This window comes from Platichthys flesus, chromosome 6, assembly GCF_949316205.1.
Source record: "Platichthys flesus chromosome 6, fPlaFle2.1, whole genome shotgun sequence".
In the NCBI taxonomy this organism is placed as follows: domain Eukaryota; kingdom Metazoa; phylum Chordata; class Actinopteri; order Pleuronectiformes; family Pleuronectidae; genus Platichthys; species Platichthys flesus.
Window position 1 is genome coordinate 15,195,574 of NC_084950.1, and position 104,196 is coordinate 15,299,769.

At 41.6% G+C, this 104,196-nt stretch overlaps 11 protein-coding genes across 20 annotated transcripts; 6 read left to right on the forward strand and 5 right to left on the reverse strand.

Annotated features, from left to right (window-relative positions):
* Window positions 1–3,859: 3,859 nt before the first annotated feature.
* ano3 (anoctamin 3) lies at window positions 3,860–22,659 on the forward strand. Its single transcript, XM_062389809.1, has 24 exons — window positions 3,860–4,064; window positions 6,480–6,610; window positions 6,771–6,926; window positions 7,223–7,323; window positions 7,413–7,457; window positions 10,878–11,012; window positions 11,583–11,689; window positions 13,232–13,287; window positions 13,394–13,515; window positions 15,524–15,658; window positions 15,762–15,858; window positions 16,218–16,278; window positions 18,005–18,087; window positions 18,269–18,409; window positions 18,803–18,967; window positions 19,190–19,226; window positions 19,334–19,445; window positions 19,736–19,793; window positions 20,052–20,149; window positions 20,437–20,591; window positions 20,730–20,882; window positions 21,546–21,696; window positions 21,788–21,977; window positions 22,477–22,659. The coding sequence occupies exons 1-24, from the start codon at window positions 3,860–3,862 to the stop codon at window positions 22,657–22,659; spliced, it is 2,877 nt and encodes a 958-aa protein (XP_062245793.1).
* A 10,901-nt stretch (window positions 22,660–33,560) lies between these two features.
* fibina (fin bud initiation factor a) lies at window positions 33,561–34,626 on the forward strand. The gene has a single exon (XM_062389842.1). The coding sequence runs from the start codon at window positions 33,628–33,630 to the stop codon at window positions 34,255–34,257; it is 630 nt and encodes a 209-aa protein (XP_062245826.1). The 5' UTR covers window positions 33,561–33,627; the 3' UTR covers window positions 34,258–34,626.
* Window positions 34,627–38,231: 3,605 nt separating this feature from the next.
* Window positions 38,232–40,638, reverse strand: tmem276a (transmembrane protein 276a). Its single transcript, XM_062389838.1, has 4 exons — window positions 39,981–40,638; window positions 39,424–39,537; window positions 39,178–39,315; window positions 38,232–39,023 (listed from the first exon to the last, which is right to left on the reverse strand). The coding sequence occupies exons 1-4, from the start codon at window positions 40,381–40,383 to the stop codon at window positions 38,776–38,778; spliced, it is 903 nt and encodes a 300-aa protein (XP_062245822.1). The 5' UTR covers window positions 40,384–40,638; the 3' UTR covers window positions 38,232–38,775.
* A 2,388-nt stretch (window positions 40,639–43,026) lies between these two features.
* spi1a (Spi-1 proto-oncogene a) lies at window positions 43,027–46,355 on the forward strand. Its single transcript, XM_062389839.1, has 5 exons — window positions 43,027–43,158; window positions 43,506–43,599; window positions 43,682–43,857; window positions 44,748–44,913; window positions 45,028–46,355. Exons 1-5 carry the CDS (start codon window positions 43,132–43,134, stop codon window positions 45,336–45,338), a joined length of 774 nt encoding a protein of 257 aa, XP_062245823.1. The 5' UTR covers window positions 43,027–43,131; the 3' UTR covers window positions 45,339–46,355.
* A 558-nt stretch (window positions 46,356–46,913) lies between these two features.
* Window positions 46,914–52,053, forward strand: LOC133955137 (protein regulator of cytokinesis 1-like). Its single transcript, XM_062389814.1, has 14 exons — window positions 46,914–47,067; window positions 47,465–47,597; window positions 47,681–47,803; window positions 47,878–48,111; window positions 48,195–48,365; window positions 48,477–48,626; window positions 48,721–48,868; window positions 48,970–49,106; window positions 49,217–49,312; window positions 49,639–49,785; window positions 49,868–49,978; window positions 50,064–50,171; window positions 50,647–50,817; window positions 51,510–52,053. Exons 1-14 carry the CDS (start codon window positions 47,057–47,059, stop codon window positions 51,579–51,581), a joined length of 1,812 nt encoding a protein of 603 aa, XP_062245798.1. The 5' UTR covers window positions 46,914–47,056; the 3' UTR covers window positions 51,582–52,053.
* Window positions 52,054–52,200: 147 nt separating this feature from the next.
* LOC133955147 (ubiquitin-associated protein 1-like) lies at window positions 52,201–54,969 on the reverse strand. Its single transcript, XM_062389831.1, has 6 exons — window positions 54,853–54,969; window positions 54,632–54,772; window positions 53,273–53,932; window positions 53,008–53,178; window positions 52,430–52,531; window positions 52,201–52,337 (listed from the first exon to the last, which is right to left on the reverse strand). The coding sequence occupies exons 2-6, from the start codon at window positions 54,752–54,754 to the stop codon at window positions 52,203–52,205; spliced, it is 1,191 nt and encodes a 396-aa protein (XP_062245815.1). The 5' UTR covers window positions 54,755–54,772; window positions 54,853–54,969; the 3' UTR covers window positions 52,201–52,202.
* Window positions 54,970–55,454: 485 nt separating this feature from the next.
* clpxb (caseinolytic mitochondrial matrix peptidase chaperone subunit Xb) lies at window positions 55,455–64,656 on the reverse strand. 2 transcript variants are annotated; one of them, XM_062389812.1, is made up of 15 exons: window positions 64,384–64,656; window positions 63,801–63,879; window positions 62,996–63,153; window positions 62,753–62,867; window positions 60,040–60,194; window positions 59,775–59,934; window positions 59,403–59,444; window positions 58,726–58,902; window positions 58,449–58,613; window positions 58,228–58,316; window positions 57,902–58,066; window positions 57,495–57,794; window positions 57,185–57,277; window positions 56,994–57,100; window positions 55,455–56,868 (listed from the first exon to the last, which is right to left on the reverse strand). In XM_062389812.1, the coding sequence occupies exons 2-15, from the start codon at window positions 63,853–63,855 to the stop codon at window positions 56,778–56,780; spliced, it is 1,872 nt and encodes a 623-aa protein (XP_062245796.1). In that variant the 5' UTR covers window positions 63,856–63,879; window positions 64,384–64,656; the 3' UTR covers window positions 55,455–56,777. The 2 variants fall into 2 exon arrangements, with proteins under 2 accessions (XP_062245796.1, XP_062245797.1); XM_062389813.1 differs by lacking the exon at window positions 59,403–59,444 and having other exon boundaries at window positions 64,384–64,655.
* A 440-nt stretch (window positions 64,657–65,096) lies between these two features.
* On the reverse strand, window positions 65,097–75,436 carry LOC133955131 (uncharacterized). Of its 4 annotated transcripts, none has more exons than XM_062389808.1 (26): window positions 74,952–75,436; window positions 73,701–73,749; window positions 73,582–73,599; window positions 73,430–73,501; window positions 72,912–73,004; window positions 72,408–72,536; window positions 71,636–71,725; window positions 71,424–71,513; window positions 70,657–70,749; window positions 70,435–70,515; window positions 70,089–70,184; window positions 69,914–70,003; window positions 69,390–69,482; window positions 69,233–69,307; window positions 68,757–68,831; window positions 68,484–68,537; window positions 68,263–68,340; window positions 68,086–68,178; window positions 67,896–67,970; window positions 67,576–67,701; window positions 67,393–67,464; window positions 67,192–67,272; window positions 66,960–67,028; window positions 66,738–66,863; window positions 66,632–66,647; window positions 65,097–65,943 (listed from the first exon to the last, which is right to left on the reverse strand). In XM_062389808.1, the coding sequence occupies exons 1-26, from the start codon at window positions 75,288–75,290 to the stop codon at window positions 65,475–65,477; spliced, it is 2,742 nt and encodes a 913-aa protein (XP_062245792.1). In that variant the 5' UTR covers window positions 75,291–75,436; the 3' UTR covers window positions 65,097–65,474. The 4 variants fall into 4 exon arrangements, with proteins under 4 accessions (XP_062245792.1, XP_062245791.1, XP_062245790.1 ...); XM_062389807.1 differs by having other exon boundaries at window positions 66,497–66,647; window positions 67,920–67,970; window positions 74,952–75,430; XM_062389806.1 differs by having other exon boundaries at window positions 66,497–66,647; window positions 71,651–71,725; window positions 74,952–75,428.
* Window positions 75,437–76,489: 1,053 nt separating this feature from the next.
* LOC133955141 (aromatase) lies at window positions 76,490–80,934 on the forward strand. 4 transcript variants are annotated; one of them, XM_062389822.1, is made up of 9 exons: window positions 76,490–76,611; window positions 77,106–77,341; window positions 77,852–78,002; window positions 78,095–78,249; window positions 78,702–79,083; window positions 79,172–79,286; window positions 79,387–79,549; window positions 79,628–79,869; window positions 80,291–80,934. In XM_062389822.1, the coding sequence occupies exons 2-9, from the start codon at window positions 77,206–77,208 to the stop codon at window positions 80,561–80,563; spliced, it is 1,617 nt and encodes a 538-aa protein (XP_062245806.1). In that variant the 5' UTR covers window positions 76,490–76,611; window positions 77,106–77,205; the 3' UTR covers window positions 80,564–80,934. The 4 variants fall into 4 exon arrangements, with proteins under 4 accessions (XP_062245806.1, XP_062245808.1, XP_062245807.1 ...); XM_062389824.1 differs by having other exon boundaries at window positions 76,506–76,611; window positions 77,128–77,341; XM_062389823.1 differs by having other exon boundaries at window positions 76,533–76,611; window positions 77,091–77,341.
* Window positions 80,935–80,948: 14 nt separating this feature from the next.
* ap4e1 (adaptor related protein complex 4 subunit epsilon 1) lies at window positions 80,949–100,691 on the reverse strand. Its single transcript, XM_062389847.1, has 21 exons — window positions 100,393–100,691; window positions 98,658–98,729; window positions 98,411–98,534; window positions 98,128–98,201; window positions 97,924–98,045; window positions 97,648–97,807; window positions 97,391–97,557; window positions 96,984–97,057; window positions 96,768–96,890; window positions 96,556–96,665; window positions 96,328–96,467; window positions 88,096–88,208; window positions 87,864–87,982; window positions 86,669–86,971; window positions 85,933–86,044; window positions 85,706–85,844; window positions 85,374–85,617; window positions 84,312–84,866; window positions 84,046–84,236; window positions 83,467–83,627; window positions 80,949–83,139 (listed from the first exon to the last, which is right to left on the reverse strand). Exons 1-21 carry the CDS (start codon window positions 100,531–100,533, stop codon window positions 82,979–82,981), a joined length of 3,405 nt encoding a protein of 1,134 aa, XP_062245831.1. The 5' UTR covers window positions 100,534–100,691; the 3' UTR covers window positions 80,949–82,978.
* Window positions 88,612–96,228, forward strand: LOC133955151 (uncharacterized). 3 transcript variants are annotated; one of them, XR_009920848.1, is made up of 3 exons: window positions 88,612–88,837; window positions 88,949–89,225; window positions 96,135–96,228. XR_009920848.1 is itself a non-coding variant. In XM_062389837.1 (2 exons), exon 1 carries the CDS (start codon window positions 94,708–94,710, stop codon window positions 95,686–95,688), a length of 981 nt encoding a protein of 326 aa, XP_062245821.1. In that variant the 5' UTR covers window positions 94,638–94,707; the 3' UTR covers window positions 95,689–96,023; window positions 96,135–96,228. The 3 variants fall into 3 exon arrangements, 1 of the variants encoding a protein (XP_062245821.1); XR_009920847.1 differs by having other exon boundaries at window positions 88,612–89,225; XM_062389837.1 differs by lacking the exons at window positions 88,612–88,837; window positions 88,949–89,225 and adding an exon at window positions 94,638–96,023.
* Window positions 100,692–104,196: the final 3,505 nt, after the last annotated feature.

Here is a 104,196-nt window from a genome sequence, read left to right on the forward strand (position 1 = left end):
TCTTCTTCTTTATGTTTGTCACCAACGGAAAGTAAAAAGTAGCAATGGCTTATATGGTATATCTATATCATACACACACACACACAAACACACACACACACACACACACACACACACACACACACACGTACAAATAATCATTTTAATCCCCCATCACAAGACCATCGTGGACAAGCTGCACAGGGGAGATCCAAATCCCAGATCACGACCTTCCCTGACGCTCGTCCAGCTCCCCCACGGCTGCGCCTGAGTGGGTCTTTGCGGGAGCGCGCAGACGATTGTCATCAAGTTGATTCTCATGCTGATACCCAGACAGTTTCTGAGATGGTTTTTTCCCCTGCATTAACCTCAAATCGAGTGTCCGCTCCCTGGTCCTCCGGATGCCTCTTGATTTGTCACCTCCTTCCTGCTCCTTGTGCACGACACACACACACACACACACACGCACACACACACACACACTGTTACAACCCACACTCTCACACACATTGACGTATACTCCTTGCACACACACACACACACACACACAGGATTAACTTTCTCCTGATAAACCAGTTTTAGCCAGCACACAGTGAGATTAAAAACAGGATTTCAAATTAGAGGACGCAGTTATATATTTATATAGACTTACACAAAGAGTCTGACTCCGACTGTGAGTTAAAATGAAGCTTTGGAGCAGTGATTGTCAGATAATAATTATTATATATTTCCTATCCACAGGGGCTCAGAGATTTGACCAGAGGAAAAAAAAATGTCATCTACATATGCTCGGATATTTCCATGCGACAATTTCACACAACACCAGCTCAGTCCTATTTGTAGAGCTATTTTAAACTTTGAGTGTCCTTTGTGACCACTGAGCCTCACCCCTACAGGCCCATTAGCTTTCTGTGCTCTGATAGGTCTAAGGCATGTTGAGCCTTGCCTATGTCTATTGGGACCAGCTCACCTACAGTCAAACAAATATACTTTTTTGACAAAGCCCATACCGTCTATCCCCAGTAATCGTGTTCTGTGCCGGGTTTTCTAACTGGACACTTATATTAAGTAAACATGGATCAACGTTGGGATTATGGCACTTAAGGCTACTGGCCTCTAGAGTGGAAGCTCATAGCTCACAGCCAGTGTGTTTACATGGAAAGCAAATATTCTGACTGTTGACCTTATTTTCACACTGGACTTTAGACATTATTCCAATTTTAATGTTTGACCAACAGAATATTACCATTTTCATGTAACAGAGCAGAGAGAACACATGTGAACATTACATCCTATTTTATACTCAAACTAAGGCATGCGTTATCGCAAATTGCTGTGAAAAGACACTATGTTGTAGTAAAGACTTATATATTTCTACATAATGTGAGTAATACCATTATTATTACAACTGTCACTGCTGCTCTCTTCATCCCTTTAATACACACCTTCTCTACTTTCTCCTCTCCTCATGCAAGGCACTTTCTTTTCTCATGAATGTTGGAAATATTGTTATTTTGTTGATTTTCCCCTACACACATAAGCATTTCTGTCCAACCTCAGAGACGGATCCCTCACGTGCAGTTCTCTCTGAGGTTTTTGTCTCTTTATGTCCCCTCTGTTTTTGTCCCTTGGGTTAAGGGCAGAGGACGTTGCACCTTGTAAAAGCTGTACGAGGAAAGTTGTGTTATTTGAATATGGACTTTTCCAAAATAATCAATTCATTCAGAATACTCCACGTCTTAAAATTATTAATGCTTGTTTTAAGTATGTCCTAATTCGGGATAAGATAATCAGAAAAAGCTGATTACAGGACAGTGTTTTATTATCTCATGTGGTTAATATCAGGATATTGTTCTTAATGTAAATATGTCAACTGATTAACAGTCCTGTCCTAATGCATGTTGTTGCTGTGTTTGCTGCTGAGTGAAACAGACCCTCCTGCTCAGTGGACATTCAAATATCTGATTTCTAAAATGTCATTGCAGATGTAATTGCCTCAATTTACAAAACAACAGCTTAACAACCTGCAGCTCAGTATTGATTTGAAATATCGGATTTAATGAACCTGAATATAAAGGGATAAAGAGGAGGTGCATGCTGTTCACTCGTGTACACAGCGGAAATAATTGAAGCACTGGGAAATCAAGCTCCGTCATAAGCCTGAAGACAAATTAACTGTCTGCCATGGACAATTTGATTTAAAGTTAACTTGTGTCTTGTTTTGTGCTGTGTAGTCATACTTTTATATTTTCTCAAAAAATGTGTGTCTCTTGAGCAGTACCACTGTCTCAATTATTCATTATTTAGCTTTTAGCTAGAGCTCACAACTGCCATTATTTTGTTTCTGTGGGGCTGCATAAAAAGAAATTACACAGCATGATTATTGGCTCCCCTGGGCCCACGAGTTCACATCTTCAACTGGCTCCATTCTCACCCAACAGAAGTGGGAAATCCCTCGGTGATCAATGACACGAGAATGAGTTATTGCGCAGCTCACAGCATTTGGCCCCCAGGTTGCAGAGTGAATTATCAATGCATCCGAACGTTTGAGGAAGGTCACTGGGAGAATCTCTTACTGGAGGCTAAAGTAAGTCACATTCTCATTTGAAAAGAGAGAGAGAGAAGGAGAGAAAGAGGGAAAGAATGAGCATGAGAGAGAGAGACTCCTTTTCATGAATAAATTTGTCAGGAGCTGTGGCTGCCTGCTGTGAAGGTCATGCAAACTGTCCTGCTTCCATTGCTGGACATGCATTATCATTATTAACCTCTGGGCTTCTCTTAACAATTCATCACTGTAGTATTGTTTTAAAACGTTATGCATCAATCTTGTCTGCCTGCTCATTCGCTCTTTTATGGTGGAACTGACCTTATAAATAACCTCTAGTGGTATTAATAAGGGCGGCGCTGTGATGCAGCGGTTTACCTCACAGCGAGAGACTTCTTGGTTTGATCTCCTTTCCAGCTCCGGGCCTTTCTGTGGAATTAGCATGGTCTTCCCGTGGCAGCGTGGTCGTCTCCTGGTGCTCCGGCTTCGGTTGAATTGACGTACCTGTAGGTGCGAGTTGGCCTGGAGATGAGCTGATGGGATAGACATTGTTGTCCATGGCGTAGCCCAGCTTGCGCCCAGTGTTTGCTTGGATAACCAACAAATAGGATAAGTGTTTTCGCTGATGGATGGATAGAGGGTGTTGTTAAAATAATAGCATGTTAATAGGTTTATTGGTTTTCAGAATTTACAGACGTACAGTATGTATCTAGTTTCGTTTTGTGGGTTCACATAATGCTGCTTCTCTTCATGTACTGAGCTGTGTCATTTAATGGAGGAGTGCTGATTGTTTTAATGCACTCCTCTGTGAAGGACAATATCATCACCACTGTAGCCTGTGAAAAAGGATGAAGCACCTAATGAATGATGTCACCCCCCCACACACACACACACACACACACACACACACACACCCTTTCTGTCCCTCACTCCCTTGATATCAGTTTCTGCACTTGATGTGTTGAATACTGTTAATAGATTTCTATCCTCATTAATTCAGTTTATTACCTCCACCAAGGAAGTTATTTGTAACAGATTTCCAATAACAGCTTTGGTGGGTTTTATTTATTTTTTTATTTATTTTTTACATTTTCACCAGTTTCTGAGATAATAATTAATTCATCGTGATGAAAAATAATCCAATGTGTTGAGGGGATTGATACCTATGAGTGTGTGAAATTTGGTTGAGCTTGATTGAATTGAAGGGGCCGACGGGCCCTGGTGGTACTGAGTGCCATTCGGTGTAATCATTGTACATATAAACCTTCATATAAATGAACACGTATGGAAAAAATAAAAGTTTTTTACGCCCCATTGTCCCTCTCGTCCTCAGGCATGCACACCAGCATCAGCGAGATCCTGAAGGAGAAGAGCCTGAAGCCGTCTCGCCGCAGCTTGCCCTGCCTGGCCCAGAGTCAGACTCATCCAATCAACCTCAACCACTTCCTGTCTGTGCCTCTGAGCCCGGAGCCCAAACCAGAAGTCGAGGCTCTGAGTCCGAGCATCAGCACTTCCTGCAGCATCCTCCCCCCGCAGACAGGTCAGTCCCCCGAGTGGAGCTAACAGACGTCTTCTGAAACCCATTAATGGATGTGGTGCTTCACTCCTGAGAGAGCCTCAACACTCATGTGTGTTGTTGTTTTTTAAGTGTAGTTTCATTGCAGGTATTTCTGCAGGGAACTGTACAAAGACAACAGAAAAAGTGTAACCTGGAGGTAAATGAATTATCAGAGGAGGATCATTTTTGGTCTAATGCCAGTGAGCAGGATTTCAACCACATATACTGTTAACGGTGTATAGACGATGGATAGACTTTTGATTTGTCCCCATAGGGAAATCGGTGTTGAAATAATCACAGACCACCTTCCACACGCCAACATAACAGAAACCATCAACAGACATAACCAACACAATTGTACCTTAAGTAACTCTAGATTAAATGGGGTATACACTTGATCCACACCAGCCGAACATCTGTGCATGTTTAAAAACTCCAGCACATGTGGAACATAAGGACATTTATCGGAGGTTTTTTTATAATCGAGGAAGGCAATAATGACGTCCAGATGAGCAGTTTGAATGAGGGAGTCTTTTTTTCCGGGCTTCAGTAGCATTACCGAACCGACAGAAGGTACAGAACGTCCAAACGCTGAAGCACAATAAAGAGGTGAGGTGCTTTGGAATGCACAAAGAAAGATATCTCAATCCATTCCATCAGCTGACAGCAGCAGATCTCCCCGCCAGGCCACATCAGCCAATGCCCTCCCATGTTTTCAATTGGCAGAGCTCATCTTGTGCACTCTTTTCAAGCTGCTTGAACCTTCCTGCCACTTCCCAACCCACCTCCACCCCATCACCTCTTTTTCACACTGAACACAGACATTACTGACCATATACCGACTGAATCAATGTGTTCTCATTGATGTATTCATCTGCAGTATTAATGTGATCGACTTGAAGCTCTTTCTTGTCGTCATCAATGGAGTTATTTTTTCCACTCTCTTTACACTGAACCGCATCATGCCTGCGGTGCAAACTATTCATGTTATTTTCTGTAACTATATATATTTTCTTTCTTCAGCTGTGTTTTTATGTTGTGCTCAATTAAAACAGTGTCGGTTGCTCCACTGATTTCTGTAACGTCAGTGACATGTCAGCCTTGTGCACAAAATTGATTGCCCAGATGAGTTTGTGCTGCAGGAGATTTACCGAACAGTGAAACAGTCTGGTGCCCTTCCAGCGGGAGCGAGATAGTGTGAGAAAAATGCTGTTGCAAGGAAAACAACACATCACTGTATGGACTGGTAAAATGAAAATGTCAGTTGAAGAGGAAAATCATTTAGTATTGTTCATTCAGAGGACATCGATAGTGAGGGGGCTTATTTGTGTCACGGCACAAGCAGCAGCACGTGCAGCACTTTTCAGCATGATGCGGTTTGTCCTGACCTCGAAATGCTCTGTGCTCGACCCTGTTGGTATTCGGGTGACGAGTGCAGCGAGATAAAGCTGGAGGTGAGATGCTGCTATTTGGTGAGAACCGACTTTTTTGTTGTGCCGAGAATCGACCTGTGTGGAACAGGTCTGTTTTCTGTTGGCCCGAGGAGAGAGAGAGAGAGAGAGAATTCGGGGAGAGTAGAGAGGTTGAGAGACAAGGACGCGATCCCTCACCAGCTTCCCACCTGTGAACACTGACATATGTTTATAACTGGGATCAAGGTGGATGTGACACATGTTGATGTTTTACTGTTATTGCACTAATTTATTGATTAGTATACCGAAGCTTACAACTGAGTCAGTTCCACAAATGAACATTCGGAAGGTTTGGCACCAAGGTTCAGACATCATAATGTCCCCAGGTATGATGACATTAGCATAAAGGGAACTGAGGAGCAAACATGTTCAACCCCCCTGGTGGAGCCTACGGCTGGATGCTGAGGTGGTGGAGGGGCTGTGCTCTGAACTGTTGCTCAACCTCACAATTAAATAGTAACCTATTGATTCTCCTTTCTTTTGGTCTTTTTGATCTTTCCATCCTGTCATTTCTTATTTTGTATTATTATTTAGTGTGGTCATTTCTTTATAGTTTATGTTAATGTGTGTGTTAATACAACATGATCCAGATCAAACTTTTCTTTGAGCCATTATTCAGCACGGTTAACCCTTTTATCTCCAAATCCATAAAATGTTGGTCTGTAGGATATTCAACATTATCCTTGATAAACTCAGCTGTTTGACTATGTTTTGTCCCATTGATCTGTTAAACTGCATCAATGTGTTGATCCCAAGCTGACGAACACGTTTCAAATAACTTTTATTCATCTCATTTCAATCCTGGCAGTCAGACTAGGGAAGATATCGACTCGAGCAACAACAAAAGAATGAATGAATGAATGCAGGTAGGGTAGGTAGGATTCCTCACCCACTGTGTCATTGATCGTGCTGTGTCTCTGTGCAGCAGAGGATGGCAAGGATCGTTATACAGAGGAGTCCGAGGTGACCACGTGTGAAACGAGAGCGGACCAGTCTTTTCTGCTACAGAAGCCCTCCATTCGTGCTAAGTTAGAGGCCCGTACGGATTCCCTAAAGGTACCACACTCCCAGTGATCCACAGTTAATACACAGTTTGAATCTTCATGGTGTGGGGACTGTTTTTATTTTACCGCAACAGCCCGAGAATCTTCATGCATCAGCCTTTCTGTGTCAAATTTTGGATCTTACATTCAGAGGTAAATCACTGTTGCCACAGGGAAAGAAAGCTGTTCATTCCTCTGGACTCTTTTTCCGAGATGGGAAAAAACGCATCGACTACATCCTGGTTTACAAGAAGTCCAGTCCGCAGGTGGAGAAAAGGTGCACGTTCGAGAAGAATTTACGTTCTGAGGGCCTGATGTTGGAGAAAGAGGTACGAATATGTGTTGATATTTTTCTTTCTCTCATCTATTTTGCTTTACATACTGTTTCTATTTTGTTTTGTAATTTCCAATGTGCTATGTGCCTTTGCTTGGGTCTATGCAAGTACTCCTGTGTCTTTACACAAACGTCAATAGTTTTCGATTTTAACCACCAGCATGCCAGGGACAGCAGATGACAACAAACCTGTTTGGCTAAATCTGGCAGATTTTAGAAACGTGTGTGACTAAAAATTGGCGCTCTCTCACCTTATCTCTGATTTCTCTGTATTTCTCTTTAACTCTAAAGCCGTCGCTGACGAACAACGACATCATGTTTGTGAAGGTCCACGCTCCCTGGGACTCACTTTGCAAATATGCAGAGCAGATGAACATCAGAATGCCTTTCAGGTAACTAGAGAATGACAGATTGAATCTAGGAAAGTGAAGGCCACTTTATTTCCGTGTCTCTCTAACTCATCTTTTCTTATGTTTTTAAGGAAAAAATGTTACTTCTCAGACCGGAAGAGCAAAGCATTGGGCAGGTGAGTAGATTTAAGATTCAAGGCCATATGATTATTTAACTCTGTTACCGTCTGGAGGCAGAAAGATGCTTCCGAGTTTTTTACCACATTCATTAACGGCACAGCTGCAAGGCTTCAGCTGACAAGTGAGCTGGTGATGCTGTTTTAAGAATGAAGCTCTGAGTCATCTTCATTGAATAACAAAGACAGAAAAAAGTGACAAACCATCATTGTGCATGGTTACCCTCCTACTTACTTTTAATGAGTCGAGAATTAATCAAGTCGGCAGCCTGTGTGTAAATAAACAGTATTTACAAAGTCTGGGGTCAGAATTTTAAATTGGAAAATCCACCCCTGTCTAGAGTGGGGATAAGTAAGAGTAATTAAACCTGTGGCAAAGGAAGGTTTCTGAAAAAGGCAGTACTTCCTTTTGCAAACATTTAAAAAAGTAATTTTAGATTTGTTAATAAAAGAAATATCTTTAATTCAACTTTACAACCTTTTCAAAACGCACAGCATCCACCTCAGACAGAGCTTTTCTATTAGATACTTGTAATTTCTCGGGGAAATAAATGGAGCTGCATCGGCTTATTTGCATACTATTTTTAGAGCGATGCAGTTGCGCTTTGATGCGTCGTCCAAGCTCTGCACAGGACTCCAGATTTCCATCTCTTCATCTCACTGGAAAGCAGAAAGAAACAGCCCAACAAGGAAATTAAAAGCAGCATCTATAGACTCAAATATTTCATGTTCTGCATATACATTCTAATTCTGTAAAGTTTGTAAACACTGTAATGGTTGAATGGCTCTAAAAAGCCTATTTTAACAAGTAAGATATAAACATGACTTCTTAAACATTTTGGATATTTTCCATGAGAAATATCTGTATTTTTCGTTTGCTTGTACTTTCTTATATGTTTGAATTTGGCATGGAAAAGGTGATGTCATGTATTTCCATGCACCAACACCTTTTGACAACAGTAATGATAAATGGGTTGTGTTAATATAGCACTTTTCCAGTCTTATCGACCACTTAATGCTCTTTACAGTACAAGTTGCATTCACAAATGCATTCATACAAAGCATTGTTTCTATTTCACCATTCATTCACTGTTGGCACATTACGCAGGGGCAATTTGAGATTTGGTATCATGCTCAATGGGATTGAATTCGGTTCCTCTAGTGAGCTCATCCACACAACCTTCTGGTTGGTCGACGACTAATGTCTACAAAGACATTCTGCATGTGAATGCATCGAATTTGTAGGCAATGGACAATATTTTCGGGCCAGAAGATTTCCTGTTTGACCAATCACAATTCTCCACGCATTTAGCCAGAATGTTCTCTGAACCTATAAAAAGTTCAAGTTAAAAGTTTTACTATTTGTGTTTTGTGTGGAGAAACATTTGACCACTGTGATAAAACAGACTAGTCGGACTGTAAACAGTGTGCAGTGGCTGATATCTGCTGTCGACACTGGCAGCTCAAGAATATTGAGCTGTGTTATTGAGCCCCCCAGAGGATAAATCGCTCTCACTGGTGGAAGGCCTTTTTGCCTCCTGAGCCTGTGTCAGAAAGAATTATAGGTGGTTTATCTGGTCCACTAACAATCCAGTCTGATAAAACCGCACCCTCACAGTCGAGAATAGCCCAATGAGTTTTTTTTTACGACTACAGAAAAACACACATTTGAGTTTGTGTTTGTTTTTTTTACAATGGCTGAAGTTTAAGTATAAGCTTCGAGTCAGCCCTTGCACAGCTCTGAGTATGCAACAATCAATGAAGTGTGATATTAGTGGGGTTGAGTTTTTGCAGGTCTTTTATCCATTAAATTGCAAACATGGTGTGACTGTTGTTGTTTCCATCCTCTGGCTGTGCTTTGAACAGAGCCTATTGAGCTATACAGAGCTTAGTCAGCCAGGATTAGTGCACCCTGACAGACTGACTGCAATAAATGTGCCTGTTTCAGTGATTTATGATACTTCACCGTAGATATAATAACGTGTTAATAAACGATTGCAAATACATCCTGCTTGAACAACACAAGATCTCAAAGATTAATATGTAATGTCATATTTGCATACGATGTAAACAGTATATATTCATAGTTTTGTTCGCAGGACACCTACACACCTTCACACAAAGCAGACAAAACAACACACAACAATCCTTCGCCCACATGTCCAACCGATAACAAAGCACCGCTTTTATATTTCGTATGAGAGTGACCTTAGTCATTGTGGAGAATAAGAACCATTCTGTTTTCCTCAGAGCTCCTGCCGCTCTTTCACCACATGCTGCTGTTTTCGAAATGAAATTCTACCCGAGTAGTTAATAGGCGTCATGCGTTTACTAATGGCCTGTCATTAAGTTGTGCCCCTGTGTAGGCAGAACAAATTGGCGGTGTGCAGGTGGTGATAGCTTGTTGGCTTGATATCGTTTACTTTCTGTCCAGAACCTGTCCTCATCAAAACAACATTCATAAAACCTATGATTTCCCCCTAAGAATTCCCATTTCTATTCGTTAAATCTACATCAGAGCTGCAGCCGCGCAAATTAGTCCAATACGTCTCGGGCAGATCTGCAGAAGCACCGAGCAGATACCCAGCCCATTGACTTTCAGACAGAGGAGCAGCGTAGCTCTTGGGATGTAGGTGACCGTCTGTCGCTTGCTCCAACACTGTGGTTCAGACTGAGGTATCTGAAGACGTATCAGTTTGCCAGCCGGCTGTTATTTCTTGCAGTGTTTGTATTGTCCACATGTTATGGATAAAAAAAATGTTATTGACGTTTAAGCATTAAGTTTAGTTTAGCGATCCCTCAAGGCCAAATTACGCTACATACTGTACCTTCAACTTTTCATGTAGAACCATCATCAGATTACATTCAGTTTAACCACCACCTTGGTTTATACCTTTAAAATGTGTTGTTGCACACCCCCAACATCCGCAGCTTTACTTTATGTTCAGTGCTAATTAGCAAATGTTTGCATGCTACTGCAAGGGGTGATGTTCACATGGTGCCTTCTAAGCATCAGTAATTTTGCATCATGAGCTTGTTAGCATGCTGATCAGTTAGCTCAAACTATGCTGTGCCATAACACAGCCCCACAGAGCTGCTAGCATGGCTTCTTTCTATTTATTTCTACTTTTACAAATTTGGAAATCATGGATCAGTCTTCATCTGGTCCTTAAATCGTTAAATGAAAGACTAGAATTATCCCTAGAGTGTGAGGACCTGCCTCTCCCAGGATCATGAGTCACAACGTGAAAATAAAAAGCGTGCGGATGTGTCTGTGTAAACATGTCTTCACTGAGGATGAGGTGGTGCGAGTTTGACATTGTTGCATTATGGGAAAAGGTTAAAGGAGCCACTGATCAAAGAAAACAATCTTCATGTTAATCCGAGCCGTTAATCCTGTTTCCCTGCGCGCCCGTGCAGCAGGTTCCATCGGAGATGTCGTCAGATAAAAAGCTGGCTTCCCAGAAATCCCATGAAGCTGGACAAAGAGGCCTTGCCTGACCTGGAGGAGACCGACTGCTACACAGCCCCGTTCAGCAGAGCACGCATGCACCAGTGAGTCGGACATGCTCGCCACCACGCTCATGATCAAAGTGTCATATAGAAACAGTGTCTGTTGTGTTGGTTTGATCCTCATCCTGCTCCGTGTCCCCAGCCTCTCTCTCATCTCGCACATTCATTCATGTCTCTGAACTCTTTATATAGAATCTGGAAACAAGGGGATGACATTACCTTCCGTGACGTGTTGTATGTTTGAAAGCTTTCAGCATGAACTCAGAGGCCAGAAGGAAAAGAACACGTTGATCATGAATTAAATATTAATACATAGCAGCTGATGTCCTTAAAAGCCTTTACGTTTCTCCTCCGTTCCCTCTTGAACTCTTCTTTCAAAGCTTCTTTTTGATGAAGAATGTCTCTAATCTCATTTGTTAGCGAACCATTTCCGTGCTTCCATTACTTGGTAAATAATGATGCGGGCGCGAACACAAACTCTACAGCAGATATTGAGTTTTAATGATCCCATCATCGCTGGCTCAGCTTTCATTAAGAGCCCTGACTGGAGGATAGTGATATATTGTTACTTGATGAACTGCTCAAATAATGTCCTATTATTATCTTCTCCAGCTTCACTATCAACAACAGAGGAACCTTCTTCTCCAATTCCACCAGAAGCCGAATCGTCCATCATGTCCTGCAGCGCACCAAGTACGAGGAGGAGAAATTAAAGATGGGTAGGGCTCCACACTTCTATAAGATTTCTATATTTCTATATAATATTGGTATTTAGTATTAGTCTTAGAAATAGGCCCATAATTAGCTAATTAAAACACACAGGTTTGTCTGTTTATAAGCAAAATTTAGCAAAAACCACTGGACAGATAACCAGGACACTTGGTGGAGGGATGCAGTATGGGTCAGGGAAGAACTTGTTTGATTCTGGTGCAGATTCAGAAGTTAACATTGTGAGACGGGGGGTTTTGTCAATTGTGAATAATTCATGGATTTTGATTTTTAAATAAAAAATCTGCCATGTTTAGGGGACTGATATTTATTTGATTTTAATTAACTTGGTGACAACCCAAATAAGAATCTTGATCCAGTGACTCTAAATATTTTTTTCATTTTTTCAGAACTGTAGGGGCTGAAAAACATGTTATGCGGAATTTACTAAATGTCATGTCAAGTGGTTCCACAAAATAAATGTATGTAAATTATGTGAGTGTAGTGTTAGTGTACATTTAAATGTTGATTGATTTAATAATTTTCAGTCTTTTAAACAGTATTTTAAACATATATGTTCAATAACACGTTGAAATCAATAAAATAAGCCGGAATGAAACATATAACATTTACAGGGGGTCGGAATCCATTTCTTTCTGGTACGCACTCGACTGAGTCATTCTGCTTCTGCCGTCATTTCTGTTGTATCTTACTACATGATAAAATGTTATTGTCTAAAACCACCATGGGCAACAGACCTTTAAGATTCTCGTCCTTGTTTGACTGGAGAGTGATGGTGGGGGGGATGCGATGCCTCCTTGTTTGCTGTTTTGCTGTGGGATGATTAAACTGTGGGCTGTTGTTATCGTCTAACTTGTGGCTGGTCCCTCCTCTCCTTCTGGCTGTTTGCTTTTCGGTATTGGCAGACACTACAATGTCCATCGACTCCCACCTCACAGTCCTGTCTGACTGCCAATGTGATTTGCTGATTAAAGTTTGGACTTGAAGCGCCGGAAATTGATTCCACATTAATATTTGAATACTGTTGACCACTTTCCAACAAATAAGGTCAGCTTTCCCACAAGAGCGAAAAATCCTCTGCAAATCCCTGCCCTGTTCCTGCTCCCGTTATCTACAGTTTCAGAAAGGGGATGACAATGTAGAAATGACAGTTCATTCATTGCTGCTTCATATCGACAGTAATTCAGTTACTTGATTCAGATGATATTTCACAACCTGCACCCACGATGGTGTGGATAAGAAGTGGTTACTTTTCATAAAAAAAATGACAAAGGTTGTTTCGAATTGCTTGCAGTGATGTGAAACTCTAACCTGGTTAGTGTTTTAAGCCTCTAATGTGCTTGTCTAATGCAGCTTGTCAGTTGCATAATGGAGTAAATTGTTATGACTGTGGAGGAGTGGATTTAAATGAACCTCTCACTCAACCCACCTCTCAGTGATGGCTGCTACTGAATTTTTAACGCGGTGTCCTTTTGCTATTCTATCTCTTATTTGTGCATCCTTTGACTTGACACGCTTCATTATTTATGCAGGTATCAACCGGTTATTGGGCAACAACACCTACGAGGCTGCGTTTCCTCCTCATGAGGTATGGCAGCTTTCTTTTTTTTTATCCACAGAGATATGCGTATTGACAAAACTGTACTTTTCCTCCTGTAATGTAGATTCTCTTTTAAACACTTTTGTCTCATCAGGGTGGTTACAAGAGCCGACATCCAATCAAGACACATGGAGCCCAGAACCAAAGGCATCTTCTGTACGAGCGCTGGGCCCGCTGGGGCATGTGGTATAAATACCAGCCTCTTGACCTCATCAGGTAATCAGCTCTCTGAGCAGACGACACCGCATGGCCAGCTGTGACAGGACATTTGCCTGAGCTCCAGTGTCCACTGCCCTCTCCTGTCTCTGCTCAGTGTCAGGATGTGGCGCTGATACGGAAAAAAACTAACCCTGTTGTTTATCTTGATGCAGACACTGCACGAGTATTAGGTTATCCCAGTGTCTTAAAGGCTGGAGGCTTGTTTGTGGTGGAGTTGTTTTAACAAGTTGAGATGAGCCTGCTTTAGTCTGATTTGGTTTTTCAAGAAGAAGATCAATACCACTCCAGAGTGAACTGGATATTGGAGGTGATGAATCTAGCTAAGAATAAAGACTGGAAGTGTGGCAATCAGCTCCACTTCATGAGTAGTTCTTACATTTCTGTTTTTGCTGCAAAACGTTTGATTTGCTTTGGAGAGAGCAATTCTGCCAGACTTCCAGTCTTCATACAGAGATAACTAATGTCCTTGTGACAGGTGGTCACATCCTCCATGCTAAATTTGCATTAGTGAAGCACATGAAGTCATGTCAATCTGTTATTATTATTTAAATATTGAGGTCATGTGTATGTGCATGTAATCATCATCATCTTCCTTTAGGGCTGTGGTAGCCTGTATGACGATGTATAACATGAGATAAGTAGGTCAAAGATATGGTCATAATGTATGCACCATGATATTTATCTAGTTTGTGGATAATGTTGCAAATCAACAAGCAGAACTTCTTAAAGCACATATTATATTTACATTAGTATTCATGAGGTACCTCGATTTTTCAGGTATTTAATAGATTAGAGAGAAGCTATACCCATCCCATACTCAAGTTAGTTTTTCGGGAAAATTCTTGCCATAGTAAAGGACAATATAATGACATAAAATGATTTACACAGATCATCCACAACAGAAAAGCCAACTTCTTTATTCCCCCAGTGTGGCAGGTTGCATTGATCTGCTGTAAGAGTCCCCTGTCATCAGGGAGGGCTGTTAATGGATGTGCTTAGTCTGAATTTTGTTTAGGCAGATGGTTAGTGTCAAAGTAGAATTCACATGAGTGCCAAAGGTTTCCCAGCAGAACATTGCCTGGAGCATCACACTACTGCCTCTGCAGGTTCGCCTCCTTCCCATAGTGCTGCCTGTAAAGGCTGAACGCACACATGGCTGTCCACGTGGAATAAATGATTTATCAGATCAAGCGGCCTTCTACCAAAGCCTCATGGTCCATTTCTGACGCTGAAGTTCTCAGTGTGGACACTGTGACTTCTCTGCAGCTACACAGCTCTGTGTGCTGCAAGCTGTGATCCTCTGTGTGTTCTTACAGCTTTCTATCAAAGTTCTCAGCAATGTGTGCTGCAGATCACATGGGTCAGCTTTTCCTCCACCCCTTGCATAATTGAGCCTTGGGTGCCCACGATCGTGTCACAGGTTCATCAGTTGCATACCAGGAATAACCTGCCAGTGTTTGAGCCTCAATCCATCACAAATGTCAGAGCTGCTCAGATCCTTATGTTTCTCCTGCTTCCAGCCCATCATCCTCAAAAACAGACTTTTCACTTGATGCACCATGAACAGGAGCCATTGTTAAAAGATAATCTATGTTGTTTTCTGCACCCTTCAGTGGTTTTAATGTTGTGGTTGATCAGGGTTTGTCATGATAAACGTTTTAATCCTTGAAAACCTGCTGCGTGTAATGTCTTATCGTTTGCTGTGATAGTTGTGTACACATTTAAAGATACTTAGAGAAACTTACTTTTTTTTATAGAAATGCACTTGCTTACTAATTGTGTGTTTCCTGATGCAGTTAATTGCTGAAGCGTTGTCTTGCCCAAGGGCACCTTACCAGTTGTGTTTTAGGAATTAGTAATTGATTCATTCTCAACCACTGCATTGTACTGTGTCCATTAGGCCACCGCGAGACCCTTCAAAGTTCTCTACCTACACCCACAACTGCAGTTCTAAAGAACATGCTCCACTTTAATTAACAGATCTTTGACCCCGTCTCTCCCTCAGACGTTACTTTGGTGAGAAGATCGGCCTCTACTTTGCGTGGTTGGGCTGGTACACCGGCATGTTGATCCCAGCCGCCCTGGTTGGCGTTTTTGTTTTCCTCTACGGTCTCTTCACCATGGACTCTAGTCAAGTCAGGTCGGTTCACACAACTCCGTCCATTTTTTTATTATAATTAAAAACTTGTTGAGTTTGGATTGTTGTTTGTATTTTCCTAAGGCTCTGTTCATTGTCTCCCCAGTAAAGAAATATGTGAAGGCAACACAACCATCATGTGTCCCATGTGTGAGGAGAACTGTGGCCCCTGGACGCTGAGTGACAGCTGCGTCTACGCAAAGGTCTGTGCACTCCTGATATTCATCACAGTATCTCAGCATGGTGGCATTCCTTAACCTCTTCTGGCTTGTTTGCAATTGAATTTTTAAAGAAATTTCCCCCCCAAGCGTTAACCAATTGCATATCTGTCAGTCATGAAAGTGATATCGATCTTCTCATCCAACTCTTCGAATGATAGCAGATAATCATGTTTCCATTAGCAAATATTCATTTTAAACCCCTATCCCTTGAAGTAGACTTGCAAAACTGCTGAAACTGAAAAGATATCATATTAATTCCAATTAAATCCGGTTGAATGAATCCATTTTAGGGAGCATTCCTTGTGTTTTCAGAGCAGCCCCTCATGCCCTTGTGTTTGTAGGTGACCCATCTGTTTGACAATGGCGGCACAGTGTTCTTCGCCATCTTCATGGCTATTTGGGGTAAGTGGAGGCTGCTTTTTGTCCTCAATCTTCCTAATTTTAAAGATCTCTTGTTGTATTACACCGGCTGTGCTCTGTGCTTTATACAATCCCTCCTGGAATTCAAATCTATTAATACTATTGTGTGTCAGTGCTCATGCTTCCACTCTCCACTCAACTCCTCCAAACACATTAAGCTTTTGCTCAGAGAATTCGATATATAAACAGTCGGCAGTTCACACACAGGAGACCTTCATTCTCTATTATATCTGTCAGCCAATAAGTCACGGTCAGGATTTCTCTGAGTGAAGCTCCGTGCTTACACGTCCAGAGCTGTCCTGATGTAATTAGTCGGATAACTAAACATCTCACCAGAGGGAGACAGTATCATTCAGAGTTTGGGGCTGTACCACTGCCCTATGATAGACGCATATTGCAGCTATAGGTATAATACCTTTGTGATGTAGAGTTTGAGCCTGAATGTGCAGCATCTGGCCCAGATCCATCACTCTGCCATGGTAAACGGTTAATAATCACCTGCACCCAGAGGGAACACTTTGCACATTGTGTTCTGTGTCTGGGGCTAAACGAAGGCCGAGCAGAGCCAGAGAGCCGGAGGAGGTCCGGGCAGCCTCACTGACTGAGGTCTGCAGCTCTCAATCCTGCATGAAAGCTTTGGGCAATGTGGACCAAAGAAGCAGTGCTGCACTACAGAGTGAGTGCACTCTAGGTCTTGTGTGTGTGTGTGTGTTTGTGTGTGTGTATCGCAGGCCAACTACGGTTTGGCGGTTACAGTAACTACACCAAATGTTTGGATGTGTGTGTGTTGTGTGGAAGACAGAGATGAAAAATTGTTTTGCCCAAGGGACCAGATGTAGGCATCTGAAAGGCTTTTCTTTTTTTTTGCTTTAAACAAAAGTGGGTCGAGCTATATTAAACTTCAACACAGCAGTAGAAGTTGTTCTGATTGAGGTTCCTCCAGTCCGTCCTGGGGATGTTTGAGGCCACAAATCCTTTCTGTGGCCCAAATTCGACCTAATCACTGGAATCGTTTTACTTCGCTTCAAACATATGAACAAAAAACACATGTTGGCCTGCAATGATTACTTTACGGATGGATATTTTGATCTTTGAATGCCAGAAAATAATGGGGGGGGGCAAAAGCCCAAAATGATCTCATGGAAATAATTGTTTAGTCTGAGCATCACTCAAAACTTCAAAATATTATATTTACAATTAAATATGATTTGAAAATGGAGTTAGTAGCTATGAAATGTGTTTTTCTGTCAATCGTGTGTGTGATGACACAGAATGAATGAGCAGTTTTGGCTGAAAAAAACCATTAGGAAGGTCATATCTGGTGTTATGTGCAGCGGATGTCACGATAGAGTTTGACAGAATGGAAACAGCTTCTGTGTTCTGCCCACAGAAGCTCTACTTTTGAAGTCTTTCAGTTTTGGGGTGTGAAACGTTGCACAAGTGAAGCCTAATTGCTGCGGCCACTTTTCTTTAACTTCACCTGACGCAGCAGCGTGTGAGCTGACAACTGTGATAAGTTTCTATAGCGGGCCGTATGTGTCGGTGCAGGATTGTTCAGTATATCAGGTCTGTGCCTCTGAATTGTCTCCAGGGGGAATTCCCCTCATGATTATCGATCATATTGTGTGTCGCATATCAAAGTTAACCAATGGTGTGATTGATTCCTGATTGGTTTCCCCCCCACCCCCACCCCCCACCCCCTTTACAGCCACGGTATTCCTGGAGTTCTGGAAAAGAAGGAGAGCAGAGCTGACTTATGACTGGGATCTCATTGATTGGGAAGAGGAAGAGGTGCGTCATCAATATCTTGGAATAGACTCCATATCATATGATGACCTCGCAGTTGTAGCCTGTATCCTTGCCTTGCATCGTCTAAATCTGAACGCCGCTTACATAATAATAAAGAGGAGAGTTACTGCTGCATCAGGCAGACAGTTCAATAGTTCACCATGGAATATGTGTTGTTAATCAGGAGGAGCTGCGGCCTCAGTTCGAAGCCAAGTACTCCAGGGTGGAGAGAGTCAACCCCATCTCTGGCAAGCCTGAGCCGTTCCAGCCGTTCTCAGACAAACTCAGCCGGCTGATGGTGTCTGTGTCCGGAATATTCTTCATGGTAAATCCTCTGATCCTTCCATAATCTGCCCTTTTTGGAACTGGGCTTAGAATGAGCTCACAGTTGTTTTGTGTGCCACGTTTTTGGAGCAGTATGGTGGTTCTAGCAGTGATGTAACATCTCCTCCTGCTGGACAAAGACTGCATTAGAGGAAGCACTGGATTAAGCCCTTCTGATCACCTCATTACTGTTGTTTACTGATCTATACACGACTTCATCTGAATAGTCAATTGTTGCTTAATCAATATATATATATATTTTTTACCCATTTCTTCATTACAATACAAGATTAGTCCTCTCAAGCCCAAACTAGAGTGTCCATGTTTTCTGAAGTTAAGTGCTTAATACGGTTTATAAACTCACTCATCATCCCTTCTTCTCTGCTCCCTTCAGATTTCCCTGGTTCTGACGGCCGTGTTTGCCGTGGTGGTTTTCCGCCTCATAGTGATGGAGAAGTTTGCCTCCTTCAACTGGAAGTTTGTGAAGAAGAACTGGCAGTTTGCCACCTCCGGCACCGGCGTCTGCATCAACTTCATGATCATCATGTCTCTCAACGTGGTGGGTGTCTGGACAAGCTTCATCTGGCACATGTTTACATATTCTGTCCAGCAAGTATTTTTTTTTAGGAACCATTTATTTAGAACTTTGTGCCAGGAAATTTCACATCCACAGCCAGAAAATCTTTTTTCCTGAGATTCCTGTTCGCTTCTCTTTCTCTCGATCCCTTGACGTGCTTCTCAAACCTTTGCCTGTTGCTCACGCGTGCTATCGTCTTGTCAGGTGTATGAAAAGGTGGCCTATCTGCTGACTAATTTAGGTGAGCTATGTGCACACGCTGCCTGCATTTGTGCCTTCATTATCTCTCACTTCCCAGATGGTGGGCCGCCATTTATTTTGTCACAACCCCTATTTTCCCCTCTTCAGAGCATCCGCGGACCGAGTCGGAGTGGGAGAACAGCTTCGCTCTGAAGATGTTCCTCTTCCAGTTTGTAAATCTGAACAGCTCCACGTTTTACATCGCCTTCTTTCTTGGAAGGTAGGCCCGGCCTCCATGACCCTACAGTTCCTGTTTACAGTGAATTTAATGAGCGATAGAAAGATGTTGTGCTTCAAACTCCCATGTCATGACATCTGCCAAGACTCCCTCCCTTTCCCTCCTCACTCTATACTTATTTTTGGAAATTTACAAAACACTGCCTGGTCCTGAGATGTGAATAAGCTGTGGTTTATCGGACACAGCTCCGGGTGTCTTGTTTTTGTTCTTTCTGTTGTGAGTTTTCTCTGATTGCATTTTGCACCTAATGTGGCCGATCTCAATCTGTTCAGGTTTGCTGGCAGGCCCGGAAAATACAATAAACTCTTTAATCGATGGAGACTGGAGGAGGTGAGTGCAATTAGGCATCGGCCTAGGGGGCTGATATTTTCTCAGCAGTCATCGGGCAGATTTATTGCCTCTGTTTCAAGGATATTTTTAGAAAATGTCCAATGATCCGTATGAATATTACTGTGTGAACCCACATAATTAATGGGATTTTCAGCTCAAATGATTTGAAACCTTGGGATGAAGTGTGTCTCAGGCTTCACTTGTGGCCTTATATTATCAGGCATGAAAATTCTATTTATTTAAATGTATTTGTCTCAGTGTCACCCGAGCGGCTGTTTGATTGATCTGTGCCTGCAAATGGGAGTCATCATGTTCTTCAAACAAATCTGGAACAACTTCATGGAGCTCGGTTATCCGTAAGTGATATGTTATTACAATCATGTACTTCTGTCTCTAAGACTCATTTAAGATGCCGTATTTAATTCCCAGTGCTGAGGCTTGATTATGAGTGATAAGCATTTTACACACCATTTGTATTTCCTGCATAGTTTTTGTCCGTTTTGCTAATTAGCATAGGAAAGGGTTTTATCTCCTTCCGAAACTAATCAAATCATCTTGTAGGGAAAAAGCTTCCTACAGCGCTCAGTGCATTGTCAGAAATAATTGCTTTGAGTTCACAGTTAGCTACTTGCTACATTCTCAGCTTGCTGCAGAACTGGTGGTCTCGCAGGAAGCTAAAGAAAGGAGGTGGAGGAGGGCAGAATGTAGACAATAAAGCCCAGCTCCCCCAGTGGGAAAAAGACTGGAATCTGCAGCCGATGAACACCCATGGACTGGTGGATGAATACCTTGAAATGGGTAAAGCATCACTTATCGTTCCAAGTGTTCTTTTTGACTTTGTAAATTGCAGCCATTATTCAATCAGTTACATCGTTGTTGCCAGGCATGAGGCAGACATCCTGTGAGGTTTCATCCAAGCTCTTGTTTCCTCTGCAGTTCTCCAGTTTGGCTTCACCACCATCTTTGTAGCAGCATTCCCGCTGGCTCCTCTCCTGGCTCTGCTCAACAACATCATCGAGATCCGTCTTGACGCCTACAAGTTTGTCACTCAGTGGAGGAGACCCATGCCGGCCCGAGCCACCGACATCGGTCGGTGTTATCCCTGACTGCCCTCACACACTCACCTCCTCACTGTCTCTCACGCAGACCCAGCAGTGTTATATTTAGCTTCTGAGATTAGCTTTTTTTTTCAAGCAGGAAACCACTGTAGGAACCAAAACTGTTCCACCCTATTGAGATGGATATGTTTCCATATCCTGTGTCTGCACTGCCATATGCTGCACACCCCCTCTCCCCCCCGAACCCACCCTCCCCATATGATTACAAACACCCCCCTCCAGCAGCCGTGTAACAAATGCTTTGGTGTGGCATGTCGCCCTGTAATTAAAGGATCCCTGACATATTTAGGAATTCCTCAGCTGACGTGAAAGCATTATGTGTCAGTCACAGGCTCAGAGAGCAAAGCTTCTTTTGTAGCATTAAACTGACATTTACAGGGTAGAAAAGGCGAACAGAAGATTTTCCTCCACCCACAGTCGCCTGAATAGACTTTATTTTGAGTCAGGGTCTTTTGGTTATATAACTGTATAAATGTTAATACATACGTTTAAAGTAAAACGGTAATATCATTGAAATAGAAAAAGATTTCACCATTAAATGGCTTATTAACATCTTGATCACTGTAGAGTATGTGTTTCTTCATGCTGGAAACAATATTGTTAAAGGTTTATTCCCCTCTGTCTTGGCTGCCAGGTATATGGCATGGGATCCTCGAAGGAATCGGCGTGCTGGCGGTCATCACCAACGCCTTTGTCATCGCCATCACCTCAGACTACATCCCCCGCTTTGTGTACGCCTTCAAATACGGCCCGTGTGTGGACAAGGGGCATCACCACGAGGATGAGTGAGCATTTAGAACCCATGCGTAAGCAGCAAATCCATCCGGCCGAGCGGCTTCCTGTTATGTTCTGACGGCTTCCCCCTTTCGCTCTCAGGTGTCTGCGAGGCTACATGAACAGCAGCTTGTCTGTGTTCGACATGGGCGAGTTCAAAAACAGCAGCCAGTCCAGGTACTGCAGGTACCGGGACTACAGAGCGCCGCCCTGGAGCCCGGTTCCATACGAGTTCACCCTGCAGTTCTGGCACGTCTTGGCTGCCAGGCTGGCCTTCATCATCGTCTTTGAGGTCTGTCTGCGCTCTTCTTTTCTTTCCTTTTTTTGTTTATTTCCCAGCAATGCAAGCAGTTAAAGTTAATCTCCTCGAGTCTGTGTAACTGCAGAACGTCTCGTAGAGTTTTTATTGTTATTAATTTATGTTGCTTTCAGTGTTGAACCAAAGCCCCACAATCCCAATTTAGGTGATATTTGCTGCTGCAGTAGTCTGAGGAATTTAACTCCAAACCCACAGAATAAAACCTTAATTACATTGTGGCTCACATAATAACATCATCGTGTTTCTTCTCGTCTTGAAAAGTTAGCACCAGGGCTCCCCCGACAATTTAGCCCTTTACATTCATTTCTGCAGAAGAAAAACTTATATTGTGATACAGGGCGTCGGAAATTATTTATCTCGGCCCACACAGTGTTTACCTCAGCGTGGTCATTGAATTATCAACAAATACTCGCAACTGAAGTAAAGTGTGTTCTGTGGAAGGTAACTGGTAAATGATTGATGCTTCCCTCAGCACCTGGTGTTTGGGATCAAGTCCTTCATAGCGTACCTCATTCCGGACATGCCGAAGGGTCTGTGTGATCGCATGAGGAGGGAGAAGTACCTGATGCAAGAGATGATGTACGAAGCGGAGCTGGAGCACCTGCAGAAGGAGCGGAAGAAGAATGGACGGCGGTATCACCACGAGTGGCCTTAGCTTTACCCCCCCCCCCCCACGTCTCCACTACAAGCCTCACAACACACAGGCACATCCCCCCCCTCCCCCCTGCCTGCTTCTTTATGTATTTCAGCTTTGAGAGAGTCCAGCTTCACTCGGCTGATTCTTTTACACCAAAGACACCTTCTTCAGTGACCAGATCCCTCGCTCTACCCCCCCCCCCCCCCCCCCCCCCCCCCCAGGCCCGCTTGGCTTCAGCTCAAGCTCCGACCCGGAACCCTCTCTCACCATCTGTTGCTCGGCCGGCGTTGGCTCTTTTTTTCTCAGTTTTCTGCCCCGCCCCTGATCCCTCACCCCCTCGGGTCTTTGCTGTGTCATGGCTTCACGTGGGGAAAAAACCCTGCAATGGCAACGTCTACTATGCAGATCAAGGGCTGCAGATCGGCACTGTTCGCTCTTGGCATCCGTCCCGCACTCTCCTCCGTGTGGCAGCTAGCACTTCGCTTTGGCTCTGCAGTCCGACGCAGCCCCGCAGCTTGGCCGTGTATTTCTACCACCAGTGGCGTTATGTGACAGAGCTGCTGTGGCACTTTAATGTTGCAAAAGTGATGCTGGTATTTTGTGGCTACCAAATAAAATGGACAGTTCTTGCAAAGTGACTGTAAATTGCCCTTGAAGCATGCTGATTCAAATTTGCTACCATTTCATAGACTACAAAAAAAAGCTTAAAACTGAAAGACAGCAGCACTCATCGTTGAGGGTGTGAACATCCATTCAGTACATCCGACAAAGAATTCTCTATGGAATCGTATAAAGTGCATGATAAACTTGTTTCGTACCTTTCTGACGGATAACGCCCCTGTCTTGATGCCTGGTTCACACGTGTCTGTACTCGGTGTGTGCTGTCTGTTGATGTCCGTGCAACTGCTGAGCGTGACTGTCTTGAGTTGAGAAATCTGTTAACTTTGTGCAATTTGATTGTGCCTACCGTTGTGTGCACCACAATTGTGTCACCAACATCACGTGTGCCTGTTTGTGCTGCACGTGCTTTTTTTTTTCTTCAAGTGCAAGGAAATCTTCTCTCTCTTCGTTTTCGTCGTCCGATCTGCTGTAACCTCTCTGAACCCTCCCGCCAGGATTTGTTTTTTGGACCTGAGTCCCACCGCAGTACCTGCTCGGGTCACAGCTAATGGCTCTGAAACACACGGGCCGTGTACATTGTAACGCGACTCCCAGCGTGAAGCAATGTATACACTCGCATGCAGGAGCTACAAATCTGCTCTTCCGTTCTGCGCCCGCAGCCTGTTTTTCATTTGCTGTTGGAAACGCTGAAGCGTGGTTGAAACTTGGATCATTTGGGCATACCTGTGGCTTGAATGTTCAGTTTGCAAAGAACATCCATCCACTGTTCCTCACTCCGAAAGTACAGCAAGAGTCCTAACTGCCAGCGTTCTACTGAGCAGATGTGGTTACAGAGGATTTCTGACCTTTATCAGTGTGAAAATGAGAAATTAGGTTTTTGGTAAAAGCAAAGTCCTGATGTTGGATATTAGGGCGGCATGTTTTTATCCAATGAGAACTCAGGATATCAGGCAGCATGAGCGACACATCTGTCTATGAGGCTGAATCGTATAATGCCCTGCTTCCTTCATGTTGAGATTGAAGGTTATGGAGGATGTACAGTGAGGTATTAATGTTCTTAGGAGGTGATGAGAACTCCAACTCTCCCAGTAAAGGTCCCAGGGATAGTGATAGTGAAGACTGAGAGTTAACCACATTATGCACAGTAAAAAGTGAAAGTAACGTGTGAAGGTGAGGAAAATCCCTCCCCTGAATGCATTGCACAACACTGAGAAACGTATTCCTCATTTAGCAAGAATTGTACATTATTTGTAATAATTTCCTTTGCTGTTCTTTCTACATTTTCTGATGTATGTAATGTTTTTTATACATTTAAAACTGTGCTATATATGAGTTCACATGTTTTCACCCTCAGAACGTCAAACGTCCACATTTCTCAGGTGTCCTCTGAATGTTTGCCGATGGTCAACATGTCGTCATCTTTTCTACGACGCAATCCAAGCTCTCCTGCTTTTTTAGATATATATTTTTGCACCGCGTTACATTGCATGACTACACTGCACATTCACCAATAAAAGCATGTTGGATTTTCTTCTCGCACAATCCCAGTGAAGATCATAAGAGCAGGTCGTAAACAACGGCAGTTAGAGATTTATGATGCAGCCTATTGTATTAAATATAATAGTGTTTTTATGTCAATCATCATCGTTTCATTCACAAGAGAGAGAGATATTTGTTTAAAATCTTATTCCAATGATGTTTAGGAAACTAGTGCAGGTTTTCAGAATATCTTCCTTGCTATGTGAACATTGAAAATCTATGCATGTTGTTCTCCTCGAGTGCTACATTTCCTTTTGAATAGACGCAGATGTTAATGTCCTGGTACATTTGTACAGTAGTGTTATGCATGAAATGACACCTGCTTTGAGCAACTTACAGCATCTTAAAACATATCACCTCCCGTTTCCCGGTGTTGGTCCTTGTTGGAGGTCAGGGCGAGACATGTGTACGTTTCTTGATGTGGCCGAGTTTTATACTGGTAGAGTGTTTTATGAATAATAATTGACTCCAGACTGATTCGTTTAATCTGTCCTGGACTGAGTTTCAAGTGGAGGTTGATAAGATAGAACTCAGACTTGTTTTGTTTGCTCACTCAACAGCAAATGAGAAGTGTGGTTACCCTCTGACAGCTGCAGTGTTTAACCTAGTGCGATACGGGCTGATGTCATGAATAATTCCGGGACCTTGTTTCCTACTAACCATCTCTGGACGGATCTCTTTCCCGTTTTCTTTCTCTTTCGCTGAGAGCATCAGTTCACGTTCTCACCGATTCAAATGCTGCACAGCAGTGGCAAGGTGTTTTCTCAGGCCTTCTGCTGTTGGCAATAGCACAACATGGGTATTGTGTAATAAGTAATAACGGCATGACCTTGCACATCTCTGAAAACATAGCGGTCGAGAGAGGATCAAGCGTTCAGCTCGATGCAGCACCTCCTAATAAGATGATGTACCTGATGTGGAAGCACAGTGACATTTCAAGATTCAACTGTACAATATGATGGTATCAGTGGTGACATGAAGTGTATTAGTAACATTGTTTACTTCGTTCCTGTTTACATGTAAAAACATACTGAAATGTATAAATAATATGACATAAAATAATTTGGATATCACTCTTTTTCTGTAATAAATCATGGATTGTATCTTTCAAATCACATCTGGCATCATTATTCATGTTTTTTTCCATCCTGCAAAATGGCAGACAGACAAACCGGCAGACACTGAGCCGAGCTGATATCATCCTCATGACTATTCAAGTTTGACTAAATCTGCTTATGGAACAAACCAGAGCTGCAGCCGAGTGCAAAAATTGTTTTCTTGCTTTTTTTTTCTCCCTCTCTCTCGCTATTATCACAAACCACAAAACTTCTTGCCAAAGAGTCCTCGTGTAACATATTGTTAAAAAGATTATGTTTCCATGAAAACCTACCATTTGATTTTTGCAGCATTTTCCCTCAGCGTTAGGACAGTTTGCTTCCACTCCTCTTCTAACTGCTTTTCCATACGAGTCATGTCAGTCAACGCTAGCCTTCATTTATTTTACTGTGAAATCTAAATAGTCCACAGGAAACATGCCAAGCTCTGGTTTGTTTTAAGCTATAATGACAGATGCTTAATACTTTGATTATTTCCTGTGTTCAGTTTTACACTTGGACGGCCACACCAAGATATTTCCTTTCACTTCTTTGACCGACAGACGTTACTTAGGGGCTTAAAAAGCTGTGGTTTCACATTCTTAACACAGTTGGTTCTTAGAGAAAACAGCCGTGCAGGATTTATGCACATCTGTCTCATGGTACTGCCGCTCTATGTCAATGATGGGGTTGGCTCTGGGAAACTTTTAAGAGCTTTTTTACAAAAACCCAAGAGCTAAACACAACCACCACACAACAGAAGAAAGAAAGACTAAAATCTTCGAGGCAACTCTAGTAAGTACATGTCAAGTAGAACAAAATCAAGATTATTAATCAAGTAAAGGCCTACCTTCAAAATCCTTCTAAAGTCAAGATAAACCATAAAACACATTTAAAACGACCACAGTTGACATTAGTACAATAAAATAAAAGGAGATGCAATACAAAATGAAAATGAAAATGAAAATGAAAATGAAAATGAAAATGAAAATGAAAATGAAAATGAAAATGAAAATGAAATAAAATTTGAAATTATAAATGAAAATGAAAATGAAAATGAAATGGAAATGGAAATGGAAATGGAAATGAAAAGGAAAAGGAAAAGGAAAAGAAAAGGAAAAACGAAAACGAAAATGGAAATGAAGAAGAAAATGTAATAAATTGATAAAAAATTATTTTTATTCATAGCACCTTTCCCAACCCCCAAGACCACATTACAATATAGATAAACGCCTGAATAATCAAAGTAAAATCCAACAATACAATCTGAATAGGAGACGTTAACACAACACAATAAATACAACATATGTGGCACAAGAATAGTTTAACTCAAAAGCCGGCAATGACATAAGAGTCTTCAGTTTAGTCGAACTTCATGTAAAAGGTTCCAAAGGTTTGGTGCAGCTAGAACAAGCATGATCAACCTCACAACTTCGCCTCGACCAAGGAACCTCCAGGAGCAACTCATCCAAGGACCTGAGAGATCCGGGGGACGGAGACAGAGCAGAGAAGCTCAGATAAAGGATCAGGCCATTCAGTGCTTAAAAAGGATAAGGAACTTTAACCTCAATCCTGAATTTGACCAGAAGCCAATGGAAATACAGTAAGGAAACACTTTCTTCCTGGTACCAGTTATCAGCCTAGCGCCAGTATTCTGCGCTGGCGGCAGTCATGACAGGGATGATTGCCTATGTCCATATAGCCTGAAATTTGGGTGGTCAGCAAAATTGTTCTAAAGCAAAGCAGGCGATATATCAGACCGCTTCATTCGACCGCTTTGTGAGGAATTCAAACGGGAAAGGGTTCTTTAGTGGAACTGCTAATAACCCATAGAAATGTAACAAGGATCACAGCGGAACAGCAGAGCAGGTTTACAGCATCTCTCAGAATGACTTATTCTCTGGCTCAGCTGCACCAGCAGGATGTTTTGTGCCCGGCACCACAGTTAAACCCACGGGTCTGTCCACCAATAAAACCCAAGCAGCCTTATTCACACTTTGTTCCGAGCAGTTTTTCCAACCCTGGCCTCACATATCAGAGATTTAACCCCTCTCCCTCTCAAGCAGACTGTGGCCATTAGTTCTTGCTCTCTCCAATCACCCCCAGGTGACTGATGTAATTCATACAGCACAGATTTACAGTATCGGTTAGGAGGGTAATCAGTGGACCCACTGAGACTGGGGCCATAAATCCAGCTGTACCGGGGTGTAAAGGGACAGGGAACCAAGGACGAGCAGCGGGGGACAAAGTTACATCACTAGCGTCCACAAATCATTTGTGCACACACTGATAGCTGGGTGCAGGGAATGGTGTCCAGTTGAGTAAGAATGGTGTCCAGTGTGGTGGAGTAGGCTCCCCACTGCTCCGTGATATGTATCCAATGGAATCCGCTGAATGTAAAATAACTAAAAAACGATGGTTTCATGAAAACATGTTCCATTGATTTGGACATGCTATAAAAGTCTCTTAAAAGTCAGTCCATCAACAACTCTTTGATTGACTGTCATGACATTTTCTCTTTAGTGGCTGGGTGATCCACCAAGTAGAGGGTCAGTGCTTCGATCCCTGGCTCCTCCTGACAGCATTCCAGAGTGTCCTTGGGCAAGATACCAAACCCCAATCTTCCCCTGACAGCTGTGCCAGCAGTTTATGAACGGTTAGTGATAGAAAAAGTGAAGCGTACAGTATAGTATGAATGTGTGCGTGAATGGATGAATGCTGTAAGTAGATAAGAGCTTTATAAATACAGTGTATTTGCATGTAAAAGTTGTTTCGGACATTCATTGTCCCCAGAGGTCGAATCCTACTAACTTTGTTTATCTTGTACCCTTTCGCCACCATGAGGTTGACATTATAACTTCATCGTGAATAATTTGATCATCTCCTGACTTACTGGTTCCAAATTATTTTGTTATTATAGTTTTTGCTTTCAAGACACTGGATTTAAGTTTTTACTCCAACACCCGAGATGACTTTTAAGAATCTGAGCTGTAGTAGGAAGTGGCAAAGTTTGAAAACTGTTTTCCGGTAAAGTTTATTTGTAGAGCAGCTGGTGAAGAACGCAGCATAGCAGGCCTGTTGGGAAATTGCTATCGAGGTGACAGAGGGTTGAGATTCAGATATAACTCATGAGTAACAGCCTTGACAGATGAGTTGACAGCAACAGCCTCAAATTACTTAGTGGCGCTGGACGGATGAAAGAAGTGACGGCCGTTCACAGAGTCAACGAAAACACCTGCAGCACCAGGAAGTTACCGAGCCAGAGTCAATCTGATTAAGTTGAAACTAACTGGACATAATCTGCTCTGAAATCTTCTCTCATCATCTTCTTTATTGCTTTTATTATCTCAGGGTCTGGAGTGACAGCGGCGGCATCTCAGTGTTATGGGCTGATTGACAACAAACAGGTCATGTACATATACTGGTTAGGCGGGGCAGGGGTCAGTAGAGGTGGTGTCAAAGATGAGGTCAGGGGTCATTTGACAGCTACATTGCTGCAGTTATCCGCCACTCTCAGGGGTCAGTGTGCAGAAAACCAATCTCATTTTCACTTTGAGTCATCTGTAACCTTCCGTTTACTGTGGATCCAGATGCTCCAACTTTCCAGGAGGTTTGTGACGTCATTGCTTTTTTAAACAACGATGAGTGTGTGGGTTTGTGAAAGTGTCATCATCCAGCTGTGTGTGTGCGGAGGAAAAAAGCGGAACAATCTCTGTAATGATGATTATAATACTATAGTGCTGTGCTTAAAGATTGCACAATGATATTTCTTGTGGCAGCATTGTTTGATGGTCTATTGAGGCTTCAGACAGTTGAATAATTACTTCTTCTTCGCTGGATTTCTTAACAAAAGCCATTTTTCCTTTGAGAACAGAACCAGGTACTTACAGTTTATCTGTGATAGATCCACTTCTGGTGGGAAATCTTACCTGGGGCTGCACATGAAATGAGTTTATAAAGTGACGAGTATATATTTGGTATGTTTTCTGCAAGAAAATGTAAAGTTAAAGTTAAAAAGTTAAAGTGGCTTTATTGTCAATTCTTAACATGTTCAGAACATACAAGGAATCGATACAACGTTTCCCACAACGTAAAATACACTTCTATATATGGAATATGTTACACAAGGATTCCTTGGCAAGAAGATTTGTGGTTTGTTAAATAGAGAGAGAAAAGAAAAAGAAAAAAAAGTATTTCAGCATTCTGCTGGGCTCAGGTTTTTTCCATCCGCTGTTTTAGTCAAACTTGAATAATCATGTGCTCGCCAACATAAGGATTAATGGTGAATTTTATATTTTTGCTGTCAGTCCAGATTGCATACATACATAGTGTAAATAGTGTAATTACAATGGCGTCCTCGCAAAACCCTGCAGAGCTGCAAGTTAAGTCATCGTAACAGTGCAGCTAATGGGTTTGATGTCTTAACATTTTGTATTATTCAAACATTTATTTATAAAAAGGTGTTCTTCAAAATAACGTGTGGTCCAGGTCACATCTGCTGCTTAGTGCACTGAAGGCGTGTTTTCATGCAATTCAGATTTGACATGTACTTAATAGCATTTCAATAATTTTCAGGGTTTGTGATGTATGCATCTTTTTTTAATGTGTATGAGAGACCTTACAGATTTAAATTAATTTGATTATGGGTTGCACCCCTGGAGGGATAACTGTGGAGACATTCTCAATTCTTAAGAAAATAAAAACAATCTTTTTATGACTTCTAGTAACCCAGACTTGTTGTCTTTTCCCTCCCTGAAATGTTCCTATTGCACTTAAAGCTTTTTCTTTTGACTGCTCTCACATACGTTGTTCCAAGTCTAAGGACAACCGAGGCTCACCCAGTAAATCATTTTATTCACCACTGTGAACACCGATTAGAAATTCAGCCGTCTTTCATCAAACATCTATGTAGAACACGTTCCCTTATCAATTATATAAATTATTAATATAATTGAATTACAGGATGGTTCAGAGGTTTCTCCTCTTTGGATCCTGTTTTAAGGGATTCATTTGTTCATTTAATTGTATAAATCCTTCAAGAGCTTGTTGTAATGCAGGGCCACAGTAATGAACATAACTCAAATGCTGGTAACTTAGAGAATGTAAATGATCAAATCTGAATCATTCCTTTGGTTGTGATGAGCATAAGGTCATTATGATTCACTGTGAGTCGGTCTGTGCAGCCGCCCACGCAGCCTCCAGGCCCTCGACCCTCCTGCTCCCTCAGATCTGCACTGAGAGGAAACACATCAGCATCATCTAAAAGGTGTGTCCAAACTACTACCCACCACGTACACACACACACACATACACACACACACACACACACACACACACAATATCATACAGTAAAAGCTCAACAAGAACAGTTTGTTGTTACATGTGTTACTACATCTGCTTTCAGGCAGCGTTGCCCTGCAGTCTCCAGCTGGTCAGTTTACTCCATCAGTGTTTATGCTTAGAGATGCTTTATTTATTCAGGTGTGTGACTTACAGAGGAAAAGAGACAGCCTGCACGCTGGGCAGCCTCGAGTTGTCTTTGCTCGTGTCGTGCTGCTCGTTCAGGAGTGTGTTCAGCACCACTGAGGTGTTCTAAACAATCAACTCTTTCTCCAAACAGCCCAACCCTATTGACCGAGACGTAAACACAAAACAACTGGTTTCCCACACTTGTTCTGAAGTCCTCAGTTTCATACTAATTATCACGACTGCAAAGTTACAAACGCTGGGACGTATTTAAAAATTGCTAAACCCTTGGTAACCCCTGTAAAATCCCTCATGAGCCACAGTGTTGAGTCGTGACTCAGACTTTGAAAATCAATGCAAAAGAAAGTACAAAGCTCAGTGATCAGAGAGAGTAACTTCCGTTTCAAGGTCCTGAGTGATACAAAGTTTGAATGTGAGTATTAAAAAAGTCTCAAAGCTTCAATAATCTGTCTTTATTTCCAAGATGTGTGTAATGTGAAGGGGACTGTTACTGACACAGTGAGTTTGCACCAGACTCTGATTCTCTCAGCTTTGGTTAGCTGGTCGCTCGAACATTGACTGAGTATATGAGTTAGTTGGTTGGTTGGTTGGTTGGTTAATCATGAACTGAAACCTTGCCTGACAGTAAAGAGCCGGGTAGCGGCTTCTGCAAAAGTGTAGTACCACCAGCAGCATGTCTACTTTGGCGGCAGGAACGAGGCCTTTTTAAGCTTTTTCAACTTCACCTGCATTTGTGTATCGACAGATAGATAGATCGATAGATAGATGGATCGATAGATAGATGGATCGATAGATCGATAGATAGATAGATAGATAGATAGATAGATAGATAGATAGATAGATAGATAGATAGATAGATAGCAGCTACAGATACAGCGTGGACCATAAACGGATGGATCACACAGAAACCATCAGTGTTTACAGCTCGCCATATGGTTCTGGTTTAAGTGAGCATTGACCTGCTGAGACACGTATCTGCCAACCACCTAGTGGTGATGCAATTACCCAAGACAGGATGTGCACTAGAGGGGATCGTAGCCCAGGGGACTTTCTCCCTCATTGCAGTAATGTAATCATCCTACTGAAGTCGTCAGAGTGAGCTCTAACAACTGCTCCCTGACTCTCACAGTCTGGGAATGCAATAGAAAAAGATCCATTACCATACTCATTTAACATTCATCACATCTGTTCTGTGCATTTACATATCCTCCCTGTATTCTCCTGGACCACTTCTTCTTCAGGCTAATCACAAACATACTCGTTGGCATGAATTACCATCTATTGATTCAATTGATTATTTTAGCATCTCTTTTTTTATGATTTATTGATGCTTGTTTTGCTTATTGTGAAACCGATGAACTATGTTTGAAAAGTACTGTTTAAATAAAGTAGATTATTGATATTATGTATATTTTCTTTTGACAGTGTAAAATGATGGTGCTGTAGGACCTTAAGTAATCAAGTTCACATGAGACATGTGAACTTGTAAGATTTGACTGTTGTGTGATGGGACTGTATTCAGGCAGGGATCAAATACTTATTATAGGTCTTGTTTGTGTAATATGAATATCAATAAATGACATTAAAACCAAACATATTTCAGAGAAATGTTCATTTGAGACCTTGTAAGACTTGTATATTGACTTCAAGGAATTTGTCTTGGTGCATATCTTGTTATATGTGACTGACACAGACTAAATCAAGCTCTTATAAATACATCTGAAAAAGTTTCTAGTGGTAAAAACTCACCAAATAATAAGAAAAAAAATTGAGGTTAGTAGGCTGCTGATAAATAGGTTAGTTAACTACTGGTTAGTAAACTACTGATAAATCAAACTAAACAATTTGATATAAAACAGATTTGTCTTGAATCAGGACTGGATGAGAAAAACAGAATAATAATCTTGCACATATGAGTCAAAATGTCCATTTGTGGTGTGAATTCTCCTTCAACAGTATGGATTTTGTAAATACTTATTGCTTCTTGTTGTTTAATCTCTGATCAGATACAAATGATATCGGGTAATTGAAGTGTGAATCGACTTTTAACTGCTGGAGACTCAGTCTGCACTGATATTGTTTGGCTGTATAATACCTGGGGGCCACCAGGGGCCCTCTCTACTTAAACAGGCGGTCTGTGCCTTTTAGGTGACGGGGAGTTGTGTAACATGAGTCGGTATGAAAACTGTGCGCTGGCTCCGGATACCAGTGCAGATGCTGGTTGCCAAAGGGAGAGAGGAGGTGCATGATGGTTCCCGTCCCACTGCTGCTCCTCATAGTCGCATCTGTGCCATGTTGCTCCGCAGTCTACGACGGGCCCCTCCAGCCCGAGATCTCCAACGGCACCTTCCATCACTTCTTCGTGCCGGACGGAGACTACGAGGAGAACGTGGACCCGGAGGAGTGCCAGATGCTCTTTAAGTTCTCCGACGTGTCTCCGTGCGGGGCCAACGAGGAGCGGGACTCGATGGTGCGGGATGACTTCGTCATTGCCAAGCTGCAGGCGGAGGACGCGGCGCGGCTTCTGGAGGGAATCGGACGCGCCGTGGCGCACGACCTGGACGGAGAGGACAGCTACGGCAAGTTCCTGCTGCGGGAGATCTCCCAGATCGGCGAGGCGTTCTCCAGCGTGGACAAGTCCCTGCTGGAGCTGGAGGTGAAGTTCAAGCAGAGCCAGGAGTCGGAGCTGAGAGATGAGCAGCAGCTGAACGGATACGTGGTCAAGCAAGTGAGCGACGTCAGGGACGCGCTGAGGAAGACCACGGACATCTCTGTGGGACTGAAGGATAAACAAGAGCTGCTGTCTCTCATCATCCGCAGCCACGGCACCAGACTGAGCCGCCTCAAGACGGAGTACCTCAACTTTGGAGCATAGAGGTGTTCTGGCAGGTTAATGTGTGGGATTGAGTGTGTGTAGGTGGCTGTAAGTGTTCGTAAGTGTCTGTAAGTGTATGTAAGTGTGTGTGTTAGTGTGTTAGTGTGTTTGTGTGCGTGTAGGACACTCCAGTTCAACAAACAACTGGAAAGTTAGTTTAGGCTTATGAATATCCTTTCTATAAGTATTTGAATCACTCTGACCTCTTGATGACTGCCAGTCCTCTAACAGAAACATCAACACGTTCCTCTGGTTCAGGGAGGAAGAAAGAAAATGTGAACATAAATTACTTCTACAAGGAAACCTCTGTGCCTCTTAGGAAACTTTGTATTCAGCAGAAAGTATATGAAAATAAAAGTCTTCCCAGTTCCTGTTGGGGGTTTTCTTCTCTGGCGTCTGGAGCCCACTTTCTGTGTCTGTGGTTTAAATAAAATAGGTTGTGTACAATTTTAGGTAATTTCCATTTAAATAAATACTTAATTTTCATCACATATGGTAAGTTTCCCTTTTTCTTTCAAGCAAAAAATTATATTTTTCACATCATATCCCCGGCTAAATCAATGTTTTTGTTTGTCGTGTCAAATTCACACGTTTTCTGTCGCATGTTTGTCGTGCAGACGTACAGTTGTCATGTGGTGTTGTACTGTAAAAACACCCCAAGCTTTGAAGCTTGGATTATCCCCCCCCCCCCCTCCCTTGCCATGTCTCTGTGTCACCATGTTTATTGTCAGCACGTACAAGTGGCAGACACGATCGTTCCTTCAAGTGGCCGTGCGTAATTGGCGTCTAAAGTCTGTCACTGCCTCCCACTTTCATCTGGAAGTCATCTGTACTCCAGTATGAAATATGTTTGTCTGAAGGCAGCCACTGTTGTTGCTGTGCATTCTTTCGTCTGTCACCATCTATCGGGCTCGTTGTTGAAGTGAGATGTTTTTGTGTCAAGTCATTTTTCTAGAATAGACTCTCTATCAAAGTTCCCTGGTTTTGTGTTGACACAACATCTTATTTCCGTCGCACTGTTTACGGAAGGAAAGCCGTTTTGAATTCCTGCAAGACATTAACTGTGTCCTTGAAGCGAAGAAACAATCTACTGTCGTGCTGTTTCCATTTTCCTGAACTTTTATTTCGGTTTTATCTCTGTTTTCAAATGCTCTCCTTTTAACCACTGTCGGCGTCTACCGCAAAGTAGCTGCCGTAATTGTGCCAACTTTTTACAGTGATAATGTCCCTGCAGATGTGAGGTAGCCAGATGGGCAGCCATGGGCGCAACTGGGTGTGATTTCCTCTGTCTGGTTTTCCTCACAGTCCAGCTTCCCCCGGGGGACCCCCTTTTAAAAACAGCTCTCTGCAGCTCGGCACAGCGCCGAGCTCCATGTGCAGGGAAACCCTATATGTCTATATGGCTCTTTATTTCCAGGGGCACTGCTCGGGGCTCAGAAGAGTAGATTACAAGATACTGGTTAAAATTTCCACTGTGTAAGTGAAGGCTGAGCAGGTCATGGAAGCTCTCATAAACAACCTATCATACTCAGTTTGTCTTTTTGGCCCAGAGTTGCCTTTTTTCTTCTTTTCCTACAAAAACACTTTTTCTATAGATTCTCAGCTTCCTGATTCTTAGAAGTAAAAGCGCCGGAGTGTTCCCCTTCCATTAGATGAAAGTATTCTCTTCTCTGACATTTCTCGAGGACAAACAAAGAAAGGCCAGGAATGCAGAGCTGAGTTGACCTGAGAACAGAGTGATCCATCTCCGAGCTGAGCACAAAGCCCCTAAACCACATGCTTCTGTGCTGCTGTTATGAGCATGAAGAAGAATACAGCTACTGAGAGCCCCTCAATAATTATCACTGCAATGAATGTGATACTACATCTACCACCATTACTAACGTTAATGCCATCTTCTGACACTTTCTGACAGGGGCTAGTCGTTATTTGTACTTTAATGAGAATATAATGATGTGTCAATCATTTTAATCAAAGACTGTGAGTGTCTTTATCTACAGGACATCTACATGGCAACTGAGCTGCTTTTTTCACAGCTTTCAAGTACATTTCAATTTACCAACGAAAACCTCCACTGAACAAAGTCCATTCTCTTATGAAGACCATGCCATTGTGCTGAAAGCTGTGTTTAGTAAAAGCTTGTTAATATGCCTTCAGTTAGGACTACTATGTGCTTGTCCTGCTCGTCTTAAGATCAAGGCTGAACTGTCAGTCTAGACTGAGTGTTCCTGATAAAACAAAATGTAGCATCTCAACAGACAGCTGACTGTCTATGAGAAAGGATTACATCCTCTTCGTTGCACATTAAGGCACTGAGTAGTGAAACTGGTAATATTCCTTAACAGAAGCTAGGAGGAGGCCTTGGCCCTCTTTGTCTCCAAACTCTTGAGTGTTTGTTGGTTTCTTCCACGTGTCTTTTGAATAGTCTTTAATCTAAGGAGCATTCCTAACCCAACACAACTATTAATCAGGGTTACTGAGTGGTAAACAACTGATGTGAAGGTACTAATATTTCTGATTTCAAATATTTCTGATTTCAAGGATTTTTTGATCAAGATAATGTGTTTCTTTCTTTGTTCAGGACCACGTCAGTAGTCCTTCTCTCTTCGGATAAATAAAATTAACAACGGATTTTAACCCTTTATTTCTGGGTGTGTTTGAGGCTCCATTTAGAACCATAAATCCATAACACTTACAGTTTAATATATTTCAGTTCAGTCAAAGTATTTATACCCAAGTGAGGAAATACAAGTAAGTACAAGTATTGCATTCCCTGTGTGATTGTGACTTGTCCAGGTTAAACCCTGCCTCTCTCGCAATGCTGGCTGTGATTGGACCCAGCCTACATTTCTCTCCTGCAGTGACTTTGCAGAATCAGTTTTTTGTGCTAAAATAAATGTTATAAAATGTTATAGTATCAGGATATAACTTGGCTGGAATACATGGATGTTATACTATATATTAACATGTGAATTACTTTTTAAAGCCATGTGCTTCAGGTATTCTGTGTCAATGTTTCCAGAGAGTTTAGTTTAATGCTGCAACAACGTGATATTATTAGAGGAGCGCTTCTTTACAAAGAATAAATATCACTTCAGTTCTTTTGCTTCCTCACCCTCTGCACTTTGTTATTCATGAGCCGTAGGCCATGACTGCTGCACTGCACTAAAACAAAAATATAAATGTCAAAGCTTTAAAGTGCAGATAATCTTATTGTGAATAAGGTAAGTATTGTTCAATCAATGTCTGTGTTGTGTGTGTTATAAATGCTCAAGACAACACAGTCTCCGATGGCCAATAAGGTTTCGCAACAATGATTTCTTTCAAGGCTGCAGCTGCACATAATAACACTATGAGGATAATAAATATAATTTGAGAGGAACAATAGTAAGGACAAGATGCTGAGGACTGAGGAAACCTCAGCGAATGAATGAAGCCAGAGCTGGAAATAGATGTCAGGATTTAATTTGTCGTTAAATTTGTGGGGAGGTTATTCACGGTGACATTTTGTCAATGGATAACAAGCTGTTTGTTAAATCAGAGAAGTTGTGCAGCTGTTGTCAGCATGTTTAAAGTGTTTGATCGGAGAGCTTTTCATGTAGTTATCTGGATTTCCTTGTTTACATGGATCACTCCTGTTAATACAATTAGGTTTTACAGCAGCAGCAGACCATTACTTCACTTTCTTTGTTCCAGTTTATTTGCCTTTTTTTGTCTGTTTCGGTCACCGACTCAGTCTTTGGCCACCGACACTTGTTTAGAAGTGGCTCCAACGCTTGCAACACTGACATAAATACAAACAGCTGCTGTTTTACATATGATGGAAGACTCCATCCCGGCTCTGCTGACAGACTAATAAACTTTCAGTGGGTTAAGCCAGAAAAAAAGTGGTTTTGCATGACTGTTTTATTTTTCAAAAATATTTTGATGGGGGTCAGACCTCAAGAACAACAAAACATTTCCCTCAAACACAGTTTGGTCTTAATGCTCATATTTTTCCTTGAATAAACACAAATGCATCTGCATACATACAGTTTAAAAAGTACAAGTACATATCTTGTTTTGAATGGGTACATAATGATACACAGTTGCCCTTTGAAATGTGACAGTACACATCCACCTTCAATACAGATTTTAAAGTTGTGCTATGGGTCTTCTGCCAGTGTTTTCTTTTTCTGTTTGTTTTTTTCTTATCTTTTCAAACTAGCAGATTTTACAGGAAGAAAAATGTGTATATCTATTCTTCTGTTCGAGAGCAAGCAATAACAATGAACAGTTCATTCATGAAGAGGGACGGAAAAAGCACCAGAGGAGCTGAAAGCGTCTTTCAGTCAGTCAGATGTCACCTCTTTATTTTTCATTTTCATCTGAGCAAGAGCCAGAGTCCTGTGCTGTATCTGTGCCAAAGCCGTGTGAAGGCAAACCACTGCTCTGAGTCTCTGGGTGAAACTGTCTCTGGAACAGGGCCCGTCACTGTTTCAGGATGAGACAGGTGTCTGTTAGATGTGCAGCGGCCTGTCACACGCTGCCATTCTCCTGCCTGGGCTTGTGCACCACAGGGGTTTGTGGAGGGTAGAGGGAAGGGGCGAGTGTACACAGGAAACCAGCCAGTAGTGTGAGGCCCAGTCCTCCCCACGCACAGAACATGGACCAGCCGTAACCGTGGCTGATGTCCTCTGGTATGCCAAACATGTAGCGGGGATAGCGGGACAGCTCGAAGTTGATCCCGGCCACACATGTGCAAAGAGAGATTATGCAGCACGTCCCTGCCAGAGAGGAAGCAGACATCCAGTCACACAGCAATCCAAGTTAATTACCCCTGATGCATCGTTTCATCTCCCTCGCATTGATTGAGACTTTAGCGCCCCTCTGTGGTGACTCGGGAGCAGTGCTCTTTATGTAAAGTACAGTGCATCTTACCTCCCATGAGAAAGAGAAGTCCAGCGACATACTGCATCAGATCATGCTCCTTACAGCAGCCCAGCACGCCTATGACCCAGCCGAACAGGATTATGGATATGGCCATGCCTACGAAGCTGGCAGTCATCCTCTGCAGGTCTGCAAAGGCACACAAGCACAAGTGAAAGAATGTCAAGGGCCTCCGCATTCATTCCTCTGATTGTGCCACAATAAATAAATTAGACAAGGTATTTTTGGGGTACTCACGGAGCGCGTGCCACTCATCCTGCCTTATTGTCTTGGTCAGATTGATTGGCAGGTTCCTGGGCAGCGTTGAGGATGAGTAGTAGTATTTTATTGGCGTGCAGCGCGGAACCAATCCTGTGGATGTAAACAAGGCAGAGAGGATGTGTCACATATGAGCACTGGGATGAGATGAAGAGGATACCACAGGGCTCTCTGCTGCCACCCCCTCCCCGAAAAAATAAAGCACCCAACCCCCTTCCACTCACCCAGCACCCACCCATCCACCCACATTGTGGAGAAGCTTATTGTACTCATCTCCAGGCTTCTGCTACTACAGCTTGCCCCCGTTTTTTCTTGTGCTGGGAAACAACACAGCCCGTCGATGGGCATTGTGAGCGGATGTAGTGCGTGTTGTGCTGCGTAGGCCTTCAGGGTCTGTGCGCAGCATCAGCACCTTGGATAGCGCATTCATGCACAAAGTATTTACAGAGAGCGCGACGCACAACAACACACATATACAAAATAAACACACGAAAACACAAAATATGACACACACACACACTCCTCCAGATGCAGACCTTTAAAGATCAAATCCTCCGTCTCCAAGTCAAACCCCTCTCGGTGGCACTTTCTCCACAGTCCCGTGATGGTGGAGTTGAATTGCCGACTGCAGAGCGACTCCATGGCCGAGGCGGGAGGCAAGAAGTGCCGCTTGGCCCGCAGCAGCATCTCACCGCCGACGCCGGAGCCCTTCCTCTCCACGCTCTTCTCCTTGGGCAGCATGCGGAGCGGGAGGTTGTTGTTGGAGATGTAGATGTAACCGGGGTCGTTCCTTTTGTTCGAGTAATTCTTGCAGCGCTCCCGGTGCCTCCTCGCGTCCGTCTCGTACCAGTTGTCGGTGCCGATCGCCACTGCGATCAGCCCCAGAGCGCAGAACGCCAGGAAGAGACCCGCCGCGGTTAAAGTCCTCATCGCAGCCATGTTCCATGCGTGTGTCTCGGTTGCCGTGTTAATTCCACGGGACAGCAGGACCCCCGCTCCGGCTGCTACTGTCAGTGGCTGAGGTGCGGAGGAAATTGAGCAATACGGGGAATTCTGAAGCGCAGATGAATCACCGGAGCCCCCATTTGGCTGATGTGCGAACCATCGCCGGAAAAAAAAACAAATTCAGAGGCTGGGGGGATAAATAAATAAATGATAGCCTGGTTTTGCTATTTTGGTTGTCTCCTCTGTGCGCCTCTGAACTCAGTCTAGCCTAGATACTGGCCGGTCCAGCATGTCTCTCTCCAGTAGATGGAGACAGAACACATATTTGAAAGCACAACAAGCCTCGGGCCTGCACTGTAGATCCTGATGTGCAGGGAGCGGTGCCAAAGTTTGACAGAGTCTGTCAACACAGAGGAGCATCCCCTGATTCACCTCAGCTACTGTTGTTGTGTTGTGAAATACTGAAACATATCCAGAGGGAATAAAAACAAGAGCCTCGGTTTTCTCTCCAAGGAGCAGGGAACTGTTCATCACACGCACACACAAATACATGTATGTGTATATATGTATTCCCCACTTTCTATCCCAACAGGCCAAAACAAATCACAAATTACTTTATAATGACCACACAGCCAATTGTTCAGATGTTTATTGGCGCTGCTATCATTAATAAAATCATAACACCTACAAATATAACTCTTATTATTTGCATTGCAGCGAGTCTGACAGAGCTTAACCATGATGGTGACTCACATTTATCAAAAACTGTTTTTTCTCAAAACTAGTTTGAACTGTTTAGACAGACAGACACACGGACGTCCATCTGTCAATCCGTTCTTCTGACTGTTTGTCTATCTGTCTGTTTGACTGTCTGTTTGTCTATCTGCTTCCTCTAGCATATCAATTCAAGAGACTTTTGCGTTTGTTATGAAATGAGACATGGCCCGACGGATTTTTGTAATTGTCGGCTAATCGACGTTCCAGGGCTGCACTTTAGGTGGCGCTCTTCAGTTATTTTAAATTCCTATAAATATCTTCAGGGGGGCTGTTGTTACACAAATGTAGTTTAACGGAGATTAAACCATGAACACTGAAGTTACAGAAATTCTGTGGGTCATGGCGAGTTGATGAACTTTAGTGCCACGCCACTAATATGGTGTTTGAAGAAAACTCACAGTAATCTTATGCCTACGCAATGTCTTGAGACCCATTTGACACAGTTTGTCATGGTTGCAGTCAGTGGTTGATGAGGAATACACCCAAGTGTAAGACATACAAAAATCAAGACATTTCCTGTTGCCACCAGGGGGCATTGTGATCTTAAGTCATGATTTCTGTGTAGATGTCATCAGGACAGGACTCTTGTCTTACAAGTCTAGTTTGGAGTTGATTAGATCATGCATGCCTGATGAAAGCCCTGGGACAAGTTAGTCAAAGTTAAAATGTGGAAAATGGCCACTTCATCAAAAATGGCGAGCTTCCTGTTGCGTTTTTTCCTAATGCTCCTTGAGACTTGTTTGTTTGTCTGGTCATGGTACCCAGGGGGCTGTCGAAGGGAAACCCAGGGGCTGTGTTCCAGGTGGCGCTGTTGAGCCATTTAGCCATGCCCTATTCAAAATAGTCCAGAATACATACATTTCCACCACTTTCTAATTTTCTCTAAAGTTTGGTCAGTATTTGAACATGTTCAAGCCTTCAAATAGCCCCTTCTATTGCCTGAAAAATAATTAGAATCATTCCAAATTCAATAGGGCCTTCCAACATCGGTTCTCGGGCGCTAAAAAAGGTAAACTGCTCTTCCAAGAGGATGGGGTTTTAATAATAACATCACTGGGAAAACGATTTAAGGATGACATTGATAAGATTTAATAGGAACTTACAAGGACACTTCTGTGTATCTAGAAGTTATTCCACATTTACTATGTGGAAACAAACAAGGCACAGGGACACTGTGGCTCCAGACATTTCAGGCATGTTTTCACTGGTTTCATTCTCATGCTCGGTACTTCCTCAATTGGAACCATAAAGCCAAAATAAAAGAGGAACAAGCACAATTCCAAACTTCACTTTTGGTTTCAGCTGCTGTGTGCAGTTACGCTAAAAAAATTCCTACATGAATAAACCACACTGGGGAGTTTGGTGCGACTGATACTAAAGACAACTAGTAGATCAAAATTTTTCTTCACAACAGGTTTATTTAGGAGAACCCTGGTTAATCTACTTAACTCTGAAGTGTTGAGTTGGATAAGGAGTTGAAGCAAAAAGGACCATGGCTGAATCTGTGTGAAAACAAATTGTGTGACTCCTTCAACAAATTATTTCATATGGTTTATCTCTGCTTCAAAGTGTCACTCAAAGAGTATAGAATACAAAACATTGTGGGTTTTTTTCGGGGGAATTACTTTAAAAAGCACAACTTCATGCTGAACAATAACATCAAACATTTTTGAATATTGTAGATACACATGTATTACTTATTGTATAATTACTCCTCTTAGACATGCAGGAAATGGCTGCAACTGTGACCGGATCATACGACACTCGGCCTTCAGGAACTAGCTGAATTTGATAATCGGCTGAACGCAGTCTGCATTGGGTCCAACTTATTTCTCACTTTCAGTTCCCGTTTGTCTGGTGAAGTCAGTGCTCAGCAACATTGCATGTTTGTCAGTGTGGCAACCAGAGTCCGTTAACATCCATCACCAGATTTAAGGACAGAGGTTCTCATGCAGCCTTGTTTACATGATGGACGGCTATGTCATATCACCTGTAAGTACTGCTGCTTTACTTATTTCATGTTTGACTTTGAGCACTGAAATAATTTAACATCTTTTCAAATCAAGACTACTGAGACTGAAACACCCGAGTAAATCGGGTGTTTCAGTCTCAGCATCCTGTCACTGTCACTTTTGTGACAGTGACAGGATGTTAACCTGAAGTTTTTTTGGCAGTTTCATTTATTGAATCAGATATATTACATTTACAGCAGCTTTAAAAGGAATCCTGGTGATTCATATTCTGTATTATTATATCTGAGGAGAGATGGAAGATTTTTGTTTGTTTTAATTAGGTTTCAAACTTCTCTCTGATCAAATCTTTTTTTTTCTCTTCCGAAGCCCTCAGAGGAAATTATTCCAAGTGAGTCAGAGAATTTTCGTCCGCCTGCAGAGCTGTACCCCTACCTCACTAATGTAGGGGAGATTTATGAAGGTGAGAAAACTGGATTTAACCTTTGAGAAAAGAGTAGTCACGACAGGACTGAGAACTCAATTAAACGACTGTCACTTTTCAGACCACAGATGGACCTTCCACTCTGAGCGCGTCCAGTTGCTGGACCTGGAGAGTTCCCCAGTGAATCAGCTCACAGAGCTTCAGTCTGTGACTCCTCAACAACACATACCACCCTACCGCTACAGCAGCGAGTGTCTGCCGCTTCACCTGGAGCCTCCACTCTCTGTGTCCCCACAGGTCAGTTCATGTGGTTGGCAACAGTGTGGAAAGACACAATCTACATTTTTGATCTGAAATACAGATTTTAACACCCCCATTCAAATCCACCATTAAATTCAATACAAAGTCAGATTAATAACATGCAGCAGTGATCATCATGTCAAATATGTGAATTAAACTATTCAGATTCAGTCCATAAATAGACAGTAATGAGTGAAATGTATTGTTTTCATTATTGTTAGGTAAGATCCTACTTGGACATAACATTTTCTCCATTTGAAAAGATGGTAAATTATTTCACATGTGATAGAAATTGAAAACTTAACTAGAGCAGATACAAGTTAATAATTCACAATTAACTAATACATCAATTAGTGTCTCAAGGAAAACAGCAAATATTTACATTAGGCACAAAAACCTGAGGATTTTAGATTTTCTTTCTAAAAAAACAAACAAACCAAAATACGCTAATGAAAAAATCGAGTGCTAAAATTGATGCTAGTCATTAGCACTCTGTTGATCAACCAATCAATTGATTAACTGATAATGTCAGTGCTAATGTTAACATAAATGAATAACATGTATGTGCTCTAGAACTTAAAATAGTGTGAAATAGTTCTTTACAGTACATTTATTTTCCTTTTTTTCATGTTTTTAAATTTTAAATCTTCACTGGTAAAGTACATGATGTGTACAGTCGGGGATATTTCCACTGAAATGTCATCTACATCACGTGCTCTCTCTGAGCGTTGAGATCTATTTTGGCAGAGCTACTTCCTCTTTTACCACAATGAGAGTGTTCAAATGAAAATGTCAGACGGTGAATAATTGCAAAATCAAAAAAGTTGCAGCTCTCTCTTGTATCTGTGTAATTTTGAACCTTGTCACTCATTCAATTCCTCCTACAGATCCCGTATTACACCTCATCCCTATGCTACCAGTACCAACCCTCGGCCTCGCCGGGCCGTTACTACTCAGAGGAGGACCAGAGAGGAGTCAGTCCCCCGCTCGAGGTGTCAGAGGGGGACGATGAATATGAAGACCACAGCCACTCCTCCTTCAGGAAAGACCACAGTGAGTCAACTGAAAATGATCTGCTGACAGCAAATCCCACTGTTCTGAAAGGCATATTGATGATTGATTTGAACTGATAAATAGTGTTAACCGGTCTCATATTTTCTGTCCTAGGTAACAAGAAGAAAATCCGCCTGTACCAGTTCCTCCTAGACTTGCTAAGAAATGGTGAAATGAGTGACAGTATCTGGTGGGTGGACCAGGACAAGGGCATCTTCCAGTTCTCCACCAAACACAAAGAGGCTCTGGCCAGCCACTGGGGCCTTCAGAAAGGAAACCGCAAGAAAATGACCTACCAAAAAATGGCCCGGGCTCTGAGGAACTATGGTAAAACTGGAGAGATAAAAAAAGTAAAGAAGAAGCTAACCTATCAGTTCAGTGAGGAAGTGCTGAGGAACCTCTATTTACGTCAGTACCCTCACTGATTAGGAAACAGAGGCAGCGTTTTATTATCAAGCTGAAATCACAAACTTTGCCCAGATTTTATTTGCCTGTAGATTTGCAGTTTATTTTGTTTTTCTACCAAGTTTTCTCACTTATTTATTTGTGACGATGGCGAACTTCCTCTATGACATTTGCAAACTTTGATGTAAATTGCTTTTATGCGCAAATTAAGTTTTTTTTTGTCATGATTAAATGGTAATTAAATATCTGGGACAGGGATTAAAGAAAAAACAAACATAAAAACATAAAAATCTAATCAGGATCATGTTTTTTATGAATGTGTGTAAATAAATGCTATGTTAAAAATTACTCAAATGAATTAAATCCACCTTTAAACAAAGACAAACTGCAGTCTGGCTCACAGTGTATCCACCTGTTACAAATACATGGTGCATTTCCAATTCAAATCAACAAGATCATTCAACTCATACACATCATCCACACAGACAGAGAGGAGAAATAGAAGATATTGAAGTCATCTGTTTGTCTTTTAATAGAGCTTTATTTTAAACAATAAATATGAACAGAAAAAGGGCCCAGTAGGACATTTTTCTATACCTGTGCCAAATATTAGAGAACCGTCCTTGCAGAATGAACTACATAGTTGATAGATGTTTCTGGTCTGACAGGAAGGTGTCAAACTCTTGACTTATCCCCACCGAAATTATCCCCACTAATGCTTATGTTACATGTTTAAAAAACTACAACAACACAGTATACTCTAACATTACAGTCACTCTCTTTCTAAAGATTTAAGACTAAATATAGCTAAGTTGTGTATTCCATTTTACTACCTTACATAAGTGTTGGCTTATTAAGCTTGAGTAGAATAATTCTACAACATGCAGAAGAAAAAAGTCATCTTTATTATTCAAGGATTGCACACCAGGAATTTTGACTTTGTTTGTTTGTATTATATATTATTTATAATATATAGAAATGTATTATTATTCTTTAGAGTGTCTTTTAGTCTTTGAGTTCCTTGAACAGCGCTACTCAAATACAATGTATTATAATTCCATTATTGTTATTATCATTATTTAGCTCAATGGAACTTTAAAAAACATTCCAACGTCAATAAAAAAGCATTGTGTGCTTGAGATGATTAAATCTGAGTTGAGTAAGCTTATTATCTGTTTCATTCTGTTTGATAAGGTCACACAAAAAGTTACAAGTTATAGTCTTTGAGTTCCTTGAACAGCGTTATTCTAATACAATGTATTATAATTATAACTGTTGTTATTATTATCATTATTTAGTAAGAAGCTATAGTTTCATCGTTGTTAAAAGGAACAGACAGGGACCATCTTTATATATAAATAAATATGTTTCACTGTAAGTGAATTAACAAGATAATATTATCAAAGATAAAAACCCATTAGTTTATCTATTGTCTAAGAAGACACTGTAAACAAAGAACAGCCCAATAGAAACTCACTAATCCTTTCTCTCGTTGCTGGGGTTTATTTCTTCCTCGTTTGTTTCCTATTGCACAAGAACAAGTACCGCCCCCTAGAAACAACTTCCTGTGACGTCAGCTCAATCAGCCAATCAGATCTCAGTCCTTGTTTCGGTGCAAATTTCAAACGCCAGTGAGTCGACATTAACGAAGCGGCAGCCGATCAACCGTCGGAGCGCCGCTTTCCCCTGAAGAAGATCGTGTTTCTCTGGACGGATCGTTTGTTCCCGTGGTGGCAACATGAGAGTCAGGTTAGTTTCTAACACGTTCACTCACCGGAGCCTCGAATATTCATCTTGACAAACGTTCGTTCCGTTTGTAAACCTGTTTCCCGTTTAGCCCCTCTCTGTTAGATCAAGCTAACTGACAAAGCTCACGAGAGACCGGGGATTCTAAGTCTGCGCGTGACGCAAATGGCTTATTTTGATTGGCAGGGGCATTTGTCTTATTACATTTTTTATTAAACTAGTTTTATTTAACTTTTCAGCTATTATTATCGCTGTGGGTACCGCCGCGTTGGCAGCTAGCTAACCGTAGTATCTCTCTGCTAATAAACAGACCTGCTTCCCGGTTGTAAAACCAACATTATCGCCGATATCGGACTGGTTTGATCGGTAACCCAGTTAAACGCCCAGTTTTCTATTCCAGTGAAGTCCACGCAGCAGAGTCTGTTGCCTACCTCAACAGAGCCCTGGTCAGGCTGCAGGATATCTGGGAGGAAATCGGTATTCCCGAGGAGCAGCGTCTACAGAGAACCAATGACGTCCACAAGCACATCAAAGTGAGCCTCTCAAATTCAAATTGGTTAGTCCCATCGCTGAACGTGCAGACCTGACAAACTGACCGGCTGTGCTTGTCCTGCAGGGTTTGCTGGACCTGATGATCGCCGAGGAGGAAGAGCTCAAAAGGAGATTGATGAAAAGCATCGATGCCTGTCGACAGGAGCTTTTCAGTTTGTGCTCTGAACTTCAGCTGCCGCCCTTCGAGGTACAGTCCCAGTTCAGGACCTATGTTGTCATTGCTTTTACACGTGTGGACTGACTTTCTGGATTTCTCTGTAGGAGGAGGATGGCTGCACTATGTTGCAGATGGAGAAAAACAGCCGCACCCGTCTGGAGGTGATGAAGGAGCACAAGCGGCAAAGGATGGATGAGCTTAAAGGCCTCATTGGCAAAGACCGTGAGCTGTGTGACATCATGTGCACCACGCCTTTCTGCATCGACCACGGCGCCATCCCGTCACTGAAGCAACTGGAGTCGTATCAGGCCTACCTTAATGATCTGTCCAAAGAGAAGGTTCGACTGACTGTTTCCTCGTTTCTTTTTTACTTAATTACCTTTAAAAAAAAACACTAACATGTCATATCTGTCTCTTGTAGGAGCATCGCCATGAGGAATTTGTAAGCATCAAAAAGGACATTATCGTATGCATGGATGATCTGGAGCAGACCCCAGAGACCAGTTTCGAGATGGATGTGATGTGTGAAGACGAGGAGGCATTTTGTCTGTCCAATGACAACATTGCTGCTCTGAATATGCTCCTCACTCAGGTAATTTAGTGTTATCTACCGCTGGATGTTTGTGTATCTGATATTATGGATTTCTATTCTAAAATATCACACATTGCATCATATTAAAGTGGATGTATGATTTCCTTCCAGTTGAAAGAACGAAGGGCTCAGGCTGAACTCCGTTGTTCAGCTTTGCGCACTAAGATCCAGGAGCTTTGGGAAAGACTCCAGGTTCCCCAAGAGGAGAGGGAGGAACTCTCTGAGCATATGCTCAAGTCAAGAAAGAGAAACATTGAAGCAGTAAGAAATCTTAGCTCCTGTGGTTATTTGCCTCATTGTTAAGTGGTTTCATACAAAGCAGTAGTTAATTGTTTCACAAATTTATTTTTCCCAGCTCCAGGCTGAGGTCCAGCGTCTAGAGGTGCTGAAAATGCAGAGCATGAAAAGTGTCATCGAGAGCATCCGGGCTGAGATTGCCCTTTACTGGGAGAGATGCTTCTACAGCCAAGAACAGCAGCAGATGTTTGTTGCATATCATGAAGGCGAGTTGCTGTTTTCCGATTATAGAGCAAATGCACTGAATATATGCAGTTTATTATCTCAAGGGTGTGTGGGGGTTTCATGCATTTCTTTCCAACCATAGAGGATTTCACTGAGGATCTTTTAAACCTCCATGAAGCCGAGGTCCAGATCCTAAAGAAGTATTACGAGGATCACAGAGAGCTCTTTGAGGGAGTCACAAAATGGCAGGAGAACTGGACCTTGTACATGGAACTTGACGTGAGTTGTACTGTCCTCAAATGTGGTTGAGACGTTGAATGTTTGAATGTGGTTGAATGTTTTTGTGGTTTTTGAAAACGTTTTTACTAACGTGTGTATGCCCTTCTCAGAAAAAGGCAAATGACCCTGCAAGGTTCAACAACAGAGGTGGAAACCTTCTGAAAGAGGAGAAGCAGAGATCTGACCTGCACAAAAGTTTGCCAAAGGTAAGGAAATACAAGTATAGAACTGCCATTGTTCGGTGTTTCTGCTCGCAGAGAAGCTGTTTGGGGAAAAAAATAATGAGCTCAAGTTATTCAAATGGAGGAAAAACAGCAGAGATGGTTGGTGCATTACCAGTTAGTGCCAACAGGTGGGGTTAAAACGTGTGTCTCAATCGGTAGTTCTGTGTATTTCATTGTTGTTTACCAGGTTAGGTTATGCAGAGGAATTTTAGTTTACAAATAAGACTCTTACTTAATAATGATTAGCCACTGTCGAGGTTTAATGTGGTAACAAGGCAACTGCATGAAATGCGTTTCTTGTTTTATAGCTGGAAAAGAGTCTGAAGGCCCAAATTGATGAGTGGGGGCAGGAGCATGGACGAGAGTTCCTGGTGAACGGTCAGGAATTTCTTGAGTACGTGCAGCAGCAGTGGGCTCAACACCTCGAGGAAAAGGAGAAGGAGAAACTGGAGCGGGTAAGTCCCATTGTTGCTTAAATCTTAAACTGGCTTGTCGCAAAAGTGTTGTGAATATGATTCTTTCTTTTTTTTTAAATAGCAACTAAAGAAAACTAAACAGACTCAGGAGGACATGTTGTATGGAACCTCCGTAAGGACACCGACCAAGAGGCGGGTACCAGGGACTCCCACGCCTGGGAAAGTCAAAAAGGTAAGACGCTGCTGCCGTTTGGTCAGATTTGTCGTGCGAGTGGCTGCTGAATGTGCATCGAGTTGACCCGCTTCTCTTCTCTTAGCTCAGGGGCATGTCCACCATCTCCACTCCCTCCAGCTTCCTCAGTTCTGGCCTTGGTGGGACAATGTGTCATTCCTCCATCCAGAAACCACCTCTGTCTGCTAGCAAGGTAGGTTCACTGTCTCCTCCCTCCTCATCTTACCAACGTAATGTGCACTGTTTCTGAAGAGTAAGCAAACCATACAGTGTAAATATAGCTGAATCTACTTGTTCCTAAGCTATTCGTTTAATAAGGTTTGGTTGGGGGGGGATATTATCTGCATTAACGTTGAACTTGTATATTTATGACATAAAGCGCAGTTTAGATTCAAGTTCTTTGTATTACTGTTTATGATTTTCACTACAATGCTGGCAATTATAGGAGTTTTAAAGGCTCTTTGAATATTTTTTTCAAAAGTTGAGATTTTAATTCTTTCATGTGGCAAACGGGTGATTTTCTTTTTCTTTACATATATCAAATTCTGTTTTGGATGGGCTCGCCTTTTTTTCCCCTACACTCTTTTTCATCCTAGTCTGGAATTTTAAGGACAGAGTTGACATTAAAAAAGAAAAACCCATCATAATTCCAGCTGGTCTTGTTGTAGGGTCTTGGCCTGCGAACTCCTGGAAATGGAAAGACGCCTCGTGCACTAGACCGAAACAAGGAAAACATCTCCCACCTTAGAAACACTCCAAGTGTCCCACTAAGGTCTCAGGATACTCAAGATCACACCTTCACCTTTAACTCTATCGCTGGCTCCTATACGGAATTTGCGGTAAATGAGTTTTTACATATATTTTAGTCCCAAAGGTACAAACTGGAAATGGAGAAGCATTTTTCTTAAATGGCAACGAAATAAGCAGTTTTATATTTTATATAGTTAAGCCACCTAATGTATTGGCTCGCCATGTAAACACCTTTCGGCGTAATTTCTCATATTTGTTTCTACACGCATTATATTTTGTGTTTGGCAAACAAAATTGATCTTGTATTTTGAGTTTTGAAAAATGGCGAAAGACCAACATTCTGTAAAACGACATGGCAATTACACACCTTAGTTAAAAGATTATAGTCATATTTACGTCACGTGTATTGATGGCTTCACAGTAAAGTAAAATGAAGGAAAATATCAAATGACGAAACAAAAAAAAACACTTCACCTTTGCCAAGGCTGCATAATACATTATATTTATTTCATAAAAAAATGATTTAGATACAGATCATCTGCATCAAAACCAAGTACAGAAGTTTTTTTACCTTGTTCATTGGGCCATAGTTTCTACCTCAATGTTAAATCTGGACATCATAGCATTAATAAGTTTGTATATACATGCATACACACTGTATTTTCCTATTACCATAAGCTAACAAGGCCTCATTCCAATTAGATTATTTGAATTTGAACATTTTGAAAACTTGATTCACTACAGATACTGACTGATGGTATTTGTCCATGTGTCTGTACAGAAAGACCTCTCGAAGGCTTCTAAATCCAACGTGAAGTCCGGACTGCTGAACTCCACCGCCAGTCTCCACTGAGGGATCCCAGGACCTGCGTCACCACCGGGAGTCATCCAGCTCAGCGGTAGTTTGGTATTTGTTTTAGTTTTTTATATATATATACTGGACAACAGGGAAACTTCTTAGAAACGTTGTAAATATTTGTATCTATTTGACCGTTTTAAATCTCCTCATCCTGTTCTCATGAGATTTTATTTCAGGCTGACTGCTGCAGCAGTGTTCTCTGCTGTAGATATTCTTGTGTTGATTTTAACGATGTACCATGGCAATTTTGGCTTTTGATCATTTTTCTTTGAGGGTTGCACCCTTTTTTAAATCGAATGTTATTCACCATATCTAGAGCACTACCGTTAGTATCGTAGCAGTAAGCCAGCACATTAAGATTTTCTTCCTCCAGCTGGAATGACAGCTACATCTGTTCCTCAAAAGCTTGACACATGAATGCTTTTTTTAATCGACCTGTAAATAAACGTAAAAAAAAAAACGTTCATCCTAACTGTTTTCTTGTCTATTTTTTTTTTTATACCTGCACAGTTTCATACTGGCCTCTATATGGTTGACTTGCAAAGCTACTATGTAAAATCTGAGACCGTTTCACCTACTGTACACAAGAGTAAACATTTAGGGAGAAGGTTAGTTTTAAGCCATTCGGGTCATGAGTTCTTCCAGAGCCCTTTCACGGTGATTTTCATGAACAAGCAGAACTTCCTTGATTGCACTTGGCTGGAAGCCCATCTCATTAAACTGAGTCAGGAGCCGCAGGAACTCAGCAGCCTAAAATTAAAACAAAGGGTTTGATCAAATCCTGTTCAGAGCTAAAGAGGCACTGCTGTGGTTCTGCTTGTTTCATTAGAGGTATTAGTCACCTTGCTCTCACAGTTCTGAAACATCTCCAGGGCCTCCTCCACCTGCGCTTCGTCATAGCCCAGTTCACACAGATGCTCACTGGCAACCAAGTATTTTAGGATCTGTTTAGAAAAAGAAATGATCAGGAGCCTGGTATGCTTTGTTTATAGCCTGTGATTTTGGGGCTTTCAAGTCACTAAGTTATTGTTGTGTAAAATAAGACTTGAGTTCTGCTGACCAGAGATAAAATAAACACCCCTCCTGTTGCATTATACATCAGATCCTGCAGATAATGCTTACAACTCAAAAGTATTTTTACTTGTGCTTTATCAGTAGTGGTAGAGGAAGTTCTCATTTCAATAAAATAAAAGTAAGAAGGCTACTATGTAGATTTGTATTAATCATTTTAATGTTGCAGCTGATAAAGGTGACACTATTTACTATCTCGCTTTTATAAAGTTATGCATTGAAGTATGAAGACCATATTTTCCTCTTGAGTGTATCAGAAAAGGGTAACACACATGCACCAGTAGCTCTGAGATGTATTGAGTTACTTTCCATTATAGAGTACCAGGGCTCATAAAACCTCTAGGCCCACCTTGTCTGGGGTGCGGTAGCCAGTCTTCTGCAGAGCCAGAATGGCTGTGCGTAGAGGGTAACCCCTCTCCGTGACAGACTCAAGTAGCTCCCTCTCCTCCTGGCTGAGAGCTGACAACAACTCTGCTGCTGTGTCAAAGAAAACCCCACGAGAGCCACCGCTGCTCAGGGCCTGACGAGAGGGCAAAAACAAAAAGGCATCATGGGTAAGGAAAATGACAAAGATAGAAATCCCGCTCTGAGACATTGAGAAAAAAAAATTGAACCTTCTGTCTGGTTCTGACGAGAGGCCCGGCAGAGGAGGGTCGTTGCCGCTGCGGTCTGGGTGGAGGAGCTCCAGCGGCTGGTGTGTTGAGGGAGTACTTTCTGCCCACAGGGCCCAGTGAGCGCTGTCTCCTCTTGACGTTCTTCTGGCCGTGGAGTAACAGGCTGCCCTGCTGTGACCTCTGCTTCTCCGGTGCTCGCAGAGGTTGCTTGCAGTCTTGTGGGGAAGGGGAAGAGCCTCTGTGGCGTCTGAGGCTCTGAGGTGAGTTAGGCTTACAGTGGTGAGCGGAGGGGCCATGGTGTATGTCTTTAACTCTGGAGATCGGGTCTCTGGGTGCAGCGCTCCAGGGTCGCACCCTGTTCTTGATAGGGTGGCGTGCATCTTCAGCTGAGGAGGCCTCGTTATCTTCAATGTAACCGTCTTCATCCTCTGAGTCGGACACGAGGAACTTGACGGTGCGATGGGGCAACTTGCGGGCTTCTGCGGAGTTCAAGCTGTGGCTGCGGGGCCTTAGCCTCTGGGCCCACGGTTCACTGCACCTGTAATCAGCCCTGCTATTCTCCTGAGGGCTGCTGAACATCAGCCAGAAAGGCGGACAGGAGGCGGTTGGACAAACTGGATGCTGACCAGTTAAAATCCATTTCTCCAGGTTGAATCGATACTAGAAGAACAAAAAAGAGTTTAAGCCACACGACCTATAACTCAAATTCAATCAAGCTTCAAAAACATGCACACACTCATAGAAATCAATTATTTACATACACAATTGTTTTCAAGATCCAACAATTATTCTCCCTGAAATTGGTGAAATGTCAAAAAGGTCCTATCTCACAATGTTAAAGAAATGGGTAAATATTCCCTGATCCAAGCCAACAATTAATGGGTTCTTTCCTGGCCTATGTCCCACTCTTCCACCATGTCTAATGGAAATCCATCCTGTATTTACTCATTTATCCTGCTAATAAATGAGTAAAGATGACTTAGACATGTGGGTAACATCAGTGATCATATGCCAAAAAAGAAAAGTAAACTGCAACCCCAAAACTTTCCAGTAGGAATGAAAGACAATTAAACCTGTCCATTATAAATGTGTCTTATCACATATTATTAACCAACTTGGATTTTAAAATACATTGATATGCACATTGTTTTCTGAGTAACACTTTCTGGGCTGTGGACAGTCTGATATAATTTAGGAGTTTGAAGAATATCTTAAAGTGAAGATGGGCTCAGAACTAGCCGCCCAAGCTTCACTTATTAAGCAGAAATCCCTTACTGCAGATTATGTGAGACAGATCCCAGCTTATGACCGGATCCCAGACAGACGTTAAAAACTATGAGCTCAGTTGTTTGTTGTAACCTCAGTTTCTCTTAGTATTTGGTGGCAGTCTGGTGTGTTGATATCTGGAGCTGTCACCGTCTGCACCTCCTCCTCCAGAGGACCCAGCATGGTCTGAAACGGAACATCCTCCAGCATGTTCATCGTCACACGACAAATAACCTGCATCACAAGAGTCACACAACGTTTTCTGAGGGGGTTGTTTTAGGTTTTCACACCAAATCTTTGTCGTCTTTTCTTACCTGTGTGTTTTCTTTTTAGTCCGCAGCGCTCTGACAAACTGACAGGTGACTGGAGTAAGTGACTAACAGACATGATAAACCTCTTCTTCACTAAGCCTCTGACATAATCTGAGAGTTGTTTACCAATAATATCTAACCCACATGTTCTCCTACCTGCAAAGGTACAGTCCAACAACGGATTGTTTACATCAATATAGTTAATAAATATCTAACAGAATACTGTGCAACCATAGAAATATAAAATCATAAAACTATTTTCCTAATTCTTACCTGTTTTGCATTTTATACCTGTAAGTTAACTATGTAATTTGTAGAATTAATATTTTATTTGTTTAGTTGCAGATTTCTCTGACATTTCAAACACTTATTGTGGATTTGAATGAGGATTATGGAAATGCTGAGGTATTGGGAGACCAGGAACAGCATGATACTTTCCAGAGATTAACAGATTACATGAGGGCAACAGCCAGTACAATGCTGTGATGTCTTCTGCATTAATTTCCTGTTTTGAATCTTCCTCAGGACTGAAACATGTTACACTGAATTCATTTTACACGTTCAGACCTGCAGACAAGTTTAAGGTTGAAGAATAAAAATGTAAATTCTGTACAGAGATACACATTTTATTTAAATTTTTAACAATTACAAGAATTTCTCAAGAGTCACAAACTTAGGATGTTTACAGGTTCTTAAACAGACCTCTGAAAACGGAAAAAAAAGCAGTTCTGGAGGAAAAAGAAAACTTAAAGAAAAAGGAGAACAGATCTAGTTTAATCTCATTCTGTGGCACAGAAAGCATGAAGAGTACAGTGGGTCTGTCAGAGAGCCTTTAGACATGTGATTCGAGTTGTCATTCAATAACAGGATATGACATCACTACTAACTGCTGTTGTGAGAGTATTTGTCAAAGCAGTGGAGGCAGGACCATTTGTCTGGTAAAGATTTTAATCTGGAAAATTCTGAATTAAATATCCGGTTTAGGAATATGTTTCAGTCATGAATACTGGAGGATAGCTTTCTACACAACATAAAAACGAAAAAAAAACAATATCAGAGGATATTTCAATAACACTTTTTGAGTTCTCAAAATAACCTGATAATCTGGCTTTTCCAGCGATCTGAACTAGTCCTGTGAAAACGGAGCTCTGCAAATAAACACATGTACATTCCCTAACAGGGGGGCGGGAGAAGAAAGTGACCACTGAAAAATAACCATTCTGCCTGTTTAAAAAGTCACCATTATGTTTTTTTACCTGCTGTGTTTAGTGTGCTGGTGAATTTCAATTCATATTAAATTCTCCTAATTAGAGGCCATGTCATACAAACTGCTTACAAATGCTACCTAAGCAATGTAGCTCAACATTTACAGCCTGATTTCACGGTGAGCACCATTATTACAATGGTGGTAAAGAAAAAACATCAAAAATATTGATAAGCTTGTGGAATATTATGCACTTTTGACATAAGGCGTTACTTGACATGGTGACATCACATCTAAGCTTTCTCAGCAGCCCACGTTGTACAGTGTGATCCCATTGTTTCCTCTGCTATTACAGCCCGTCACCACACGAGGAGAAAACAGCAATCTAGCTACACATCCTTTCATGAATAAAATAGCATTATCTTTATATAGATAAAATGTTAACAATCCCCAGAGATTGAAATATTTTGATAAAGGTCCACCATGTTGGTGCACGACTAGAGAATTAACATCTGATGCACAGGACCAAAGGTTGTTACACTATTAACTTGTTCATCATGAAATCACTCCTTACTGAGAACCAGCAGCCTTAAGTACCTCTACACAATGTCCACAGACTGTATGACAGGGGCTAGAATGAAACCAACCGGTGGTATCCAAGGGTTCAGAGTAATCGAATAATTTCAGCCAGCTCCGTCTTTAGCTGAAATGAGTGACATGTGTTTCAGTTGTTAGCAGCATCCGCCTGCCGAGGCCAGTTCTCCTCCTCGATGCCCGAGTCGTATTCCTCCTCTGAAGTCTCCTTGGCTGGAGCTCTGCAATATAAATGGAGACTCCGGTTCAGATTTCAAAATACACAAATATGGAGACTCCAAGCAGGGCTACGGGAACCTGATCTCCAGCATGTTGTACACGTGGCCCTGTTCTGTGAGATACTGACCTGATATATCTGGGAAGGGCTTTTCCTTGGACAATGTCCTTGTTTAGCTCAACAGCCATGATGTCAGAGTGTGGCACCTCAAACATGGGCTCGAGAAGGAGCTTTTCCTATTGAAGAAGATGTGTTAACTATTGTTTTACCTCAAAATCAGAAGAAAGTAAAAATGTTATCCCCGCAGTAAATTAACATACCATGATGGATCTGAGCCCCCGAGCTCCTGTTTTTCTCTCCAGAGCCATCCTGGCTATGGCCTGCAGGGCACCCGTAGTCACATTGAGTTCACACTGAAACACACAAATGATGAATACAGATTAATTCTCCACCAGAAATTTGCTCTTGCAAGTATTTGACTGGCCAATGCAGCACCTGGCTGGATGACAGCGTTCTCCACTGTCAACAACTATGCCATTAGTGACCATTTTAAAAAGGAAAAATTTAATAAATAAGGAGGTTGTGCTTGTCTATCTGAATACATTGCAACCACTATATAGGAGCACTTACTTTGTCCATGCTGAAAAGAGCCTGGTATTGGGGCACTACAGCGTTGCGTGGTTCAGTCAAGATTCGGACTAGCGTCTCTTCATCCAGGCTGTGCAGAGGAACGACCACGGGAAGACGACCCACAAACTCTGGGATCATTCCAAACTCGATCAGGTCCCTGGCCTCAACGAGCTTCAGCAGCCTGTCCTTCTCCTCGATCTCTAGCACAGTGTCCGTCTCACCACTGCTGTTGGCCAAGTCTGCTGCAGCCGCTGCACGACGCCCTTTCCCCATGTTGGAAGGAGTTCCGAAACCCAAATACTGAAGAATCCAGACATACGAGGTTACTAAGTTATACGCAGGAATGTAAACAAACAGGAATCTTAGCTGAAGACCGGCCGTGTGTGTATGAGCTGTGTTAAATTCACCTTTTCATTCTTTCTTCTGCTGATGATTCTGTCAAGTCCATTGAAGGCACCTGATGCAACAAACAGGATGTTTGTCGTGTCGACCTGAACTGTTTCTCCTCTCAGCTTCCTGGAGTTTTTTTCAGGAACATTGACAATCGTGCCCTCCAACAGTTTAAGCAAACCCTGACAGAGATTAAAAAGAAAGTCTTAAATATAAAATTACTGATGTTTTAAATTCAAATCTTACAAAAGTAGATACATTGTGTGATTCAAATGTCATCGAGTGATAAAACATATGAACAAATCGCTGCATATGGTTTGATTTTGTGTGGATGAATACTGACCTGCTGGACTCCCTCTCCACCTACATCCCTCAGCTGATGGATTCCAGGCACACTGCCAATTTTGTCCACCTCGTCCAGAAACACAATACCTGCTCATCACACAGAAGCACAGAGCCACAGGGGTGTAAGTTTGACATTAGAATGAACTGATGGTGGTTATCTTTGGGGAAATTGGGAAAAAAACTGAAATTGTAGTGCTATATTTGAGTCTGTCTGCCCACCTTGCTGTGCCTTCTCCACAGAGTAGTTGGAATCCTGCAGCAGTTTAGCGATGACCGACTCAATGTCTTCTCCCACGTATCCAGCTTGAGTTAGTGTGGTGCAATCGCAAATTGCAAAGGGAACATCCAGACAACGAGCCAGAGTCTGTGCTAATAATGTTTTTCCTGTGGTAATTAGAGTAATCATCATTATATTCCATTTGTCTAGACAGCGTTTCTCTCCATGATCTGATGCACCTCACTTTGCACAATTTAGGAAAATGTTTAGAATACCAACCGGAGCCAGTTGGGCCTAGAAGTATGATGTTGCTCTTCTCCAGTTTAATTTCGGTGTGTGTGGAGTCCAGGACCTCTCCGCCCCTCTTCTCCTGAGGTGCCTGCTGGCTCGCCTGCTGCTGCATTGATGCCCCCAGAGCGTTTCCATGAGGACTGATCCCTGCGATCTGCAGCAGCTCTGCAACAACAAGGCCACAGAGTTTAGAAAGGTAGGAACCTATAGCACATGCACTACATTTGAAGCGCTGCTGCATATTTGAAACATGCCATTCATTGATGATGTGTGTGTCTATCTGTGCTTAGTGACAGTTCTCATGTACTGGCTAAAAATATGGATGCCTTAGTCAGTGCCAGTGTGGAGTTACTAAGTGAGGAGGGCTGGACTGAAAATAGAAACAAGTACAGATGTGAATGTAGGTCACTGGGCTACTTTATCTCATTGTGTGGTCAGACAAAGATTATTTTATTTTATGGCTTTAGTACTGATCTATAGACGGGTCCCTCCTACAGCTTTGGAGTTGTAATTATTTTAGTTGAGCGAGACAATAAAACACCTGTCTGAAAAAGAACTGTATAGTTTGGCATTTGTGCAAATCATAAGAATAAAAGCATATTCATATCTAAATAGTTTTTAAGTCACCTCTGGCAAATAGAACAGTGACAGTGACAATCACTTACTTGTGAATCTGTATTCATCCTCTCGTCTTCTCATCTCTAGTTCTACAGGGGAGGACGAAAGTACCCAAATCAATTTGATCATTTAGCTTTACGCCTACGACATTTTCAACGCAATCCTGCAAAAACGTTTTACACAATCAAGTATGATGATTTATTGAACAAATGCCAAATCATACAGATTATGATTAAAGACAAGTTATATCCAAAGGCCACAGTTGCCACCAGATATTTGTGAGATTTGACTGTAAAATATTAAATAAATGTACTGGATTGATCGAAGTTATCAGTGGAAACATGATTGCTTGTATATGTACATGCATTAGAAATGTAAATGTAGTGGAGTTAGATCTCTCTACAGACAGGGATACTGACCACGAGGTGTTAGAGAGGGCTGTTTTTCCACCTCAGCCTGCTGTCGACTCCCAGCAGGAATGTTGTTGTAGATGCGCTTGTAATGGTTGTACACGGCGACTGCTAACACCTTCTTTGCATAGGACTGGCCCACAACGTATTTGTCGAGATAAGCAAATATCTGAGGGGGGAGAAAAACAGCAAAAAATGTTAATATTGTCACATTTCAGTGTTATTATATTCAGAATGTATTCAGACGACTTTGATTTCTGCGTCAATGTCTCACCTTCTTGGGGGGAGGGGGAGGTTTCTGGGAAAATGCCAGTTTCACAGCCTCTGCAGCAGATTCTGGTTCTTTGTTAAGCCCCTTCTTAGAGTCCGTTTCAGACAGAACCACGAAAAAGTGATGGCATTTCTCACATTTGACAAACCGTGTTGATGCTACAAAAAGAATGAAACACAACACAGTCAATGGTAAAACATGTCACAAGCTGGATGGAAATTTCATTTTTTGGGGGATTTTCAAGGTTGCAGATTAATTTGACTGAAACCAGACAAACTGGTTTAAATCGACGATGCCACCTCATGACTTTTATTCATTATTTTCAAAGTTTAGCTGAACAAAGATAATAATTTTTATAGTTGATACAGAAATATTGGCGGGTTCTGGCATATTTGAATGTCCTATGTACTGAATACAATTATTGAATATTAAATAGTTCATCAGCCATTAATGTAGAAAATTAATGTAAAGGAAAATAACACCCGGAAACCTGTTACTGGCAAACATATTTAAACATTTAAAACCAGACCAATTCCAGCCTGATCAGAACATTTGTAATTAACAATCGTTTGATTTAATTATTTATATTTATTGATACCTTTACTGTAACAAGACTAATAATGATTATTAAAGTGTTATTTCAAATAACTGATAATAATCTTGAGGCATCATGTCAGTTTCTCTCTAGTTTACTTTTGAATGAGAACTTTCCTCTCCCCTTGCTGTTCTATTCATGTACATACATCTCACTTTTGAGGAGTAAGTTGGATTTAAGAATTAACTTTAATTTTGTTGCGCAAAAAGCAAGCGCAAATGACTATGTGAAAGTTACATTGCATTATATTTTATTCCTAAAGCATGATTTGAGAAATCAGACATTAGTTTGCATAGCTTGGTCATCGGCCAATGATACATACAGTAAGTGTTGCAGGACATTTTAATTTGTTACAGCATGAGGTTGAGGCCAAGAGACATTCTTCCATTATGACAGAGACCATTTACTTTCAAACACAGAGTTTATGATGCGTTTTCCAACAAAAAATATTAAGATGAATTCATAATGTAGGGGTGCATTAGGGAAGTGCTGCAGTCAAATCCAATGGTATTACTTGTAAAAACTTGCTGAGGCAGCTGAGAAGAAGAGCAGATAGTGTGTGTAGCAATACGGCCTTATCCAAAAGTAATGTTTGCATTTTGGTCAACTGTCTATGAACCTTTAAAGAGCTGACGTTTTCATTTTAACAGGATAGTTCACAGAGAAAGGACAATTCACTCATTATCTACTCACCCCTATGTCGATAGAGAGACGGGTGAAGGGTTTGAGTCCACAAAACACTTCTGAAGTAAAGAGTGTAGCATCTGAATCCAATTGAAGACATTAGTATCTTCAGACGTAAAATAAAACAGAAACCAAATAACATGCCTCCATACTGCTTGTGTCTGGAAGCCCAGCCATTCAAATTTCGATTTGAAACAGGGTCATTTCCACAGTGTTAAATGGCTAAATGTCCACCATAAGTGGCTAAGCTAGCAGACTTAGCATTTCAAATGGTCAAGCGAACATTTAGGTTTAAAACAGTATAAATGACCTTATTTCGAGTAGAATTTGAAGGACACTAGACGAACTGTATGGAGGCATGTTATTTTTTTCTGTTTTATTACATCTGCAAAAGGACTCACAATTGAGTTTGATTGTATTGGATTCTGCTCTAACAGAGTTTAGCCCTGAGACTTCAGAAGCGTTTTGTGGAATGAAACACAATTCGCCCTCCCCCTCTTCTGCCTAGGGGTGAGTAGATAACCTATATTCCTTTTTAAATGAACTATCCCTTTAAAAAGGTTGCATATAGCCATTGGGTTTGCTAAAAGCCATAGCCTCACCCCTCCCTGCCTGCCTGCAGGGCTACTCTGTGTGGTGGCTTCTGATGCAGGCCCTGCACTCAGGACAGGAAGTGCACACAACAAGGAGCCCTGCACCAGACACCTCGCTCTCTGTAATCCAACTCGCAGAAATCTTTTGTAGTAAGAGATTATTACAATTAGTATTTATACACTTAATGTCTCTGGGCTGTGATTGTTGGTTTGACACAACTTGTTCAAATATCTTATGCTCTTTTGAATCGTTATCCCTGCAGTTTTCTGTTTATTCAGTTAACATGATTTTGTTTCACAGCTTTTACCTGAAACCAAAATTTGTCTCTTGAAATATTTGGTTATCCATTTAAGAAGGCTAATTAAACCAACTTAAACGTAGGGGCTGGGATGTATTCATTCATCAGCACATTGTCATAAATATTTGCAAATAAAAAGTTTAGAAGGTTAAAAATAGTGTCATACGAGTGGAGGTGTACGTTCAAAGTTGTTGGACAGCCAACATGTACATTAACTATGCCCCTGGTCAATCACTGACAAACTCAGTAATGTCAGTCTCTGAAAGTTATAAAATTATCCAGTGCAGAAATCTTCGAGAGGTTTCTTACCAATACCCCAGTGTTAACTTGCAGAAATCTTATTTGAAAAACTGTGCCAGAAAATGACTTGAGGTGGATGTTTGTTGCTACATTGTAGTTTAACAAAAGGTATGGAGTAATATACCTGAAGGCTATTTCTCTAAACAGTTTCTCCTGTTGAAAGGTTCGACATTCACTTTTGGCCTAAAACAGACTATATATCACTTTTTCCCCCATAGTTGTTAAATATTTATTAAATTACTCACATACAAAGGTCTCTACGTGCGTGCATGGATCTCCACATTTAGGGCAGCGTAGCTGACTTCCCCCCTTTCCTGATCCTCCAGAACCAGAAAGTCTCTTCCCTTCACTGATGCTTTTCTGTGAAACAAACATTGCTGTGTCAGCATATATCAATAACTTTACATCAACTCTCCCTTGTACAAACTGGTAAGGTGTCCTGCATTGGACGAAAGCTACACATGAGATTTATTGTGCAAGAAAATTACCTTTCCATCACTCCCATTGTCCTTTGTTGTCCCATCTTTAGCAGCAAAGCAGACAGAAGTCTCTGAAAAAGACCTCACCCGCACCTGGAGAGGTACATGTGCTTCCCGAGACCCCTGACGACTCAGAGAAAAGAGCTGAAAGCGGGAGCAGGACAATCCTGAAACAACAGCATTTATTCAATTAGTTGTTTTACTCCTTTTTTAACCAACAACATTAAACTAACTGCAGTTGCAGCTTTCCCCCTGATATCTACTACTTTATTTGTCATATGTACACTTAATATTTATGATTTGTTGGTTGGAAATAACCATACATTACATTGGGCTCTGAGAAACTGGAAGTGCATTTTGACATTATATTTTTCTGTCCCCTCTTTAATCAATTAATCCCTAAAATGTTGCTATACAAATTGGGTTGGAGATTTTACAACTTCTGACTTTCTTCTCCTTGCACCTTTATGGTAGATGAAGTTTGTCTTTGTTACCTCATCTACTTCTTCATGGAACCTGGTCACCAAATAGCTTAGCTGTAGCCTCTTGACAGTGTTTCTTAAAGTGAATTTATTTGTGTCACTACTACTGTGTATCAGTTTACACCTGCACAGCTCTGTGAGAGGCTGGAAGCTGACGCAACGTTGCTCAGCCGTCGCTTCTGAACTCGTAAAAGTGACTTTCCCACCTGTTGACGCTACGTGTTTGTCATAACAGGCAGTGATCTGGGTTAGCTGGAGACATACTTCACAGGCTGGGGCAAACAAAACAATATCACGTAGACTACCCAGGCTGTGCACTTTCGATTTCTTACCTCTGTGTGCAGTGTTAAGGAACAACCGGGCAGCCGAGGTGCATGGGCAGGACATCACTCCTCTTTTGGCTTAAACCCCCTGAAAATGAAAGTAAAGTCAACACCAAGCAAAGAGAGAGGGGAGGCTACATTAGCATCGGCGGCTAACAGGCCACTCAGCTACGAACATTTCATAACTCCTACGTCACAGTTAGCATTAGCAAGCTGGGTCAGCAAGTGTAGCTTCAAATTGCTGAAACAAGTATCCTCTGAACCACGTAATGGATCAATTGGTTAAACCAAAACAGATAAACACCTCATCGTGTCTAATGCTGGCAATAAATGACAAGGTAAACAATGTTAGCTTGCTATCTTAAATGCAGCGCTACCTGGTAGTTACTTAAGCTAGGCCAAGGCCACAGCCACGGGACGCTGCTGCCGGTGGAAATGGCAAACGACCCCGGGAGGACAGACACCCAGGGCCGGGCAGTGGTTCAGCAGGGAGGCTTAACACCAACCCCAGGCCTCACGCATGGCTTACATCTAGCATTACAACAGAGGAAATGCGAGGCGACATGTTTATCAGCTTGCTAGTTTTACTCACAAGGTACGAAGAAACACAGACCAGCCTCCTCCTCGGGAACAACTGACCGTCAAAGTCACCGCTGCTATAGTTTTGTTATTTCAGTGAGAGATCAGCGTGTCCTGCTCGTGTCACAGTAACTGACCACCGGGACTGACTGCTCCGCGTTGTTCCTCACAGGTGGGACAAGAACCCACCGTGATGTAACGCTCGCAGTTATGCACTAGGTCGTTTACACGGCTAACCAGCTAGCCTCCTCTCCGGGTAAACTAGCTAGCGGATTCGGTAACTGCACTTGGCTGGAACAACACGGAGGCTGCCGTTACGTGTGAAGAGGTTTACACCCATCCAGGCCTGTAGAGATCTACTATTCAGAAGGAGGGGTTCACAGGGAGGACTGAGGGTGCGTTCAAGGGACCTCGTACTCTACTTTCACAACATGGTGCGCTTGTGTTGCGTTTGGGGATAATCGTAAAAGTATATATTATGATGATAATAATAACAACAATAATAATAACGTTAGTCATCAATATTTATATGTTTGTATATATCTTTCTCCTTTGGGCTTTTGTATTTATTTTAATCTATGCGGTATCTGGACCCTGATTCTGAATAATAAAAGTCATTATCATCATCATCCTCAATAATAATAAGAAGAAAAATAAGAATACATTTTTAATATACAGAACTTTTCAAAGCTACCAAGTACATTTGGTTTTCAACAAAGTAACAATATAAATGTTGATATTTAGGCAATAAAAAAAGACATTTTAAATTAAATCAAATGAATAAATTCCTTAAAAATAACATCATAATTATTAACTGAGAAGTCTTAGACAATCAATACACACTTAATGGTTTTTTGTTGACCAGATCTCGTCCTTTGTCTTATCCTTGCATTTGTAGGCCTGTTAAAACCACACAGAGTGAGTAGTCACAAATCAGGGAGAAAAAGCCAGTTCAAACAGGATTATGTAACATCCTGTAACTGTGTAGGTAAAAGTCATGTCAGGTTAGTTTCTTGAAATTCTTCAATAACGTTAAAAAACAATAAACATAAAACCGATATTTCAAATATTGTTTTATTGCTCATTTTACAGGTTTTGTGGTAGTTATTTTGAGGTCGCTTTGAGTTTAACTCTGCAAGTTTTCACTTTGCTGTTCTCCCACATGTACAAAAGCTTTTTGTTGGGGTAGTAAGACAGCATAGCCAAGATGCCTGTAGCCGGCCTTAAATCCAAACTTGCATCAAAAGCACTCTGTTTCTTCAAATCAAAAGCATAGGCCACTCTTCTGTCCTTATCATCTGTGAAGTAAAGCACCCCACATACGATGAAAGCATTTCCTGCTTTAGTTGTGGGGTAGGCAGTGTTGATGACAGACTCCACAGAAAATGTGTCGGGGTTGAGCTTTGCAACCATTGTGTTATCATCGGTATCTGAAGCAAAAATCACCCACAGTCCATTTTCATCCACAGAAAACTTGAAGTAGGTCTTTGAGTTGCAGAAAAGATAATTCAGATTGTTGTATCTGCTCTGTGCCACAGTCAGAGTGTCTATTCCCCTAGTGTTCAGGTCAAATCTGTCAAATAAAAAATGCATGAGTTAAAATACTGAGTATTAACCACATGTCGTATATCACAAACACATCTACAGACTACTGCCCTGCAACTTTATGCCTCCGCCAACAAGTGCACATTCAGTCTATCATATAATGTCACTGTGAACTTTATCTTTGACTATTGCAATCTAATCAGTTAATGTTTGTGTCCAAGTAGCAACCGATCCAAATTTAAAGAAGTTCCCTAGAGGCAGTCTCAAGATATCAAGTTCAAAAGACATTGACCTTTGAACTCCAAAGTCAAATCAGTTTATCTTTGAGTTCAGGTAAAGTTTGTTCCAGTCGTAGTGATTATACAAGTAATCTGTGTTCCTGATTCATCAAGTTCACAAAAAATGTGCTTACTGAGTTCACAGCAACATTGATCTTTGACCAGAATAATCTGTAAACATCTTACAACATGTTAGAAATATTTCAGCAAGGCAAGGAAGTCAGGAGAATATTCCTTCTTATGTATAACATATAAACAAACAAACACACACACAGAGACTCACACACACACACACACACTTACTTTATAAGATTGTTTGTTCCTGCATTGTGGAAGTAAAATGACCCCTTATAAACAACATGGCCACAGCCCTGGTAGAACCTCCGGACATCTATAGTCTTGTTGCTCATGCTCTGAGAGGAGGAAATGTTCTCATACTCTGCCAAAATTCTGCCTGATGAAGAAAATGTAACATGTTAAACCCAACAAACATTCACAAAACTCTGTGATAAATGAAGAAAACATTTATTTCAGTTTCTGTCACCTGAAAAGTGATCAGCCAGCCAGTATGGACCGTTGTCCAGCAGTGATACATCTGACATCCACGCTCCAAATGTGCTTCTCATACTGGTGGCTCTCTCCGAACATTTGATACTTTTGATACGGCACTCTAAGGAATAAAAACTTGTATTTTAGTATCGCTGAATATATGCACGCATAGTTAGATAGTTAGATAGATTAGGTTATGTTAATCCATTTTACTGACCCTTCTTTGTCCATGTCTCACTGTCGGTCACATTGATCTTATTGGCCTTCTGAAGTGGATAGGAAGAGTCTAAAGGGTAAGAGACAAAGCACAATCTCTTCTCATCATTCTTTCATTAAGTTTTCTTTTTTTTAAATCTTTGAGTAAATGAAATCTTGGAAATAAAAAAAAACGTCTAAATGTGCATAAGTCAATACTGAAAGTAAATACGTGACTAAAAACAAATTCTTACCTCTTTCCATGGGTGTATCAATGATGTTTCCACTGATATTGAAAGGCTCTATCTTTTCAGTAACTTCAACAGAGAGAGGAGCTATAAAATTGAATGAAACATATATAGTATAGTATATAGTAGAAACATATGTGGTAGATATACCACAAATAGATGTGTATATAATGGCGTTGTATTTCAACATTATAATGTGTATCATACTTGTTAATAATATCAGTGGTGCCCCTGTCACAGTCTTTCTCCTGGTTTCATTAAACCTGTTGTGGCTATTGTCTTGATGAAATGAATATAAGATAAAAACAGTACTGAGATTAACATATGTCTTTTTTTATTTGGTTAAAGTTTGGTTTTTAAGTTTCCCTGCAGCTGAAACTTGTTATTTACCTGGTTCCACTGTTGGGTTTAGTCGTTTCTCAGTGTCAGTAACGTGGGTGTTTTCAGGTGTCACGTTCCCTGTGTTGCTTTCTGTCCAGGAGTCCTCTCCATAGTCTGGACGAGGTGATACTGACTCTGTAGTAAATAAAACAGGAAGAGGTCAGCCATAATTCTGTGTATAAAAACCAGGCAGTATGTGGTCATGCAGTAGAGTCCTTCAAAACGCTGATATACCAGATCTCCTATTTTTGTCTAGAATCTAAACATACAATTCCACACTGGTCAATACCAAACCACACTAAATATAGGACATGCAGACAGTTTCTCACCACGTTTCAATGAAGCATTATTACCATGGCCTTTAAACGCATCACTGTTGTCACCCCAGTCTCCAGAAGTGAGGGCTGTAGAATAAAGTGAGACAGTAACCGTGTTATTATGATAAAAGCCTCTAATAGGAATACAAGACACAAACATGGAATAATTAACTATTCAAACACAAGACACATTGTTTTCCACCTGTTAAAAATGTTACTGGTGCCTCAGTGACATTTCTTGTGATGGTGTCATTCAAGGTGCGGTGGTTGTTGTCTTTGTGAATTGGTTCAGACTCTAGAGGGTGAAATAGTATTGAGATTAATATGTGTTTTATTTTATGCCTTTAAAATTCCTCTGCAACTCAAACTTGTTTTGTACCAGGCTCCATTGTTTGGGTGAGAAGTTTGTTATCATCAGTCACATTCATGTTGTCAGGTGGATGATGTGTTGGTGATTCTGCACAAACAAAGATCAGAAATGAAAACACCAACGACAATTAAACTCTATTATAACACAGTTAAAACAATATACTTGTAATAACTGTGTGTAGATGTTATGAAGTGTATAATTGGAAGCTTTTTATCACACAGTTCACTCACTAGTTTTCGTCCATCCCTCGTTGCCAGTTAAATTCAGCTTGTTGTCTCTTGAGTCTAAAGTGAAGGGATGAAAACGGCTAATTAACATTTTCTCATATACGAATATATACATAAACAAGTGAGCAGCAATCTTTGTTTTTTGTACAACATAATTAAGTGGTAGTTCAATTCAATGGACTGAAATGAAGATAAAGGGGAATTTTAATTTTTTTTCCAAATAAGTCAACACTATATCGTATCCAGTACATACACAGCGGTGTGATAGTTTCTTACCACTTTGCATGGGTGTTTTAATGAGGGTTCTACTGTCATTGAAGGCATCACTGCTTTGGTCCTCAGTAACATGAGCTGTAGTGTGAAAAGAGACATTCAAGTTTGTGTCCTCATGTGGGGTCGGCACATCTCATTTAAATGCAAGCAACGAAAACAGGATGTTTTATAGTTATAGTTAATTTAATCAGCAAAGGGATTCTAGTAATAATGTTTTTAATGATTCTGTAATATTCTCCCTTTCTGTATCATTCAAGGTGCAAATTCATTTAGTTGTTTTCAACTATTACAACACTTTTAATACTAACCTTAATTGCATCAAATCATATCTGTGGTCTAATACATATTTAAATATCCACTAGCCAGTGCAGGTATGTTGTCGGATGTTTAATATCTATTAAATGATAATTGTTGTGCAGAGTAAACTGCTGCTTATGTATTTGGAAGAATAATATATCTATACAAGAACATTTTCTTACCATTTTCCTTGGGCTCATCAATAAAGGTTCTGCTGCCATTGACTGCATCTCTGCTTTGGTCTGAAGAGAGTTGGTCTGCAAATAAAAATATTATATAAAATGTTTCCAAGTTATGGTCTCTCATTTTATGCATAATAGTCAAATCTGTACTTCTAACCTGTTAGTAATTGTATTGGTGTTACAGTAATATTCTCTGTGTTTGAGTCATTCAAGATGTTATGGCTGTCTTCCTGATGAGGTGACACAGACTCTAGAAAATAAAGACAACAATTAAATACGGACAAAACTGTTATATTGTATACTCTTTCTTGAATTTGGAGGAATTTTTAATACTTTCATAATACTGTAATAAATTATTTTAATATTGGTCAAATACTTTTAGTTCATTAAGAATCTCAATACTTCTACCACCAGTAATTACTTCAGTGTTTCGATATAAAATTATCTATGTTTGCTCCCGACATAAATAAAGTGAAAATAATGACACATGGATGGACACAATAACAAAAAGAGAATGGCACAAGAGTAGAGAAGAGAGTTGGAAGATCTGACACATCCGATCATAAATATCAAGATTGTAAATAATAACATGATATTAAATAAACAACAATGCCAAAACATTGTCCTTAGCAAAGGATTAAAAAAAAGAAAAGGTTTCCTGTAACTCAAACAATTGCTTACCAGTTTCCTTTTCTATGTTGGTGAACCTCTCTGAGTTAGTGAAGTTGAAGATATCAGCGGCTTCATGAGCAGAACGTGTTGTTGGTAAAACTGAGGAAAGAGAGATGGTCATGGTTTGATGTTCTTGTCACATACGTGTGTTTCATGAACGAGATCCAGTCTCAGTATTCCAAACCTGCTAATGTTTCAACTGGAGACTCTGTAACATTCCTCGTTGGAATCCAGAACTTGTGTGTGATGTCTGGACGAGGAGAAACTGACTCTGTAGAAACTAAAAACGAAAGAGGTCAACTATAGTTTTTTAAATCAAAGTGTGTGGTCATATAGAATATACTCTGGTTTCATAGATACTATTAAGATATCCCAACACTGGAAGTTAAAAGAGTAAAGAAATCAATCTGGAATAGGATGAAATAAAACCAGTAAAGCAAACAGTCAGCAACAGTCACTTAATATATCAGCATTTTGAATCGGTCAATACTGTTGATAAATGCAGGACCTTTGCTCTGACAGTTTCTCACCATTTCTTATTGTTGTAAGACTGATATTTCCACTGGGTTTGAAGGCATCACTGTTGTTACCCAGGTCTCCAGAAAGTAGGTCTGTAGAATAAAATGACAGATGATTTATATATATATATATATATATTCAAAGACCAATGTTATAATGCAAAGCCTCCAGTTTTGACACAAGAAACAAACATGGAATATTTGATGATTACAATTTAAACATATGTTTCCCACCTGTTGATAATTGTACTGGTGCCTCTGTGACGTCTCCCGTGTTGGTCTCATTCAAGGCGTCTGTGTCGTGGTGCGGATGGAATGATTCTGACTCTAGAAGATAAATTAATGTTGAGTTTAAAATATACTGGTATTGCTGTCACGTCGCGAGTCTGTGTGTTTGTGATCACATTAGAATGTGGTCCAAGAGACATCTACTGTAGCCAACGCCAACCCACATTGGCGATTTTAAAAGGATAATTCACTCAATAATAAAAAATCACACATTATCTACTCAGCTCTGAGCTGGTGGAGGGGTGGGTGAAGTGTTTGAGTCCACTAAACATTTTTTGCAGCCAAATCCAATACAATTGAAGTAAATGGTGATCGATTCAATGTAACATAAAATGCCTCCATACCGCTCCTGTGGTGTCATCCAAGTGTCCATAAACCCAGACATTAAAATTCGACTCGTTACAACCTCATTTACAACATGTTCATTGCCTAAATGTTCTCTGTGACCCACGTGCGAACGCAGCTCCAGATGAGATGCACTCGTTAGTGGATAATGAGTGCATTTCATTTTTGGGTGAACTATCCCTTTAAGAACTTCGACAGGTGTCTGTCTGACACATGATGCAAGATGCTTAGATGAGGTGTCTCTTAAAGATCCAAATGAAGTCCATGTTTTCAGGTGGGTGTGGTCTGACTACTTGTATAATAATGTCGTACTGAGTACCACCAATAGGTAGACATAGTTTTTTTCTGCTGTTTAAGTAGTTCCTTACCAGGCTGTATTTTTGTGTTGAGCAGTTTCTCAAAGTCTGTAACATTCACAATGTTTCGGGTTTCATCAGGTGGATGTGATGTTGGTGATGCTGTAAAAAGAAAGATAAGATTTAAACTTAAGAATTGGAAAAAGATGAGGAATTTAAGACTTCAGTCACAAAAAAAGAAAACAATCAAAGTCATGACTTTATATGACGGCTGCATGTCATACTGAATTGTTTCCCACCAGTCGTAGTAATTGTTGTCGTGTTTTCTGTGACCGTTTCATTCAAGTTGACTCTGGTCAGGAGAGGAGACGACTCTGAATAGGTAGAGTGAAAGAATTAGATATAAGATGTCTATGTTTTGTTTCAGATTGTTATAATAAGGGAGGCCAAGATGCACAAGAAAAGTCAGGGGCTACACCAGTCGATGGTAACAGCAAAGACTTCAATATTTCTACATTGTTGAAAATATTATTTATTGAAAAATATTATTACATCTGGGTGAGTAATCCTGCAATCAAGAAGCAAAACGTTTTGGATATTTTAAAGAGAAATTCCAGTATTTTAAGACTCATATGAGACTGTGCTCCTGTGGGGTCTCTAACACTTTCATGCTGGGAAAAGAAGTTCACGGCAAACATCATTTAAAAAATAATTGAATAAACACAATTCCCAGTAATCCAAATTATTTATATTAAACTCAAATTAAGAAAGATTTGATTTTTCTCTTGAGGATAATTAATTTGAACTCTTTAATCCTGCCTACGGCACTAAGGACTATTACGACTGGTTACAGTGGATTATTCATACCAACCCAACCCATTAAGATTGAGATGAAAACATTATATTTCATCATATTTTAGTCAAGTATATTATTCATATTTCTGATGCCATATTGCAAATTCAAGGTGACCTCTTGGGTCAACTGTAGTTTCTGCAGAGGGGTTTTTAGCAGGGATGTTGAGACATACTGGTTAAGAGTCGATGAGACATTCTTACTCTCCATCTTGTTGGTTTGATGAATGCGTCTGCCGATGGTTTTGTTTCTCACTCTATTAGGATTACAGGGGGGACAGTTTGGACCAGGTGGACCAGGTAGACCCGGTGGACCCCTTGGACCAGGGGGACCTTCAAATATACACACAGCCCAAGTCAGACATGCAAAACAGAAAGAGCTCATTTCAACAACAACAAACAGAAGAAAAGACATAATGTGGGCTGCTGTGTGAATTTGGGATATTTTGTTCAATTGTGCTGTGACTTTTAAGGGAGTTTTATTATAATTTAAAGCACAGGAATAGAATTGACATTAAACCCAAATATTATCAAAAATAACAGAGGATTCGTCGATAGAGGTTGTTTCAGATTGTTTATCACACAACACAATAAAATGTCAAATACGGTCGTGGTGGTGGGGCCTAATAGATCAAGTAAAAGCACCTGTGTCTACTCTCTGTTAGACACATTATCAATATCAGGTTCAAGTATCATGTCGTCTCTCACCCTCAGTGAGAATGTCGTTGCAGGTTTCGTCTTTCACTCGAGGAGGCCCGTGGTCTCCTTTGGGTCCCAGTTCTCCAACTTTACCAGGGGCTCCTGCAGTATATATTGATAGCCTTGTCAGATCATTTTTTGAAAATAATTGAACAATCCATGTGTTTTTTGTAGGGATTTAAAAAAAGCGTTAAACCCTTTTCCAAGGGAAAAACACAAATTGAGCCAATCTGTGATGCCTTCAGGGAAGTCAGTAGATGAGTAAAAGGCAAACAAATTGCCAACAAAGGGACGTTTGCGTGGAGCGCACGGTTCAAACCACAACAGAACACAGCCTAATTAATGTGTAAACAGCTGTTCATGGCAACTATGACCAGAGTGTATTGAAGACAGTGAGTGGGATGCTCATGTAGTTACACAATGGAGGACTGTTTCAAACTAGACTGACTTCTGTTTCTGAGTTAATTTCTTTGTTTTCTCCACATGGATCGATTATTCGATTTGTGAAAAACCAACACATCTCTCACCTTTTCTCCCTCGTCTCCCCTCAGCACCCGGCTCACCCTTTGGGCCTTGTGAACCAGCTCTACCGGGCAAACCTGACAGGCATAAGTACTTTGTCATGATTTCAGCTTAGTTTTTGTCATTTCTGCATTAAACTAATAATCTGTGTTCTTACCTGGAGGCCCAGCTGGACCTGGGGAAAAAAATTAAATAATATAATTACACAGACTAAACACAGAGGAGGCATCAGTAATCAAAAACAGTGTTTGGGTGGAAAATAGTTTTGAAATGCACCTATTAAACAAACTCCTCTGGAGCTGCACATGTCCATGAGGGATTTGACCTGAAAAACAGAGACACACCGTCAAATAAGCATCGGCTGTAGGAACACTGACAAACTTTAAAATAGTTTCCTGTACAACTCAGAGGAAGCTTTGCAAAACTACTCATTCACATCCTGACAACTGAAAGTGTTGCATTAATCTGTGTGTTATTCAATATTCAATGCTGAATATGGAATGTTCCATGTTCACTGAGGTTTGTACATGTATGTGTGGAAAAGCTGCATCGCTAGAGTTTTTCTCAAATGACCTGAGACAAATTTCTCCTAAGGGAGACCATACAACTAATCCTAATTGGCACACAGCATCAAGAGAAAAGATTTACATCCATTTGATTTAGACATTGTAGCTTGTATTATCTTAACTTTTAGTACATCACCCAGATCATCAGTTTTTCACCCTGCTGCCCTCCGGAAGGCGCTACAGGTCTTAAAACCTCACCTAACTTTTATCCAAGTGCCATTAGAGAACTTGACAAAGTGCAACAGTATCCCAACTAAGAAACATTATCGTGTGCACTAAAACTGACATATTGGTACATATACACATCTGTTTTAATAGCTCAGATTTTATTCCATTTATTGTTTGAATTTGTATATATATATCTACCAGACTGTGATATGTATAATAACATGTCACTGTCTATACCACTGGGAAACCTCATTTGGTTGTACAATGTGAAATGACACTAAAGACTTTGAATTGATTTGAAGAACTTGCTTAAATAGTTAATCGATTAATTCAGAGAGTGGTTCATTAATGATGATGCAACTACAGCTCTCTGTTCTATATTTTTGTCAAGTACTTGTTTACAGAGGTGAAAGTGTTTTCATCATATTCAGTATGTGTAGAGGGGCCAGCTCTCAGAGGATGTGAGTACAGTTGAGGGGGGGAGCAGGTCAATGCAGGCCCCACTGCTCAACAGTATTTATCCAGGAATCACTAGATGGAAAAACCCAGCCCTTCTTAATCGCTGCGACAGACTCCTGGATTCTTTGCATTTCATGAATGTTTCTTATCCCAACAGGGAATATCTGAGGATATGTCTCTGTTAAAGATGACAGAAACGATTCCTGCCCTGTTCCCTCTAGTAATAAAAGCATCAGAACAACATAAATCTTTTTTGTTTCTAAAGTAGAGTCAATGAACTTGAATATTCACAATCTGACAAAACAGCCCATTTGAAAGCGTTAGAGTGTCTTACTGGGACCATGGAGTATGTCATCAGCATCAGCATGTCCTTTGTGTCTTGACTTTGTGTTGGTTCCCGCTCCTGGTTCCTCCTGCTGCGGTGGAGCTTTTTCAGCTCTGCAGCCTCATCATGGTCCGTGGACAGGATTCCCTCTTTCAGCCTGCAGCTCTGTGACAGCTCCTGCATCTGGGCGTCCAACCTGACCAGTTCGTCTGACAGCTCCTTCTGCCGAACCAGCAGAAACACTAGACCGGAGGTCAGGATCAGCAGCAGCACACACATCCCCATCAGCAGCACCTTCCATGCCTGAAAAACCTCACTTTTCTCCGTCATATCTTTGCCCTGTCGCATGGCCGCAGAGTGATCTGAGCTCTGACAACTCACAGGCACATACAGCTCATATCTGAACACCTGCCAAAAGTTGAGACGTCACAGGGAAACTACGCTCGGGCTGCTGGGGCGGCATAAACATGTCAAAATCTGTCTGTAGCTACTGGTGGAGTCACAGCGTTGCACAACAACAAGGATCTGGGAAACAGTTACAGTAAAGATGGGAAGCCGCTAATGGACATATTTCCAGAATGACTGCTTCTCATCTTTCTAGTGTTCTTCCTCTCCATGCTGTCCCCAAGACGTTCCGCACAAATGACATGGAAGTGGAATAAATAAGTTGTGGACAAAGGGAACATTCTTCTGATGTACAAAAGAGCTTTCAGAGCACTTTCGGTAAAAGGCTGTTAGACGGTGCGTGTGCATGTCAACATTTCCTTTTCATGGAGGGGGTTTTGGTGTTTTTGAATGATCTAAATATCCATTTCCAAATAAATAGTGAAGTTTAAAGTGTAAAATGTATTTAATTTGCGTAAATTTAACTGTAAGATCCCCTATTGGAAAAAAGTCCTTATTATTCTGTACAACAATGATCGGAGAATCGGATGAGAGCCCCAAACTAAAGCCCTAAATGTGAGGCCAATATGTTGCTGAACAGAACACCAGCTATTCAGAGGCACTGAGGCTGAAGGACAGCTCATTATACACACAGATTCGGCACAAACACGTTTTTTCTCATGTCCCTAAGTATGATTTCATATATTGAAGTGACACAAACTGTGACTAGCAATTCTACAGGAAATCCTCAGGACTAGGCTTATAAAAAGATAAAGATTTCTCAGCCCCTTGTCTCCTTGTTTCATGCCGCTGGGTAAATCTCTGCTCTCTTTGTCACAGGTCAGTCTGACCCAGCTAATTAATTTCCCCTTGAAAAGGCTCCACAGCAGATGAATTGGGACGGAGCGGTTTCTTTTATTCCGACAGCTAAATGTGAAGTAAGCCCACCTACAAATAATGAAAAAATGTGAAAAGGCTTTTGATTTTTTCCTGAATTAAAAAAACACACATTTTTTGTTCTTGCTGAAGCTTCGAGACATGAACTGTTATCTGGCCTGTTCCGTGTTGTGCTGTGTAACGCTACTTGTAAACCTCCCCCCCGAGGAGGCTGCGTCTCTAAGCAACTGGTAAAGTGGAGGCTGAAGCGAGGATTTATAAACACTTGAATCCCACGGTGATTTATTTGGTAGGAGAAAGTTGATCATGTTTAAACCTGATCTGTGAGGCAGTGTGATGTCTCTTCAAACTGCTCTCTAACCTGTCAGGGAGGCAAAGGACAAGGGAAGTAAGTATCACTGATCATTTCATATTCTTTTAGTAAAGAAATTGTTATCACAGTCAATGCTTTTACTCCACCTAGAAGTTTTACTCAATTTTGATCAGATTTGATTTTGAGCAATGTGTCAATCGAGAGTTCACTCACCACTCAGCACTTTCTGTTACATCTTTCATATTTTATCCAGGAGTTTAGTTTGGGGCTGTGACTCAGTGTTGTTCAGAGAGCACAAGGGGGGAAATAATTACTTTTTGTTTTTGTTTAAAGTTATATACACTATGTAAACTCTTGTACAGGATGTTAGATCATTATGTTACATCATTATAACTATGCTATATTTAGAATCTGTTATATAGTTTCAGACCTTGATGCTAACCACTGTGTCCTTCCTTGTTAAGCCTCATGCGGGTGTGTTATGGTTTAAGCTTGTACCAGGGCTTTGTTGTATATGGTAACTGGGGGACAGAAGTATAACAAGGGATGAAAAGGAAGGTCGCCCACAGATTCAGCTTCTGGTTTTGTGAGCTGTGCTTGTTGAGGGAGACAGAAGCTGTATGAGCACCAGTCAAACTCCATCTGCGGGCAGACTGACAACTCTCAGGGATGCTGCCGCTGGAGACCCTCACCCCCGGCCCCGCGGTGGTGGACACGGTGTCCGGAGTCACCGCTCTTCTGATTATTCTTCTCCTGCTGCTGCTCTTTACAGCCTGGAGTCGAACAAACCCGTCACACATACCAGGTAGGATGAGATTTTTTTTAAAGATTTTTCATTATTGTGTCATGCAGTTTATGTGATCGGCCTAAAACAGACGCACGAGACACCTTTATGTATAAGAAGAGCAACTAGAAACCATAGTAGGGCGTCAATTACAACAGTTACAAGATAAATTTAGAAACAAAAGGAGCCAACTTAAATATATTTAAAGGGGACATATTATGCCCATTTTACAACAAGTTGATATGGCTCCTTGGGGTCATAATAAAATGACTGTAACATATTTTGGTCAAAATACCACAAGGATCAGTTAAAACAGCACCTTTAATGAGCCAATTAACGTGTAGAAGCATTAAAAAGCGGAATTTTCATAAAATGTCCCCTTTAGGTAAAACAACTATTCCACTTTGAACAGACTTTCATGTAATATAGATTTTTGATCCATATTTTGTAATTCAGCTTCCTTCTGTGGATATACTTCCAAGGAAAACCTTGTTATTATGTTTTGATCACCAGCTTTTCGTTTTCTCCCAGGTCCTGCTTTCCTGGCAGGACTCGGCCCTATTCTCTCCTACTCCAGGTTCATCTGGACCGGGATTGGAACGGCAAGCAACTACTACAACAACAAATATGGCAGCATCGTGCGGGTGTGGATCAACGGCGAGGAGACCCTCATTTTAAGCAGGCGAGTCCTTTTCAAATAAAACATCTTTGCACCCACAGTTTATCCAGTGAATCTTGTAATGAGGTCACGTAACAGTCTGGCTTCACTCGCAGGTCGTCAGCAGTGTATCACATTATGAGGAGCCCCCACTACACGGCCAGGTTTGGGAGCAAAAAAGGGCTGCAGTGCATCGGGATGGAAGGGAGGGGCATCATTTTCAACAATGATGTTCAACTCTGGAAAAAATTGAGGACGTACTTCTCTAAAGGTGAGTGATCAGTGAAGACTGAGTGTTTTAATTCATATTATTATATAAATGTAACTTCATTAGCTTATTTTTACAATTTAATTGTGTCTAATTTAAATGGTATCTTTTATATTTAATTATATTTTCATGAATCTAGTAGTACTAGTTTTCTTATCATTCAGTATTTATTTAAGAGTTTATATAATTGGATAGTACATCCCTTATATTGCCCATCATAATTTTAGCACACCAATTTATTTCAATCTTTTTTATTCATTACAACATGTTTGATTTTGTCCATTTTAATTACCCTTTTCATAATTTCTTAAATAATGAAACGTTTTTGAAGCTGTCATGTTCCAAAATATTATATGTAATAAAAAATAAATCAAGCTCCTGCAGTATCATATCTGATAGTATTGGAAACTCTCGCAATTTGAATGATTGTAGTTATTTGTTACGTTTGTAAACAGCCCTGACAGGCCCCACCCTCCAGGGGACCGTGGCGATCTGTGTGAGCTCCACTGCCAAACACCTGGACGGCCTGCAGAACATGACTGACTCCTCCGGCCATGTGGACACTCTCAATCTGCTCCGAGCCATAGTGGTGGACATCTCCAACAGGGTTTTCCTCAGGGTGCCGATCAATGGTCAGCTGCACGTTGTAAATCATGCACTCAAACAGTGTACAGTATTAACTGCCTTCTTGCTCCTGACTGATTTTGTATTCATAATTACAGAGAAGGAGTTGCTGATGAAAATCCAAAACTACTTTGAGACCTGGCAGACGGTTCTAATAAAGCCTGATATATTCTTCAAGATTGGATGGCTCTACAATAAGCATAAGAGAGCAGCGTAACGTTCTCACACTCACCAGTGGAAACACAACATTTGTATTTTTGTGATGTCTTCAACCTGAACTGTTGCTTTCTTGTGCCACCAGGCAAGAGCTGCAGGATGTGATGGAAAGCCTCCTGGAAATGAAAAGACAGATTATTCATGAAAGTGAGAAGTTGGATGAGGATCTTGACTTTGCAACAGAGCTCATCTTTGCCCAGGTCAGCTCATATCTCCCTCTCTCTCCACACTGACTGTGTCATGGAGTCACACTTTGTGTTTGCTGTGTCCGGATCACCTTCTTTTCTCTGTGTGCGACAGAACCAAGGTGAGCTCTCGGCAGATAACGTCAGGCAGTGCGTGTTGGAGATGGTGATCGCAGGACCCGACACACTTTCCATCAGCCTCTTCTTCATGCTGATCCTGCTGAAACAGAACCCAGAGGTGGAGCTGAGGATAGTGGAGGAGATGAACACTGTCTCCAGTAAGAGCGGTTGACAAATGTCATCATGCGACGGCTAATTATTGAATTATTCCATCACTGCTGCTTTTTCACTTCCAGATGAGAAAGGGGCTGAAAACATTCACAGTCAAAGCTTGAACGTGCTGGAGAGTTTCATCAACGAGTCTTTGAGGTTTCATCCTGTGGTTGATTTCACCATGAGAAAAGCTCTGGAGGACGACGTCATCGAAGGCACTAAAATCAGAAAGGGAACCAACATCATTCTCAACATGGGTCTCATGCACAAGACGGAATTCTTCCCCAAACCCAGAGAGTTCAGCCTCTTGAACTTTGACAAAACTGTGAGTTTCACATCTCTCTCTCTCTCGTACTCTTATCAACATTAGTAATGGTTGCTGCTATCATTGATAACATCTTTACGTCTATAATTATCACTCTTATTGTTCTCATTATAACAACTCGTCTATCAGGGCTGAAACATGATGGTTACACATCTGTTACACACTGAGTCTGGTTCTGCCAGAGGTTTCTTCCAGTAAATGAGGGAGTTTTTCTCTCCAAAGTCGCCAGAGTGCTGTTCAACAGGAAACTGGGTTTCTCTATGAATTTTAAGGTCTCAACTTTACCATGCAAAGTGCCTTGAGATAATGTTTATTCTGATTTGGCGCCCGACAAATACAACATATTTTTTTTAAATTGAAGAATATGTGGATCTGAAATAACACACTAAAACACATTCAATTCTTTACCTCCTCTGGGCAGGTGCCCAGTCGTTTCTTTCAGCCCTTCGGCTGCGGGCCTCGCTCCTGCGTGGGCAAACGCATCTCCATGGTGATGATGAAGGCCATCCTGATCACCCTGTTGTCTCGGTACACAGTGTGTCCTCGTCATGGCTGCACCCTCAGCAGCATCAGGCAGACCAACGACCTGTCACAGCATCCGGTGGACGACGAGCACAGCCTGGCCATGCGTTTCATCCCCCGGACCAGGCATATTGACGACAAAAGTGAAGGATTTAGGCCTGCCGAGCTGTGAATGTGCTCTTAAACACCAATCCTGTGTATTTCTACATGTTCTTAGATCCTTACATTTGTGAGTCACAGCAGATGTTAGATCTACTTTGATCTAACTGAGCCAAATCTCTAAGAAAACATAGGTTGTGCTAAAGGAACCCATAATTAATAGAGGTACATGGTTATATTTTTCTTTTTTAATTGAAATGTGTTTTTTATATTTTGTGTAAGCTTTCATTTCCGATAATCAAATAAAACTAAAGTTAAATACCTGCTCTCCTGAAGCAAATATTAATGTATGAGAGAAAAGGCTATAAGAAAAATATTTGCACTTTTAATAATATCCTTCTTTTCCTCATGTTCAGCATATTAAAATCTGTATTGAATGAACAATCATGGACCCAAAGTCAAGGAAGTTTACATGTGTTGAATTTATTCAGAAGTTGGTAGAACATAGTGACAGGCACTAAGAAAAAAGGATTTCCTCTTTCTGTACCACAGGCACAAATCAAACACACCATCATGGCATTAGAACATAAGGCGTTGGGTTAAAGTTGAGATTTACACATGTCTCGCTTTGTCTCAGATCAGGACACGAAAAAGAAAAAGGTCAACTCTCCCTTCAGATTAAATAAATTAAAAAAAAAATGTCAAACTGGAAACCAAATCTGGCACAGCGCAAACCAAACAGTATATGAAGCACAAGTTGTTTTTTTTTTTGTGTGAAATCAATATAAAATATTTTCTGTAAGAATATAAATCCAATAAATATGTTCTCAATACTGCTTTGATAGAAAAATATTATAATAAAAAAAAAAACACTAAAATCCACCTCTCACCGAAACTGACAAACCAGAAATACGATCCTATAGGAAGGGAGCATCTACAAAACATCAGCACAATGATAAATGTATCACAGATGTAAGAATCAAATGTTACTGCTGCGGTTGGAGGTTAGTGGGGACATAAAGTTGTCTTTTAGACAAACAACAATGTAAACATGTATTTGCTTGGAGGAAACTTCAGGTACTGGAACACGTTTTCCTTGACAACAAACTGTAAATATTAGTTTGCTGGCATAATATTTGAAATAGGCCTGACAAGATATCTAAATAGTTTCACTTCGTTTCTCCGACAACACCTGATACATAACATCAGTAAATCCAACTGTAGAATTTTTATTCTTTCATTTGAATCTGTTTTGCTCGAATATGTGTTGACGAGAAAGTAGAAAATGTGTTAAGTTAATGACAGCAGTGACATTTTTCAATCACAGTACTAAATGTAAAATTCATCCTTTAAGTCTTTGTCTTCTTAAAATCCAAATGAGCGTCGCTGTCATGCTGTCACTCTCGCTATGTAGGATAAAGACCCAAGGCACAGATATTAATTCATCAGTTTTCCCTTAAGACATGACAGAAATTTCAAACTCAATATTCATTTCACAATGTTTTGACCATTAAAGGTTTCAAGTCAATTTGGAGCCCTGCCATCATCCTATATGACCCAGTTCAGACCTGGTAATCAAATCCATCCTGAGAGATCCCAAGTGGACATCGTTAAGTTCCTGGAATTTAAAATGTGTCCGGAATATGTCTCTGGTGACCACATGTGATTGGATCTCACTTCCCAGATAAATACCCAAATAAGTGCAAATGTCATTTCTGTTCACAGAAACCAAATTATGTTGTTCTTACCCAGTCTGAGTTTACAGACGTGTCCATAGGCGATGTTTGTGTGAATGTGTCGGCATGAACGTGAGAGATTTGACCAATTTAAGAAAAGTATCAATCGTATGCAGTGATCAGTGTTGATATTGAGGCGGTGGCCACAAACTAATCATCGTATGGTCACTGAAAAACTTAAAAATAGATATGACGTTACACAACTGCAGCGGGTCAGAGACGTCAGCTGAGTAAGCAGTCGTTTGATGTGGCCCAGGACACATTTGCGTTCACATGGTGAAAAGAATGTGGCCACATGTGTCCCAGACCATCTCCTAATGTGGTCTTAGTGATCAGAGCTCAGGACACATTCAGGACACAATTGGGTGAGTTCAGTTCTGAACTTAGAGCTGACCCCTGGTGATCACTCAGGGCGGATGTAAACACCAGATCTGAACAGGATTTTAAGACTTAAGTATTATTCTGAAACACACAGGGTTACACAAACTCTCTTAGCCCTGAAGTTATTCCCAGTCCCGACTTTCCAACAGTTGAGATCCTCTTCTAGCAATAAAATTCAACAATCCAAGGACTATCACCACCAAATCTTCCAAAGTAACTCATAGTGGAGAAGATATACAAATGGTTAACACTGTGATGTAAAGACGACAACATCAGATGTCTCATTCTCTGTTCTGCACCGTGTACGTCTGTGTTCCTCCCTTTGCAGTGGTTGAGGCTCTTGTTGCTCAGTGGAGTGGTGCGGTTGGGGCTCAGTCCCCCTGCAGAGCTCTCTGACAGTGGTAGATCAGGCAGTCGGGCAGGTCAGGCACCGGAGAGCGCAACCACACCGCCAGCACACCGGCGTGCACACGGCAGTGCATCAGACACGGCTGATCCTTGAGGAGCTGACAAGCGAGAATACCTTCCATCCCTGTGAGCCAAGTGAAAAATGTTACAGACCAACTTTATAAAATACTCAAGAAACATACAGTGTTTTAGAAAATGCTCTAATTGTAAATTGCATTAGTTTGCCTGACAAACCTTTTTAACCAGCAATAACCATAAATAACAAAGCATCTTGTTGCGTCCTGATGTTTTTGTGTGGCCTTATTTATGCTGTACATATATTTTTAGATTGCTGTTTCGGTATTTAAAACTATTTATCAACGTGTTTATTACAAATTCCAGCAATGGCTAAAAACGTATAAAGTTGAGATCAATGAGAGAACTGAGTGATAAATGATAAATGTCTTTTCACCTATGACTTCCACGACACCAAGCTGAAGTTTCCTCTTCAGTACATCCAGAGTGGCTGTGAGAGGCTCTTCACCGTCACTGATCAGGGTCAGATTCTGCTTTGTGTCGTGACAGAAGTCGAGCCACATTGTGCCGTACTCCTCTGTGGACACCGTCAAGGGTCTGCAGGAAAGATGAAAGTAAAGTCAGCAACGAATAGTCTCGGGAATGGTCTGCGCTTGGTAGTCAATCAAAACTCATGGAATCATAATCTCTATTGCAGAAGAATTATAAATTGATAAAATATAATAACTAAGTGAAGCCTAACCCCGAATAAGACCACATTCAAATTTGCTAGAGAAAGATTGTTTTTTTTAAATAAAGATCCATGCATGAATACTTGGCAGGTCTGTGATAATGCCAACAAAACTATCTAAAAATTTGAAAGAACGTGGTTCACACAGAATATTAATGGGTTATTTCTTGGCCCTTCCTATCCTTCAAAGTTTTGTGGAAATCAGATCAGCGGTTTTTGCATAATCCTGCTCGTAAACAAAAAATAACAAACAAACAAATGGGAGAAAACACACAAATGTGTCACCTGATGAAGGAGGTCAGAGGGAGTTTGTATGAGAACTGCAGATTCTGAGGCGTCCCATCACACAACTGATAACAAACCATCCCGGCTACTTCAACATGAACCGAAGGCCTCTTCACGGTCAGGGAATACTGGTACACTGTTTCACTGTGGCTACCCACATCCACCTCTGGACTGTCAGACACACAGGATACCTGAAAATAAAATGGCCTTTAATATAAAATACTTTCAAAGACAGCATTAGTCTTCATTCGTCATTTTGAGATCACCTCTAGTTGTTCTGAGTGAAGATCCAGCAGTATCTGTTGAATGGCAGAGGAGTTGCAAATGAAAATGACAAACACTAAGGAATCCTCCTTCAGCACATGACAGGCTGAGAGCTCCAGACTTTGGTTTGTGCACAGAGGAGTGATTTCTGAGTGGCCGAGTTCACGGAGCTCTGCAGGCAGAAGCGAACTGAGACACGGGTCTTCAGGTCTGTCAGGGTCTTCATGTTGAGAAGCATCAGCAGCTACTAAACCATCATCCTCACTGGGGGAGGGGCTACTTTCCTTCACTTCACTGTCGGCTAACTTAGCTTCGACATCACAGGGGCCATGAGCAGTCGCAGTGAAGCCCTGGGAGAGTTCTAACGTGATTGTGGACGAGGAAACACTCGGCTCTGAGGGGATGTTAGAGTCCAGTAGGTCGTCACACAGCAGGTTGTCCACGGTGCTGGGAGAAGAGGCGAGGGAGCTGGGTGTTTGCCCAGTGGCGCTCGAGGAGGAGCCCTGACCTTTGGTTTTTCTTCTGAACCGATTGGGTGTCGGCTCAGGTTTTCCCATCTGTGAGAGGAAAACAAGGTCAAAATGTTCATTTAGTATCAAACTAGCCAAGATGTACAGACCAAGCAGATGCAATGTAAAGCCAAAGTGATGAATTGAAAATGTCCTTATTAATGACTTGTGAGAGAAACATAATTATCTTTGGATTTTATATTTTTTGTTCCGATTAAATCACTTAAGAAGTTACGTTATATTTAGAGAAGTTATGAATGAGAAAAAAAATATTGTCACTACCTTCTGACATCTTCTGTTACTGCAGGATTAATCAATGAATCAGGAAAGAAATGTGCAGGGGCTATCACATGGACTTAACTTCTTTAACTTATTTCTTTCTTTGGGCTTTCATCAGATGAGTGTGAATTTTCCATGCTGAAGGTCTAAGAACCATCGGCTTAATAATGTGAGTTATTTTAAGGGAGTGCGTGTGGAATACTCCGCTTTGACTTATTAACCTTTCTCCAAATTGTGTAGCTCTTCCTCAAACAGACAAAGAATATAAGAGCTCACCAGACACATGGGGCTTTGGGAGCTGAGGCCGGAAAAAAGGGACGAAGCCAGCTGCTGTTTATCTTGTTCGGGATCAGGGGTGGGTGTGGGAGTCTGGTTGTGTGAGCTGTCAGCCCCCGCCTGCTGGCTTGGTGACCGGAGGGGACTGGGTACCTCTGCCTGGGCAACCTCCTCCACAGATTCCCTCAGGTACCCCTCCCTCCCCCACACACGCTTCACTCCGTCCAACTTCAGAGTTGTAGGGCTGAAGCAAATATGGAGAACAGATCAGTGGGAGTTCAAAAGAATTAACAAGCACATAATTCAGAGGTATGCACAGTGTGTCCGCATACCCTCCTTTGTGGGAGAGCTCGGTGCTGTCGCCCGACAGACCAGAGCTTATGGACAACAGCGTGGGAGACTGTCTGTCAGCGAGGCTGCAGGAGGCCATGCTGATGGGCAGGGACAGGCCGTACGGCTCCAGGCTCAACGCTGAGGCAAACAAGTCAGAACAATTCAAAACAAGGCGGTTCACATTGTGCCAAACATGCAACCATCTGATCGCATTCAAATGTTTTACCTTTTGCCTGAGCTAGCTCCTCCTGCCGCTGATGGGGAGGCTTGTATGGAGCGGCGCCAGCAGCCAACGCCTCTGACACAAACCCATCCAGGAACGACAGCGAGGAATCCACCTTGGAAACAAAACATCAACACAACAGCAAGTCTAAACTTCTCCTTCGGTCATGAGGTAAAGGTCGTTTGGGAAAGTTCTGCAGGATTTCAATCAAACATGTCAAATGTGAGTGTTTGCAAGAGCACCACATCTTTATCTTTTAACACTTTCTTTTGCCATGACAGAAAGAAATCACAACATTGCATTTGTATGTATTAAAAGTTATTGTTACTCTCTGCCCAGCTGAATGATACTGAATACAGTTGTGTGTCAGACATGCTAAAACAGCTACACTGAAACGGCTGCATTAATGATCCCTATTATCGTTGTTAAATACCTTTAATAATGTAATTGAGTGTGTGTCATGGAGGGCAAGTGGATGCAGGTTTCTTTTTTCAACCATTACATAATGAGAGTTTACTCTGCCAGGAGAGAGTGCCACAAGTAACCTCAAATTGATGATAATCTGCTGTGGTTGCCAGAGTAAAATCATTTACTGGTGTTGGTGGGAATTTGAAATTAAATTAAATGTGTTTTTATTATCTCTAGAACCAATTCTATGAATACTGGAAAACATTGCAATCATAAAAGCCACACACATAAACTTCATTATTGTAATTCTGCAGCCCCTTAGGTATGCTACCTCTTGAGGCTCCAGGCCAGCGTCTCGGGGTAGCACCCTGGCTCGTAGTTCAGAGTCTTGGCTGAGGTGCTGCAGCTCCTGAGCCCTCTGTCTCAGCACTGTGTCCATTGAGCTGATGTATGTTTCCAAAACCTGCTGAGCGACAGCAACACTTGCTCCGCCCGCGCAGAGCTTGGTCATTGCCATGAGGACCCAGCTCTTGGTTTCGCTGCTGGTTTGCTTCAAATCCAACAGCCTCTCCAGAAGTCGCAGGACTGTGGCTGGTTCAAGTTCCTCCATCAAGTGAGAGTATTCACCGAGAACCTGAGGAGGACAGAGGGGGGGCTTCACATGTAAAGAAGAGAACTGCCTTGTGTCTTACAAGTAACAGTGTACCTGCAGGTTTCAACTATTTCAATTTCAGACTTTTTAAGACCATTATGAATGAAATTTAACAAATATGTCAAGAACAACAGATTATCAGGAATATCAGAGACCCAGAATTAATAATTGAAGATAAGAAGAGCCTCGAAGAGAATAACCCTCAAAAAAGCCATGTTGTCTCACAAACTACCGATAGAGAAAGTGGGTATTCATATTGTTTCTCACAGCCAAGGAACATCTACTGACATACTTTCTGACCAGGGTGTTTGTAGTTCTCAGTTATCAGTTTAAAGAGAATTACAAGAAAAAGACACATTACAATCTACACATGCCGCCAAAACACTCTGTTGCTATTAAAAATGCTTTTAAGTGCAACAGAACCTTGAGTATAAGATCACTGAGCTCTTCTCAACGGGCACTTCTCTCCTTCTAAGATGCATGATTTTTGTCAAATTGATCTCTAAACTATTCAAATGATCTGCAAGAGGAACTTTGGCAATGAGCTTTACTAATGTTGCTTCTAAATGGGCTCGTCTTTATATCCTGTAGTTATGATAATCCCGCCCAATGTCAGCTGGAATTAGCTCCAGCCCCCAGGACCAGAAAAGGATAAATAATATAGATAATGGATGGATAGCTATGCTAACTGGCACTAAATGAAATGTATAATGTATTAATATATATGCTTTTATTTAAATACTCTTCCTTTTTTCGTCTGCAAATTAAGTAATTAGTGAAGTGTGCTCAATTAAATACTGTATTTATTTTCCCTTTTTGTTCTCATTAATAGTACATAAGACTTTTGCAAAGTGCTCAATATAACAGCACTCACCCAGCTGATGACTTGGAGGAAGCGCTGTGGCAGCTTGCCAGGTTCTCCTCGCAGCAGGGAGACATAGGAATCCACAGCAAACAGCCTCAGCTTCCTGTCCTCCTCCACACTGTCAAATCCTGGGCCATTAAAGAGAAGATAAGCATTAAAATCCAATCAATATCAGGATCCAATTACTGAACAGCTATGGCACAACTCAGGAACACCGCAGATTAAGTTGTGGTTATCTCACCCTCGGACAGCAGCTTAAGGAAACTGTTTGGGATGTCAGGCTGCATCATGTCTCCGCCCACTGAAAACACTGTGTTCATGGTCTCGATGAACCATTCATTGTCTGGTGCATATGTATAATGTTTATAGGAAATATCAACACAAGTAATAGAAAAAAAACAAGGTCTCTTAAAAAATAAATCTGTGTATTATTTAAGAACTGGATTATTGATTTCAATGAAGACCATATTTTCACGAAACTTCGGACTGTGTTGAAATCTGATGAAGCAACCAAGAGGAAGTATACAAATGTAAAGAATTGCACCACCGTGATAAAGTTACACCAGAGTAATAATTAATGATCAGAAACAGGATGGGGATGTACAGACATTCATAATAATATATGAGATGTAGTTGACAGCGATTTAAGAATAATTTGATTCCTGGATCAGTGAAACTTAATACAGCAGGTATTGTGGTTTTGTTGATAGATATTATTTCAATATTTAAAACAATGTATTTCTATAACCATTGTAAGTGCCGGTATTTAAGTTCATGAATGAAAAGGTTAAAATGTAACTGATACAGGCAGTATTTGTATTATTCGCTTCTTGAGGCGGAACTAATGTGCTTTGTTCGTAGCCCCGGGGGCCAAGATCACTGTGACACTGCAAACGGCAGGTGCACGGTGCGCGTTTTGTCACCAAAGCTATAAAACTTGTAATGCACATCAAAACCTCTTTTTACGGCAAGCGGCCAACGAGGTATGTTTATATTAATGTCGACACTGAGCGTCATTTTGTGTTCGCTATATGTGTATAATGTGCTGCGATATGTATGGAAATGTTTTGTACTGTGTTTTTACATACTTTCAGTTCTCACGGCGTAACGTGTAAAGCGTGATGGTGTTGATAAGATGGAGAGGGAGAGAGGAGACATGCCACCGCAATAAACGCCCGTTCAAAGGAACCGACCTGTGTCTTGTGTCGTCGTAAGAGGAGCTACAGTGAGAACTCGACTGCTCGGCGCGGGTAGGCGAGACGACGAGACCGCAGCTGTGTGACGACGTGACGGGATCACTCGGCATCGCAGCAGAGCGGAAAAGCAACGCACTTCAATCACTGTCGCCATAGCGGCGGCAATATATGGAAGGTAAACTGTGTCACATGCGCAAGTTTCAAGGCAAAGCCAAGAGGTGCTCCACCATCACCTTCAAGTGAAAGCGGTGTGAGAAGTGGCTCAACTAACTTAAAAAGGACTCAGTTCTGTACATAATGTGTGTTGATGTGTGTTACTCCTCTTAAGCAGCTTATTGTATAAGTGCTAAGTGAATGGGAAAGTAATACTTGTAAATTTTGATTTATGAAAATAGCAGTGTTTAAAGGGTGACTGAAGTGAAATTTAAAGGGCCAGTCCACTAATGTGAAAACCTTTTCTTGTGTGAAGTACAAGTATATTTGAGATTTTTGTTGCATTTTTACAAAGGTATTTGTTTTGCTTTTAAATTTGAGTGAAGTGAAAATACTATTTTATTTAATGCAATATGAAAGTCCATATTCAGACCTGCATGGCTACTTTACTGAAAGCCTTCTGTAGCTTACATTTATACATAGCCTAATCTAATCCATTTGAAGCTCAATAGCTACACACATCCCATAGCCATTCAAGTCATCTCAAAATGTCTTACAAAAGTTCAGAGACCTGCCACAAGAATGCCGAATCACCTGCTCAACATGAAGCTACAGACCCTGACTTCCCAGAAGAGGAGAAAAGCCTACGAAGAAGCGAAAGAACAAGAACCTTAACAGAAAAGGGTAGAGAACTTCAAGAGGAAAGGCTAAAGGGTATCCAACGTCGATATAGAGTAATCTATGAGAGGTGGAGGTGTCAGGCAAGAATAGGCAAGGATATATTGACTGATGAGGCATCCAAGGATGAATTGGGTGAGCTTATTGATAACATACAAAGCACATGCACAAAGGTAAAGAACATTTATGAAGAGTTGCGGGAAATACAAACTCCTGAGCCAGACCTGCGGCGCAGAGTTGACACGTGCGTATCGCTTTCAGGATTTATGATTGAAAAGGCAGAAAGGCAGCTTAAAGGGCATACAGCAGAGGAAGAAGAACCCTGGCCTGATGTTGGATCTGTACTCGACTCAACAGGCTCCTTATCAAGACCATTATCTCAAAGATCGAAACGTGGCTCCAACTACACCAGTGTCTGCTCAGTAAAAAGGTATGAGGCTGCAGCTGAAGCTGCTGCATCCCGGGAAGTTTTGGCGGTTTTGGAGGAACAAGAAAGGGAAACAACAGAGCTTCGGAGGCTAGAAACTGAGAATCTAGCCACACAACAAGCAATGCAAGACAGGCGTAAAAGAATCGAAAGGTTAGAAGAAGTTAAGAAGTTTAACGCTGCTAGAGCAAGAGTGAAGGTCTATGAACAAATTGAAGAAAGGTCTGAAGCAAGCAACTCCCTAAATGAAGCATTACGATTAGGAAAAACTCAAGGTCTTCACACTTATGCCCCAAACCCCCCATTCATTCCTCAAGCTCCACCTACTTCAATGCCCATGCCTCAAGCGCAGAACAGCTCAGACTTGGTCAACATGCTAGCAGAAGCTATAAGTGCCAATCGTCTTCCAACACCAGAGCCTGCATTATTCATTGGAGATCCCTTGAAATACAAGGACTGGAAACTCTCCTTTGAAACATTGATAAACAGGAAAAACATCCCAAAGAACGAAAAACTGTACTACCTAAGAAAGTACTTGGGTGGTGCTGCGAAGAAAGCTGTTGAAGGATTCTTCCTACTGGGCACTGAAGTAGCATACGACTCAGCCTGGCAACTGTTGGATAAACGTTTTGGAGACCCATTCATTATTGGGAAGTCCTACAGAGACAAGCTAAGTGCATGGCCAAAAATAAGCTCTAAAGAAGGTTTCGAGCTAAGAGAATTTGCAGACTTCCTCGAGAGCTGTCAAGCCGCAATGCCCCATGTCAAGACATTGGAAGTTCTCAATGACTGCAACGAGAGTCAAAAAATTCTCCTTAAATTGCCAGATTGGCTGGCATCCAGTTGGAACCGCAAGGCAATGGAATACAGACAAGCAAATGCTGAGTACCCTCCATTCAAAGTATTGGTAAACTTCCTGTCAAAGGAAGCAGATCTTGCTTGTGATCCCATATCTTCAATACAAGCGCTCAAGAGTGTGGAAGGTGAAAAACCAAAGCATCCAAGAAGCCAAACCATTCAAGCAAAGACACTGTCCACAAACACAACAGAAAGCAGCATCTCAGAATGTGTATTCTGCAAAAGGAAAGGACATGTACTCGCCAAGTGCAGAAAGTTTGGTGAAAAGACAGTTCAAGAGCGTAACAAGTTTGTGCAAGTAGAGAAGCTTTGCTTTGGATGTTTAGGAAGTGGTCATATTTCAAGAAAGTGTGACAACAAGAGCATATGTGAACGGTGTCAGAAAGGACACCCAACATGTTTACATGATGACAAATTCAAGGATCATCAATGGTCAATGACTCCAAAGGTGGACACCAAAGAAATAGCTGCAACAGCAACTACTAACAGAATCCTACAAGACGGTTCGAGTACACAGACATCCTCAATTGTACCGGTCTGGGTCTCATCCACAAAACAGCCGAATCATGAAGTCCTTGTCTATGCACTCTTAGACACACAGAGCGACACAACTTTCATTCTGGATGAAGTTGCCCAAAACCTCAACACAACCAAAGAGAATGTAAGTCTGAAGCTATCCACAATGTCTACAAGGTCAGCAGTCATAGCTTGTCAGAAACTAACACATCTACAAGTGAGAGGATATGATTCGGAGAAGAGGATTTCATTGCCACCTCTTTTCACACGAGAGTTCATTCCAGCAGACAGGTCACACATTCCAACTTCTGAAACTGCTCATAAATGGACTCATCTGGAGCAATTGGTAGACAAAATTCCACCACCATTGGATTGCGAAGTTGGCCTCTTGATTGGCTATAACTGTCACCAAGCCCTTCTCCCAAGAGAGATTCTGTCTGGAAAAGAGAATCAGCCATACGGACAGTTAACAGACCTGGGCTGGAGCATTGTTGGCTGCTCCAATCAAGCAAGTGACCACGGTGATTCAATAGGAACCAGTCACAAAATGATGGTACGGCAAGTGACCCCTGATGCACAGCCGTCTGCTAGGCTAAAGAGGGAGGTGCACTTTGTGTGCAGAACACATGTTAAAGAGATCAATCCAACAGACATTATCAAAGCTCTCGAATCTGATTTCACAGAGCGTACCACAGATGGTAATCCAATCTCGCAGGAAGACCTCCTCTTCTTGTCAAAAGTGAAAGAAGGTGTAAAGCAGAAGGAAAATGGTCACTATGAACTCCCACTTCCTTTCAAAACAGACAAGCCCAATCTCCCAGACAACAAACAGTGTGCAGTTCACAGGCTCATGTCATTAGAGCGACGACTAAGGAAAAACGAGCAGTATTGCAAGGATTATGTCCAGTTCATGAACGACATAATCGAACGAGGAGATGCTGAGAAAGTTCCACAGTCCGAACTCAATGACCAACCAGCATGGTATATCCCGCATCACGGTGTCTACCACCCCCACAAACCCGGGAAGATCCGTGTGGTTTTCGACTGTTCTGCACGGTTTCAGGAAACCTCTCTAAATGACCATCTCTTGACTGGACCAGACTTGACTAACACCTTAGTTGGAGTGCTTTGTCGATTCAGAAAGGGTCCAATAGCCATAATGTGTGATGTCGAGAGAATGTTTCACCAATTTCACGTTGCAAAGGAACATCAAGACTACCTCAGATTCCTCTGGTGGGATAAAGGCAATCTTGACACAAAACCCTCAGTGTACAGGATGAGAGTACACCTGTTTGGGGCAGCCTCATCCCCTGGCTGCTCCAACTTTGGCCTCAAACATCTGGCATCGCAGGGTCATGGAAAGTTCAGCGAAGAGTCCATCAAGTTCATACAGAGAAGCTTTTACGTTGACGATGGCTTAACAGGTGTAGAGTCAGCGGCGGAAGCCATACATCTGGTGGAAGAGTCAAGAGCTTTATGCAGAACAGGAAACCTACGGCTGCATAAATTTGTGTCCAATGACAAGGAAGTAGTGGAAGCAATACCACTTGAGGAACGTGCGCAAACCAAGGATCAAGACATGGCTCTTGGAGAACCATATATAGAACGAGCACTCGGAGTTCAGTGGTGCGTCGAAGCGGATTATTTCCAGTTTAGAGTTGTGGTTAAGGAAAATCCCCTGACAAGGAGAGGTGTTCTTTCGACTGTTGCCTCCATCTATGATCCATTAGGGTTTGTGGCCCCCTTCATCCTAGTCGGCAAACAGATTCTTCAGGCGCTATGCAAAGACAAAGTAGGCTGGGATGAAGATCTCCCTGAACACATTCTTCCGCAATGGGAGGAATGGCTAAGAGATTTGCCTCAGTTGGCAGCGCTGAAGATTCCAAGGAGCTACCTCCCATCAAACTTCGGGAAGGTCATAAGATATGAGCTTCACAGCTTTTCAGATGCAAGTTTTCAAGGCTATGGTGCATGCTCGTATCTTCGAGCAATAAGTGAACTGGGACACATCAGTTGCTCTCTTGTCATTGGGAAGGCAAGAGTAGCTCCTGTCAAACTAACGACCATTCCAAGACTTGAGTTATCTTCAGCTGTGACATCCGTCCGCAACGCAGACCTCATCAAGGGTGAACTTGAGATTGAAGGCCTGCAAGAGTATTACTGGACTGACTCACAGGTGGTCCTCGGCTACGTGAACAACGACGCCAAGAGGTTCCACACATTTGTAGCCAACAGAATCCAACGCATACGATCCAGCACAAGCCCTGAACAGTGGCGACATGTCAGGTCTGAAAGCAATCCAGCCGACCATGCCTCCAGAGGGTTGAGTGCAGTTCAGCTGAAGGAGTCTAATTGGCTTAAAGGACCCAACTTCCTTTGGCAGCAAATTCCGCCATGTGAAGAAGAGAAAGTAGAAGTAGAAACGACAGACCCAGAGCTTCGCAAAGCCTATGCTCATGCAGCTAAGACAGAGGAGGCGAATGCAATGGCAAACCGCTTCACTAAGTTTTCTGACTGGAACAGAGCTGTGAGAGCCATCGCCAGGCTCAAGAGATATGTCAGAGAATTCAAAGGACTTCAACCAAGAACTAATGAAACAACCAATCTCGAAGAAAGAAGAGAAGCGGAAGTTTTCATTATCAAGCTGACGCAAGAAGAAGCCTTTGCTGGCGACATTCAAAGAATCAGGTTCCAGAAAGGAGACATTCGGAGCAAGCACAACAAGTTGCACAGGTTGAATGCCTTCCTGGACAAAAACAATGTTCTCAGGGTGGGAGGACGGTTGTCAAAATCAGCCTTACACCACGACATAAAACATCCTGCAATTCTTCCACGAAAATCTCATGTGTCAGCCCTCCTCATCAAACATTATCATGAGCGAGTATTCCATCAAGGAAGAGGCATGACCATGAACGAATTGCGTGCAAATGGAATATGGGTCTTTGGATGTGGGAATGTGGTCTCCTCACACATTTATAAGTGTGTAAAATGTAGGAGATACAGAAGATCTACAGAGGTGCAACAAATGGCAGATCTGCCGCAAGAAAGGGCTGAAGAATCCCCCCCCTTTACTTACTGTGGTCTTGACTGTTTCGGCCCCTTTATCGTAAAGGAAGGAAGAAAGGAATTAAAACGCTATGGGTTGCTGTTTACCTGCTTATGTTCGAGAGCAGTACACATAGAAACACTCGATGACTTGACAACAGACGCATTCATGAATGCACTTCGAACAGTTATGGCTATCAGAGGACCTGTGCGCCAAATAAGATGTGATCAGGGAACAAACTTCATGGGCGCTAGGAGAGTCCTTTCTGAGTTGCTCAAAGGAATAGATCCTGAACGTCAGCGAGCATTCGGCTGTGAATTTGTGCTGAACGTCCCATCAGCTAGCCACATGGGTGGGGTCTGGGAGCGTCAGATTCGGACAGTCCGAAGCATCTTGATGGTTATGCTTGACCAAGCCGCAAGCAGACTCGACACCACAACTTTGAGAACGTTTCTTTACGAAACGATGGCTATAATCAATAGCAGGCCACTAAGTGTTGAGCATCTTAATGATCCTACTGGTCCGGAGCCCCTCACTCCAAACCACATACTGACCATGAAATCCTCAATCATTCTGCCACCTCCAGGACAGTTTTGCAAGGAAGACCTGTACCTGTGCAAAAGGTGGAGAAAGGTGCAGTTCTTAGCCAATGAGTTTTGGCAAAGATGGAAGCGAGAATACCTGCTGAACCTCCAACAACGACGGAAATGGCAAAAAATATCAAGGAACTCGCAAATAGATGACATTGTGATCCTTCAAGAAGATGGCTCACCAAGGAATGAATGGAAGCTTGCTAAAGTTGTGGAAGTGTATCCCAGTGCAGATGGCATGGTACGGAAACTGAAACTTCTAGTTAGCGACACTACATTTGACAAAGGCAAACCACTCACTAGATCAGTTCATCTTGAGAGGCCTATACACAAGGTAGTCACCTTACTTGAGGCCAGCTCAATCACATAAGGTCACTTTCAATGATGCTTAAGAACATTTTTTTGTTTATTCCACTTATATTTTGTTGTACCGGAAAATCCCACATTTAGGTGGATGAGTGATTTGGTGGGAGTGTAAGTGCCGGTATTTAAGTTCATGAATGAAAAGGTTAAAATGTAACTGATACAGGCAGTATTTGTATTATTCGCTTCTTGAGGCGGAACTAATGTGCTTTGTTCGTAGCCCCGGGGGCCAAGATCACTGTGACACTGCAAACGGCAGGTGCACGGTGCGCGTTTTGTCACCAAAGCTATAAAACTTGTAATGCACATCAAAACCTCTTTTTACGGCAAGCGGCCAACGAGGTATGTTTATATTAATGTCGACACTGAGCGTCATTTTGTGTTCGCTATATGTGTATAATGTGCTGCGATATGTATGGAAATGTTTTGTACTGTGTTTTTACATACTTTCAGTTCTCACGGCGTAACGTGTAAAGCGTGATGGTGTTGATAAGATGGAGAGGGAGAGAGGAGACATGCCACCGCAATAAACGCCCGTTCAAAGGAACCGACCTGTGTCTTGTGTCGTCGTAAGAGGAGCTACAACCATGGTCATTTTTTATAAGGAGTATAGATTTGACACAGAGTATCTCACTGAGAAGGATATTTTTCTGCTAGTTCTGCCACCTTCCCCGTCAGGTCAATAGTAGTGTAGTCATCTGGACTGACGCGCAGAAACTCCAGCATCTTGTCCACAATGACCATGACGTTCTGGGCGTTAGTGATCCGAAAGAGCAACTCCACCGTCTGCAAGATAACACATGACGCACCAAATCCTGTAACCCTGTAAAGTCTGTAATGCCAAAATCCAAACTAGACCAACTGCTTGTCTCACCTCACGCTTGATGATGAGGTCAGGGTGGTCCAGACACTCTATGATGGTCATCTGATGCTGCAGGGCCAGTTTAGGATCCTGTTGGACCACGTAGGTGAGAGCCTTCAAGCCTAAAATAACAGCAGATAAATAAGAGCTTATATGTTAAATCGTGATTCTCGCTGGATACAAACTAAATGCATTATATATACCTTGTTTTCTTCTAAACTTACCAAGATATTTCAGATTTATCTTCTGTGACAGAACAAAGTTGCCGATGCACTTTGCAGCTTTTTCCAAAAGGTCCGATTTGGGATGAATCGTGTAAACACATTTTACACACTCATATAATATTGCTAGAAGTAAAGAGAGAAGAATGTAAGTGGCTCCTGGAACTAATTAAACGACTGAAAACACATTTATTAGACGTTGCTCTCAATGTGACTCACCGTAGGTAATGTTGTGGTTCATCTCTGCTCTTTGTAAAGACTCATCGAGGATTTCATACATGATCTCACTGGCGCTGCGAACAAAGAGCAGACAGAATTTATTATCAGAGCAAAAACACACAAAAGCAATAAGTAATAATTACCCAGCATTCCCCACAGAGTTAATTAGATCTATGACAGTAACATGTGCGCAAGGGTCATTCTCACGCACAACTGAATCTCAGGTACACAGACGAAAGAAGGAAAGAACTGATTTGATGCTGCAGCTGAAACTACGAGGTCTGACTATCTGCGTGGATGGTAAAAATGTGTGAAAAAATGTCAGTTCATGATTAAATTGTGGTGGGACAAATTAGAAAATGGTGGACTGCCTCAGTCTAGATATTAAATGAAAAACACTGACTTACTTCTGATCATTTTTTCCAAGTAAGGACAATATTCTGAGAAGCTGGATTTGAAGCCACGGAGCAGGAACACTGTGATAATTAAAATCTATGGGCAGCTTTCCTCCCACCACCTGCTTTAATATGGTGACAAAACTCGCTGTCAAGTCCTTGTAACCGTCTGGATTCTCCTGAAACAACAAAAAGTATGTCACATGAGACTGCATGAGACTGCACGATGTCTGTTTAATGTTTGTTTTTTTAAGAGAAAATCAAACTACCTGGATCAACTGTAAGTAGATGTGCAGTGAAGCTGTCATCACACCGGGATCCTTGTCGCACAGAGCTTTGCGAAACTTGTTGTGGATGTGTTGAACCTGATTCGGTGCTATTAGGTAGAATTTGTAAAGTGCCAGCACCGCTTTTCGTCTAATGATTTCTCTACAAATATGTTATGAGAAATGGTTAGAAATCATATTATTCAAGCAAATCTTTTTAATTTACCATAGAAATAAACATGTACGTAATTGAACTGGAAGCCAATAAGCATTTCTTACTTTGGGTGATTGAGTTTCTCCTCCACCAGAGGAAGGATTGCAGGTATCATATCTTTGGGAAACATTTGGCTGACGACAGTGAGAGCCATGCACACTTCAATAAGGTTTGTGCTCTGGAGGTCCTGCAAACAGAAAATACATCATCATCATCTCCTATTCCTGCTCAGACTCAAGATGACGAATGCTGTAAAAACTCACACCCACCTTTAATACAGTGTTCACAAGAAGAAGCAGCAGCTCATGATTTTCATTCAGAAACAAGGACACAGCGAGGTACCCTGCAAAATAACACACAATTACATTTGACTGTGGCAGCGGAGGAAGATTCAGTGGAGATTTTTTTCTTTATATTTGGATCAATAAAGTTGTGTGAAGACACAAGAAGAAGGCTGATCGTTTGTTTGTGAGACTGAGTGAGTAATGCAGATCGATGGGTAACGATTCTAAGCAATGATTAAGCGTTTCAGCTTAATACAGACAAACATACCGACTCTTTTCTCCAGAGCAGTCCCTTGCTGAGCCAGTTTGATGGCATGAATGTAGCTGAAAGAAGCTTCATAACCCAGACTTTCACAGTAGATCGCTCTCACCATCAGCTCCTTCATCTGCCTCTGAATCATAATATGACCCAAGGAAGAAGATAAACACATAAATAGTTTTAGGCCCCATTTGATTGATTTGAATGATCTAGTTCCTTGTAGAAAAAACAAACAAGAAAGTCAGAAGAACCGTACCATGGTGGTGTTGGGGGAGGATACCTGTTCTTTGATAGATACTAGTTCACGCTGGATAAGTTTCTCCTCCTCCTGAACGAGAGAAACACACAACACACAAGGTTGATAGAACTAATGTCTCAACAAAACTGAGCATGTTAGGTTATAGAAACATTCTTCAGCTTGTTAACATATCACAATTTTACTGGAAAAGCCCATGGCGCCCTTTCAGAATATTTCAAAATTTTCTTTAAAACAGAGCAAGTGCTAAATGTGAAATAACCACTGTTATTAAGGCATTATTGTCAATTTTTTACAACTTTTTCACATGTAACTTCTTCACCAGTCAACTGGGAACAGGGCGGTGTGGCCTAGGGGGTAAGGTGGGCGTTCTCCAACATGAAGGTTGCCGGTTTAAACCCCACTCTTCCGCATCTGCATGCCGAAGTGTCCTTGGCAAGATACTGAACCCCTAAATGGCCCCTCATAAATGTTGAGTGTACTAAAAATGTAAGTTGCTATGGACAAAAGCGTCAGCTAAATGTAATGTAACAAATAGTGGATATTTTATCACACCAACAAACTAACAAAGAACAATTCTGCCATCTAGTGAATCATCTTTAAACTTCTTTTTACTGCCCACTCTCTCACGTCAAATAGCAGGTGCTGTAATATTTACAATGAGTCAGGACTAATTTGTACTCGTGAAATTATGATTTCACAGCTTGTAGTTGTACCACACATTATGTCAATACAGAGAAGTGGTATGTCCTTTGTGACAAAACGGTCAGGCCAGCCGCACTTTAGAAATGAATACACATTTTACGGTAAAGGCCCTTGGAGTGGGGGTCAACATGAACAAGACTGAGGTGAAATGTGTGCGTCACCTCCTCTCAAGGATAAAATATATGTACTTGATATAATCAAGTTTTGAGTGCCATAATGAAAAGGTATCCAGCTTTGCCCTTAATTCTCTCAGGAATTCTACTGTAAAATTCTCTAAAACGTGGCACAAAGACACTATGAACAAGAGTGAGGTGAAATTTCATTTTCACCTCTTAAGGAATTCTTTGAAAAAGTTTTTGATAAGAGCAAGTTTTGAATACCATAATGAAAATTGAGCTGACTTTCCCTTTCATTTTCTCAAAATTCTCAAAGTAAAAACACTTGAAACTTGACACACAGAAAGTGGGAGACACCAGGCACAAGATTGTGGTGAAATGTCTCTGTCAACTCTGTATAATATTCAATTTCACATTCATTGTGTATGTTTGTGTGTGTATAAAAAGAATTTGCAGCTGTAAAAATAATATGTACATGTGTTAAAACGTTTTGTGTAAACAGATACAGTTTGTACACGTGTTATAAAAGCTATAGAAATACTGTATGCACGTAAACGTTTTATACATATCATTTGTACATTAGTACAGATTTATAGGTTTCTGGTGTGTGTGTGTGTGGGGGGGGGGTTAATACAAGTTTGTGGCAGAATATGTTCAGAGAGGCTGTTGACAGTTTGACTCGTAATGACGTGGATGTCTGAGCTTTACAAAACAGACCAATCACCTGTTACTTTAGCTGAACATCCTCTTGGTAACAACAGCAGAAACTAGGAGCTCAGATATCATCTGGATATTTACAGACCATAAACACAGCTTCTGCAGTTAGCATGGTCGGGTTAGCCAAAGCGTTTGATCAGAAGCTGTCAGAGACTCGTGTTGCTCCTCTGAGCTGCAGCTGTCAATAACACACTCACATGTTTGGACGTCAGCTCGGTGATTCCCCTGATGAGGTTTCCCAGTTTGGAGGAGGAGGAGAGTTTAGCAGATCCAGGCTGAGAGTCCAGAGACAGGAGGCTGGGCAGAGCTGTCAGGGTCTTCTCCACAACGTCGCTCATCTTGGCAGCGGGTTTGTTCGTCCTACAACACAACCATCAAATCACCTCTTTATCCCGGGGACTCGCTCCCACATAGAGACACTCACTGTCGGCTGTGACGCCTTTAAACAGACCAGGAGAGAGGAGCGCTACGCCGACTGTCCGCCATTGTTTTGATTCAGCAGCGCAGCCAAGGCTTGTCACGACGTCACTTCCGCCTGAATTTGAAAAACTTTATTAAAAAGCCTAAACACAAACAGTGACTGCAGCAGTAGCAAAGAGTCATAGTATATTCTAAAAGGTAAAATACACAATATGTAAAATATGTAATACTGAGAATGAGTCCCTTGTTGAACTTTACACTAACCTACTATAAACTCAACGTAAACATGAAATTAGAGCCATTAGACATGAAAAGGAGGAGTACATTAAACTTGGAATGCGGCCACTTCATTTATCGGATATACAGCAGGAGCAACACTCGCATCCCCTCTAGGTGGTCCGTCACTTCTCATTATAAACACACTTTTAGCGTATTTTCCCACAATACCCTGGTACACAACGTCACACACTACAAACTTTCCTTAAAGGGGCAGGCCATACCTGCAACACAACAGCTCTCGGTCTCATATACAGAGGGCAAGAGAAAGCAGAGAGATTTTTACACACTGTCTGATAAACATTCCGACAGTAAAGGCAAGGGGTAGTGATGGACAGGGGCGTTCCTAGGATTGAAGGAAAGGGGGGCCTAGCCCCTAAGGATGCCAACATTTTTTTGGGGCTCATTTGAGGCTGTGGATATCCATTGTTTCAGACAGTTCATAGATTGGTTCAATCAGAAAGACTGTGATTTTTCTCTGTATCTTTGCTTGCATTCATTCAGTATAAGATAACAGAAGAGACAGAATTTCAGGGTCATTGTGAAATTTGACAACACAAATATGAACTTTTCTCAAATAGAGAGAAATAATTTTCCTGCTTGTAAAGGAAAGACGGATATACTAGTTTTCATATCCGTGTCACTCCCAAATCCTAATTATTATAGTGACCACACACAATGGATGGAGAATGGACCTGCCATTGTCAACTTCTGAGTTGTTTATTTGTTGTATTATGAGCAGAAGGGAATAAGATACTCAATACACAAAAATACATTCAAATTATTTCAAAAATAGAATCCAATGCACAGAACCCTAACCCTAACCCTAGAAAATGTTAATCACTCTTGCTCACTGGAGACATTTTCTAACAAAATAGCTAGCTAGCTAGCTTAGTTTAAGACAAACACAATCAAGTAACACTGTATCCATTTAGGCTGATTCTGTGCAGCAACTGTGACTCTTATTCGGAGAATATCTGAAAGTTAGATGCTTACAATTGCTATTTGTTCACCAGCCATAATGAGGTTACTCTCCTCCGCATTACACAGCTTTTGGGAGCTAAGTTCAGGTGAAGGTGCCGATAGCTGATGAATTAAAGGAAGAAACTTGCACTTGAGAAAAACCGTGAATTTTCAGCTTGTAAAACAGCAAAACTTTAGTCTGAGTGGAATAAATACTGAGAACAAATATTTCCATTTTAGAAATTTTATTCATTTTTATAAATGTGAGGATAACAGGAGCACCTTGAGAAAACCCATTGCAAAACTTTAGACTTAGTAAAAGCTAGGTCAGGCCGTAAAATCCCTGGCCTGAAAATTATTATGGGGGTACCTGCACCACAGAGCTGTTAGCTGATTGGTCCTCACACTGAAAAGCGCGTCACTTTGTGTTTGTGTTCACGTGTGTGGTGTACAATAAATGATGTTAACAAGCAAACATTCCGTTTCTGGCTTTGTGTGGGAGAGCCCCGTGGCATGCACCACCGCCACACTGACATTTGAAAGTGAAGCTATCGGAGTAACGTCATCCACCTATTATCTCCTGAAGAAGGAAGAGATGCCTGCTCTGAAAGAGGAGAAGAAACCAGGCTTTTTGCACAGGCGTCTTCTCAAAATGGAGATTATTGATATCTCAAGTTCAGGATCTCTTCCAAGAAGGGAAGACATTAGAATCTCTGGAGGCCACGTCTTACACAACTCCTTGTAAATGTCCATGTCAAATATTCTTTTCGGGATGTAAGGTGAGTCAATGTCTTTGACGTCTGCCCATATTCTCTCCAGCAGATGATGCCTTGTGTCATCATCATTACAGGTCAGCTTTGCCTTGCTATAGATTTGTGTGACGAGCTTGTCCGAAAGAACACTGACATACATTTTATATTTGACCTCTGCATGGATCTTTTCAATCTTCTCCCTGGCCTGCCTGTCTGATGATCCTGAGTTCTCACGTTCTTTGCCGACTTCTGATGAGGAAGACTGCTTCGATCTTTTCTTCCCACTGACCACTGCTGGTGTTGACTGCTTCAGTCTTTCATTCCCTCTGCTGGTGACCACTGCTGGTGTTGACTGCTTAGATATTTTCTTCCCACTGCTGGTGTCCACAGCTGATGGTGACTGCTTCAGTCTTTCATTCCCTCCACTGCTGACTTCTGAGGATGAAGACTGCTTCGAACTTTTACTCCCACTGCTGGTGACCACTGCGTGGGTTGACTGCTTCAGTCTTTCATTCCCTCTGCTGGTGACCACTGCTGGTGTTGACTGCTTCAGTCTTTCATTCCCTCCGCTGCTGACTTCTGAGGATGAAGACTGTTTCGATCTTTTACTCCCACTGCTGCTGACCACTGCTGATATTGACTGCTTCAGTCTTTCATTCCCTCCGCTGCTGACTTCTGAGGATAAAGACTGCTTCGAACTTTTACTTCCACTGCTGCTGACCACTGCTGGTGTTGACTGCTTAGATATTTTCTTCCTTTTGCTGGTGACCACTGCTGGGGTTGACTGCTTCAATCCTTCATTCCCTCCGCTGCTGACTTCTGAGGAAAAAGACTGCTTATATATTTTCTTCCTTCTGATGGTGACCACTGCTGGGGCTGACTGCTTCAGTCTTTCATTCCCTCCCCTGCTGACTTCTGAGGATGAAGACTGTTTCAATCTTTTACTCCCACTGCTGGTGACCACTGCTGATGTTGACTGCTTAGATATTTTCTTCCCTCCGCTGCTGTCTTCTGAGGATGAAGACTGCTTCTCTACTTTTACTCCCTCTGCTGGTGACCACTGCTGGTGTTGACTGCTTCAGTCTTTCATTCCCCCCGCTACTGACTTCTGAGGATGAAGACTGTTTCGATCTTTTACTCACACTGCTGGTGACCACTGCTGGTGTTGACTGCTTCAGTCTTTCATTTCCTCTGCTGGTGAACTCTGATGATGGTGACGACTGCTCTGACTGCGATGAGTCGATGGTCATTAAAGTGACTGACACTCTGTTTGTGTGGCGGTTAACTTGGTTTTTCAGCCACCAGCTTATCAAGGACAGAAAACAAAACACCCTGGTCTGAATGTCTACATATATGCCCCTGTGTGAAGTAGGAAAACGAACCTTCTTCACTAGACCTGAACCCCAGAAACGCACTCAGAAACGCACTCACATATGTAGCATGTTAGAGTTATAAATAACTTGTCCATGTGTAAAACAATAAAAAATTAATAAAAAAAAAAAAATAAAAAAAATCCCAATAATTATTTTGGGGGGCTGAAGAACATTTTAGGGGGTCTTCAGCCCCCCTAAAACAGGCCTAACGACGCCC

Coding starts and splice junctions, on each gene's coding strand:
- ano3 (XM_062389809.1), top strand. CDS start 3,860: ATGCACACCAGCATCAGCGAGATCCTGAAGGAGAAGAGCCTGAAGCCG. Junction 13,288..13,393: donor CTGCGTTTCCTCCTCATGAG/GTATGGCAGCTT, acceptor TTGTCTCATCAG/GGTGGTTACAAGAGCCGACA. Junction 18,968..19,189: donor TCATCATGTCTCTCAACGTG/GTGGGTGTCTGG, acceptor TCGTCTTGTCAG/GTGTATGAAAAGGTGGCCTA.
- fibina (XM_062389842.1), top strand. CDS start 33,628: ATGATGGTTCCCGTCCCACTGCTGCTCCTCATAGTCGCATCTGTGCCA.
- tmem276a (XM_062389838.1), bottom strand. CDS start 40,383: ATGGCTGCGATGAGGACTTTAACCGCGGCGGGTCTCTTCCTGGCGTTC. Junction 39,538..39,980: donor GGAGGATTTGATCTTTAAAG/GTCTGCATCTGG, acceptor TTACATCCACAG/GATTGGTTCCGCGCTGCACG. Junction 39,024..39,177: donor ACTTCTCTTTCTCATGGGAG/GTAAGATGCACT, acceptor CCTCTCTGGCAG/GGACGTGCTGCATAATCTCT.
- spi1a (XM_062389839.1), top strand. CDS start 43,132: ATGATGGACGGCTATGTCATATCACCT. Junction 43,159..43,505: donor ACGGCTATGTCATATCACCT/GTAAGTACTGCT, acceptor TCTCTTCCGAAG/CCCTCAGAGGAAATTATTCC. Junction 43,858..44,747: donor CACTCTCTGTGTCCCCACAG/GTCAGTTCATGT, acceptor TTCCTCCTACAG/ATCCCGTATTACACCTCATC.
- LOC133955137 (XM_062389814.1), top strand. Junction 48,627..48,720: donor GAAAGAGAAACATTGAAGCA/GTAAGAAATCTT, acceptor TATTTTTCCCAG/CTCCAGGCTGAGGTCCAGCG. Junction 48,869..48,969: donor GTTTGTTGCATATCATGAAG/GCGAGTTGCTGT, acceptor TTCCAACCATAG/AGGATTTCACTGAGGATCTT.
- LOC133955147 (XM_062389831.1), bottom strand. CDS start 54,754: ATGAACATGCTGGAGGATGTTCCGTTTCAGACCATGCTGGGTCCTCTG. Junction 53,933..54,631: donor AAATACTAAGAGAAACTGAG/GTTACAACAAAC, acceptor TTGTTCTTCTAG/TATCGATTCAACCTGGAGAA. Junction 52,532..53,007: donor GCTACCGCACCCCAGACAAG/GTGGGCCTAGAG, acceptor TTTTCTAAACAG/ATCCTAAAATACTTGGTTGC.
- clpxb (XM_062389812.1), bottom strand. CDS start 63,855: ATGTCCTGCCCATGCACCTCGGCTGCCCGGTTGTTCCTTAACACTGCA. Junction 62,868..62,995: donor ACAATGGGAGTGATGGAAAG/GTAATTTTCTTG, acceptor TTTGTTTCACAG/AAAAGCATCAGTGAAGGGAA. Junction 58,067..58,227: donor GTGGAGAGGGAGTCCAGCAG/GTCAGTATTCAT, acceptor AATCTCTGTCAG/GGTTTGCTTAAACTGTTGGA.
- LOC133955131 (XM_062389805.1), bottom strand. CDS start 75,290: ATGCGACAGGGCAAAGATATGACGGAGAAAAGTGAGGTTTTTCAGGCA. Junction 69,308..69,389: donor ACCAATACAATTACTAACAG/GTTAGAAGTACA, acceptor TTTTATTTGCAG/ACCAACTCTCTTCAGACCAA. Junction 65,944..66,496: donor GGAACAAACAATCTTATAAA/GTAAGTGTGTGT, acceptor TTTATTTGACAG/ATTTGACCTGAACACTAGGG.
- LOC133955141 (XM_062389822.1), top strand. CDS start 77,206: ATGCTGCCGCTGGAGACCCTCACCCCCGGCCCCGCGGTGGTGGACACG. Junction 77,342..77,851: donor AAACCCGTCACACATACCAG/GTAGGATGAGAT, acceptor GTTTTCTCCCAG/GTCCTGCTTTCCTGGCAGGA. Junction 79,550..79,627: donor GGAGATGAACACTGTCTCCA/GTAAGAGCGGTT, acceptor TTTCACTTCCAG/ATGAGAAAGGGGCTGAAAAC.
- LOC133955151 (XM_062389837.1), top strand. CDS start 94,708: ATGGCAGATCTGCCGCAAGAAAGGGCTGAAGAATCCCCCCCCTTTACT.
- ap4e1 (XM_062389847.1), bottom strand. CDS start 100,533: ATGAGCGACGTTGTGGAGAAGACCCTGACAGCTCTGCCCAGCCTCCTG. Junction 97,808..97,923: donor GAGAAACTCAATCACCCAAA/GTAAGAAATGCT, acceptor ACATATTTGTAG/AGAAATCATTAGACGAAAAG. Junction 97,558..97,647: donor TCTACTTACAGTTGATCCAG/GTAGTTTGATTT, acceptor TTGTTGTTTCAG/GAGAATCCAGACGGTTACAA.